This window comes from Megascapheus bottae, chromosome 29 (genome assembly GCF_031878675.1).
Source record: "Megascapheus bottae isolate mThoBot1 chromosome 29, mThoBot2.hap1, whole genome shotgun sequence".
Classification (NCBI taxonomy): domain Eukaryota; kingdom Metazoa; phylum Chordata; class Mammalia; order Rodentia; family Geomyidae; genus Megascapheus; species Megascapheus bottae.
The window spans coordinates 6,716,870-6,838,765 of NC_143537.1; the positions used below are offsets into that span (position 1 = coordinate 6,716,870).

Below are 121,896 nucleotides of genomic sequence, written 5' to 3' on the forward strand. Positions count from 1 at the left end.
TCCTGAGTAGCTAGGATGATGGACGTGAACCACCAGCACTCAGCATTGCATGGCTTTGTGTGACAACCCTCACGTTCAGAAACAAAGGAGCCTTCCACGTGTGATCAAATGCCTCATGACCCAAACACCAAATGGAATAACCTGGAAGCTGCCAAAATGTTTTTTTTTTCTTTTTTTTATAAAAAATGCTTAACTAAAAATGGAACTATTGCCTGTGGACAACCTAAGGCGACATCATGTGGTGATTTCCCGTGTGTGGGTATGAGCACCTGTGTGTGATGTTTGCTTCTAAACGCCCAGCCCCACTGAAGCTCCAGGCTGCTCCCAATCAGCCTGAAGGTGGGCTGTGCTATTAAACTGACTCCTAGATCGGTTCAATGGGTGCTGGTGACTCTATTGCTGTGAGGGTTCAGGGACCCCCCCCCTACAATGGCTGGGATATTACACCACAAATGGCCCACAGGAAACTGTTGGGTCCATGTGGGTATTGCTGAGCAGAGATGAGGCAGAATTAGAGATTTATAACAAAAATAGGAGAACGTGCTGGGAGCTGGTGATTCATTCGTATCATCATAGCTACTCCTCTGAGGATTGCCGTTCACATGAGCCCTGGCAGAAAAGTCCATGAGACTCTTATCTCCAAAGAACCACCCAGAAGCCAGCAGTGGAGCTGTGGATCAAGTGGTAAAGCACCAACCTTGAGCAAAAAAGCTAAGGGACAGCACCCAGGCCACAATACTAGCACGGGGTGGGGGGGGGAATAGAAAAAGAGAAAGAGTGTAAGGTAAATGGTTACAGTCTCAAACCCCAGGCAATTCTGATGCCTGTGAAGAGAGAAAAACGGAAGGAAGATTGAGTAGGAGAGTGTCCAGAAGCTCTTAGGAAATGAGACAGGCCTCGGACTGGCAGAAATGAGCCAGCTCTTGCATACCTTGAGTTTAGCCTTGACATAAATGATCCCACAGTAGATATGCAAGAAGATACGCAAGGTCTGGTAGGTCTGTCTCCAAGGCTGCACTACCTGGGTCTTAGGAGATAAGCTCGTCCCGCAAAACACCAAGGAGCAAAACACACGAGAAAAGTAATCAGTGCCAATCGTGTGCAGCTGTGCTTCCCAAAAGTAATGAGCTCGGCTGAGTGTGTTTCTTTTCAGAGCGTGTGTTGGTTTAGCCTTAGTATAAGCTCATTTAGTGGAAAGTCCATTTTCTTGAAGAAGGGAGAGGAAGGGGCCATTTTCTTGTTTGTTTTTCTACCATAGACCTATTTAAGTTGTCACAAGGAAGTTACTATGGAAACGGGTCTCAAACTTTCAAGGCAAATGTAAAAATGGCACATTTTGTGGACATGCAAATGTGTAGTCTCTGAAGACAACTTTTGTTGCTTGTGGTTCCAGGGCTGTGGTTTGGACTAAGACTTGGGCAGTGCCTCTTAGCTTTTCAGCTCAAAGCTGGTGCTCTTCCACTGAGTCACACCTCCACTTTCAGCTTTTTGGAGATTAATGGAGATAAGAGCCTAACAGACTTTCATGCCCAGGCTGGTTTTGAACCTTGATCTTCGGATCTATAACTAGCTAGGGTTACAGGTGTGAGCCACCCGACGAACGCTTAAAGAACTTTTTTTTTTCTTTTTGGCTGGTGCTGGGACCTGCACTCTGGTACTGGGCCTTGTCCCTAAGCTCATTTTTCCCAAGGTTAGTACTTTACCACTTGAGCTACAGCACTACCTCTGGTTTTCTCTATGATTAATTAGTAATAAGAGTCTCAAGGAGTCAGTCTTGGTGGCTCATGCCTGTAATCCTAGCTACTAAGGCTGGAATCTGAGGATCAAGGTTCAAAGCCAGCCCAGGCAATGCAAAGCCACGAGCCTCTTATCTCCAAGTAATCACTAGAAAATGGGAAGTGGGGCTGAGGCTCTAGGGTGGGACGGTAACCTTGAGCTGAAGAGCTCAGGAACAGCATGCAGGCCTAGGGGTAGGGCGGTAGCCTTGAGCTGAAGAGCTCAGGGACGTGCCCAGGCCAGAATTTAAGCCCCCCTGACCCCGCCCCCCCCAAAAAAAGAGTCTTGAGGACTTTTCTGCCCAAGATAGCTTCAAACCTTGATCCTCAAACTTCAGCTTTCTAAGTAGGTACAATTATAAGCATAAGCCACCAGCCCCAGACTAAAGACCACTTTTAACAAACTCCGCAAATTGGATATTTTTTAAACTTTGGAAGCTCTCAGGGATGAAAGGGGGGCAGGAAGGATTTTAGTGAAGTCTAGATGGCCCCAGCAGACTGTGAAAATACCACATGATAATTCTGAATTAGGTCTACTCCAGATGATAATTCTAGATTAGGTCTAGCTACAACCAAACTAGTTGTTGGAATGAGAACATTAGACATTAACATTGTACTTTCTGGAAAAATTCTGATAAAACTTGCTGAACAAAGCTATGAAATGTCCATACAGGCCCAAAGCAGGGGAAGTATGTCATATTTGTGCCACGTTCATTCTGCAGGTGCACTCTGGACTTGTTTGTCTGAAAATTAACTTAGCAAGCAGTTATTTATGCAAAGTAGTTTCTCTTATCTCCTCTGGCCACATTCCATCCTTTGCACTTTGGGCTGGACAAGATTTTCAACTAGAAAGACAACCTTTTCATTTGAAAGCCCCACTCCTTTTTATTTATTTAACCACTCCTGGGGACTGAACTCAGGGCCTTAAACACTGTCCTTGGGCTTTCTCAAGGGTAGACCTCTACCCCTTGAGCCATAGCACCACTTCCAGCTTTCTTCTATGTATATGGTACTGAGGAATTGAACCTGGGTCTTCAGTGCATGCTAAACAAGCATTCTACCAGTAGGCCAAACTCCTGGCCCTGAAAAGTCCCACTCCTTTACCTGTCTTAACTGCCTTCCTTGTTTGTCCTAGAACTCACTGAGATCTTGACAAAACTCTGGCCTAGCTTTATCTTGATCACTTATCCTTGGTACTCGGTTGTCTGACAATCGATTCAGCTTGTTTTTTTCAAGGCCTTACTCATAAAGTCTTACTGAAACTCCTTTCAAATGTACATTAAATAATAGTGTGTATCCAACTTGAAGAGCCACCTTGTCTTGAGGGACCAGAAATCCTGGGACTGTTACTTACCTTCATACTTAGCAACTATCCATTTCTCTTCCTTGTGAATCAGTTTTCATCAGTACCCTTCACCAATGACTTTTTCCTTGGATTTTTTTTGTTCTGGTACCAGGGCTTGAACTCAGGGCCCTGTCCTTTAGCTTTTTTGACTCAAGGCTATTGCTCTGCCACTTGAACTCCACTTCCTGCTTTGTGGTGATTAATTGGAGGTAAGAGTCTCCAGGACATTCTTGCCTGAGCTGGTTTCTAACTGCACTTCTCAAACCTCAACCTCCCTTTTGAATAGCTAGGACTACAGGTGTGACCCACTCATATCCAGGCTCCCTTAAATTGTTTTTTTTTAATGGTCATTTTTTTAAAAACCATTCCAAACTTAGCTTAAATACAAACTTCTCATAGGAGCTAGATACATTCCCTAAAGTTATTTCCTCTAACATTATTGACTATAGCTTTATCTTACTGTTTTCTTCAAGAATCTGTAATTAATTTTTTTGTTGTTGTTGGTTGTGGGGCTTGGACTCTGGGCCTGAGCACTGTCCCTGAGCTCTTCAGCTCATGGATACCACCCTACCCCTGGAGCCACAGCCTCACTTTCTGTTTTCTAGTGGTTAATTGGAGATGAGTTTCATGGTTTTTAGTGCCCGGACTGGCTTTGAACCACAATCTTCATATCTCAGCCTTCTGAGTAGCTAGAATTACAGGCATGACTCGCCTCGCCCGTCAGTAATTAAATATTTTCTTGATTATGGTTTCCTCCAGTGACCTTTAATCAGCTCTCCAAAATAACTGGCCCCCCCCGGCCCCCACCCCCAACTGTATTCCCTATTTATGGCACCAAAGTTATGATAGTTGTAAAATGAAAAAGAACCACATGATGTAATCAGTTGGATGAGATTTAAGTTTACGCGAAGCTTTTATTACGCGCATTGACAGAAACAAGTGAAATATGAAGCGATGACAACCACCCAACAAGGCTTGAAAGCACTGTGTGTATACACTTACCCTTTAAGATAGCACACTTTTGTGGGCATGGCCGTTTACATCTGTAATCTCAACTACCATGAGAGAGAGATTGGGAGATTCTCATTTTGGAGGCCATTTTGGGCAAAAAGCTAATGGTAAGCCTTACCAATCAGCAGGTTAGGTTGGTGGGGCTTGTCTGTTGTCTGTTATCCCAGCCATATGGGGGAACCATGGTGGGGGGAGACGGTTGAGTCTGCAATGGCCACCTAGGGGCCAGCCATCATGACCAGATAAGAGTAGGCCAGGGCCTGACTTACACACTGGAGGACCTGAGCTCAAGCCCCAGTACTGACCCCCGCCCCCCCCCCCCCCCAAAAAAAAGCCAAGTTCTTGGTGATGTCCTATAATCCTATGTCAAGTAATGAAACCAAGGCTCAGAGAAACAAGTCTGTTTGGACATTGAGAAGCAAACAGGGTTCCTCTCAGCCAGGAACACACACACACACACACACACACACACACGTCCCCATGGCACTTCTGTACAATCATTAACACCAGCATCAACACTTTACACTTGAAACGTTGAACCTGTGCTTGGGGCCTCCCCGTGGAACGTGATCAGAAACGTGTACAGGCCTCACCACCCCGGCATGTCTGGATCTACAGTAGGTCTAGGACAGCTAGAAAGAACCCCCACCCTGTGGATTTCCAGCAGGCCCAGAGCTGGACCTTTGAGGGGAAAAAACTACAAATCCCAGAGTGCCGCGCGCGCGCTCGGCGGGGCGGAAAAGCCGGGCACTTCCGGTCCACGCAGCACTTGTGCCGCCGCGTCTCGACGTGTCACCGGCGGCGCCGCGGCTGTGGCCAGCGCGGGGAGGGGAAGGAGCTTGACTGAGGGGGCGATTTCGAGGAGGGGACGGCGACCTCCCGCCCTCCCTCCCCCCTCCCTCGCCCATTCCCCACCCCCCGGTGACCGACCTGGACCTGCTCCGGCACGGGAGTGTTCCGGGGTCCGCGGGGAGCAGGACCGGGGGACGGCGGCCCGGCCCGCGTGGGGCGCGATGTTGAACATGTGGAAGGTGCGGGAGCTGGTGGACAAAGCGTGAGTATCGGGGTGCGGGGGGAAGGGGGAGCAGCCTGTGTCCGAGGCCCACGCGGGAGCGGGGTGGGAGGGGCAGGGAGAGGAAGGGGGCGCCGGCCCCGCGCTGGGGGGGGGGTTCTCCACGTCACGCCCCCCCCCACGGCTCGGCCAGCCCCATCATGGCGGCGGCCGGCTCCCCTCCTGGCCTGGGCCCTTGAGAGGAGGGACACCCCACCCCCCCTGCACACACACACACACACACACACACCCCACCCGACCATCCTCCCTGCTCTCCCTGCCCCGCACCTTCCTTTCCTGGCCACCCTCAGCCCCCCACCCCCACCCTGAATGCGGATTCCCAGGGCAGAGGGACCAGGGGTCACCACTGCCCCCTGGCTTGGACTGGTCCCTGGTTCCTCCTGGGAAAGCCTGGGGGATTTGATGTGTGTGTGTGTGGGGGGGGAGGCTCCCCAATCTGATGCTTTCCATGTCCATCAGGAGGTTAGGAGAGAAGAGAGATGGGGGAGGGGGGGAGATGGGGTTGTGTGTCTTGCCCCTTGCTGCATTCTCCCCCCACCTCACCCCCCACCCCCCCCCCACCACCACCCAAGTCCTAAAGAAACTCCAGTGTTGGTGTGGGTCGGGTAGGTGTGTGTGTGTGTGTGTGTGTAACAAGTGGCCACTGTGGTCAGGGTGAAGTTACTCAAGAGGAGGCTCGCCCCCCCCATCTTGATGTTTTCTAACCCCAAGTGAGAGTTGATCGCCATGTAATCATATAGCTTCTTGTGATTCTTCCTCGCCCTCCCCCCCCCCCACACACCCGTGCTTCAATTCTTGTTGCACCACTTTAATTCCTTTAAATCGAGACGTTGACATTACTTTAAAAAAAAAAAATTGTGGGGTTTTCTATCTCATTGACCTTCTAACTTCCCTGACAGGCACTTCAAAATCGCAATGACTTCAGGATCTTAGTACACTGGGGAAAGACTAGGACTTAAACTGGGTATATTGCTGTGACAATGAGATCTTCTAGGCCAGCAGGAAATAAAAGATGAAGAATTTAATCAGTCCTCTTCCTTTTGGGTTTTAGTGGTTGTGCAACAGTTGTGGTAAGGGAAAAGAAAGAAATTCATCTGTGCCACCACCACCCCAACCTAGAATCAGGAAGTGTAGATAGCTAATTTTTTCTTGACATCAGCTAACGAATTAATGACAAGTGGCTTGGGTAATACATCAGATGCAACTAGAGTTTAACTGAACTGTCTGGTTTTGTTGGCTACCAAGAAAGCACTAGAGTGAGTAAGCGAAGAGTATGGCCTTCAGCACTTACAAAGCTGGGTTCAAGCTTGGTAACTGTGGGCAAGTCATTTAACCTCCCTGTACCCTCGTTTTCTCTGGTACCCAACTTATTAGGCTATGACAATTAAGGGCCAAGGACTTACATTGCCTCTAACAACTTTTAACACAATTTGTTTTTATCAGTGTACTTCTGAACTCTTTATCAGTGATCTGCATTTAAAGGAAGATTATTTAAGAAAGAAGCTCCAAGTTTGAAAAGTGATTTGCTTTCATAATTTTTCTCTCTTAACTGACTCATTTGACCATTAGGCCTTTAGATATTTATTTGTTTTTGTGTGTAGGGTGTGTGGGGGGGGAGGAGGGGGGGAGGTCATGGGGCTTGAGCTCAGCCTTGGTGCTTGTCCCTGAGCTCTTCAGCTCAAGGCTACCATCCTACCCTTGAGCCAAGCCCCACTTCCCATTTTCTAGAGGTTAATTGGAGGTAAGAGTCTAAGTCCTTTTGTGCCGTGGCTGGTTTTGAACCTTGATCCTCAGATCTCAGCCTCTTGGGTAGCTAGGATTACAGACTTGAGCCACCGCGCTCAGCTTTAGATATTTATTTGGAGCTGTGTTACCCTTTGTTTTTGCTGGCCAGAGATAAAATAAAATAATGGCTTTCTTCCAGATCTAGTTCCTTGGTTATTTAAGATTGCATAAAGAGCAGGATACCAGTAGCTTAGTTTTGAAAGTCAGAACAGGTCTCTATAAAGCTACCTCTTTATCTCTGAATCAGAGGATCACAGAAGAAGCACCTTGTTTTAGAGGACTGCGTTGGTGATATTTATAAAAGGTGAGAAGACATTGAGGAAAGGCTGCCCCTTTCCTGTTTGTCAGAATCACCCTGTTGCTCATCTTCATACGTTGGACTTTCCATGCAAATACTTACCACCTCATCTAATGGAAGAGCTGTGAGAAAAATAACTTCTATCTCTTTACTACCCATTGTCCATTATAAGCTCCAGCAGGCTATTGAAACACGTACAGTATGGCCACCAAGAAATTGCCAAAGCTTTCTTGCTATCTGACATTAAGATCAGCGCATGGGGATGTTGAACTGAATCAGTACTCAGGGTTTGATTTACGCCATTCACTGGCATAGAGAGAAGAAATTTCTTAACTAGATGTAGGTGTCTTACAGAACCCTGGACTTTCTCACTGTGTCATCTGAGACTGGACACCTTCTGGAAGGTGACAGATCCATAGCATGGCACTTGGCTGGTTAAAATGTGAAGCAGGGAACCAGGATAGGACTAAGGGCAGTTCCAACTGGGTCAGTGGAGGGATAGCATGCAATGACCATTGGTTAAGGACTTTGAAGAAAACAGATTCACATTCAAACATTGACCTTTTAATTGGAAGAATGTATGATGTGAACCAGAATGACATGGCTCTCCAAATCGGGATTCCTTATCTAGAAAATAAGAAGGTGGCAGTGGAGTAAGACCTGCTTGAAGAAATGAACTAGTATTTTGTGTGTGTGTGGTGTGGGGGGGGGGGTCATGGATCTTGACCTTGGCCTGGGTGTTGTCCCTGAGTTTTTCAGCTCAAGGCTACTGCCCTACCCTTGAGCCAAGCCTCAGTTCCCATTTTCTTGTGGTTAATTGGAGATAAGAGTCTCACATCCTTTTGTGCCTGGGCTGGCTTTGAACCTTGATCCTCAGATCTCAGCCTCCTGAGTAACTAGGATTACAGGCGTGAGCCAGCCGGCTGAACTAGTATTTTTAAGCAGGAAAAAAAAAATTGGAAAGCCAGAATCTTCCAGAGGTAATGGCCATTGAGGCTGGGGTTGTACTCAGTGGTAGAGAGCCTGCCTCCCTACGTGCAAGGGCCAGGCTCAACCCCCAAACTGCACAAACAAACAGAAAATACTAATCAATAAATGTTATATTTAAATGCTCCAAGCCAAAAATAAGTTCAGCCAGTGACTCAGGAAAAGGAAGACTTGCAGTGTGTACCCCTGTCCAGTGAGATGCCAAAAAAAGAAATGTATCTCCTGACTGGAGACCCTTGGGTCTGGTAGCAGTGCTTAAGCATAATGACACGTTTCATACCCTGGCCTTGGGCATCTTAAAGCCTTTATGGAAGGAAGGGGATCTTGTCCACAGTTGTTGCGTCTCTCGGTAGTTTTTTTGTTTTTGTTTTTGTTTTGTTCTTGAACTCAGAGCCTGCGGCGCTGTCCCTGAGTTCTCTTGCTCAAGGTTAACACTATTCTACCACTTTGAAGTACTGCACCACTTCCTGTTTTCTGGTGGGTCATGGAAGATAAGAGTCTCACAGACTTGCCTGCCTGCGCTGAGTTGTGATTCTCAGCTCTCAGCTTTCTGAATAGCTAGAATTCCAGGCAGGAGGCATCAGCACCCAGTCCCTGGGTAGTTTTAAATGGATCTGTTTGCAAAGTGTTGAGAACTGTGAGGAAACAGATAAAGCCTTGGCCAGCCAGAGTTTGAGATGGTGGCTTCCTCTCACTGCTATTCAAGTTGTGTAAAAACTTAGCCAGGCCAGAAAGGATAAGTGCCACCACTTCCACTCGCCTGGAGCAGCTTGACCAGTGTCAGTCATCTGGTTTTGAAGCTGGAGCAGAATGAAGTCCACTTGTAATCTGTAATCTCACACATGGTACCAACTGAAAGCTGCTTCAGTTTGCTTCCATTTCCCTCCGCGTTTTGGAGATTGTTGTGATGTTGGAGATTGTTGTGATGTTGGGGATAATAGTGTGGATGACATGGTGGTGAGTCAGGGCTGTCCCTTGCTGTGCAAGCCTGACCAGCCCCTCTTTCTCTTCCCTAGCTGACATACTTCATCCACAGCCCTTGTGACCTGTCCTCTGCTAACAGCCCTGAATAATCTGGTTTATGTTAATTCTCTTACTGATAGCTTGCATTCCTCCCCACACTGGCTATTTTATTGCTGTATATTCGTTTACATTCCTAGGTGATCAGCTATTTAAGAGCTTTAGAAGCTACCTTCCTAGTCTAACTCACTTCACTGGGAGAAACTTGCTTTTCCAAGCATCAGTTTTCTTAGTAATTTAAAGATCATACATTAATTGCGTCCCAGGTTAGCACTGTATTTTCTGAATTTGAAAAGTACAGTATCTGCCTTCAGAAACATGTACCCGAATGTGCCCAACATAAACATATTTCTGGTTTTGCTTTTCTTTCTGTGGCCTCGCCCCCCTGTTTTCCCTATCTCTCCGGTAAATCTCTATTTAGCTTGCTTCTTGGAACTTGAAAGCAAAGAGAAGCTGACAGTCAACTTTCTAATCTTCTGGAATTTAGCTCTGAACTAGCATTGTTATTGCTGAAACAATGAGTTAATTATTTTTCTTCTGGTAACTGGACACAAGTAGATACTAAGAATTTGATTCCAAAGAAAGATGAGTTTAATTTTTCCCCTGCCAGCATTTCTTGAGGGTGATTTTCTCTGTATTTACATTCTTATGTGAAATGCTACTATCAAGGTACTTTTTATTTTTATTTTACTTTACGTGTTTACTGATTGGCGGTCTAGTATTTAAACTCAGGCCTCACATTTTTTGAGGCAGGTGCTCTATGACTTGAGTCACTTCCAGAGTCCTCTGCATGCTTTTTAAAAATACTTATGTGCCTCTTAACGTCTTCCTGAGTCCTTCAGTTTTAGTTCATAAGCTTTTCATCTATTTACCAGTACAGGCATTAAAAGTACTTAGCCTTTTAATTTTAAGTGTCACTACTGCTACTAAAATATGGCTTGATAGCAGAGTCATTTCTGTATTCTATTATTTTCCCACTTCTTTACAATTTTGACCAATTCCTTTAAGAAAAGAGAAATCTCAGGTAGCTTAAATAACTTCCATCTCCTAGGACCTGTATTGTTTTACCTTTACACTTAGATGTATCATCTCATTGGAATATATTTTTATCTCTTATGAAAAATGTCAAGTATATATATTTAAAAAAAACAAAACAACCAGAAACCATATCTGTGAACTTCCAAGGGCTCAGACCTCACTCCCACACTTCAGTCCCCATGGGCTGGACTCCCAGCTACCCACCTTTTTATATTAATTTGAAGTACATCCCATATGACTTCATCCATAAATAGATCACTTCCAAACAGGTAAAGAATGACATTGTTATGATCATAACCACAGACTTTTAAATAATATCAAATATCTGCTCAGTATTTATAGGTGCTCTGCCTCTGTAGCCAGGCTCCATTGCTTTGTGCTTCATTTTTCAGATAGGGTCTTAAATTTTGCCTGGAGTTGCCCTCTGGCTGTGCTGCTCCTATCTATACCTCCTGCTATTTGGGATTCCTGGCTTGTTTCCTGAGATGGGATCTAGGTTTGAACTTAAGTCCTGATCCCAAGTATCAGGAATTACAGGTGTCCACCACCATAACTGGTAGAATTCATTTTTAATTGTTTCATAACTCCCGTGTGGGTGTGTGTTCACGTGTGTGTTCACGTGTGTGCACAGTTCTGGGGCTTGAACTCAGGGCCTGGGTGCTGGCCCTGAGATCTTTTACTAGTGCTCTATCACCTGAGCCACAGAACCACTTCCAGCTTTTTTGGTATTTAATTATAGATGAACATCTCCTGGAAATGAGCTGTGTAACTTGTGGGCAAGGATGTGAGGGGGAAGTGGGGTAAACAAAGGAAGGGACACACACAAAACTCATTACCTGACACCTTAATAATAATAGAATTATATATGCTTTCCTGCCTGGGTTGGCTTCAAACCATGATCCTCAGATCTTAGCCTCCTTAGTAGCTAGGATTACAGGCTTGAGACACCAGTGCTCAGCTTATAATTCCTTTCTACTGATTGGTATATGCATTTCTTGATTCTGTATTCTATCTTTTCTCCTCCTGGGGCTGCATACCTACTTAGGCAAGCACAACAGCTGAGCTCCCTCCCCAGTCCTCTCTCCATGTTCTTTATCTGTAGGTTCACACTGTACTTTTTTTTCCCTCTTCCTTTTGTTGCTTATTTGCCTAAGAAACTGGGCCATTTGCATTTCTTTCCATCTAGATGTAGTTTATTGCATTCCTGTGGTGTTATTTAAATGTTTCTCTGACCTCTGTGTTGCCCATAAGTTGGTAATTATAATCTAGTCAGTTGATCTAACTCATAGTTTAGGAGAAGGAGACTACCTCACAGATTTAAGGGTTTATTTTTTTTCTCTTTTATACTCCTGATATTTATTATACACAAAGAATTACACAATTTTCTGGGCCACCATAGTCTTAAATTCTTTTTTGAAGGTGTCATTTCATATGAACTTTCTTTGTTTTGCCTCATTATGTATGCCTGTCCATCTATTTATAGCTAGTCAGGAACCTCCAGGAGGTGTTGAATGGATCTGAGAAGTCAGTAATGGTTCAGGGATGAGAAATCAATAGAAATGTTAAGTCCAGTACTGACAAACAGTGATCCTGGACATTAGGCTGGTGTCTCTGATTTTCCTTATCTATAAAACAGAGATGCTGATACTTTACAGGCTTGTGAGAATTAAGTATGAAACCCTTAGTCTTGTGCCTGACATAAAGTAAACTCTTGGAATGCTATTGTTGCTACAGTGTTGTGCACAGAACAATTGGTAACATGAGCAAATCAAAGAAGTACAGTGAGAATAAAGATTGTTAGATTACTTACAAGAATATAAAAATTGTCTTAAGCTCATAAACTCAGTCCTTTTGTTGGACAATTTTTCCTAGACCTTTTTGCCTTTTGTTTGTTTGTTTTGCTCTTTTTGAGACAAAGTCTCACCGTGTAGTCTAACCTCACCTAGAGCTATGTTTCCCCCGGGGCTACCTCAGACTTCTAGCCTCTACTTCAGTTTCTCCAAACTCCCAGTGCTGAGATTACTGGTATGCATTGCGAGCCCAGCCTTTTTCCCAAAACAGTGGAACTAAACTGATCTCTTCACTAACAGAGCAGAAAGCATACTTAATATACTTCTGTTGTGTACGTATCTTATGTAACTACAAAATTGACAAATGCGCGTACTTTAGTATTGTAAGGCATATTGCAGAAGTATTCTTTTGAAAAGCATATTGAGGAATAAAGTCTTTGGAAAGACATCTTGCAACTTCTACCTGTCAATTCTTGCACTGTTTTGTTCAGCTTGTTTTCTCAAGCTTAAACAAAAATAGTGCTAATGTAAAACATTGCTTTTAAAACATAGAAAGCTTTATTTTATGAATGCAAATTGGAGCTGACAGTTTATTCCTATGAACAGAGTAATATTAAGAAAAAGAGCCCTCCAAAATATATATTCCATATCCTTGAGCCTCTAGCAATAAATGAAAAGTCTATGCTATAGAGAAGACGCTATACTGTAAGGAGAGAGGACTTTCTGATGATTCTGCCCACTCACCCAGATTGGCAAAGAAGTCTTTTGGCTCAGTAAAGCCCCTTTAGCCTGAAAATTTAATGCAAGTATAGGAACATAGCATCCCCACATTGGAGCTGTTATGTGGCAAAGAGGATTTTTGAGTAGATTAAGCTAATGAATTTTGAAATACATGTTTTCTTCTTCATGTGCCACTGTAGCCTTACATGCTTTGTCATAATTCTAGAGTGTATTCAAATGTTGCTTATAATTCTAATAGAAATAATTTTTGTAGCTTTTACAAAAACTCACCATTATTCATTACATGTGCATATGAGCTTTCGTAATGAGTATTTCACTCAAGAATTCTTATCCACATAGTCATATTTTTGTAGTAGAAAAATGATATAAAAAGTTTAGCTTCCTGTTTTTGTTTGTTTTTCTTCATTTTTAGTAACTCTAAGAAGAATGCAAACAAGCATACTGTGCTTTTTCTGTTCATTTTTGTCATATTTGCCTATTTTGTTTTGGTTTTTGAGTCAAGGTCTCGGTTTATAGGTCTGACTGGCCTAGAATTCCCCCCAATCCTCCTCTCTCAAATCTCACAAGCCCTAGGCTTATGGGCTTGTACTACCAGGCTTGACTGACTTGGCTTTTCTTTCTTTTTACTTGTTTGTTTTTTTAAGCACTGAGGTTTAAACTCAGGCCTGCTCTACCACTGAGCTATACCTCCAACATAGGAGTCATTTTTAAGTTGACATGGATTATATGCGTAAAACTATGTGTTATTTGCAGTTAGGCTGCTTAAACAATATTCTCAGTTTGTTGAAGTTTGGTACTGAATGGGATTTTGACATGTGGCTCATTTCTCATGAAGCCAAATAAAAAATTTAACTACATAATCTACTCTTCAGGCAGCACAAAAATGATTCTTTACTAAGCCAAATGTCGGTGGCTCATACTCATAATCCTAGTTACTCAGGAAGATTGCAGTGCAAAGCCAGATGGGACAGAAAAGTCTGGAAGATACTTTCTCCATTTAACCAGCCAAAGCTGAGCTGGAGGCTTGGTTCTGATGCCAGCTATGAACAGGAAGGCTGAGCAATAGCTCAAGGTTCTAGCTGGTGGCTCACATTTGCAATCCCACATGCATAGGAAGCTAAGATTTGAGAGTCATGGTTCTAAACCAACCTAAATAGACAGATCCCTAGACTCTTATTTTCAGTTAACCAGCAAGAAGCTAGCACTGGAGGCATAGCTAAAGAGGAAGAGTGTCAGACTTGAGTGACAAAGCTAGTTAAGCACTCAAGGCCCTGAGTTCAAGACCCAGTGTCAGCAACAAAATAAAAAATAATAAAGAAGCCAATATTTACTGAGCACTTGCCATGCTAAAAATACAATGGCACTCTTACCCTTGATTATCTGGTAAGGAAATTGGGCTAGGAACTTTTGAAACAAAGATAAGCTATCAAGAAAATGGTCCAGATGGTTTTGATTTAAATCAAGATTATCTCCTTTTGGAACATATATTTAACAGTCTTTGCTAATCTTTTATAATGCTCTATCATGTACATCAGAACTAGTGGTCCTCTTTTTTTTTTTTGGTTAGTGATGAGGCTTCAACTCTGGAACTGGGAACTATCCCTGAGCTTTTCAGCTCAAAACTGTCACTCTACCACTTAAGCCACAACACCACTCCTGGTTTTTTGGTGGTTAATGGAAATAAGAGTCTCCCAGACTTTTGTGCCCTAGCTGGCTTTGAACCGAAATCCTCAGATCTCCATGCCTGGCTACAACTTTTAAAAGTTTCTTAAACTGGACCTTTGTGTTGTTCTCAGTTTGATATCCTTTTAGTATTGTTAGATTAATTTGATTCGTGCATACCTTTTTAGAAAATTCTTTATGGATCCTTAGAAATAATTTTCCTTGGACTCTGTCTAGATATTTTGGAATAGGTTGTAAATATTTTAATGTTATTCCATAACAAAATACTTTGTGGATATCTTTAGCCAGACTTTGGAAGGACCGTGAGACAAATTGTAAAGTTCTAGAGTGTGGCTCATGGTTCTTGAAAGCTATACATGGATTCAGGATGGTATGATGTCCATGTTAAACTCAGATTGATTGGAAAAAACTAGAGCTGAATATAGCATCTTAAAGGAGGAAAGCCTGACATTTAAAGTGTATTTGGACTGGAGACAGGCCTGAAGTGGTAGAGTACCAGCCAAGAAAGCAAATAAGCTCAAGTCCTGAGTTCAAACTCTAGTACCAACAACGTTTTTTAAAAGTTAAAATGTGTAGTTTTACACATTTTTCTAGAAGAAGGTGAAACAACATATACCAAATAAAAATTTGGAGACAGGTCAAATGAGGCAAGTTAATGAGAACCCATTTCATGGTATAGGCAGACACCAGCAAATTTTTTTTATCATAAAAGAAAAAGGGCCCAGCGGAGTGCTGGTGCCTATAATCTTAGCTAATGAGGAACTAGGTCTGAGGTTCCGAGATCAAAGCCAGCTCAGGTAGGAAAGTCCTTGAGCCTCTTACCTCTAGTTAACTACCAGAAATAAAGCTGGAAGTGGAACCTGTGACTCAAGTAGTAGAGTGCTAGCCTTGAGCCCAGAAGTTTAAATAAGGACAGCCTTCAAGCCTAAGACTGGCACATTTTTTTTTTTTAAAGAAGTCATATTATTCAGGTTAAATAACTTCAAGCTTTTATGTGTGTGTGTGTGTGTGTGTGTGTGTGTGTGTGTGTTTAAGAACTTAAAGGAGAAATAAATTTAGGGCTTTCAGAATTTCAGTAGTAAGGTTCAAAAGTTGAGTCCAGTTTGGGGATTTGATCTTATGTTTGAGTATAGGAACTGGTGAAAAAATCAGAAAACTGTAGCTTAATTTAAACACGGTGTCAGAATAATTCACAAAGATGACATCAAAGCCACTGTTGGTGTACGGAATTTCTCATTTCTGTTCCATTAGGACTTTTTTTAGAATTATGCTCCATGAGTGTTGGCATTTGACAGTAGTAATGGAAAAAAATAAAGACATTATAGCTACAAGATCAAGCATTTGTGTCTACAAAGATGAAATTTTCATGCATGGATCTTTGAAGATCGTTTTTAAGGGTTACTGATTTTATTACTTTTTTTTTTCCTTCTGAGGAACAGGTAACACAATTCTTTTGACAAAACTACCGTAATGTTTTACATAGGGCACCAGCTATGTAAAAGTAGCTGATGGTGAGTTGATCACATTTCTTTGTGTTTTGGTTTTATTTTTAAATGAGTAGTGTTAGGATAATTGAAAGAGGAGTCGTCTGCTTCTGACTACCTTTCAGAACTGTGCAAGAATTAAATGAGCTGATAGATTGTGGAGATGTTTACTATCATATTTTCAATTTTTCTTTTTTTTCTTTAGTCTTATCATTGGGAAATAGCCAAAAGATGTAACACAAAAGTAAAGCTTTGTTTCAGCTTAGTTCTAATTAAGAGAAATTTTAAAAGCTGGTATATTTTTAGAAAATTTTAAACCTCTTTAACAAGTCAGATTTTGACTTTAAATCATTTTAGTGGCTCTTTTATCATAGTTTTAGAAACTGGAATTAAGATCTATAGTGAAAATAAAATTCTTGAGCTGTGCTTACTTTTGGATATCTTGGACATATGATCTTCTCTGAAGCCATTTTATCATGTGATACCTCCTTATAAGCTTCCCCCAACCCCCGCTTTTTTTTTTTTTGCCAGTCCTGGGCTTGAGCTCATTGCCTGAGCACTGTCCTTGGACTTTCTCAAGGCTAGAGCTCTACCACTTGAGCCTCAGCACCACTTTTGGCTTTTTTTCTATGTATGTGGTACTAAGGAATTGAACCTGGGTCTTCATGCATGCTAGGCAAGCACGCTACCACTAAGCCAAACTCCCGTGCCCCACCCCCCTTTTTAACACAAATTTAATTTACTGAAAAGCAGATCATCTGTGCAAATGGTCTTAATGAGCTAAAAGTCACATTACATAAAATTAACCATTTTACAGTTTTCACTTTAGTGGCAGTGCATTTATAATGAAGCAGATTTTTTTCCCCACAGTGCCAGGGTTTGAACTTGGAACCTGTTCTTGCTAGACTAGTGCTCTCGCACTTGAGCCAATGCTGCAGCCTTGCTTTTTTTTGTTACTCATGGGGCTTGAACTCAGGTCCTAGGTACTGTCCTTGAGCTTTTTCACTCAAAGTTAATGCTCTAGCACTGTGACCACAGCGCCACTGCGAGCCCCACAGACTTTCCTGCCCGGGCTGGCTTCACACTGTGACCCTCAGATCTCAGTCTCCTGAGTAGCTAGGATTATAAGCCTGAGCCTCCAATGCTTCGCTCCGCTTTTTTTTTAAATGCTAGTCTTGGGACATGAACTCTGGGGCTTGGGTACTGACACTGAGCTTCCTTTGCTAAAGGCCAGTACTAACACTTGAGCTGCAACGCAACTTCCGGCTTTTTTTTCCTTTTCTTTTCTTTTTTTTTTTTTTTTCTTGGTAATGTACTGGAGCTGAAAGTTTCACAGACTTTTCCTTTTCCTGCCCAAGCTGGCTTCAAACTGTGCTCCTCACATCTCAGCCTTAAGAATCGCTGGGATTCTAGGCCTGAGCCACCAGCGCCTGGTGTTCTTTCCTGGTTATTTTGGAGAAAGCGAATGAACTTTTCCTCCTGGACTGATTTTGAACTGAAGTCTTCCAACTCTCAGTGTCCTGAGCAGCTAGGATTGTGGTGGTGAGCCACTGGTGACCTGCTAAGACAGATTTTTTTTTAAACTTTATTTGCCATGTAATATATCTGCTACCTTAAATATTGAATGCCAAGATTCTTTGTTAATTTTATTTCGCGGTATGTGCTCTTAACACGAGCTACAACCTAGCCCTTAAAATTCTATTTTAAAATTAAGGTTTTAAGAATAGTAAAAGGACGGGGCCGGGAGTTTGGCCTAGTGGTTAAAGTGCTTGCCTAGCATGCATGAAGACCCGGTTCGATTCCTCGGTACCACATACATAGAAAAAAAGCCAGAAGTGGTGCTGAGGCTCAAGTGGTAGAGCTCTAGCCTTGAGAAAGTCCAAGGACAGTGCTCAGACCCTGAGCTCAAGCCCAGGACTGGCAAAAAAATAAATAAAGAAAGAAAGAAAAGGATGGGGCTTAATTTAAAAAAAAAAAAAAAAGAATAGTAAAAGGAAAGGATGAGGAGCTTGGCCTAAGTGCCTACTGGTAGAGTTCCTGCCTAGCATGCATGAAGCCCTGGTTCCATTCCCCGGTACCACATACACAGAAAAAGCCGGAAGTGATACTGTGGCTCAAGTGGCAGAGCACTAGCCGTGAGCAAAAAAGTGTCCAAGGACAGTGCCCAGACCCTGAGTTCCAGCCCCAGGACTGGCCCAAAAAAGAAAAAAAAAATAGTAAAAGGGTACCTCAACCCTGTATCCATATGCCAAAAATTTGACCTACCTGCTTTCCATCCTCTCCCTCAGTGGCCCTGTGTACCTAGACCCTTAGGTACAAGCATGGCGTACGTGGCGCCTGCTTGCCTCAGTGCCTCCTGTGCACTTCCCACGAACAACCATGGTTCCTTCCCTCAGCCACAGCAGGCTTGTCACGTGTCAGTTCTCTCTCCACCCTCCTGGAGGCATCAGTTGTCACGTCCAGGACCACTCTGTCAACGGGTTGTCTGTTTTCTCTAGTATGTAATTACATATTACATCAGTCTCTGCAGAGCCACAGGGAGACTTCTCCTCAGCCTGTCCCCACAGCGGCCTCTTGCTTGTTGTAGCCAAAAGCAGCGATGCCCCTGCCAGCCCCCATCCACTGGTATTATCTGTTGGATGCACTCAGGAACCGTCATTGTCACATCATTGTCATTCTGGTCCTGCCTCCTTTCCTCCCTCTGGGTTTTCATTTAGTCAGGTCATAATCTATCACTGTCCTTATTTATTTTGATATTTAAATTTTGCCAGTAGGAGCCTCATAAATCTGCTCTGTGTCCCTTTGACATGGCCTTTTTAAAAATACATACTTCTACAATTTCTGACAAATGTTAGGATTATACTGTATTGTCACTACTTCAGTTCTAAACCAGCCATTTTTCCACAGTCCCCTGGATAAGGATCCTTTTAGTAAGGGGATAAGTTTGGGCTTTTTTTCCCTGCCAGTCCTGGGGCTTGAACTCAGGGCTTAAGCACTTTCCCTGAGCTTCATTTGCTCGAGGCTTGCACTCTGCCACTTGAACCACAGTGCCACTTGCAGTTTTTGCTGTTTATTCGGTGCTGAGGAATTGAACCTAGGGTTTCATGCGTGCTAGGTAAGCACTTTACCACTAAGACACATTCCCAGCCGGTAATTAAATTTAAACTCAAAATGTTTTGACTAATGTCCTTTCTATAGCATACAGTGTTATCCTAACTCAGGTGTCTATTTGGTTTCAACAATATTTTAGCTTTATTCATGTTTTCACCTTTGGGAGGGCAGTACTGAGATTTGAACTCAGGGCCTTTAAATCTGCTAGGCGTGTGCCCAATCACTTGTGCTACTCAGAAAACCCAACAACAAGTTTTAAAAAATAGAGATTATATAGTTGGTTATACAAAGAGGTGCCTGGCATAATTAAGTCAATGCCGGTACTTCTTAATATTCAGAATTATTTAATAGCTGACAGAGTTGACATAGACAAAGAGCTATTTGGAAATGTGGTGTTCATATTTTTCCTTTCAGTAATTTAAGTTCTGCTTTCACAGGTTTACATCTTAAGATTTATGAGGAAAGCTATTTCTCTGTTCTGTTTTCCCCTCCCAGCTATGTAACTTGCTTCCTTAAATGAATTCAGTATAAACTGACAAAAATCAAAGATTATTGTTGTTCTGATTGTGTCAATAAAAGGCTCTCATAGAACATATTCTTCCTAGTATTTCCTGTTAGTGTTATACTTGTAATCTAGGTAATTCCATTGTACGGCATCCTTCTTAGCTCTTAAATTGTTTATACTAGCAGCTGATTACTGAGTGATTTAAGGTCAATTATGGCAGTGCTATTCTCATTAAAATGCTGGATATTGGCACTTTATTTAGCCAACAAAATAAAATACCTTTGTGAGTTTGTAAAAATAAGTATTGAAGCTAGGTGTTGGTGACTCATGCCTGTAATCCTACCTACTTAGGAGTCTCAAATCTGAGGATTGAGGTTCTAAGCCAATTTGGGCAGGAATGTCCATGACATTCTTAACTCTGAACTTCCAAAAAATCCAGAAATGGCTCAAGTGGTAGAGTGCCATCCTTGAGTGGAAAAATGTAAGGAACAGTCCCCAGGCCCTGAGTTTGAGCCCCAGGACCAGCACAATAAAAAGTATTAAACTACTAATATCTTGAAGTATAGGCTCATGCTTGCCTTACCTACAAACTGAATAGAGTTCATTTGAGTACGAGATCTTTTGACTTAAATTGGAAAACAAAACTGGCTGTATGTTGAGAATAGCATTTTCCAAAATTAAAAAAAAAAACACAAAACTTATAGAGCTGGGTGCTGGAGGCTCATATCTATAATCCTAGCTGCTTAAGAGTTTGAAATCCAGAGAGTCAAGGTTCAAGGCTAGCCAGGGAAAAAAATCAACAAGACTCAATTTCAGCAGTATAGCTGAAGTAATGCTTCTGCACTGTATTGTGGCCATTTTGAGCAACAGATCTTCAGTAAAAAACACCAAGTGTGAAAGGCGTGGTACCAGAAGACCACAAGGACACTTTACAGAATGAACCTGGAGGGTCGAGAGTGTTACCTTGTTTGACCTCACCTGGGAATCTGTGTAGCGGCCCAGTCCTGGACTTGGGCTCAGGGCCTGAGCACTGTCCTTGGACTTTCTCAAGGCTAGACCCCTACCACTTGAGTCACAGCACCACTTCCGGCTTTTCTCTATGTATGTGGTACCAAGGAATCGAACCCTGGTCTTTGTGCCTGGTAGGCAAGCACTCTCCACTAGGCCAAACTTCCGGCCCCTAGTGGAGGTTTTTTTTTTTTTTTACTGTTCTGTATGTGTCCAGGAATGACCACAAAGCACTGTGAAAGATGCCAGTGTGGAGTTCACAGATAATGAGACTCAGCCCTACTTTTTTCAATTAACAAATCAATTAAAGAGTATAGCAACTTTGAAGGTGGACGAGCAGTGAGTCACACACATTGTTCCTAGCCTGCATGCATTTCTAATTGCATTAGAAATGGAAACTATGGTAGAACAGAAAGAAAGCATGCACAGCTTTCTGTCAGGAGGTTTCAAAGTCCTAGGCTCCTTTCCCCTTTGCTTTGGGTCTTCTGTGGTTCCAGTCTTCACCAAGCTTGTGACAGTCCCAAATCACTTCCTCCTCTTCAGTTTTCATCCTTGTCAGATACTTTAGAGATTTAAGAGACATTTCAAATCACATCTGTATGGTCTTTCATGCTCCCCCATCCTCTTCAGACATTTTGGAGGATGAAGAAACCTCTCAAACCATATATTTTTGCCATTTTATGCTTATCCAGGTTAACCATGGGCTGCATGTCCGGTGACAGAACTTTGGTTGGAGCTCGAGAAATCTGAAACCTAGCCGCCTACGACGCATTTCTGTTCTCCTAGTTCTCAGGCACATGGGTGGGTCGGCTTTTCCTGCATTCTTCCAAACCCGTGCTATTTCAAATGTCAGCTTTTCCACCTGTTTTTCTGATGCCACATCAACAGGTTATTTTTAGGGTTCTTTGACAGGTAGTTTTGTGAGCATTAAACCCTAGTTCTGCTGTGGCTGAGTAAACAAATGAATGAGCAGATCAATAGATGAATGAATGAAAAGTAGCTTTCCAGGCACCAGCTCCGCTCAGCAGTTGTGCTGTGCTGGGATATAGGTCTTGTTTCTAGTGGTACTCATTTTCAGCTACTTGTCCCTGACTAGTAGGAGTCATTTTTCTTAAACTGGCTCATCACGGGGCTACTTCCTCACTGTCAAGTTGAGCAGTGAGAGCGCATCTTTATGGCATATTTAGGTTGAATTTATTGTACCTGAAAATAGGAAATATCAGAAAACTGTGCTAAACGTTGTGCATGTGTCATTTCATTTATTCAGTTAATGATAGTAACATTTAATGGTGGGGCCAGCTGAGGAAATTGAGGCACATGGAGATTGCTTTGTGCATCTAGTTAACAGGTATATACCAGACACTGGATTAGGTCCCAGTAATCTTAATAGATTGTGGATTAATTAATGATATGATTTTGATTTAATATAAGATATCTATAAAATACAAAGCATTAGAGAAATGCATAAATGTGTAATATTTTTCTTTGGTGTTTCTGTGTGTCTTAGAATAGTCAAGATCCATTGTAATCTCTGAAAATGAGCTGCCCTGAAATGCGTTACTTCATTTCTAACCACTGAAGCAGTAAGGAAAGGGAAGTAATTTTATCGTTTCTTCCTCCCATAGGTCATAATTTAGTTGTGGACATCAGGATGTTTTTCTTGGCTTATCTCATTCATACAGTTTTCCTTGCACATCTGTTACATGAATTACTAAACTTTTCCCTTGAATACTTGCCAGTTTCAGTCATTCTTAGTAGTGATCAAGAAGTTGGTCCCCTTTGGAAAGAAGAATTAAATGGGAAACTTGAAGCAAAGAAATTCCATTGCCATCCTGGTTTTAAGTATTTTGTGTTTGTTTGATCAATTCCTATATTTCTATATATTGTACCTGGTGTTTCCCTCCAAAGAGATTTTAGGTTGGGTTGTAACCATTTAATGACTTTATATAAAGTGGCTTTTTAAAGTTTTTCCAGCTGTAAGTTTTTATCTTTTCAGTGATCGGAATATATATCCATGCACGTTACCATTTGACACTCAAGTTGTTGACTTCTTTAATGCTTCTTCATTTAAGATAATCTTTCTGACCTTGAATTTTATGTAAAATAATGACTTTTATAGAATTGGGGCATTCCTAAGCTTTATTCCTTCAACTACTTACACTTTTGGGGCTTTTATAGTAAGTGATGAATATATACTGTTTGTTAAGAATCTCAAACATTTTAAATGTGAGCTTGGTTTCTTTTGCCTTACCCAAGCTGAGGTTGAATCAATATTGGAAATTTATATAAACTCTTCTACTAGCAAAGGAACAGTACTTCTTTAATGTACAGGTTAAAATTGTAGGGCTGTGGAGTGCTGATTTTTTAAGCTTGAAATTTTAGAAAATGATTCTGTATAATTCAGTCTAATGGGCACGTTTAGTATATGAGAGGGAGGGAGGAGGGCCACAGTAAACACTGGTAAATGAACATATGAATTGTCTTCCCTTGGCAAATTGAGTATTAGTACTGTTCAGACATCATCATCTCTGTTTGAAGGTCGAAACTTAGCTGGTGTTGACTGTGTGTGTGTAGGGGGAGGGTCACGGGACTTGAACTCGGCCTGTATGCTGTCCCTGAGCTCTTCAGCTCAAGGCTACCACCTTACCCCTTGAGCCACAGCGCCACTTCCAATTTTCTGGTGGTTAATTGGAGATAAGAGTCTCACGGACTTTAGTGCCTGGGCTGGCTTTGAACTTTGATCCTCAGATCTCATCCTCCAGAGTAGCTAGGATTACAGGCATAAGCCTCCATGTCCAGTGTTGACTTTTAAATGCCAATGAGAACGCGGGGTTGGGGGGGGGCTGTGTGGAGCCAGGTCTTCTCCTCCTGCTGGTATGTCTGGAAGCAGATGCAGGTGCCAGGGAAAGCACTGTTGGAGCAGTACACAGTTCTATGCAAATAAACCATGATGAGTGTATTTATATGACTGTAAAAAGCAGTGGCTCAGAATTACTTTTCAGTAAAATCTTCAAAACAGGAGTCGTGTCATGTGCTCATTCCATATTTTCCTCCTCTACCTTTGCAGCCTAACATTAAAATCCTTTAATATTGCTAACCAGTTGTATTGCTGAGTTGCCCAGCAATTCTTTTCTTTTCTTTTCTCTTCTTTTCTTTTACCTTTTCCTCTCCAATATAACATTTTTATGTCTTTGTATGTTTGAAGAAATTAAAAACAAGTAAATGCCTGGAAATAGAAGATTGGTGGATAATGAGCAGATATTTCTAAATAATTAATCAGAAAATTTTGTAGCATGAGCTTTAAAAAAAAAAAAGATTGCCAAGCTGGTTTAAACTGGTATACAGTAAAAACAAAAACAATTGGTGTTACCAGAATTTTTTGGATTCAGGTACTACAGTGAAAGGAAATGAAAGTTGAAAGTTTTGTGTCCAGAGACTCTCAGCCTTTAACAGGAGACGGGTCACAGAAACAGTCCTCTTATGGTTTGGCAGAAGAGAGACAGTTTTTAAATCAGGAGTTTCAGGTCAAGACTGGTGCAAGTCCAAAGGTCACTTGTTAGACTATAGTGTTACAACAGCTGTGAAACTTACTGATATTATTTTGTTAATTTGTCAGAAGAATAAATTGCATTGGAATTTTTGTTTGTAATTTGCCTCATAAGGAAACAGTTAGAGAGCCCCCTCTAGTGTCCAAATAGCTGTTCTTAGGATGTTTTCTGCAGTCATAGAAGTTTAATTGCTCTTTCCTGTCATATCTAAAAGTGTTTAATTTTTTTTTCCTTTTTATGGGATGGTGTTATTTTCTGTTTTTTTTTTAAAAGGTTACTGAACTTATGAATAAGACATGATTGTTAAAGGAAAAGTTTAAAATGCTGTTTCAGCCTTTTGAGAAAATGAGGTTTCGATTATGTTTTTAAATTAATTTTATTTATTTTTTGATTATGTGGTACCAAAAAATTGGACCTGGAGCCTCACCCATGCTAGGCAATAACTGCCACTAAGCCACATTCCCACCCCCTGTTTTGTTTTTAGTGTCCTGGAGTATGTGATCACATGATTTTAGTTTATGCTTGTTTCTGAATTAAATGAAGCTTTAAAATAACTTTGTTTTGGAATTTTTTTGTTATCAGATTTCATCGTGATAGAGTTCTTTCCAGTTTCTGAAAGTAGTAATTTCACTAGCTTTAAAACAAGAGTCTGAGTCTCCTTGTGGAAGTGTTCTTTAATTTTTTTGTTACTACAGTTTCTGTAGCCTTCGGTGCTGTGCTTTATTAACTGTATTACATGTTCTAATTGCTCTTTTTGTTTTTCAACCAAGAAAATACGGAGATTCTTAAATTGGCAGTCTGCCACTCTCCCTCTATACATAATCACTGCAGGCCTTCACCTTAGAGTCTTGTGAAGGTTTGCTGAAGTAGGGCCTCTCTCATTTGACCCATGGGCCTCTGTAGCTTGAATAGGAAGTAGTGTGTGAAACCTCAGCATTTATAGAGATTCTGGGGAAAGTATTTTATAGACATGGACTGGAGGTAAACTCTGTTCATCTTGTTCTTCTACAAATTAAGCAGTGAAAGGATTTCAGGTACATCCTTGGTGATGAAATGATTGGGTGAATTATAATCCTAATTGCTATTGTTCATTTTGACACTTAACTGCCTCTTTAGCCACCAGGATAAACAAAAGGCATGCTAAAATCCATCACTTTGGGCATCTCACATTGCTGCCTTGGTTTTCTTTTGGTTCCGTTGTTCATAAAAATCAGGTGGAAAATTACTCTTCTACATTTACACAAAGTTGCTGCCCATAGGATCATTACTGCAGTTTATGAAAATTCATTCAATAATAGTCTTAAATCTTGAAAGGCACTAGAGATTATGGATTTATTTTAGCCTCAGGGAAATGCTTTGTATTTATTTTATCAAACTACTTGGCATTTTAGGAGTAAGTTTCCTCCAGGGCTTGAACGAAAATAGTAGGATTTAATTTTTTCTTTCTTAGATAGCACAGTATTATAAATCTAAAAGCCAGATTTATTTCATGGTTTAGCAAGTCATATTTGCTCATAGTTAATTGTTGCTTTAAAATTTGACTGAGCCTGTTTATTGACCTCTTCCCTAAGGTTACAGAATTTGGAGGAAGTGCTGTGACAGTTGTAGATTTAATATTTTTGTATATCTAAGAGATTTGAGTTCCAATTTCAACCAAACCTCCCTTATTAAAAATATAAATAAGGGCCTGGAGTTTGGCCTAGTGGTTAAAGTGCTTGCCTAGCATGCATGAAGACCCGGGTTCGATTCCTTGATACCACATATATAGAAAAAGCCAGAAGTGGTGCTGAGGCTCAAGTGGTAGAGTTCTAGCCTTGAGAAAGTCCAAGGACAGTGCTCAGGCCCTGAGCTCAAGCCCAGGACTGGCAAAAAAAAAAAAAAAAATATATATATATATATATATATATATATGAAACCATTTAATGACTGAGAGGCAAAAGGGAGTACATATACATAATAGTTAGCCAGTTTCTAATTTTTGCATTATATCTAATTTCTTTTGAAGACAGAGTCTTAATATGTAAGTCAGTCAGGCATGGAACCTAGAATCATCTTGCCTCAGCCCTTGGTCAGCTATCTGAGGGCTGCACCTGCAAGTCTGCACCCATCCAGCTTTTTACAATTTAATTTTAAGTGGAAGATTTGAATTACCCTATCCACCAATGTCTTTACAATAACTGTGCAGTAATAATTGGAACTTTAGACAAAGAACAGTATGTCACATTTTCACAGTACTTCTTTAATTTTTCTCAAAATATATTTGATTTCTTAAATGCGTAGAAGCATGACAGATTACATTTCAGCAACCAAAGGTTTTGCCATACCATGTCTTAATTTTAAGATGTTCTTTCTAAAGTTAATTCTTAATAAATAATACTTAATTTTAAAATGCCATAGTAGTTATAGGAATGCTCTTGACCATATCGTCCACTACTAAACACAATGAGATAGTCCTGTGGGTGGCATTCTTGTTTATTTCCATTTTATATTGGAGGAATGTAAAATAATCAACTTTGCCAAAGGTCACAAAGTGTTAGAGATTTAGAGTCAGATCTTTCTGCCTTTGGTGGTACCGGGCCTTGAATGCTTCTTTCATGTTGAGCCACACGCCTCCAGGCCTAGACTCTGACATCCTAAGAGAAAATTTAAAATGCCATCTCCCGGTAGAATGTATTATATGGCCAATAAAGGTGGAGATTCCAGTGACCATGTAAAGACATGAAAGATAAATATGAAAAAAGAAAATCTAGGGGTTACTGATACGGTACTCTAAACATAGGTAGAGAAGCATAAACACCATTTATCCGAATTACCATTGTTTATCAATACGGTGATAATCAAGTTCAATGTTACATAATTCTTGTTTAATCTATAAAATGTTTGCAGACATAAGGCATAAGCCTGAATGCAAACCAAGTTTGATCAGAAAGCAAGCAACATAGTTTCATCTAGGAAAAACAACAACCACAAAAACTATTGCATATCCAGTGTCCTTTCTGGGCTGGGAGGGGGTTGGTGACAGTCCTGGGGTTTGACTGCCAGACCTATGTGCTATTTCTGAGCCTTTTTTGGCTCAAGGCTAGTACTCTGCTACTAGAACCACAATTCTACTTCAAAGCCAGTTTTTTTTTTTTTGTTTTTGTTTTTGTTTTTTACTGGGCTTACGCCAGCACCAATGTAATTTCCTCTTGTATTTTTGAAGGCTAACGAAATAGTACAATCTTCTTAAAGGTGACTTAAATGTGCATATTGTGTCTGCCCTTGGGTAGATTGTGCACAAAAGGTAGGTCTCCTTCGCCTCCCTGTAGAGGTAGCTCGTTGGGACACCCAGTAGAGTCATTATTAAGTTTTCATGTGCTTCTCAGTTTTGATGCTAATCTTTGTTCGTATGTGCGTACGTTTTTCTTTTCTTCTCTGCAGCACCAATGTGGTTATGAATTATTCAGAGATCGAGTCTAAGGTTCGAGAAGCAACGAATGATGACCCGTGGGGACCTTCTGGGCAACTCATGGGAGAGATTGCCAAGTAAGTGATCATGTGACTCAGCAGTGCAGAAAATCAAGGTATCTCTGCACAGATAGGTGACATTTGCTTTCAGTTTTACACCATTTAGTTGCCAGATAAAGTTTTTGCATAATTATTTAGATAATAATGTAGAAAGTTTTATGAAAAATCCATTTCCCTTAAAAACCAGCTCAAAATTAAAAAAAAAAGTCTTAGAGAAGTTTGAAAGATTTATAGCTTACTATGATGTGAATTTTGAAGAATGCATATAAAACATTTGAAGTAAAATTACTAGATTTTTTCCTGATGACGATCTGGGGCTCTATGCCAGTGAATAAAAGAATTTGCAGTGTCTGCTATTGATTATTGGAGCTTACAGATGTGCTATGTATTATGTAAAACATGGGGAAAACATTGTCAGAAGTATATGATCTAAATTTTTTGCATTTAGCTTATTTTTTTAAGAACCTAATAGAAACTTAATAACTTGGAACAAGCCTGCCATCTACTGTCAAAATTAACATATTGCAAATGCTTAAGGACAATTACACTTTTTTTCAGGGCTACATTTATGTATGAACAATTTCCAGAACTTATGAACATGCTTTGGTCTCGAATGTTAAAAGACAATAAAAAGAATTGGAGAAGAGTTTATAAGGTATGACAGTAAGCTTGTTTGAATAGTTTTCACATGGTGCAAACACTTGACTAAACCTAAGGCTGTGGGTAGAATAATCTTGAGATAAAATAGAACATTGTAAAATACCTAAAAGAAGTAGACTTGTTACTTGTGTTTTTATTTCTACTACTCATAAACCATTCTTAAAGTGTTTAAAATGTTAAAAATTTTCACATTAGAAATGTGCATATCACAAGTAAAGAATCTCTTAACCATAAACATAAGTAATGCATGAGTCTAAGATACAAACCAACAGTATGGTTGTCATATCTACATAAAATTTCACCAAATTTATACTACTATTGTAATAAAAGTCCACACCCAAAAATACAGTAGTTAATAATATAATCAAAGATTATATGATATAAGCTTTAATTTATGAGCATGTACTTTTATCAGATTCTGTTCCTTTAATTCTGATACCATAGAATACAGAATTCTAAACAGGAGAGCTATCCGCTCTTCTATCTCCACCATATTTCCTTGCAATTCCGAATATATTTTCCAAGGTGACATATTCATATTTGGCAGGTTTGAAGTTGTGCTTTCAGGATTGCACATCTATGCTATGGTTGTATGTTTTTTGTGTTGTTGTTTTCTGAAAACATTCATTGGGTTTTCTGTAAAATAACTTGGAAAAGGTATAGTTTGGGTTTTCTTTTTTAAAACGATGGGTAGTAATATCTTTTAAAAAAGTAAATAACTGTATAGGATGTTGTTTCTTGGCCCTCAGTTTCATCAGCTTAACTAGATTTCCATCTGTCACCAAGGGAGGTTTATTCTATTCAGGGTAAGTTCAAAATGTACAATTCAGTGTGGTTGTTTTTAGTGTGCTCACAGTCGTTCAAGAGTCATTACTAGTTCAGATCATTTCATCCCCTTATGGGAAATTTACACAGCTATTAGTGAAACTTTTGATACCTAGTATCTGTTGGTTAGTTTAGCATTATTTACTGTACTTAATATTAGAGGAACTTCAAATTAATAAGTGCTAGATTATGTATGTAAAGTTTAATGAAGAGTAAAGAGACCTGCCACCAGAAAGATTCTTTATTTGCTAATGTTGGACTTGATTTTTTTTAACCATTTAGCAAAGCTCTTCCAGACTTTATTTCATTAAATCATTTTGTGCTTTGTATTTTCACAGTCTCTGCTGCTCCTTGCTTACCTCATAAGAAATGGATCAGAGCGTGTTGTTACAAGTGCCAGAGAACACATTTATGATTTGCGATCCCTGGAAAATTACCACTTTGTAGGTGAGCACTAGAAAAACCTTATAAGCAAATTAAAACAGTAGTTGGAGTTGTCAGTCACCTGAACCAGCTTAGAAGCTCCTCTGCTCTAATTAGAATGTGACTGTTGCCAGTTGTGTGACGAGTACAGAATCCAAGACGTGGGGCCCTAGAGTATTAATTAGTGAAGACAAGAACTTGCAGAAAAGACTGGCTAATAACAACAGAACCAACACAACATGAGTGTTCAGGTTTATATTAAAATATGCACTGGAGACTGGTCCCCTGTGGTGTCCATAAAGGAATAGCTTTAATCATATGGGAAGAAAAGGTTACAGCTCCAAAACACACACATCTGTTTGAAGCTAGGTTTTTTTTCCTCCTCCCACCAAATAATATTTACTGTGCAGAGGCAGCAAGGCCAGAGTGTGTTATGAATGTGAAAGAGGCTAGTGAAGGACATTTCAGTGAAGCAACTGGAGAATGAAGCGCCTTTCATTTTATACCATGTGTTTGTTACAAGTCTTTAAGAACATTCAGTTTCTCAGCCATACTAAATTCTAATTATTAGTGTCCCAAATTTATCTGGGGGAAATTAAGACATTTGGGGTGCTTTCCACTCACTAAAACGTTAAAAAGTAGTTTGCATTTTGATCTGCTGAGCTACAGTACAATGGACAGTATTTACAGATGTGTCCATTTCATATGGTCATCCTCAGTAATCCTTTTATTGACGGCACACAACACTGTTGTCTAGTCCTAAAGTCAAAATAACATTTCAGAATTTAGGATTTGCTGAAGAGGAGGTGCCAAGAATGTGCCTCTGTCTTCATTTCACACTTTCACAATATTGAAATTGGCTTCGTAATTTGTAGGTATTTTTGTTTCATTTAGTTTCCCATGTTCTTGAAAGAGTTCGGTGTATACGAAGTGAATTGTTAAGGCTTTGTTTCTCCCTTAAGATGAGCATGGCAAGGATCAAGGCATAAATATCCGCCAGAAGGTGAAGGAATTAGTTGAATTTGCCCAAGATGATGACAGGCTTCGAGAAGAGCGAAAGAAAGCTAAGAAGAACAAAGACAAGTATGTCGGGGTTTCCTCAGACAGTGTTGGCGGATTCCGATACAGTGAGTATCCAGGACAGGTGGCTGCTTGGGTGACTCTTGCTTCTCAGAAATACATAGAATACTGTAAGAAATGGACATACATGGTAGCCATTCGGGCTCCTGTGGCAAGGATCTTGGGAAGTCCCCCCACCCCTTTTTGGACTCAAGAATATGATCATCTTACTGTTCATGGCTAATTAGATGACTGTAACTTTGAGTTAAGGCGCAGAAAATAAAACAAGGACGTACTTCCCTCTTAGGGTTACTGTTTTGTCTTAAATGAGGAGGTGAGTTTTTCAGGTCACAGTTTAGACCATGCCCATGTACTTTGATCAAGAGAGTCATCTTTTTAATTTAAAACCAGTTTAGCTCTATTTTTGGCCCCCAACAGATAGGCTTCCTATAAATTAATCCAGTGCCAGTCTCTCTTCCTTAATTAATCTCTGTATAATATGAAGTAGAAAAGACTGAATTTTTCCTCTACGTCTGTTATTAGTCACACCGAAAACACTGTAGAGCAACTAGATGCTGGGCATGGAAGAGGCTGAAGAGACCTTGTCTTAAAGAAAAAGAACAAGTAGAACATTTCCTCTCTAATAATGTATTTTTGATGTATTCATATTAAAACCGCACACCAGGTGCTTGGAATACAAACAGGAAGTAAGAGCTCTCTCATATTGTGTATCCTCTCGACTTACCCAGTCTTGTGTGAGCTCCTATAGTACTAGATTGCTTTGCAGGTATGGACAGGCCAATGCTGTGTGCTTTGCAGTGCTTATTGGGGCTTCCAAGATCCTCCTAACCATGTGTCAGTTTATATTTAATGGATATAAATCCATATTGGGATCTTGAACCCTTCCAAGAAATTCTGTAAAACCTTCTGTTATTTTGTGATGACTTACAAAATACCTTTATTTGCTCCTCTGTTTTCTACCCTGAAAAAAAAACAAAACACAGCTTCATTTAGCAACCCAGGGTTGCTTTCAGAATAGGCAAGTGTTGGTAGAAGGTGGCCTCATTATCTTTTCCTCCTGGTTTTGTCCAGGTCTTCCCAGCCTGGCTTAATTTTCACCCTTTTATTTTAGGCCTCATATGATTTTGCTACTTCCCACTCTTGTTTCTTAAGCAGAATTTGGACATAAAAGCAAGAGGGTTCTATTTTTGTGGCCATGATTTCTTTCCACTGGGCCCCTTAAATCAAGGCCTAAATCCTGACATTTTGAACTTTTCCTCACTGACACGTGAGTCTACACCAACACCAGATTTACCAGTCCTGCATGTGTTTCCCATTGGTCTGACTAGATGTCACTGCTTGAACATACTGTATGTCTAATATGTGTGCTCTTTGGTAGACAGAATGTTCCCTTATGACAATTACAAAATGCCGTGCCATGCCTTAAAAAACTTTGAATTTTTAGTTTGGTGATAATAATACTCATACTGGGACATGAAGTATTCAGAGTGGGGCTGCTACAGTTTTTGGGGGGAAGGAGTTGTTTAGGAGTTGTTTAGTTTGTTTCTCACCCAGACAAGCCTTGAACTCCTGGTCTCAAGCGATATTGTGAGCCCTGTACCCCATTCTCCCTTCCAAGTAGTTTTCACTTACTACAGGCTCCTCCTATACCACCCCTGCCTTACATTTCTGGTGTTTGTAGGTTTTTGGTTGGTTGGTTTTGGCTTTTTTTCATTTTTGCCAGTCCTGGGGCTTGAGTTCAGGGCCTAACACTGTCCTTTGGCTTTGTCAAGGCTAGAGCTCTACCACTTGAGCCACAGTACCACTTCTGGCTTTTTCTATGTATGTGGTTCTGAGGACTCGAACCCCGGTCTTTGTGCATGCTAGGCAAGCACTCTGCCACTAGGCCAAACTCCTGGCCCTGGTTTGTTTGTTTTTTTTTAAGACACGGTTACTAATACTTTCCTAAAACTGAAAAACCATTAAGAGACAGGAATGCCATGTAACATATTAAATTACTTTTGAAAAACAAAGAGTTCTTTTTCTCTTTTGCTCATAAAGGTCCTTTTTTTTGAGTAGGTGTTTCTCAATTGCTTCTTGCAGCAGCCTTCCAATGCTGTACATTGGGTTGTGAAAGTTTTCATAAATAAAAACTCTGGAATCCACATTCCTGCCACTTAGTGACTGGCATTCCCTAATGTGTCTTGCTATAATTACGTTGATTCAACACTGTAAGAGATGTTTATTCTCCCTTGAAAATGATTTTATTACAAGGAAAACTTCAGAAATAAGGACTGTTGACATTTTGAATTTACTATCCTTAGAGTTGCTTTTGTTTTTAATGTGCTTGTTATATAGGTGAAAGATACGATCCTGAACCCAAGTCAAAGTGGGATGAAGAGTGGGATAAAAACAAGAGTGCTTTTCCATTCAGTGATAAATTAGGGGAACTAAGTGATAAGATTGGAAGCACAATCGATGACACCATCAGCAAGTTCCGGAGGAAAGACAGAGAAGACTCTCCAGAAAGATGCAGGTATTAGCATCTTGTCTCCTGGGTGTTAAATTCATGCACTTGGGTTTCTCTTTGGGGTGATGCCATTGTCTGAAGTTTAGTTTCATCCTCTTCCTTAGCCCTCCCCCCCCACCGGCCCCTTTTCTGGTACTAGAAATTACACTTGCCTCACATTTTTTTTTAATACACTTGTCTGGAGGGGTCTTCGGGTCACAGAGAAATTGGTCATGAAAAAGTCGAGTATTTTAGGGTGTGCAGTGTTACACAGTTCTATAGATCTTGATAGATGAATAATATTTCCCATGAACGTATCAAATAGAATAGTTTCACTGCCCTAAAAATGTCCTGTTCAAAAATAGAACAAAGCCAGGTACCAGAGACTCACACTGTTAATCCCAGCTACTCAGGAGGCTGAAATCTAAGGATCCTGATTGGAAGCCAGCTCAGGCAGACAAATGTAAGAGACTCTTACCTCCAGCATGCCAGGTCTCACACCAAAGACATCATCTTGCCTTGGAATAATACTGGACATCAGAAGAATGCAATGAATGGCAGTTTTACCTGGACAGTGAGGATAGGAATCTTAGGTCACTTTTTGTTTAGGCCACTTATCAGAACTTATATGTCCCCCAGAATACTTGCATATGTCATTTGTATTTAACTCCTTTGCTCTGTATAGAAAGTCATTCTTGTTCATCCTTTCTACATGCAAGTTCCATATTGTTTTATATTGAAGTAGAAATTGCTTGAGATTACTCTGAGTTAAATTCTATCAGTAATAGTCATAGTTTAAAGGAGAAATTCAGATGTTTCATTTTAGGATATTCATAAATTAAACTACCTACTCAATTTAGTAATATGGGTAATGGAGCATATTCTGTGCTGTATTTTGTTTTGTGATGCTGGGGTGTAAACTCAAGGTCTTACGCTTGATAGGTAAGTTCTTGTTTTGTGTCTCCCTTTTCCCTACTTGGACCCAGAACAAAATGTTTTACACCATTAAATGCACCATTTTAAATACAGTTGTTTCCATAGTTCCTATAGTTACACAGCAGTACCATCTCCTGATAATGTAGAAAAGTCAGCAAAATTACAAAGTCCATTTTGCAGTCACAGACAAGTTCTATTGAGTTCGAACAGGATAATATTTTAGAGCTACCCATTGAGATTGTGTGTGTGTGTGTGTGTGTGTGTGTGTGTCAGTTTTTTGCTCAAGGCTCTATCAGTTGAGCCACACCTCTGCTTCTAGCTTTTCTAGTGGTTGATTGAGACATAGCATTTCCCTTTGTGCCTAGGTTGGCTTTGAAGTTTGATCCTAGCCTCCTGAATAGCTGGGATTAAAGACTTGAGCAACCAGTACCTGGCTTGTTGTGTCGTTAAACTTTAAATCTACAATAAAACCTGAAGTATTTTAGGCATGTTCGTATACCTTTATGACATACTTATTTGTAGAGAATTTTGTCCATTCCCCGATGAATACAATAGTCGTTGCTCATACAGCTTAAATAACATTCTGTTGATTCCTGTCAAAAATAAGGAGCTTGATGCTTACTCCATTTGAACTCCATGCAAAAAGCCACTCCTGTCTTACTGCTTTGCTTCATCCTTGCTGTCATGGTAGTGATAGCGACGAGGAGAAGAAGGCGAGAAGAGGCAGGTCTCCCAAAGGTGAATTCAAAGACGAAGAAGAGACAGTAACAACCAAGCACATCCACATCACACAGGCCACCGAGACCACCACCACAAGGCACAAACGCACAGCCAACCCTTCCAAGACCATCGACCTGGGCGCCGCCGCACACTACACGGGCGACAAAGCCAGTCCCGACCAGAGTGCGCCAGCCCACACACCTCAGCCTTCCGTGAAGGTGAGAAGGGCACAGGCCCTGTGGGTGAGAACTCCTTTCAGAATTCCTCCACGAGCCCACGTGGGCCTTCTTGATCATACTCATGGTAGATCAGGTAGCGCACGTCACTCAGTCAGGAATATGAAATATCCTTGGGGGAAGAAACCTTTCCAGCTGTTGAAAGATCTGTACTGTCTACGAAGATAGGAATGAGATCTGGGGATGTAGCTCCGAGGTAGAGCACTTACCTAGCTTTTCCATGGATCTTGAACCATTATCTTCCAGAGCTCATCTTCCTGAGTAATTAAAGGCATGATTCACCAGTGCGTGCCATAAATACTTTACATTTGTAGTATAATCTGTGTGTGTGTGCACATGCACGCGCGCACCATTCCTAGGGCTTAAACTCAGTGCCTGGATGCTATCTGTGAGCTTTTGTGCTTAAGATGGCAGATACTCTGCCATTTGAGCCACCTCTCCACTTCTGACTCTTTGATAAGTTAATTGGAGAGAAGAGTCTCTTGCACTAGTTGGCTTTGAATCCCAGTCCTTAGATCTCCATGAGTCACAGTGGCAAACTTTAATCTTTTTGTTTTATTTTATTGCTGTTGTTTAGACACAGTGTTTTACTATATAGTCCAGCCTGGCCTTAAACTCACGATCCTTCTGCTTTAGGCTGGCATATGCCTTAACCATCACGTCCAACTTTGTACTAACCTCTTTGTCTTTGTTTCTGTTGATTTAAAAATGTTTTGTAAAAGGCTGAAGGGTTTTTTTTTTCCTTGCCAGTTCTGGGGCTTGAACTTAGGGCCTGAGCACTGTCCCTGGACTTTCTCAAGGCTAGAGCCCTACCACTTAAGCCACAGCACCACTTCCGGCTTTTTCTATGTACGGAGGAATTGAACCCTGGTCTTTGTGCATGCTAGGCAAGCATTCTACCACTAGGCCAAACTCCCAGCCCCTAGGCTAAAGGTTTTGAACGTTATCCAGTTGCTCTAGATTTCTTTGAATTGAAAAACTTAAGAACTTAAAATACTACAGTGTAGTATTTTAATTTTTAGCAAGCAAATACAATGCCATATGAATACAAAAGAAACAAATTTTCATCATCAGAGCTCACATCACCATACCTAGCCTTTTTTTTTTTTTTTTGCCAGTCCTATGGCTTGAACTCATGGGCCTGATCACTGTCCCTGGGCTTCTTTTTGTTAAGGGCTAGCACTCTATTACTACCTCTTGAGCCATAGCAACATTTCCAGCTTTTTCTGTTTATGTGGTAGTGAAGAATGGAACCCAGAGCTTCATGCATGCTAGACAAGTATTCTACCACACTAAGCAACATTCCCAGCTCAGTACCAGTGTTTGTTATTATAAAACAGAATCTATCCTGTTTAAATAATTGCAGATATCTGCGTCTAAATTGGGAGTCCGAGATGGACAGAGCTAATGCTAGTGGGAGCGGGGGCAGGGAGAAACCAGAAAAGAGAAGAAATGTGAACACTCATAGATATGTTGGCTCTGCCCATTCTGTTTGCTTTCAGACTTCAGTGCCTGGCAGCAAGTCATCCGGAGATCTTGTTGATCTGTTTGATGGCTCTAGCCAATCAACAGGTAAGTGTCCACTTTGACTATTTCTTGTTAACCTTGGTGTGTGTCACTTAAGAAATGACATGCAGCCACATTAGTTCATTTGCAGTTTATGTGCTGACGTTTGTGTGTCTAATACTAAGCCATCGTGTTAACTGGTAGTTAGCATGTAGTACATGTAATGCATGTTGTACATGTATGTAGTACATGTAGTACATGTAATACATAGTGTCATAGAGTACCAGTAATTTCTGACTTGTGCAAATAGAGGCTTCTTTTATGTGTCTGTGGAAAGCTTTAATGGAGCAGTCAGAGAAGTATTAACGAGGAACAGCAGATGAGCGGGTGGAACTTTCTTCCTCCATGATCTCAGGATTGGTTTGAACAGACAGAATTATTAAATATACAACATGCTTCTTTTGCAAGAAAGCTTGGAGTCCTTTCTCTTCTCTAATGCAAAAAGTAAAGTGACTCATTAGATGAAAGTATCAATTAATATTCATGTAGTAATTAAGAAAATTTGAGAGAAGTCTGGAATATTTTCAACTTAAGGTTGGTCCTCTCCCCTCCACGCCCACCCCACCCCCTGATAATTTCCAAAGAGCAACTGAACATGGGTTGACAGGAGACCATTTTAAAGTTACCTTTTATTTGAACTTATGTGCAGCAAGTCTTGATGCTTCTCTTCCCCATCACTGCCAAAGTAATTTTAATAACCATATTTTAACTTGAATTCTGCTGTGAAACTAAATCTTTAGCACCTACACTTGAGAAAGCATTACTGCTTGGATGTCTTTTACCAGATGTGCCAATACTTATAACAGGACCATCAGGCAAGAAATGTTGGAACAAACTAGAAAGTAAAGCAGATATAGTTCTGTGTTGCCCTTAAAACTGTATTTTCTGGATATTGAGATAATGCATGTATTTAAGCATTTCTTATGGAAAAATCTTTTGGGCTTCTAGAAAAGAATTTCTTTTTTCTATCTGAACTGCTGTTTACCTAAGATCATGACTCTTTTCTTAGGGTAGTGTATATCTTCACAATTTTCATTGCTTTATAATCGTGCATGCTATGGCTATACTGTAATTTTCTTAACCAGATCAGTTCCTTATTGTTGCCTAGGGCTTTTTGTTTCTCTTGTTACTTTCCAACATTTTCTCTCTTCTAAACAATAGAACGCTAGAACCTTTTACAGTCTCTCAGGTTGATAAGGTGAAAATATTTTCATTTGTTAGATGGAATTTGAACAATCTTCATATTTTAATAAGCCAGTTATGATTTGCCTATTCATGTTCTATATCTATTTTTCTATTAAAAATATTTACTTTTTAAAGTTCTTCCAGATTTTGGATAATTTTGATCATAGTTTTTTTGGTCTTTTGTTATTTTAATTATAATATATATTAGAATTTATAATGTATTAGTTTTTTCTAACCTACATTAAATTCTTTGTTAAGAAATTTTCTATTTGTAGTTGAAGTATGTCTAGTTGTATTTTTCTTCTTCACAGTATTACTTTGGAAAATGCATGTTCCCAGCTGGTGATTGTAAATAATCTTCTTGCTGCCCTGAAAAGGCAGATGGAAATGGTTCATTTGTAATGACAGCTCTCATGTGGGAATCACGAAGAACTGCTCTTGTGAAAATTAGCAGTCTTTCACATGGGGCAATTTTTGGTAGACTTTTTTGTTTACACCTCCTTAGATAGACATTATCTGGGAAAATGCTGAAGCATATCACATTTTGGTTCAATTTCAAGCGCTGGTAGGAATAAGAGAAACTCCTGAAATGAAAAGGAGATATTTAATTTTTGAGACAGTTTTCAAAATTGAAGGTGACCTTGTATGAAGGTGCTAGCAGAAGCAGAGGTGACGAGAGAGAGAGAAGTTGGTTCTGCGTCTGAAGTAGCTTCTGTTTGTAAAATGTATGTGTGAGCGTGTGTTTCCATTCCCTACTGAGGTTCCTTGGTCTGCATGGAGACAAAACTTCTTGCAATCGGAGTGGTGTAAGTATTTGTCTAAAATAGGGATTCAGCAGAAGGCAAAAAAAATAAAAACAAAAACATTTCCTTACTCACTTTTAAGCTAAGATCCGTGGTCTTCAATGCTTTTATCTGGTACATGGATTTTCTTTGTGGCCTAGACTAGTTATGAAAATCTTTACCTGTTTGGCTTAATACATGACTTAGGAATGTGTGCCTACGGCTTAGAAGAAACACATTGAAGTTCCCCATTTTCAAATTCCTTAATGTGACATTAATTGATGAACCACATCATTCTGTACCTAACAGTATGTACTATAACATGAAGGGTCACAACGGAAAACAAACTGACAAACATTAAACAGCAGCTGTAGGCACTCTGATTGTTGTTAATAAAACCCCATGTATGGGAGTTCAGTGGTCCTTCGTACTCTGTCATGTTTTGTGCCAGTGCAGTAAGCCTTTAGGGAAAAGGAGAGCAAAACACTGTGCTGTCACCCTTAGAATGAATTTGGAAACCTATCTGGAGTCGTCATGGTAGGAGTGGAGAATCTGTGGCTGACGTCACTTTGGTGCTTTAGTGAGGCTTTGTCCACATACAGAGCATGCATCTTTGTAATGTGAAGGAATGGAGAATTAGCTGTACCTGCTGAGAGAGAAATACCAAATACACATGCCTCAAACTGATCTGCTCCCTTTATTACAGCTGGCCGTTTGTTAGGAAAGGAAGATGGTTCTAGTTTAATTAACCCAGTTGAGTGTAGCAGATGGGGCAGAACGTCTCACAGCGATAAGACAATTCAGAAATGGCACCAGATGTTAGAAGCTGTCCCTGGTGTGTTTGAGTGCAGCCCAGATGTTCCAGTCCCACCTGGCTAGTTTCTGAGCACTGCGGGCTAAGCAGATGTGATGTAACCTGTATAATGTTCCCATAACACTAAAAACCCTGCAGTTGAACTGCTGCTCTCGATTTCTAAGGTTGAGACTCTTGAAATCTTTAAGGGCAGACCAAAGTCAGGACAGTTTTAGGCCTTTGGCTGTTTCATTGATAGTTTCAATAGGAGGAAATGTGATTATAAAACTTGAGATAATTGCTGCTGAAATTGTTGATCAAAGTAAATCGTTTACCCAGTGGGTCTGTAAGTTAAGGTTTGTATGAGAATGTGGTAATAAGGAAGGTTTTACTTCTAGCTGTACTGGGATTTAAACTGGGGGCCTCCCCTCCCCTGGGTGGGCAGTCTAGTGCTGAGCCAGGCTTCCAGTTCCGAGAGTGTGCTGTTATGTGCATGGAGATTGATTGGTGGTCATGATTAAGATATTACCCCTTTAATACTATCAGTTTAGAAGTAATAGCAAAAATGATCCTTTTTTTCCACTCATTAAAAAGGGAAACTATTTAGCCTCCCATGGAGTAAAGTTAAGGAGTCAAGGACTGTGCATTGAATTTATGTGGCAAGCAAGCACTTTATTTCCTACTAGTACTTTTCTCAAGTTTAGGTACTGGTGGAAGATGGTTATTATAAAGACCATAGTTGGCAGATAGCTGCCAGGTAGCCTGAACCACAGATGTAGAGGAACTTAGACTGTTGCTTTAGGGGAAGAGGGTTGATACCAGAGTTCGAACTCAAAGCCTTAAGCTTGCATAGCTTGTTTGTTCAGCTACCCCTTTGTTATTGAGCCATGCATGCTACCATCGTGTGTGTGTGTGTGTGTGTGTGTGTGATGGTTCTTGGGCTTGAACTCTGGGCCTGGAAGCTGTCCTTGAGCTTTTCTGCTCAAGGTCAGTGCTCTACCACTTGAGCTACACCTTTACTTCTGGCGTCTCTGTCTCTGTGTTCTCTCTCTGTAGTTAATTGGAGATGACTGTCACAGACTTTTGTACTTCAACTGGCTTCAAACCTCAATCTTCAAATCTCAGCTTCCTGAGTAGCTAGGACTACATGTCTGAGCCATTGCCACCTGGCTTATCTTGGCCTTTTTCTGGTTATGTAGATACAGTCTTGAGGACTTTTTTGCCCAGACTGGCTTGAAATCTTAATCCTTCATTTCTCAGCCTCCTGAACAGCTAGGATTACAAGCATGAGCCACCAGCACTCATCTGTACGACTGAGTTTTTGTAAAGGCTTCCCGAAATTGCTCAGTTGTTCTCTAGTTCTGAGAGTTTAACTGTGTCCTCATTCTTAACTTCCAGGAGGATCGGCGGATTTATTTGGGGGATTTGCTGACTTCGGCTCAGCAGCTGCATCAGGCAGTTTCCCTTCCCAAGGTACGGTGGGCCAGCAGTTGGGGGGGGGGGGCAGCCCATCCCTCTCATCGCCTTCTTGTCATTCATAACTCCTCAACAACTTATCCATAAGGCATAAGGCTTGTATGCCAGGACAATTCATTCATCGCCAATAATAGATTCACATCAAGAAAAAGATCTGTATTTGTAACTGACTTATTTACCCTTACAGGGGGATATGAATAAGTGTCGAATTTTAGCAACAAAAATGCAGTTATTTATATGATTTTTCAGGAATGAAATTTATCAACTTTCTAAGGGTAAGAGTAATTACTACTTGTCCTGGTTCTTTATAAACCCAAAATAGTGCCCAGAGAACTTGGTATACACTAATTTTATTATTAGCAATCTCTTTCCCTATAGGTTATTAAAGGGTTGTGGTGTTTTATAAACTCCAGTCAAATTGAAGTTTGAGAGAAAAGATAATACAGATATAAAAATTGTACACAAGGTGAAAAAAAAGTAAAGTAGGTCTTACTATATTCATTGTAAGTAGAATGATGTTGCTATTGTATTTAACTGAATGAAATTTTATATTAATAATCTGATGTAGGTTTGTGAGAAGTCAGGATAGAAAAATACATAATCTTGAGGGCCGGGAGTTTGGCCTAGTGGTAGAGTGCTTGCCTAGCATGCACGAAGACCCAGGTTCGATTCCTTGGTACCACATACATAGAAAAAAGCCAGAAGGGGTGCTGAGGCTCAAGTGGTATGAGAAAGTCCAAGGACAGTGGTCAGGTCCTGAGCTCAAGCCCGGGACTGGCGAAAAAAGAAAAATACATAACCTTGATGTGGTTTGGGTAATTCTGACAACCTACTTTTGCAAATTCCAGAAACTGGGACTTGTGAGTAATAAACATTTCACTTTCGAAGTGTGGTGATGCCTTCTAAGAATTCATATCTTACTTTGGGCAAATCAGAATGGAAGATAAACATTGCCCCAGTTTTACTGACATCCTGTGTAATTCACAGTAGTCTATGTATATAAAGTTGCCTACAGTGCAAATAATTAGAATCTATGAATGTTACCTTAATGATCTATCTCCTTATCTGTATGCGTGTGATTAATATAACCTGATCACCATTGCACAGGAGGCCGTCCCTGTTGGAATGATGATTAATCATTTCTGAATAACATATGACTCACTAGAAATCTTTTCCTCTCATGATTAATCTTCTCAAGACACTTGGTTTTCAGATGGGGAAACCCCTTTTTCTCCAGTTCCCAGTGAAGACAATGTAAACACAGTGTGTACATTGTTCCAGCAACAGTAATTCATGAGCTCAGATTGTCTAATAGAAGTAATTGTAAAATTGTTACCGTAGTCTCCTTTATAAAGGAGACCAAATACATGTTCTAGTAAAACCATCAAGTATGAATATTTGCCTGATTTCACCTTAAGTTGTTGCTAGAGCTTAGGAGTTCTAAGTGAATGACTTTGTCCTTTGAGTGTGCCTACATCCTGACATGATCACAGAAGAATGACAAAAGAGTAAAGTTACTGTTACCTTTTGCTTTTTAGCATAATGAGGCACAATGTTTCAGTGGCTGGTTCCCTGGTTCCCTTTTAGAGCAGACAAATGTAACAGTAACAGTTGTAAGAGAGCAGAAGTAGTAAACATCCACCAGAGAGCTCCCTTCCCCTACTCCTCCTGCTTGCCTTCTTTGTTTCTATTTTATTGTTTTTGTTTTGTTTTGTTTTGCCAGTTCTGGGGATTGAACTGTGGGCCTATGTGCTATCCTTGAGCTTTTGTACTCAAAGTTTAGAGCACTACCAGTTGAGCCAAAACACTACTTCCAGTTTTCTCATGGTTAATTGGAGATGAGAGTCTCTCATGGACCTTCTGGCCTGGGCTAACTTTAAACTGTGATCCTATTAGACTTCAGCCCTCCCCAGAGTAGCTGGGATTACAGGTATATGCCACTGGTGCCTGGCTTTTTTGTTTTGTTTCATTTAGTTTTGTTTTGTTGTGCTGGGGCCCTGAACCCAGGGCACTGACCCTGCGGTGTTGTTTGTTTGTTTGATTACTCAAGGCTCTTCTTTGCCTTTTCTGACTCCATTTTGTTATATTTGTCCCTGTCCAAAGGAAAGATCTGCTTGCTTAGATGCACACCGAGCCTCATTTAGACTTTTCCTGGCACCGTTGTTGCAAGCGCTGCTCCAGTGGTGAACAGCGTGTGGGCACCGTTGTTATGTAGCATCCGAGCACTTGGCTCCCTTGCACTTGTCTGTTAAGCCAAACAAATAGTAAAAACTTCCGATGATACTGGATCTTAAAGTACCTAGTTTTCGTGTATACTTTTTAAAAGAGTCACAGGGAGGCTGAGTCATGTCCTACAGTTTATCCAGTATCCTGGTACCAATTTTTATGTTGAATGTATTCAGCCTCAGACTTTTAATTATACTTGGAAGAATAGTGATGCAGTTCTGTGTTTCTAGGTTTTTTAATATTATCTTTTGATCCATTTTTCCATTTGCTGTGGCATGATACCTGAACCCAAGAGAAGGGCAGGTTTATTTCCGTTCATGGTTGGGCCAGTTCTGTCACTTTGGGACCCAACATGAGACAGAACACTATGGCAGGATGGCCTGGAAGCAGAGAGGTAGAAAGGGATGTGTCTCTCCTTTCTCCCCCCTCCCACCCCCACTCCAGTCGTGAAGCTTGAACTCAGGGTCTGGGTACCATCCTTGGACACCTTTTGCTCACAGCTAGCACTCTACCACTTGAGCAACAGTGCCACTTCCAGGTTTTTCTGTGTATGTAGTACTGAGGAATAGAGCTTGGGGCCACGCTCTCGGCCCTAGAGAGTCTCTTGAAATGCATGCTCTTGGTTGTTCACTCCCTCCTCATAAACCAGAGCGTAGACTCATCAGTGGACTCACCCATTGGTGAAGTAGCACATCAGGACCCCACTGCCTCCTGGTGGCCTCCATTGGGGACTGAGCCTGCACTCAGGAGCCCTCTGGAGCCACAGCGCACGGTCCCCTCATCCGTCCTCAGTACATGATAGTCTCAGGTTCCCTATCGGCCATCGCCCTGTGTACACAGAGTGCAATGAGCACTTCTTATAAAAAAAATCCCTGACTTTATTAAGCTTTTTTCTTCCTTGCCCTTGTGCTTTGCTTTTAGTCAATTTAATCTTAAGAATTTGGGGTGTAAAAAACCCTCATGAGTATAAGTGGAAGTTTGATTTTTTTCCTTGGACCTTCCAGGGAGTAAAGTCAGTAATTTGAAGTCTCTGATTTTACTGAATGCCTCTTCACATTTCCTACGGGAGCTAAGCCAACTTAGAATCTGCTCTTTTTGAGTCCCAAGTTAGACTACTAATGTTTAGTGAATTTCATGTGAAAACTTGAAGAGAAGTTTTGATGGTAGTTTCTGTGCATTACCTACAGTCTGGAGAAATGGCTTTTACTTTTTATTTTAGTTTTTTTTTCTTTCTCACCTTGTTAACACTCCTGTAATATTCATGAGAAAGAAGCATGTCCAGATGGAGCTGGTCTCTGCAGATGTTAATGTGGATGGACTCCAGTCACCTCCAGTTAGTTTCAGTTCACAGGCTGTTATGTTTGTGCCCCGTGTTTCAAAAGTTTCATGCCCTTATCACTCTTTGCCTGCGCAGCAACAAGTGGGAACGGAGACTTCGGTGACTGGAGTGCCTTCAATCAAGCCCCAGCAGCCCCTGCGGCTTCTGGCGGCGAGCTCTTTGGGAGTGCCCCACAGCCACCTCTAGAACTTGTCGGTGGCTCCCAGCCAGCTCTGGCTCCACCGCCAGCTGCCTCCAACTCCTCAGACCTGTTTGATCTGATGGGCTCCTCTCAAGCAACCATGACATCATCCCAGAGTATGAATTTCTCTTTGATGAGCACAAATACTGTAGGCCTTGGCTTGCCCATGTCAAGATCACAGGTAAGTTGTCTGCTTCCTTTGGTGATTGTGACCCACAGCTCTTGAGAGAGTCTTTGTGAAAGATTAGGGTAAAGACATAAAAACAAGCTCTTTCCATGTGTATGTCTCTGCGCATTTACATATATCATAGGTCATCCTCATAAAGAAGTGTAAGTGGCAGTGGATATTGTCGGAGAAGTAGGCACTGGTCATTTCACTGTCATGTGAAGGACACTGGTATCTACACAGCACTGACCAGTACAGCCTTATGTGGTCCATTGTTCACCAAAGCATCAGTAGGCAGATAGTGCATGCCTCTGTGTGTATGTGTGTGTTGCACACTAGTTTTGCATCTTGAGTTTATCTTACACTCAGCTCCTTAGTGCAGACACTGGATTATGGAAAGCAAGGCCTTCTCACCTATCTTGTGTTTCCTGTGGTTAGATGCGGTATGCGGTGTAACCCTAGCTACTTTGGACGCTGAGGTCTGAGCATCACAGTTCAAAGCCAGCCGGGGCAGGGCTCCAGTAAACTACTAAAAGAGTCCAGAGTGGAACTAGAGCTAAAGTGGTAGAGCACTAGCTAGCCTTGAGAAAAGAAGCTCAGGGTCAGTGTTCAGTCCCATAGCTCAAACCCCAGGACTAACACCCCATCACCCCACCCCCAAAGAACGGAAGTATGTACAAAGAAAGAACAGAGACATTTCCTCTATGGCAAGCATTTTAATAGTTAAATCCAAACTGCATAATACAGGTTTAGAATTTGGCCAGGCACCAGTGATTCACACCTTATAATCCTAGCTACCCAGGTGACTGAAATCAGAAGATTGAGGTTCAAAGCCAGCCTTGCAGACCAATCTGAGAGACTGATGCCCAGCTTAGTAGCAAAAACCCAGAGCTAGAGGTTTGGCTCAAGTGATAGAATGCTAGTCTTGAGCAAAAACACCCAAGCCCAGAGTGCGATACTTTTGAGTTCAAGCCATAGTACCAACACAAAGGGGGGGGGCAGGGGAAGAATTTGAGAAAATACATCATTTGACTCAGGCCATTAAGAATACTTGCTGTGGCACGAATTGCTCATTTTAATATGCACAGTTACTTCTTTCAGGTGTTAGGATAAAGGAAGAGAAGAAAGAAGCAGAAAGGTGATTGATCGCTTGTATAACAGAAGTTAGACCCAAAATAATTTTAGAATGAAGCCACTCTAATTTGCAGTCATGCTTGTAATATTCTTTTTATTGATGCATTTTAAATTATTCTTCCTATTCCTTTCTCTTTTTTTTGTCCTTTTTGATATATATTACCCTTGTAACCACCTGACACCTCTGCTTCTTTCTCTTTTATATCTCTTTTTTCCTGAATTTGGTCCATATGTGTATCAAGTTGCAACTTCAGGCAGAAGTGTATGCAGAGTAGAAGAAAAGTCAGAATATGTGAAATACAATTTGCTACACCATCGTTTTGCCTTGTGAAACATGAGGAATCATATCATGATTTCTTTTTGTACATTTTCACCTGTGTATTTCCTGGAAGGTACACTAACTTTCAGTCGGTAGTTACCTTGGGCATTTGTCACTAATGGTGGCTTTTAGACTTTGGGTTACAGGAAAAAAGATGACAAGTGCAAATACTTTGTTGTGATGAAATTGCCATCTGATAATCTTCACAGAACAGATGCTTAATTTTTAGAGCATTTTTTTATTTTCCAGCCTTTGCAAAATGTTAGCACAATGCTGCAGAAGCCTAATCCTCTCTATAATCAGAATACAGATATGGTCCAGAAGTCAGTCAGCAAAACCCTGCCCTCCACATGGTCTGACCCCAGTGTAAACATCAGCCTAGACAACTTACTACCTGGTATGCAGCCTTCCAAACCCCAACAGCCATCGCTCAATACGATGATTCAACAACAGAGTGAGTTATCTCTGCACTACCTATTTCCTGTCTACTTCTAGTCTATTGCTCTGCTGCCAAGGCTGTTTCAAGCATTAAAGTATGGAAAGGGAAGATAACATGCATTTAAGTCATATAACGTTCATTTAATATCCCTCCTGGAATACTAACTGGGTTTGCATTCTGCTCTTGGTATGATGACACTTACTATGTTGTGGTGACTGTAGAGAGCCTGATCAAGTGTTTGTAGCTGGGCATGGTTTTGCTTACCTGAAATTATAGCACTCAGGAGGATCACAAGTTCAAGGCCAGCCTAAACTATGTAAATAGACTCTGTCAAAAAGCACGGGCTGGTGATGTGGCTCCATTCCCAGCAGCCCTCACACCCTTCTCAAAACAATTTTTTGCAAGCAGCGAAGAAACAAAAATCATCTAATCCCACAGGTTTGGGATATTTTTTCAGCTATTTCTAAGTATTTTTTAATGCTTGGATCATACCATCTATACTATTTTGCTTCTTACTATTATATTAAATCATGGTTCGTTTTTCCTATGTTCAACAAGAATGTTGAAGAAGTCATTCCATGTCAATGGGTACAATTTCTCTTAGTATTTAGATTGTTTCATCTTTCTGTTAATATAAATAACTGTGACTTTACATACATTTTGTACGTCTCACTTTTTCTTGATATAATATTCTGGAAACAGAGTAACTGACACGAAGGCCGTGAACCTGTATAAGGCTTTGACGGTCTGTTTCAGTGCTTTCAGATTGTGTCTTTCCCATTCGATTTCTACATCTCTGTTAAACCAGGGCCAGTACCCACTGAGAATTAACGAGTGTGGATTAATTTTCTTCTTAGAAGGTCACAATGAAAAAACTATTAGGACTAAAAGTATTGATGAGCAGGAAGAAGGCATCTGATTTCACTGCTTTGCAGGTAGAAGAGTAGTTCGGTTTGTAAAGCTCTTGTGTCTCTTTTTTTCTTTCTGGTAGATATGCAACAGCCTCTGAATGTGATGACTCAGAGCTTTGGCGCTGTGAACCTTAGTTCCGCCCCGAACATGCTTCCTGTCCGGCCACAGACTAATCCTCTGCTGGGAGGACCCCTGCCCATGAGTGTGATGCCTGGCACCATGGGAATGCCTTCCCTGGGAACCACGCCCATGATGAACCAGGGCGTGATGGGCATGAACGTGAACCTGGGCATGTCCGCGGCCGGGATGGGCTTGGCGGGCACAGTGGGGATGGGTATGCCTAACCTAGCCATGGCTCCTGGAACTGTGCAGCCCAAGCAAGATGCCTTTGCAAACTTCGCCAACTTTAGCAAATAGGAGTTGTCAAGACACAGGTTGAACGAAGCGTTTTTAGCTGTGCAGATAGGTGATATTGGGATGGAAAATGCTAATCAACTCCCCTTTCTTTTATCAATTACCTAAATAAACCTACAGAAAGAACCAAAAAGGCTATTTCCTAAAAGTGAAATACTTAGTATTTCAGAAGGCCACGCAAGAGCACTCAAATCATTTTTCCCAGTGAGGACAGACCAGAGATGGCGTGACGAGGCCACTGAAGGCCTTTGTAAAGCCAGGAGCCAGTTAACACCATGCATTGTGGGGAGACCAGAGTGGGGCTGAGTAAAATGTGTTTGAATCTCTAATTTTATACTTTTCTTTTCCTGATGAACTTGATTTTTCTGTCCCTGAATCGCCTTGTCATAATTGGGTCTGTTCCTTTTATTACCACTCTTGAGTCCATATATGAAATCATTAAAGTTGGATGATCAGTTTTTTATAAAAATATCTATTTTTGTCCAAAAAAAAAGCATCCACATGTGATTATGGCTAGGTCAAAGGTGACTGGAATGTACATACTTTTGCTAAGTCCAGCAGCACTGCTGCGACACTATCCAGACTTTTATTGTAACGAAGTCAGTCCCCTAGGCGTGGAGGACCGCTGTGGGCTTCTCATGGCTTCTGCTCTGAAGTTTCCTGGGCAGAACTAAGGGGAATTTTTATTTTTATTTTTTTTTTCAGGACTGCTCTACAGTTTCCTTTTAAAGAAAGAAAACACACCTCCAGTATTTTTGTTTGTTTGTTTGTTGTTAGCAGTCTTGTTTTACAATTTGCAGTGATTTCACTTGACAAGGCTTCCTTCCATGTTCATCCTAAAAGCCAGCACTGAAGTCAAAAGAGAAAATAATATTTATTTTTATCTTTTCTGGTGTTTTCAAAAATTTGGAAAGATAGAAATCCATTGAAACCTTACGTTAAGTATAATTGTTAGAACTCAACAATTCTGCGGAATTCATTTTTGTTTGGTTCTGAGTGTATATAATGTGACATTAGCAATATGGTTTCTTCTATAGAGGAGTTCTATATGTTACTAAAGGAGGCCTGCAGCAGTCAAGGTTTTATTGATTTAATGACAAATAAAGGAAATTAATTCAAATGTTTTTCTTTCCTGATGTAGTTCTGCATTAAGCGCACATGAAAATCATGATTCTAGAGTTTGGAATGCAAAGTTAATTGTTTTGACCTCAAGCGGGGAATATTTTTTAAAATAAATACTATAATATAGTTATCAAATTATTACCTCCCCACTTTATGTTGAAGATTTTTTTATTAAATTGATAAAAACTTTGTTTCCATTTTATTCATAATGTTCTGTTATATATAACATTAAAATGTTCATTAAAATCAATGTTGGACTGCTTTTTCTTTTATTCCATTAGACATTGGAGACCATTTGGAGAAACAATAATTATAATTTGGGCAAAGTAATTTTTATAAATAATTTAAATTTATTTAATGACTTCTCTATTCTTTCCTATCAGGCTCCACTGTTAGGAATTAAAAATGAAGCCGCAGAGATATCCTGACCTGCTCTATCCTTGCTAATGCTCAGCTACAACATTTCTAATTAGGCAGAAATTCATGTACTTCAGCGAAGTGGTAATGAAAAGTGATTCATTTGCTGAATAAGAGATGAGAGAGAGGGTAATTAGCTGACTGCGGTTTTTAATCTTTCAACAATTCAATGTGTTTAAATTAGTTTCAAAGACCAGGAGCTTTCAAGTGGTGTTATTTCACAGCACCCCACCAACCTCTGTGGCACTTACATTTAAACCCTGTAATCTTAAAGAAGTTGTTTAAAATTAAGAAGTATGTTTTTCCTTCCTTAAATGTATATGGTTTAGAGGATGTCAGTGTTTTATGCCTCAACGTGTGTGTTTACTTTTGTTTTTCCTGTTAAGATCTGTCTTGTAAAGCATTTCCCAGGCTCTGCCTGCCTGGGTTGGGTTGTAACTGTGGGGATCCATCCCATTTAACCCTCAAGATGCAGTTTGTTGTCCTACAGTATTTGATTTGGCTTTCGAGATTGGGTCTTACTGTGTATATCAGGCTGATCTACAACTTGAGATCCTGCTGTTTTAACAGTTTGTCTCAGGTTACTAAGTGATACAAAAAAAACCCCACAAAAACCCCAAATTACTTGTAACTAGCAAGGGAAGAATCTCGCTTTATCTTCAGAACTTCCCTTCTGCCCACCCCACAAACCCTTCATCAACCAAATCTGTGTCTGTTTTCCCTTCTCCCTCATATTGTTAATGTGAGGGGAAAGCAGGTTCTAGTGGTTTGGATATGCTGAGCCCACACTTTATATTGTGTCATTGCCTGACTAGAATTCTCTTTCCGGATAGATTCAGGAACCATAAAAAAAAAAAAAAAACACAACAAAAAAACAAAAAAAACTACAGTGTGTCTTTCTTTGTTGCTGTGCTTTTTTTTTTTTTTTTCTTTGAGAGGAGTTTCCAGTGCTGTTGGTTTGGAGATAGTCCTGAAGCTCTCCATTCCTGTAGTTCACATATGTGGAAGAATTATGAAACAGTCCACAGGGTATAACTGTCTAGATATCAGAAAATAACGCAACGTTTGTAGCAGACAGAAAATAACTTCTGTGAAATAAACCAGCTCCTCTGGAGATACATTGTAGAAGCACCTTTGGAGCATACAGAAGAAATCATCTTTGAGCAGTGTAAGCTTCATCGATTCATCTAACATCTTGGGCCCTGGTAAGTTTCCCTGAAGTGAACCCAAACTCCTGAATGTTGGGTAATTAAGTAAAGTGATGTTTCTTTCTGTACTGTGGTGTCTGTTTTATGCCAGTCACTGTGCTTAATGTTCCACAGGAGTGAGTGTCATCTCATTGACAGCAAATTGAAAGGGTCAGATTCCTATTTTATTTCTAAAAGCAGTCTATTTAAAGCCTGACCTGTTGTACAAAGTAGATGGAGGGCTTCACTATGAATTTAACTCTTGTCAAGGATGTCATTTTTTTGTTTTTCCAGTCCTGAGGCTTGAACTCAGGCCTGAGCACTGTCCTTGGGTTTTCTCAGGGCTAGAGCTCTGAGCCACAGCATCACTTTGGGCTTTTTCTGTGTATCTTGTACCTAGGAATTGAGCCCAAGTATTTGTGCACAAGCAAGCACTCTATCACTAGGCCACGCTCCCGGCCCCTGTCAATTATTATTCACTTCTGCTCACCCTGTTAGTGCAGATCACCACATCCCTTACTGGTGGACACTACTGATTGTCACAAACAACTTGTGATAAATTGTAGAGATTGGAATTCTTGTGGTTTTGTGTTCCAGAGGCCTTTGTCTAAAATTCTTCCTAACACCAAGTAAGCAATCACATAAGAGAGATTTTAATAAATCCTATAGTTTTGGAGCCCTTTCAACTTGCTCTGACCTTTATTCTTGAGTAAGGACACCCTTGCTGGTCTACTGTCTTCTAATGGGCATCAGCTCCTGGCTCCGTTCCACTGGCCACCCAAGCCATTCTTGTGATATGTGACACCATGATCTTGTAGAGAACAGGAGAACTGTGGTGTAGGCGCTTTGCTTCCCTGGTGAAAAGGGAAGGATGGCAAAAATAGTTTTGTTTTGTTTTTTAACCTGTTAAGTAACTTCTGGGTTCGAAAGTGCTGTTTTCCATTTGAGTTTTCTTAATCACATATCTTGAATCTGTGGTCTTTCAATTCTCCAAGCATGCCTGTATCTATTTTATAATGAAGAATAAGCTGAGGGTTGGCGGTGCCATCTCAGGGCCTCTTTGATGAGCCCTAAATTGAATACCTCAGCGAGCTTTAAATGTGGGTTGTTCCTGTCCGTATTTATTGTATTGAAATAGGGACACAAGTTAGCAAATGGTAATTTTTCTAAATCACTGACCTCAATCTTCTCTATTTCAGCCTTGGCATAAGCTACTGTAGCTGAAGATCTCGTTTTTTTAATGATCATGTACAAGTCCGTTTTATTCAACTTAATTGGTAGACACTCTACTGCTTACCTCCTTTTTGCTTTATTTCTCAGGGTTTCATGCTTTTTGCCCAGGACCAGGGTTGAGCCTCATGCCTCACTTATAGCTGGGTTCACAGGCATGCATAATCACATCTGGCTTGTTAGTTGGTGGCTTGTTAGTTGAAGTGGGGTTTTTGTGCCTAGGCTGGCATCAACTTCTGATTCCCTCAATGTCTGCCTCTGAGTAAAAGGGATTATAAACATGCACCACTGTGCCAGCCCAAAGCCTTCTTTTTTTTTCTTTTTTTGCCAGTCCTGGGCTTGAGCTCAGGGCCTGAGCACTGTCCTTGGGTTTTCTCAAGGCTAGAGCTCTACCACTTGAGCCCCAGCACCACTTCTGAATTTTTTCTATGTATGTGGTACTGAGGAGTTGAACCCGGGTCTTTGTGCATGCAAGGCAAGCACTCTACCACTAGGCCAAACTCCCGGCCTGAAACCCTTCTTTTTTAAGTCAACTATTACATAGATATTGATCTGGATTCCAGTGGGTTTTTTGTTTTGTTTTGTTTTTAGTACTTTTCCCCAAGAGAGTTACGTTATTTCTAATAATGTCAAAACACAAATCTTCCCAATTAAATAATAGATTGCAGTATTGCAGCAGGGCACCAGATTGGAGAGAACCACTGCCTAAGCTTAATTCGCCATGTCATTCATCTTGGTATTCCTGCTGCTTACGTGACCTCAGTGAGATAGAAAATCACCTGGTATACTGCCACAGAGATGCATGGGCAGAGGCCATTAGAAAGGGGAGAGCCACAGTGCTGCTAGAATGAGCCATGTGACAGGAGGGTGCAGCCATGCCATGAGAGAGAGGAGCAGTGAACCAGAGGCTTCAGTTGTGAACGGAACTCCACGGAAAAGCCACACATAGGTTGAGGCATGCTAAGACGCAGCTGGTATGCTTCAACTGGGAAGTGGTATGAAAGTATTTCAGAGTTTACTGTCAAATCCCAGATCCATCAGTAATTTATAGGTGAAAGGTATGAATCGTTGGTATCTAAACTATAAATTGAGTATTTCCAATAATATAACTTGAATGTGTCTATTAGAATTTACAGGCTGGGGCGCGAGAGTTCGGCCTCATGGTAGAGTGCTTGCCTACATGCACAATGACCCGGTTCAATTCCTCCCTCTGTACTGCATACATAGCATAAAAAGCCAGAAGTGGTGCTGTGACTCAAGTGGTAGAGCACTAACTTTGAGAAAGTCTGAGGACAGTGCCCAGGCCCTGAGTTCAAGCCCTAGGACTGGCATGAGAGACAGCTGTGAGCCCTTCGTTCCCGATGGGGAGCTAGGAGGTGTGATTCATGGAGGTAGTTCAGGCAAGCCACACCTCCCAGGACATGTTCTTAGGATTCAGACTCGGCTTTATTCCACCTTCCCTCATTACCTCCTCTTTGAATATTTCGGAGCTTGGAATTTAGAGCTTGAACATGCTGCCCAGATTAACAGAGTTTCTCTGGGTGTCCCTGAACCCCATCACTTTATCCCCTGATGCCCTGTAATGCTCCCTCTGACAGCCTGTAAAAGCTTGTTAACTAATGTGGTTTTTAAGTAAGCGCTGAAATGTTTATGTAATCTATTTGCATTTTCTAAAGGTCACCAGCAGGAGATGAGCAAATAAAACCAGATCTCATCTGAAAGGTAAATAAACTTTTTGTTTGTTTTGTAGGAAAGTAATAGAACTTGGCATAAGACATTAGCCAAATCTTGAAAGTACAAAAAATCCAGTTCAGTCAAAATATTATAACTACACAAAGGCACCCTAAGAATGGAATATCCCTCAAGTGTAAGAAAACCACAGGCGTGAAGCAGAGGGGACCCTGCTGGCTTGCTTACTCATCTATTTTTCAAAAAAACCCGAAAAACTCATAGGGTTTTCCAAACAGTATACGAACTTGGCAATTACTTATTTGCTCCTCTTTTTTTTTTTTTAACTAGAATTGAGATGCTTAGCCACCAAACAAATCTAGAAATAAAATTTCTAGATGTCACTTTTTCTCAAGGGGATATTGGTTTGAACTTATCTTTAGAACAGGGCTTTAAAAGGCATTTAGCAACCAATACTTTAACTTCGTTGATGTTGATAGGGGATTGGTAGAAAATATGAAAAGAGATTTGAGGTAGAGGTTACATAAAGAACCATTCAAGTCTTTTTTTTTTTTTCCCTGCTGATCCTGGGACTTGAACTCTGGACTGGATGCTGTCCCTCTTTGTGCTCAAGGCTAGCTCTATGTCATTTGAGCCACAGTATCATTTCTGGCTTTTTCTGAGCAGTTTATTGGGAGGTAAAAGTCTCATGGACTTTCCTGCCTGGGCTAGCTTTGAACTGTGGTCCTCAGATCTCAGCTTCCTGAGTAGCTAGGATCACAAGCACGAGCCACTGGTGAAGGGTTCAAGTCCTGTTGTAGGGAACGTAATAAGATTAGAAAAAGGAATTATTAAATCATCTGAACGGTACTGAAAGTACTAGGTTATCATTGTTGTCTTTGAGACCTAATTCCGAGAAAAGATAGGTGAATATCTTGAAAATATTGCTGAAATTTTTGTCAAAACTTCTCACTTGTCTGTAATTCTGCATAATGTGAAAGCGTGTATATGTGTCTCTACACATACACTATAATCTATAATAGTCTTCACCAAAAGTTTTAGATGTCCCGAGAGTTGTCAGCTTTGAATGATAAAAGGGTGCCATAAGGTGCCACTTTAGTAATTAACTGGTTCTTTAATAAGGCCTCAATTACTTTGCTTCATGATAAGGAAAAAAAAAATATGTTCTAAGACAGAGTTACATTCGACATCTGGGAACCTCCGAACAGCTGGCTACCTAATGAATATGCATCTGCTTAAGAGGCTGTAGACCATTAATAAACCAATAGATGTAAAGCAGAAACAATCTTTGTCAGCTTCAAATGAGATTGAGTGCAATGTGCTGTAAAGTGTCACTGTCACATTGAATTGAGTTTGGGAGGTTAACAATCAACTGTGAGTCTTTGTCACCCCACACGTCAGCTGACATTTCCCAAGTTTGTGGCTTCTTCATCCCTGAGTGCTTCCTTTGAGGTTTGCTATGTCCATGTTTCCAAAATGGCTTCCATTCTGTTCCCAGTTACATGCACAGCCAGACTGTAAATAAAGGATTCAGCTCCAGATGGGAAGAGCAGGGAGTGCTGGGGTCAAGTTAGGACAAGATGGACTTGCAGTGTATTAGAAAGCTCAGACTGAGGCTGCGCTGCAGGTAACCTAGAAAAACCATTTGCTTGGATCTTCTGTGAAACTCCTCTGCCTACCTGTGATGAGACTAGCCAGTAAATTGTTCCTGAAATTCCATATTTGGCTATGCAATGATGCTCTCTAATCCTGAACGGGTGGAGAGCTATTTCCATGACAGAATTGCAGTCAGATTCAAGGATCGTGTCATCTTCAATACGAATGTAATCATGAAATATGTTTAAGGCAAAAAATGTTTACCAAGACGTGAAGCTATACCTGTAGCTATATGTTTGAGATATCAGCAAATTTCATGAATCAACAACAGGCAATAAAAGTGATATCCATTGCATGTGACATATTTGTAAAACAACTTCCTGTTATTGTTTTCATTATTCCCATTCTGAGTATTGAAACCAGAGTCTTGTGTACTCTAGGCAAAGAATCTTATCAATAGCTGAGTTCTTCTTTTTATTGTGTAATTCTTTCCTTTTCATTGATGCAGGTTACATGTTTGATCAGTCTCATTTGAGAGTGCAATAGGAGACTGATGTGTTTGTCAAGGTTATAAATTATCTTGTTATATCAACTATATTCTATACATATATATGCATGGATGGATAGATAGATAGAAGAGTGGATGGATGGATGGATGGATGGATGGATACTGGGCCTTGAACTTAATCAGGTTGTTTGGTTATCTGATTACAACTTGAGCTATACCTCCAGCTCTTCTTTTTCTAGTTTTAATGATAGAATCTCATGGAGTTTTCTGCCTAAGTTGGCTTCAAACCATAATCGTCTAGATCTCATCCTCTTTGGATAGCTAGAATTACAGTCATGAGCCATTGGCACCCAGCAAAAGATCCTAATTGTTTTGTTTTTTTTGTTTTTCTCAAGCTGTACAGGGGTTTGAACTCAGGACCTTTTTTTTTTTTTTTTTTTTTTTTTTTTTTGGCCAGTCTTGGGCTTGAGCTCAAGGCCTGAGCCCTGTCCTTGGACTTTCTCAAGGCTAGAGCTCTACCACTTGAGCCTCAACACCACTTCTGGCTTTTTTTTTCTGTGTATGTGGTACCAAAAAATCAAATCTGGGTCTTCGTGCATGCTAGGCGAACACTCTACCACTAGGCCAAACTCCCAGCCCTCAGGACCTTCTTATGCCTACTCAAAGCATTGGTCTTCCGGTAGGGTCACTCCAGCCTTTGCAAAAATGCCACATGACCCAGGAATAGGAATTAAGAGTTCTTTTGTACTTTATCTAAAACATAGCAAACCATGATTGATGGTTACTATACAGCCTGATGATGATGATACCGGATTCATCTTTACTCACCACAGTAGTGATTCATTAACATAAAGAGTCTGCTTACGTGGAGCCTTTGACCTCATTTGAAAAGCATGTTGTTCACACCTCAGAAATGTCTCAGCTTGTGCCTGGAACTGGGCATGTACTTTTCCTTGTGGGCCTGAGAAAAGTCCCAGTAGCTCAGATGAGGGACTCCAGAAGAGAGGATCACTGCTAAAATTCTTTTCTTCATAGCTAAGAGGTTTTATTCCCCCCTAGGAACTTAATAGCACCATGTGTTCTCTTTTCATTGAGTCAGTATCCATGTCTGATTTGTTGCTTGAGCTTGGCTTTCCTTCCCAAAGAACTTGGGACATCCGTGGGACAGTGTGGCATGGATGAATATTTATAGTTCCATCGACACCTCATGAAGGTGCTAAGGCAGATTGGACATACATAAAACATTGGTTTAGCCACCCATGAAGCATGAGAATGACAGGGAAGATGACCCAGATAGAAAGGATTGCTGCACATTTCCACCGAGCGGGACTTGCCAGAGCCACCCAAGTCCATAATGCTGAATGCCGTCAAGGCCCACCTTGCAAAATAATGGTTATGAGGAAAAATACCACAATGCCACAATGATAGGATTCTGTGTGTGTGTGTGTGTGCGCGCGCGCGCGCATGCATGCAAGTACCAGGGCTTGAGTACATAGTACGGTAGCTTTTTGGCTCAAGCCTGGTATTCTACCACATGAGCCACAGCTCCCCTGGCACTTCTTTGATGGCTAATTGGAGATAACTTCACAGACTTTCCTGCCCAGGCTGGCTTAGAACCCTTGATCCTCAGATACCTGTATAGCTGGGATTAGCAGAATGAGCCACTGGTGTCCAGAGGCCATTGATTTGGGAAGATACCCGAGAAACTAACACCAGCAGTGGGCAAAGAGGGACTGTTAGTTTATTGGTTTCTATTAAATGGTTGTTAGCAGGAAAACAATGACCCGGCTTCTAAGTCTCACACTGCTCTTTTTGGGGGGAGGGGCAGGGATTCGTTTCCCTTACCCACCTAGATCCCTCGAATAGAATTCTGCCCGTTTGCCAGCTGGCCCACCCCCAGCCAGGGCCCAGTCTGTGGGCATCAGCGGGGCCATCCACAGGCTTCTCCGAGGGCCTGGGTGAGGCTCCCTGCAGGATTGGCCTCGGCTTTCTTTGTTCAGCGCAGAGAAATCAATAAGCAGTGGCTCTCCGTCCGCTTCCCCTCTGGGAAGCCGGTGAAGCCCAGCTCCGTCCACACACGAGGGCCCTTGTAAGTAAACCAGGAACGCCACATGGATGTGCGTGGAATTTCATTAGATGAAATCATCCCCATTACAGGTCTGTGTGATGTGTAAACCCCAAGTTGGGGTCACTGTGATTGGGTTATCAGTCACTGCACAAATGAATTATTTAGGAAAGCACTTTTTACAGTGGGGTTTCATTGAAGTTCTGCCCCTTGATGTATGGTTTTAAAAATGCCTAATCCATCGGACACTGCTATTGTACCAATGCATCTATTTCTGGTGGGCCTTTCTTCCCCCCTAATTGGTTTATTAATTATAGCCTCTTAATGATCTGTTTAAAATAAATAAACCATTTGCACCATTTCAAAGGTATTTTGTGAGGCTCAGCTGATATTAAAATAGCACCAGCCGTATGTGCTCTTTCAGCAAGTGACCTAATTAGTTAATAAAGTAATTGAATATTAAAAAGGATGTTGCAAGTGATTAAAATTTAAGAGCCTTCAGAATGTTATTAAAGCTATAAATCATACATCACTGTTTTAATTTGCATAGCTGCGGAATTACTAATGGTCCCCTATGCACACGGGGCTTGGCAGTTAGCCCTGTAACAAAATGTTGGTGATGTTGAGGTACTGAGTTCTTTCAACCTCTTTTGATAGTTACATAGAATCCTGCTTTTGCCACATTAAATATCTAAGTGTTGGAATTATTGCTTGCTGGCCATGGCAAAGGTATATGTGCAGCCATCCAACAAGTATTTATGAAAGCCTGCTGTGGCGGAATTGGGTCCACCCGCCTGGGCCTTACAAGGAGCAAAGCGAGTAGGGTCTCTCATCACGGGAGCTGTACAGGAAATACAGCCATGAATCGGCCAGAGGCGCAGGAAGAATGGACTGAGATGTTGGTTGTCTACCCTATAACCATTGTATTTTCCTCGCTATGGGATTCCGAGCCAGGAAGTGGGTAGAAGGCCAGTACAACATTCCAAGGACAGAGGTGCAGGCGTAGGGATAAGCCGTGAAGTGCATGAGTCCGTTGTGATCCCATTCTGTGATGCTTTGCTGTAGGTTACGGAAGATGTGTTCTGAGAAAAGGCTTCAAGGCTTCTGGAATGGTTTTCCTCTCTGCCTTTGCCTGTCATCATGGGGCGAATGTTTGGATCTATAGCAGCCATGTTGACAGCATGACGGCAAAGGCAGAACAAAGAAAATCTCTCTGCCTCTGTCTCCGTCTCTTTTCCTCTTTCTTTCTCATACTGCTCAGTCACTGAACCAACCATGAAAACTTCATAGGTCATAATGTGTGAAGGACATACGTTTCAGCTGGGGCCCTGTGACTTCAAGCCGACAGCATCTTGACCCCATGGTGGAGTGTCTCGGTCCATGTCTGATTTGACCCAGGAGACCCAGGAGTAGATTCCAGGCTCTGAGATCGCTGCTGCCTGGATTGCTTCCAACATTTGGCTTCAAGGGAAGCGTGGAAAGTGGTCATATTTCCAGTCCACACCAGGGTAAGGTGGAGGGGACTTGAAGAATCTACAGGAAACTTGGCAGAAGCCGTCATTACTCTTTGAATCACATAGAAAATAAAATAACCAAATGTTATTTTGTGAAGATTGTGAGTTCAAAGCTAGCCTAGACTGCCTACACAAAACCTAAACTCAAGCCTCAGTTTCCATCGGCTCACATAGTCCTGTTGCTAACGTAGGATACATTTTTCTTTTCTTTACAGGACTATTGGGGTTCGAACTTACACTAGGTTTTAAAACGAAGAGTACAATTCAAGCCTGTAATTCTAGCTGTTTGGGAAGGAGAAAAGGGAGATGGAGGTTTGAAGCCAGTCCCAGGAGAGAATTTGGAGACATTCCGTCTCAGCCAATGGCTAGGTGCAGTGGCACAGATGTTCTCCAGCCCCAAGGGAAACATAATGACTGGGCGCTGTGGCTCACGTCTGCCATCCTGGTGATACGGGATGCACAGATACAAGGCTCACCATCCAGATTTTGCCTAGTCATAAGGCAAGCACCGACCTCGAAAATAACCAAATTCACTCAAGTGATAGAGCGCCTGTAAGCATGAGGCCCTGAATTCAAAAATAAGGCATAAAATGAATGGTAGGGGCAGGACCTTGAGTAGCCTCTCTGTAAGAAGCTAGACCAGTGAGGGCTGTGTCTCTAGGGGTAAGGAGGGCCAAAAGCAACCACTCAGAATCCTTTCAGATTCTTTTGAGCATGTAAGGATTAAAGCCCACTTTTTCTTTTTTAAAGTGGAATCTACTGCTTTACTGTTGTTGCTTTGGTGTCATTCCCATTGTTCTTTATTAAAGTGACATAGAGACGTGTCTATATATCCTTGTTGATTCAAAGGAAAATAGTTCTAAGTAAAAACAGCTCTAAGCTGTTACAGACAGGTGAGTCCTGGCCCGGGGAAGGCATGTCATCCGCACCCTTTGCGATCCTCACAGGGCTCTGGGGACAAGGAGGAGATGACGTGAAGACTCAGCTGAGGCATAATTGGACCTGGCCAAGTGTGGAAGCCAGCTGTAGCAGCAAACCTTAGATCCTCCCTAATCACTATGTGCCTTCAGAGACAAGAGTCAGCCTCCGTCCTGTAACAAAACCACACTGGCAGGTTCCCCACAGATTTGGTCAGTAAGCTTGATTTCACTATTTATTTTATGTCAGTCATGGGACTTGAACTGAGGGCCTAGGCTCAGTCCCTGGGCTCTTTTGCTCAAGACTCTTTTGCACAGCCTGTGAAACAAAGCTGTGACTCTTAAGAGCCCAAGGTAGATGTAAATTAAGGCCTGGATCTGTTCACTTTAGATTTTATAGCTATGCAGTTAGGGCTGCTAGAAAGGTCCTAGATGCTAAAATACCTGTAAGAACAATTTCATCACTTTAAACGGGAAACTCCCAGCTACTGGTCCTGACTCTTCCCACTAAAGGAACTGTTTTATAAAATTGCTCTTGCTGAAATGTGGCTGTTTTATAACAGTGTGTTGCCTAATCTCACATAGATTCTACAACCTGCAACAGTCTGTTTTTAGGTGGCCTGAAGACAAATGGTTTCATTTCAATAGAGTTTATTTTAGGTGGTACTAGAGTTTGAAGTCAGACTACTGGTTCAGCTGGTGTTCTACCACGTGAGCCATGCCTCCAGCCTTACTTTCTGCTCATTCTTTTAGCCCTGGAATCTCATAGACGTTTTTGCTTGGGCTGGCTTTGAATTCTGATCTTTTCGGATCTCAGCTCTTGAGTAGTTAGGGTTGATAGACATGAGCCACCAAAACCCAGCCTCACTCTTTTTCATCTGTTTATTTATTTTAAAGGGTTATTTATCATTTCTTTTTGAAAGTTTTAGCAAGTATAACAGGGGTAGAAGAGGGAGAGAGAAAAATTTCCTTCTCCCCATGCAGGGAGTGGAAAATAAAGACTCAAAATGGCAGCTATTATCTGCTGCCTTTTTTCTAGTGAGCTGGTGGAATATATGTGATTATACCATGGTCATAATGCCCAATAATCTCCAGCCATTAAACATTGGTTCTGTTGCCCTAAATGGGTAAGGCTCACCCCAAAACAGGCCTTCCTTTTGTGTCGGGCATACCTAATTCTTTCTGTCTTTACACATGCAAGGAAGAGTTCCAGATTTTAACCATTTCAGAGAAAGCAGCTTCAGATAGCTGCCCCCCCACCCCCGTACCTTGTGCACCTGGAACGTAACATTAAAGAGGAGGTGTGGTGGGAGGGAAATGGGATTTCTTTGCAGTTTGTGCATTTTAATGTCTACTTCCGATTGAGGGCAGCTGTCTGGATTTTGCTACTGATCGTAGCGACAGACAGCTTCCTTTTGAAGTGCTAAGTGCACAAGTGAGTCAGTTCCTAGAAAGATAGTGAACACACACATCGCAGGTCTGGTCATAAAACGCCACATATCATCAAAGCACCGCTCTGCACTGGGGATGGGGCAAACACCAGGCCCTGAAATCACACAAGAGCCGGGTCTTGTGCAGGCTTTCCTGAGAGTGACCAAGCTACAGTGACCGAGCTACCAGTCACACACACACACACACACACACACACACACACACACACACACACACACACACACACACACACACACACACACACACACACACACACGAGGTGCCATCTGCCAGCTCAGGAGTGAACTTCCCACCTGACTCTAATTGGCCCACACAGAGGGCAAACCACGGCCTCTCCCTCATTAGCTGCACGCGTGGGCCAGCTGAGCCGCTCCTGGCAGTGGCCGGGGTCTGTTGTAGGAAATACCACCCCCAGTGCCCCCTCACCTAAGCCCAGCTAATGAATGTCCTGTGGAGCCCAGCGCCAGTCCTGTGGGAGCACGTGGGGCTCTGCCAGCAGTGAAGATGCTGAGATTTTAACCCAGGCTGAGCCAACTGAGAAAGCACAGAGGACATGGAGAGGACATGGGGGGAGGGGGGCTTGATTTGGTCTCAGGACATGGAAGAAAAGCATGGGGACATTCAGGAAGCCACTGAGTGTCACATAGGAGTTCACCAAGTGTAAATGACACCCAGGGCGTGCTCTGTGGATGGAGGCACGTGGGGAGATTCTTCTTTTGAGAGATCTGGGAAGGAAGGCTCAGAAGTGCGAGGCACAGAGGGCGGGATTCACCAGAGGCCTAAAGTAGCGGGGCCAATCAGTGGTGGACCAGAAACTCCCAAATATGAGACGGAATCAAGCTTCTCTCTTCCTAAGTTGGTTATGCCAGGTGTTTCATTATAGTGATATGCACAGGAATACTCTTGGTTTTAAGTTACGGCGTTGAACTTGAGCTTGATGACTTTACAAGCTTTATTCCTCTTCACCACAGGCTGATGGGAAATGATGCTTGAGGTAAGGGGGGGAGGCTTCTGGCTTTATTTTTCATGCCAGTACTGGGACTTGACCTCAGGGCCCTTGTGCTTTCTCCTGACCTTCCATCGCTTCAAGTCGTGTTAAAGCACCTGTCTTGTAGCCACTGGGCAGTGTGACTGGCGCTGAAGCCCAGATCCCTGCAGGACGGCTGGGTGGGTGAGCAGTAGTCTTTAACCTACTGCCACCTCGTGGCCGCAGGGCAGACAACAGTGTTTCATTGGAGCCAAGGAGAATTTTTTTGTTGTTGTTTCTTGACACTATCCCAGAAGGAAGCACAGGAAGAAATAGATGTGTCTTGTTCCCCTGGCCTCCACTCACTTGGCCCTGTTTAACTATCACTGAGCATCCTAAATGTCGAGATAGCCGATTCTTGTGCCTTTATTTGGGTCAGCGAGGACCTTCTTTAATCTTGAGTGTCTGAGACGGAAGACAAGCAAGGATCAAATCTAGGGCCTATGTCTGGCCTCTCCCCCACATGCTTAGAAACATTACAGATGTGAACTGAGCCCCGTTCCTCTCTAGAATTAATGTAGTTGCTTGTTTTGGGGGTCCTGGAGATGAAACCCAGGGCTTTGTGCATTTTAGGCAAGCACTCTACCTCTGAGCTCCCAGGCCTTGGTGTTTTGAAACAGACTTGCTATATTACATAGGCTCTCCTGGAACTTGGGGTCCCTCTGCCTCTGTTGGGATTTTAGGTATCCACCACCACACCCAGGAAATGTGTTCCCAAGTACCTGAGTTCTCGAATGACACAGAAGCCATTGGAGAATAACTGTGGCAACTCCTTAGGTGTCTCAGACTCCTGTCCACACAGACAGGTAAGGCTAAGGACAAGTTCCATTCTTTCTGGAAGCTGATGAGGCAGGTAAGGATGGACAGAGGAGTGTTGTGGCAACAGAGAGAGCGGAACCAGTGGGAGTTTTAACAGAGGGAAGAATAGATTCCACGTAATCAAGAGATTAGGCAGAATAAAATTAAGGGGCAAATATATTTATTTGGGGTTTGGGTGGGAGAAGTCACAGTAGGAACTAAATTTCTTTGCTAGGCATAAACTGCAAACAAACTTGCAGGGAAAAGTAACCTCAAAGAGATTCAGGTATGTGTGTGTATGTGTGTACGTGCATGTGCACACACATGTATTCTCAAAAGAATAAGCACGGAAGGAGACTGGACATAGCAACTGGCTTGAACTTCTCAATGCTAGGTCTGGAGCTTGGAACTCAGGACTTGTGCTTGCTGATCTTGTCTGCTCAAAGTTGCTTCTGTAGCACTTGAGCCAAGCCTCATGTCCAGACTTTCCTGGTTATTTTGGAGACGGAATCTCATGGACTTTCTGCTGGGCTGGCTTCAAACCCCACATCCTCTGGACCTCACCTCCAGAGTAGTTGCGAGTATACGCCTGAGCCACTGGTACCCAGCAGATGTTTGAGCTTTTTTCCATAGGTGTCTCCTCTTGGCAGTGGACTCCCTGACTCTTCCCTTCCCCAAATCAAGAGAGACAAAGAAGTCAGCACATCGATAGTTTATTACAGTTTCCAGACTCCCACAAGACACGCATCTGAAAGCAGAACAATACAGATGGAACTTACTAGCAGCAGTCCCCGCTGAACAGAAGAAAGATAAAGATGAGTTACAGTCATGGTTTTTCTTTCAGCAGCTTGTATATGAATATAGAAACTAAACACAGTCACCCAGCTTGAGCCCTGTCTAAGAAAACATGAGCAAGTTACGGGGTGGCGGGGTACCCCCAGGGCTGCCGAATGGAAGGCCTATGTTTTCAGATGACCTTACTTTCAGGACAAAAGAAAGAAGGGGGGCACTGCTCTAGAGCTGAGCTCAGCACAGTGCAGCCAGACAAACGTTTAAATAATAACGCTGGAAAATTTCAAGACATTTCCTTCCCAGCTTCCCAAAACAGAACATCAGACACAACATCAGACATTTAAGAATCAAAAGCAATTGCCATGTATTGCCGAGGCTTTTACAGTTTTCCTGAGGGACGGGTCCCAGGATTTCAGAGTATTTTTAAAGGAGCACTAACCCTGGTAGCTTATCAAACTAATTATTATTCTAAATAAATAAAAGACCAACTGGTGGTCTCAGGTGTACTTATTTTTCTTTCCCTAGATCTTCAAACCATCTGAAGCCATTTCTTAACAAAAGGCTTTCGTTTTCACTCTGAGTATGGAAGAACGAAGGGACATTTGAGAAGTGCTCAAAACATAGAGTAAAGGAAGCCCAATCTGTCTTCAGAGCCAAGGAACCTGATAGGAAGCCAGAGGCTTGGCTCAAATTCCTCAGCTCAGTGTGTCAGAAAGTTAGGGACAGACTACGTACTTTTGCAGTGCAGGCCAGAGAAGATGTTTTTGCTTTGCAGTGGCTAAGAAAAGCCTTCAGAGAAGCAGGAATCACAGGCCAGCAAACCTAAGACCCTGGAATGGGGCTGGATATACTACATCTGGAACAGGAAATGAGAAAGTAGTGGCCAATCAATGCATCCAGTTTCTACAGGATCCCACGATCTTCTCTTACGTGAACTTTGACCTCACAGCAACCATTCTTTAAAAAAGAAAGCATGGAATGCTTTGGGAAGCACCAGTAATAGCTAGCTGACTTTGAGGAGCGCTGGCTGCTCTGAAAGCCGGGGAGACAGGAGGACATCCGTCCCCACCACGTCAGGTTTCGACTTCCTGCGGAAGTGGGAGCACGGACCCGAGCTCGTGGCTTGTGACCAGAAAACCCAAGCGTGGTTCTTCAGGATCCCAGCCGAAGGATGCGTGCCAGGCCTCTCATGCCCAGCCAGCCAGGGGCCAACTGGTACACACACGGACCCTGACCACGCCTGCTCCGGACACGGCCACCTCTGGCCAGTCACTGCACAAACAGCCTGCTTTTGCTCCTGCCATGGCCTCTGAGTTTCACACACTACAAAGATAAGCCAAGTGTGGCTGTACTTAGTGGTGGACCAGGTGAGTCACCTCCATGGTGACATTTCGTTTGGGCCGCGCCTCCAGCCCTGTGCACGTCGGTGTATTTTTTAGACAGGCTCTCTGGCCTTTGCTGAGGATGCACCTGGGCTCCTTCCACCTCCACCTCCCTCCCCGACAGCATCGCAGGCCCGGCCTGAGCTCCCTCCTGTTTCTGAAGAAGCATGGCAGGGAGGGCTTCGCTTCCTCCCACACGCCAGCCTGTGCACCCAGGACAAGATCGACTGTAGGACCTTCCAGGGGCGGCAGTGAGCGCCGACAGGGTCTGTGAGCAGAGCACAGCTAAACCCGGCCACACACGCAGCAGCTCGCGTTATCAGAGCAAGGGACAGATGAAGAGTGCGCCTGCCCGCGGACGGTGCCCCTGCCCGCTGCCTCTGCCTAGAGAAGCTCGGATGGAAAGCAGCATCTGCTCCAGCTGGGCTGGTCCCGCTGGCCTCCCAGCCTCTGCCAAAGAACCCAAGGCTAGGCTGCTGGTGGGAGGAGCGGAGAGCGGACCAGCCAATAACACTATCATCTCACAAAGCTGGGTTCTAGCAGAGCGCTGAAGACATTCCCGTGCCAGAGATGACTCTGAAGAACTAACATGGGCCTGCTAAAAAGAAGTCCTAATCTTACAGCTTACAGCCAGGCCTGAGGCCTGGCTCCCTGAAGGCAGTACTCTGGGAGTCGGGGGAGGTGGGCAAACTCACCATCACTCTCCTCTTTCCTCCCCTCCTCCTCAGAAAAACTCCAGCTATTTCTATAGCAGCTTGCCATTCATTCACTCATCACTGAGCTACATTCTCAGCCACTGTAGCAACTGATTGCATTTTTTTAATTAGGGTCTATATTTTCATTCTTTTTGAGATTTTTCTCCAATAACAAAGGCAATTTTTTTAAAAAAATTTTTCTCTAAAAATAATTATCATGCTTCATTTTTTTTTAAAAAAAGGAAGAACAGTTACTAGATGATATTCATTCCAGGATCATTATATGAAAACCAAACAAGGAAATGAAGGGAAACCAAACAAGGAAATGAAGGGAATAAGACAAATCACAACGAATCTAAAAGTAATGTTTGTGGCCAGAATTGCCAGGTTAGGGAGAAAATTGCCAATTCATTCTTAAGAGTATAAAGTATATGAGAGTTGTATGTAAACATGAATGCGGCATGTGTGTAGAATCAATCAGGTCAGAGTTCACCAGGCCGTGACTTGAATGAGGATTCACCAAATTCCTGATTGCCCATCTGTGTATTCCTGGGAGAATTCAGCATCTGTTACAGCTTCTAGCTGAGGGACAACAGGCAGCCATGAAGACAGACACACAGGTAGAATGGTAAGGGGTTGTAGGTGGCACTGCCTGGTGATTGAACAACTTTTCATCTGAGAACTGAGATTTTTTCTTGGGGGGGGCACACACCCCCAGTCAGAAGAGACTTTAGACTGGCAGATTTCCAAGCTAATTTGTTGACTTGAGCTTGTCAGTCACAACCTCTCTGAACTATAGTGTATCCGGGCTCTCTCTCATGCGCTCTCTCTCTCTCTAATAGACTTTGAAATTATTTTAAAATAAAAACCAAGTAAACAGAAAACAAAGTCAACAAATTTCCCTGTAGGGATAGGCCATTTTACTCACCCTTTGGTGCTATCGTACCCCCACTTTGTGGGGGACTGGGAGGCAGAAGGATAAGTGAGAACAATGTCATTCTCCTCTTACATCAAGATTATTTTTGGGGGGAGAGGGGAGCAGAGAACTTGCACTGTTCCTCTGGAGGAAGAAATCGATAGGGAACAATTGTTCCTCATGTTTCCCCCAGTTTCTGGTGAGAATTACACGACAGTGAGACGCCCAGGGCCACGCCTGTCTCGGTAGCACCAGCTCTGCTCATGAGACAGATCGGTACAGAGCTATGAAAGAGTGGTAAACGGTACTCGTGGCACTTAAATGTGTCTAGGCTGTAAAACGCCTTCCTGGAGTTCTGTGGAGAGGCCCCTGTGAGGTAGGTGTGTGACAGGGGAAGGAGGGAGGCGGGGGGCGGAGGGGTTCCCTCTGCTCACACTCACCGGCTGATGAGCCAGTGGCTTAGGCCCCTAAACTTGGCTTACCCCGCTTCTCAGAGGCCTGTCCAAGTCACACAACCATGGCAGCAGGGGACAAAGTTTTCAGAAGTTTTGGTCATATATCGTTTTTGTTCTCACTTCGAAAATAAGTTATAGAAAACAAAGAGAAAGGAACAAAAACGAACAATCAACATTGCCTAACAGTCTGTGTCACGAGGCAGCCACTATTACAGGAAAGCACTGCACTGGGATTCAAGTGGGAGTGTGTGCGGGTTCCAGGCTTGGAGCGAAGTGGCCCTGGTAGCGTGCCCACTCCAATTGCTCAGAACCGCGTTGGCCTGTCCCACGGGTTTCGTGGGGAAGCCGTTCTGAGAGACACAGGCCAGCCCCTAAGACAGGGACTTGCCACCGTGAGATGTGCACGTTACAGAGGTATGCAGAACTGAAGACAGAAGAGCTCACGGGACTGTTCACGCCAGAGTCCATGCACTAGCACCATGCGACACAAGCCAGAGAGGACAAGGAGCTGCCACGAGGCCAGGCACAGGCCCACCTGGTCCACACCGGCAGAGGATGCCTCTGGAGAGGGAGAGACGGTCGAGGTCCTGCCTTCCTGCCAACCACAGAGGCCAACTAACTGCTCTGTTCTGCCAGAGGTCGGCAACTTTCCTTGACCTTATTCACAATGAGGTTCCAAGACACGTTTCATTTCTTCATCGACACAGAACACGGGAGCGCAAACTCACAGGTGAGTGCAGGGTTCCAGGGCACAGCGGCTGTATCATTATTCTCAGCCTTGTCTGCGTGTGTGTGCACGCACATGTGTGCTGGTGATGGGGCTTGAACTCAGAGCCTGTGCTCTTTGCTTAGGTTTTTTTGTTGTTGTTTGCCTACGGCTGGTGCTCTACTAGTTGAGCCACACCTCTAGTTCTGACTTTTTTGGTTGTTAGTTGGGTCTTGGCTGGCTTTGAACCATGATCCTCAGATCTCAGCCTCCTGAGTAGCTAGGATGACAGGCGTGAGCGACCAGCGCCCGCGCTTTACTACTCTCGGAATCACACTCGGGGTATGTCTGCAAGCCAGTGCTTTCAGAAATACAGCGATTCCTCTTGAGACTTAATTTTCCCCTGTAGTCTCAGAGAAATAAATTCTACCCAAGTGGAAGAACGTATTTTGGCTTGAGAGTCTGAAGTAGCCAGTGACACCCAATCTGATACGGGGACCTACGGATTGCTTTTGCCTTGGATCTGGATCTGACTCCACTGCCCACGTTTGAAGGGCGTGGCCTCCCTCGAGCTCCTCTTCCAGAGGCCCGAGCCTGCTCTGCCCTCTGCGCGTGCAGGACCAGAGGGAAACATTCCAACTCAAGTTTCATCGGGGTACTGGGATACGGCGGAGGAGAGATACATGCACTTTATTTCTACCATCCAAAGCTCAGGCGAAGCCGAGCTGGTCACTGCGCGAGATGAACGAGCAGGACATTCTCACCTCGGATGAAAATCTGATTTATGTGTCGGGTGAACACCTGCTGGTAATCCACCTTAGGCTTTCGCTTTTTCTTCCGAGGCTGGCCCCGGGAGAGGGTGGTGGCCCTGGAGCAGGTTCCTCCCGCGCTGGACCCTTCTGTCCGTGTAGTCCTCGCCGACAGCTCGGACCGAGACTCCTCCCTCCCGGAGGCCTGCAGGGAGGAAGGGACGGAGCGCGACCGCCTGCGGGAGCTCCGGTCAGTGTCCCCTCTGCCCCACACCGAGGCCACCTTCCACGTGGACGTCTGGGAGTGCCTGGACAGCGTGGAATCTTCCACTGCAGACTTGGAGTCGGCATCCTTCTTGGACGAGTCTTGGAGTTTCAGCCGATCAAACAGCTGTGAGGGAAGCAGAAAGCGTTAGCCTCCTCACTCATCCACGGCACCCCTCTCTCAGCCCCCCAGAAGGGACCAGACTCCTCCACGATGCTCTGCGAAGCCTGAACTACCTACCGTCTCTGTAAAGTCGGTAGTGACATGTATTTCTAGCCCAAACTCAGATGAATCTGTCATCAGTATGCCAAGAGAAGAAACAACTGCTAAAGACTTTCACAGCCTTCGGAGAGGTGACCACGGGTGCAGATGGCCCATGCCTGTGACCCTAGCTATTGAGGAGGCTGAGATCTGAGGATCAAGGTTCAAAGCCAACCTGAGCAGGTGAAGTCTGTGAGACTCATTTCCAATGAACTAGCAAAAAGCTGGAAATAGAGCTGTAGCTCAAGAGGCAGAGCACTAGTCTTCAGCATAAAAGCCAAGGGAGAGAGCCAAGTCCTACATCAGGCCCTGATACTGGCACACCCGTGCCCATGGGTGCGTGCACACACCAACTCACAAAGGTCATCTTGCCCAAATGTGCGGGTTAGATGCATTTGAGATGGGCTGGAGGCAGATGAGAGACCCCTCAAGGCCCTTTGCAGGCACAATGGCATAATAGAACTAGGCAACTGCGGGCCATGGTTCAGGGACCCCCTGACCTTCCAGGCTGGAACACAGGGTGGCACCCAAGAGAGCAAGGAACTTTGCCTACCCTCGTCAGCGTCAGCGAAGATTCTCGCTCATACGCTCTGCCGAGGACAGGTTTGCGGTAGGTCTCATCCACATCCGTGAGTGCCTAGAGGAAGGGCCAAAGGGGACAACAGGAAAAGTGGAAAATGTTACTTTAATAGCATTGCAGGGGTTTGTCATATCCAGCAGAACTAAACACAAAAATAACTCCGCTCTTGGGCAGAAGAAAATGGTGAATGAAAGGATGGTTGGGAGAAAGTCAATTTACTGAATAGGTGAAATAATTGTTCTACAAGGCTCAGTGCTTTCCCCTTATTAAAAATGAATATACAAGAAATTCTCTAAATGATTCTCAAGAAAGTCAAACAGACTCAGTTGTGTGGGGTTGGGAACTCAGGGAGAGAGGCAGGTATAAGAAAGAGGCGAATACGCAGGGTTGAAATGGCTTTTTAAGAATGAAGACTGAGATAATGGAGGAGGGCTGAGTGGGCTACATTATGAGATGTATCATGTGCCACAGTGAACCAGTCTAGTGTAGCAATGTGTGTGAACAGAAACAGATAAAGGAAAGAGCAGCATTTTAAAAAGGGCTCGCTGTGTCAATCTTGGCACGAGTGACATTTGGACTGCGCACTTGTCACATGACTGGATGCTGGCTTTACCCATGCTGCGGCCTCTCCTCCCAGATGTGATGGGGACGGGGACGCTCAGACATCACCAGATGTCCTGGGGAGGAAGGGTGAGGGTGGAGCAAGCCTGCCTGCACTGGCTGACTTCTGCTGTAAGAAGAAGGAGCCATGGGAAGTAACTTCTGGAGTTCTCCTGGGCTCTAGGGAGCAGCGGGTCTCCAGGTCATGTGTGAAGAATGAAAGGGCTCAGGCCCTTGCAGCAGACACAAGATTTCATCGCTAGATGACGGCGCCAAAGAGGGTCCTTACCATATTCCAGAACTTGTCAAAGGCAACCAGGAAGCCCGTGCACACGCCCCGGAGCCCCTTGAAAGTGCGGATGTGAACGTTGACCTTCACCCCCTCCCGGATGCAGCGGTGGAGCTCGCCCAGGGGGCTGCCTTCGTGCACTGGAACACAGAACACGGGACAAGCAGCATGAGCCGCACCATCACCACCAGCAGGCAGAGCCACCAGGTCTGAATGCACGTGGAACCGCCAGGGCCCTCGTGAGGGGGCCTTAGAGCAACTTCTTAATCACCATCATCCGCAAACATCACAGACTGAATCCGAGCATCCCTGGGTCACGTTTCCAAGTTGGGGTTCGGGGTTACCTCTGCCTTCCCCTCAAAAAGAACAGGCCTGGCCCCACCCACGGAGCCATTTTGGCCCAACAAGCAGCATCCTCTTTGCAAGGTGAGGAAAAGGACCGGGGACTCTTAACCCAGATGCCGACAGGCACCCGCTGGGCAACCAGGCTCTCAGAATGCCAGGAAGCATCTTCTGCCAAGAGCCTCCGTTTTCCGGAGCAGCTCTGGAATCTTCTCTCATCTCCTCTTAATTTAATGTCCCTCTCCCGACAGCAATCCTTCCTTCCTCCTGGGAGAAATGAATGCAGCCATAAACACAACCTGGTGTTTTGCTCTCAAATTTGCTTTAGAGACTTTCTGTCATAAATAAATAAATAAATAAATAAATAAATAAATAAATAAATAAATTGATTCAAGTTCAAAGCTATCCAGAACAAAAAAACAAAGAAGTCTCTCTCCAATTAACTAGCAAAAAAGTTGGCAATGAGGTGTTGCTCAAGTGGTAATTGGACATCCTGGAACAAAAAAAAAAAAAAAATCTAACGTAGAGTCACAGTACTAGTGCATGCCTGAGTGCGCGTGCGCGTGTGCGTGTGCACACTCAATCTCTGGTGGCATGGAAGAAAATGCCCCGTATGTCACAGCAAACTGGACTGCCATAGTTGTGCTTCATGAGCTGTGCACGGGGCGGTCACGAGTCACGACGGAGAATGCTCTTGGAGGAAAATGAATTAGCAGATGAGAAGTAGGAGTTTTATGTCAGACAGGGAAATGGCAGGAAGCAGAGTGGGAGGAAAATGGCAGGCACAGTGGCCTGAGGAAGGAACAGGCTGTCCCCTGGTATAAACACTCCATTCACCTCTCTTCTAGCAATATTTCAAAGTCCTTCCACAGATAACTCGTGTGTGTGTGTGTGTGTGTGTGTGTGTGTGTGTGTGTGTGTGTGGTGTGTGTGCTTGCATGTCTATGCACATGCTCACAAGAGTTGAGAACAACTTGTAAGTCATTACAACTAGTGTGCAATTTTGGTAAGTGACTTTATTTTTATTTATTTATTTTTGCCGGTCCTGGGGCTTGAACTCAGCGCCTGAGCACTGTCCTTGGGCTGTTTTCCTCATGGCTAGAGCTCTGCCACTTGAGCCAAAGCACCACTTCCAGCTTTTTCTATATACGTGACACTCAAACACTCTACCACTAGGCCAAACTCCCCGCCCCTGACTTTATTCTTACACATCTAGCTTTCTCATTCATAAAGTAAGGTTGGAAGAGTTTGCTTTTAGGTTTAGCTGCTATAATTTCCTGTTAGAGGAACTGATTACAAAGTTTTGAATCACCCCTTGTGATTCACTCAAGCCTGAACATTACATTGAGGCCTGTCCCCCAAACATCCGTGTTTCCACAAAGAGTAGACCATTCTCTTCCTAACTGGGGGAACAGCGTGGGTGGGGGGTGGTATGGAAAATATAGCGGCATTATTGTATTCCTTCCCCTACACTTATGAAGTGGAGAATGGAGCCAAACAGGTAGAATCTTAACAACTCCTTAAATAAATGGCAAAGCAGAGCATTTCAACATTCATATCTGTCATTTTTCTCTTGATTTCTTTCTCTTCCAAAGATTGAACCAGGTACAATTCCAGTGAGTATTCTTGCCTTGGGGGAAATCAAAAAACAACACTAATATGGGTTACTACTCAAGTGGTAGAGAGCCAGCCTAGTATGCTCAAGGCCACAAGTTCAAATCCCAGTATAGCCCAAATAATAACAATAAAGATGATTGTTACTATTGTGCTGATAATACACTAGCACCATCTATGACAGCAAGGCGTCAAGGGAAAGAAACGAGGTCCCCATTCTAAATGTGAGCACACGTCCTCCGGCCATGTCAGCGACAGGCTCCAAATGGCAGTAAGACCCATTTCTTAACCTATGACAGAAAAGCCTGAGCTCTGTCCTTGAAGGAAGCTGTTCTTTCAACGCCCCCAGCCATTTCTGGGCCATGCCATACCAAATCCAGGTCAGCTCCGTCTCTCCCTTCTCCCTGAGTTCTAACAATAGATGCTGGACACAGAAGCGTGGTCCTGTCCTTCCTTTATCCTCCAGTCCAAGCCGGGCCTGAGCCATGCCACACAGCTGGTTCACTGCAAGTCTCTGGGTCACCTTCCAACGGCCACAGCCATCTTACCACCATCACCAGGCTTCTCCTGTGAGCCAGGCCCCCCTGGCAGGTCTAACCCTCAACCCTGACACAGAAATGGCAGAGAAGCCAAGCAAGCCCAAGATCAGGGCATCTCCGTGTCACAGTTCTGGGCTGTAAGGCCACAGCCACAGCACCCAGCAGTTAGTGGGCGTAGAATGTGAAGACCCTCAGCTCTTAGTGGCCCAAGATCTCAGCCTCTGGGCCTGGGAACTGTCATGACACCTGGAAAATTATTAAGTTGGCCATTAGGGGTTTGCAGCCACTCCAAGGCTGTTGCTCTGTCACTTGAGCTGCAGCTCCACTTGTGGCTTTTTTTGGTGGTTAGAGATGAGGTTCTTATGGGCTTTCCTGTCTGGGCAGATTGGCTGGCTTCGAACCACAATCCCCAGATGTCAGTCTCCTGAGCAGCCAGGACTACAGGATTACAGTGAGCCACTGGGCTTTCTTTTTATGCCTATTTTTTTTCTTCTTGTTTTTGTGGTTTTTTTTTTTTTTTTTTTTTGAGTACTGAGGTTTAACTCTGGGACCCTGAGCTCAGGCTGTCTACTTACTGAGCTATACCCCCAGCCATTCCCTGCTTTTTGAAGGTCATCAACTCTTTGTACTGTCCACCCATCTCTATCGTAGAGCCTCCCCCCCGCCTTGTTTTCTCCACCACAAGTAACACCTCCGGTGAGGACGGTGCATGTTCTGAGATATTGATTCCAAGTGAATATTTAACCACGGGAAGTGGGGTGACCAGCAAAATAAAGCCACAGTCACCCACCCACAAACATTTTTGGTAGAAGAAAAAAAAAAAAAAGAAAGAAAAACGTCAGATTCGGTGTGCATTTCAACAACCTCATTTTCATAAAGACCTATGGATACAATAAGGGCCCTCCCAAGTTGTTCTTATTTTTGGAGGGTTCACACTTGGTGTTTCTGCTGGGCAAAGAAGCTGGGGCAAACCCCTGCCTGGACAATGGTGCCCTGGCACAGGAATCACTCAACCAACAGCAGTGAGGCTGCTGTTGAAAAACCCAAGGCTTTTTCAGGACCTCTCTCTTTAATAAACACATTGTAAAAATGAAATAATCCCTTGCTCTAAAGGGAATCCTGTGACAATGTAACAACTTACTGTTTGGGCTATAGATTCTTTGTCAGGCTAAGTAGGTCACTGTCTGTGTCGGCCGGGCAGATTTTAGGACTGTGGCTCCATGACAGCAGAACCCTGCGCTGCTTGGGTTTTTTTTTTCCCCCCTAAAATTCCGTTTACACAAGACCTAACTCACCCAATGCAGCACCTCTGCTGTTTTCAGCTTTCAGGTTCTATGAAGAAGCTCTAAGAATCTCCCTCGTGCCATTGACAACCTGCAGATCTAAGAAGCGCCGGCATTTCTGCCCGGCCTCTCAGCGCCTGGAAAGCCAGCCAGGGTCTCAGTGGCGTCCTGGGCTGGCTGCATTCATTCCATCCCTGGTGATTGCTAGTTAGTTCCGGGTTCCAAGTCCCTGCGGCCAGATGCGGGGGACCCCCAGACTGTCACCACCACCCCATGCCTGGGGCGGGGGGGGGAGGTGAGGAGATCGGAACCCCTCCACACCCTCTCTGCCCCTCAACACCCTCCCTCTCCCCTGAACGTCAGCTCTTCTTCCCAATACCTGACCCCATACACACACACAACTTCCCCTGCCCGCACCCCCCCCACGGTCACCTGTGAGGCCCCCCGACGCTTCACCACCTCTGCAGACCCACGATGCCCCCCCTCCGTGCACCCCAAAAGCCTGCAATGTCTCGGGACCTGTCCGCCCCCACCACCCCAGGGGTCCGGGGTTCCCCGCAGAGCGCAGCCCGCCTGCCCCTCCCCAGGGCGCGCCCCCCGCCCCGGATCCGCCCCGCCCCGAGCCCCCACTCACGGGGCATCCTCGTGAGCACGTTCCGCGGCGCCTTCCGGCCCCGGCCCGGCCCCGGCCGGCGCGCCCCGGCCGCCTCCTCCCCGCCCTCCTTCACCACCATCAGGCGGCGGAGGCGCTGGATGCGCTCGGGGTCCGGGGCCGGGGCGGCGGGGCGGCGGCGGGCCCGGGACCCCGCGGCGGCGGCGGCGGCGGCGGCGGGGACCGGGGCGGCGGGGTCCCCGGAGCCCGCGCCCCGCGCCCGCGCCCCGCGCCCCGCGCCCGCCCGGACCCCGGTCCTCAGGAAGCTCTCGTACTCCGCCACGTTGTTGAAGCAGGGCGCGTTGGGGTAGGGGATGGGCGGCAGGCAGGGCGCGTACAGGGCCAGCAGCGGGTCGAAGCTGTCCGAGCTGACATCCAGCCGCGGGCTGGGCGGGTTCGCGGGGCTCCCCGCCAGCGCCGACCTCGCCCCCCACTCGCGCTCCTCCATGTTTGAAAGGCCCGCAAGCCGAGGCCGATGGGAGGAAGGCGCGCGGGGCCGCCAGAGGGCGGCACTGCGCAGCCGCGGCACCGGGCCGCACGGCGCAGGCGCGGCCGCCAGAGGGCAGCAGGAGTCCGCGCCGGGGCCCGGATGGGCGTGGCCGCGCGGGTGGGCGTGGCCTCGGTGGGCGTGGCCGGAGGCTCCTACCTGAGCCTTCTGGCTCCGCCCCCCCGAGGTCCACTGAGGCTTCCAGACTCTGATGATGAAGTGTCCCCAACATCCTCTGTTTCCGTGCAAACTGCACGCAGTGCCTCAGCCTGAGCTAGCTGCAGGGTAGGGAGGAGCTGGGAGACCCCCCAGTCCTCACTTCCTTCATGTGTGCATGGAGAAAATGTGTACTAAAAGGAGATTCACTGAATCACCCTTTCCTGAACACTGCTGACCATCTAGAAGAAACCGGGCCAAACCACTCGCTACTTAATAGCCTCCTCTGTGCGGTGAAACGTTTTGTTCCCTGAAAATACATTACCACCTCGTCTGGCAGAGCTCCTTCCAGCCCCTCCTCCCCACCCCACCTTACAGGCCCACTGCCAGGACTCTCCAGCGGAGAGCATCCACTCCGCCATGGCTGCTGCTTGGGTGTATATTCTAGTTTCTCTCCAGGGTGTCTTCCAGATGAAGATAAATACATATCTGTGAAATGCACGCTGGAAAAGATACAAACCACCACAGGTTAAAAACAAAAAAGACAGCAGTCCCACAGCGGTCTCTAGTTTCTAATGGTGCTGGTTGCTAAGCCAGTGCATGGTTGCTTCAAACCACCTGAGCAAAATCTCCCAAGCTGTAAAAACTACTGGCAATCCAAACAGAATGCTTAGTCCAGAACTTTAGGGAAAAAAAATCCATCAGTAAGCTTTAACGCCTTCTTGTTCCTATTTATTTTTTATATTTTATACTGTCAATATTTTATACTATTTACCATTAAATTTGCCAACTGAGAGCCACACTAATTTATTCTGCCAGATAAGTACATCAAGACATTTGTTTGCCCAAGAGAGGTACTGGCTGACAAACATATTTCAGAAGCCAGTCTCAAGATTGCTGAGCCTTAAATTTTTATGAGCCTGAAATCAGCATTTTAAAAACAAGCAGTTCAGGAGGTTTTGTTTTCCCCCCCCCCCCAGTTCTGGGGATTAAGCTCAGGGGCAGGTATGTGCTAGGAAGCACTCATCCCCTCACTTGACACACACACACTTTTGTTACATTTTGGAGACAAGGTCTTGCTACTTTTGCTGACCTGGAACTCATGATCCTTCTACCTCCAGTTACTGGGAATACAGGTGTGTGTGAACATACCCAACTCTATCTATCTATCTCTCTATCTATCTATCTAGTATTGAAATCTATAAAGCCCTGGTTTACCCAAAGACATACACAAAAGTTAGACTCCCATACTGTAAGAAATCAGTAAGTAAGCCATGGGAGTTGAAGTCTTTTATTTAAAAAAATTTTTTTTTGTCCTTGAAGAGTTTTGAGCCATTACCAAACATGAGCTGCATCTCTTCTTCCTGTGTGTATGTGGGAGAACAGGAAGAAGGGAAGAAAAAAAAAAAAACAAAAACAAAACTGGCATGGACAGATGGGGTGTCAATTAAGAGAGGGACGAGGCCAGACGCCGTTCTTTCAAAAATACATCTTCTTCTTGGCTACGGTTCTGTAATGTGAGACCAGGCACCGGGACACAGACTGTCTCTTAATTAATTGTTAATGGGAGCAAATTATCCATTTCCTCTAAGATATGAGAGGAGGGCAGGAGGAAATGTGACCCTGGGACTTCCTCCCTTGGAAACCATCAGCTTGTCTTGACGTTGTGCTGTGACTTCCATGTCTCCACTGGCCCAGTCGTGTCACCTCGGCCCCCAGTGTGGCTGAGATGAAAGGTGTGCACTTCCAGACTGGGGCCCCTCTGCTCTTGAATCCTGTTACTGTTTCGATTAGATAGGGGCTCCCTGAGAATCTTTCTCAGGAAAATCCAACAAGAAAGAAGTAGCTTGAGGACACGGAGGATCTGTCCATCCTCATTCGTTTCTCATGCTTCTTTTCTCTCATCTTCTGAACCTCTCCTTAGGAAAAATAAAAATAAAAAAAAGGGGGCTAGGAGTTTGGCCCAGTGGTAGAATGCTTGCCTAGCATGCACGAAGACCTGGGTTTGATTCCTCGGTACCACATACGTAGCAAAAAGCCAGAAGTGGTGCTGTGGCTCAAGTAGTAGAGCCCTAGTCTTGAGAAAATCCAGAGACAGTGCTCAGGCCGTGAGCCCAAACCCAGGACTGGCCAAAAAAAAAAAAAAAGAAGTAAAAATAAAAAAAGGAATCAGTGGCTTTGGAAACCCCATCCTGGCAAGACGACCAGATCATGATGCCATGAAATCCACTGCTGGCCCACGAACCCACGGGCGTCCACAGTCACCACTCATTTACTCAGCCGACCCTACCAACTCATCTTCCAGGAATTCCTGAAGCCAGGGATCTTGTGCCAGCTCCGTCCACTTGACCCCAGGCCTGTGAGAGATGGACAGGTGCACACAGGTGGCCCGGTGCGCCTGTCAGTTACTGGGGTCTCTTCAGTGAGAGCAGACTTTGGGCTCCTCTTCTACCTCAGATGAAAAGAACTGACAAGTTTTATTTATTTATTTTTAGAATACTTTAAGCCACGATCTAAAAATGACTCATCCTGAAAGGCACGAATCCAGTTCTTTCTTTAGAAAAAACAGTATCATAATTTTGAGAAAAAAAAGTCATGATCTGTCAGTGCAGAATGAGACTCGTGGCCCCCATCTGCCCGTCCTCTCCCTGGCTTTCCCCGCTTGAGACGGGGCACCAGCTCACTCCGGGTCGTGTCTGGCTGGAAGGAAAGCCAGGGCCACCTAAGGCAGGGAAACTGGGGGCTCCGAGGGGAGCCTGGCTTGAGTAAAGCCTGCCTGGGAGGGCGGAGGTGCCAGGGTCAGCTGTCTTCCTCCAGGATCTCCGGGTGCTCCTTCCAGAAGGCATCCCCAATGATGTCACAGTGCAGTGCCGTGGGCCTGGACCGGACCCGGCTCACTTTCATCTTCTGTCCTTCCATCTCCGTGGGCAGCTTCACCTCCTTCATTGTGACTTCATCTACCTGTGGGTGAACGTTACATGGCGACACTGTGTAAGTGTGGCAGCAGCTTGGCGGAGTTCATGGGTACACTTGGAGACACTTCTGCCTGTAATCCCAGCTACTCAGGAGGCTGAGATCTGAAGATCCAGGTTTGAAATCAGCCAGAGTAGAAAGTCTATAAGAGGGCTAGGAGTTTGGCCTAGTGGTTAAAGTGCTTGCCTAGCATGCACAAAGACCCGGGTTCGATTCCTTAGTACCACATACATACAAAAAAAAAAAAGCCGGAGGCTCAAGTGGTAGAGCTCTAGCCTTGAGAAAGTCCAAGGACAGTGCTCAGGCCCTGAGCCAAAGCCCAGGACTGGCAAAAAAAAAAAAAGAAAGAAAGTCTATAAGATTCTTCCCTCCAAGAAACCATCAAAATGCCAGAAGAAGAAAAGATGTGGCTCAAGTGGTAGAGTACCAGCCGGGAGTGAAAACGCTAAAGGGCAACACCCAACACCAGCACATATAAAATAATAACTTTTTTTTAAGGTTATATTACTATATTCTAAAAGTTCACTGAGTTAAGAACATCACCGTAGTTAAGAACAAAGGACTGCATGTTTTCTCGTGAGCACTGAAAATGGAATTAAAAGTATTTCTCCTCTCCCACTGGCATGAAGTGACCAAGATTGTCCCAGGGAGAACAAATGAGTTCTGCAACACCAATCAACCAATCACAGAGCTGATATTGTGGAGGGGGGGCAGGGAAGCTCTCCCAGCATCCGTTACTACCTATCCTATTCTAAATATGGTTTAACATGTTCTAGGTTTGTATGGTATCCCAGGCAAGGGTTTGGTAGGGGAGAGCGTACTACAGAGAAACATTAGCATGTGAATTTAAACCTTCCCTACTTTCACCCACTGACTGAACATCACTGAAGGAACGAGTGATATCACTCAGCTGGGGGAGGGACCTGGTGTGTGTCCCTGGAGCCGGGCCAGCACCTGGGCAGGCGGACGACGCCAGGAGGCATACAGGTTCTTGTCCCAACTGGACACAGCAACGTTACCTTCTGCCACGTCAACACGGTCCCTTTCCTGTACATCAGCGGCTCGTTATTGTAGTTGATGTTGAATTCGGAAAACAGAATCTCGTGTTTGTCTGCTGCGAGAGTTCCCTGCGGCGGCGGGGGAGGGGGGGACGACAAAAAACTGTAAGGGGAAAACACATATCCTCTTTCTCTTCCTGAGTACTAGGACTGGGACTCAAGACCTTGAACTCTTACTCAACCACTCTTGCTCTACCACTCTAGTCCAGCTTTTTGCTAGTGAAGTTGAAGACAAGAGTCTCTCAGTGATGGAAAAGGAAAAAGAAACACAAAGATTACACAAGTGAAAGTTTCCTTTCTTTGGAGCATCACTAGTAAAGCCACTGTTTGCCAGAGAAGATAGTTTTCACCATGTGAACATGGAGATAACATCTGAATTGCTCTTAAGATGAGCACTCATTATTATTATTAATAAGCCTGCGCTGGTGGCTCTTACAGTACACTGGGTTCTATACACCCTGCATGCCTGTGAGGACCCTGCCCTGCCTGAAGCTGAGCCGCCAGTTTCACGCCTGCATTCCTAGCTACTCAGAAGGCTGAGATCTGGGGATCACAGTTTGAAGTCAGCCATGCAGGAAAGTCCATTAAGACTTGGATCTCCAAGAACAAGCAAAATGCTCAAACTGGAGATGTGGCTCAAGTGGTAGAGTGCCAGCCCTAAGCACAAAAACTTCAAGCCCTGAATTCAAGCATCAGTACTGAACTGACACACACAAAAAACAACAACCAAGGAAAGCTATAAAGGAGGCTAAAGAAGAACATAAAGTAGAAGAACCTAAAGTAACCTTAGGGGAGAGAGGGAGGCAAACTGTCCCAGCCTAGACTCTGCAGTATGATCTTCTCTCCTACCTGGAGTCTCGCTTGGGCTTGTACAGGTGTGAGTCCAGATTGCTGTATAAGTGCCCAGAAAGCTGTGTTGTAAAGATTATTGATGTGACCTGTAAGAACAAAACAATGCTGTTTATATTTGCAGACTCTTTCCTATCTATTCCTCCAGGAATACAAGAGGCCTGTCCTACTTCTTTTTTTTTTTTTGCCAGTCCTGGGCTTGAGCTCAGGGCCTGAGCACTGTCCTTGGACTTTCTCAAGGCTAGAGCTCTACCCCTTGAGCCTCAGTACCACTTCTGGCTTTTTTCTATGTATGTGGTACCGAGGAATCGAACCCGGGTCTTCATGCATGCTAGGCAAGCACTTTAACCACTAGGCCAAACTCCCGGCCCCCTGTCCTACTTCTTAAGTGGAGACACCAGTGATACTTGGTGGCTTCTAAGAGAAGGGGAAGGCAGAAAGAACTAACTTCCTGCCATAGCTGCGCTGGATCAGTAATGCCTTACACAAACCCGCTAACACGCCGAATTCATCTTCTGAATACTTCCAAAGTCAGTGGTATTATCCCAATCTCTTTCCCCGTTCTGATGAAAGCATGCTACACCACAGGAGTAAGTTTCACAAACACCATAGTCACATGAGGACTGTGCACAGCAGAGTGAGCAAACAGCAGTGGCACTCACTAGACACCATATTGAAAATGAACTATATAACCTGTGAGTGGGGAAGAGCGAGAAGAGCGAGGAACTGTCCAAAAAGAAATGTACTCTTTATCTGACTTACATAACTGTTACCCCTTTGTGCATTACCTTTGTAATAACAGAGAAGAAGAAGAAGGAGGAGGAGGAGGAAGAGGAGGAGGAGGAGGAAGGTAACCCCTTTGTGCATCACCTTTGTAATAAGAGGGAGGAGGAGAAGGAGGAGGAGGAGGAGGAGGAGAAGAAGAGGAGGAGGAAGGAAAAGGAGAAGGAGAGGAAGAGGAAGAGGAAGAAGAAGAAGAAGAAGAAGAAGAAGAAGAAGAGGAGGAGGAGGAGGAGGAGGAGGAAGAGGAAGGTAACCCCTTTGTGTATCACCTTTTTAATAACAGAGGAAGAAGAAGGAGAAGAAGAAGAAGGAGAAGAAGGAGAAGGAGAAGGAGAAGAAGAAGAGGAGGAGGAAGAGGAGGAAGAGGAGCAAGAGGAGGAAGAGGAAGGAGGAGGACAAGGACTACTGCTGCTACTGGATAGTGCCCAGGCCAGGCCCTGAGTGCAAGCCTCAGGACTGGCAAAAAAAAAAAAAAAAAAAAAAAAAGAGCTGGTGGTGACACACACCTATAATCACAGCATTTGGGAGAGTGAGATAGGAGGATCCTGAGTTTGAGCCCAGCTTGAACTACATAGCAAAATCTTGCCTGAGAAGTAATTTTTTTTTTGGGGGGAGGTAAAATATTACATTCCAAACACAACACTTGTTAGCCAAAGCTGGATCACATGCCACTTGTTTGTGCCGAGTTGTGTAGGGTGCCACTTACAATCTGCCTGCCGCCAGCTGAGGTAGTCCTTTAAGGTTTGGTTGTTTGGATACACTATGACTCTTCCATCAAAGCCGGGAGGATACTGGAGAGGCTGGTCCTCAAAGAAATCCCGCCAATAAAACACATAACTGGAGGCGAACTGCGAGGCCACGTGCGTCATGAACTTACTTGCAAATGGAAGGTGGAGCAAGAGAAGAAAACAACGAAACACATCAATTCATGCTGACCACGGAATTCTGGTGCAACAGAGATGGACACGAACTGCCCAGGAAGTGGAGAGATAAAAACTTTCCGTGTTTCTGTCATGTACTGTAAGTGCAGCCTGCCTCTACCTCCAGACCTATTTGGTTATTTACTAACGCCAGCTTTTCAAGATAGGATGTGATATGTAAATTTGTGATTTAACAGTGGTTTTTTTTTGTGTGTGTGTTTAGACACATGGTACTCACAAACGGACAGGTTGAACTGATACACCTTTGTATAACTACTTGAAAGATTATCATTTAAAAAGGCTTTCGTTTATCCTTTTTGAGTAGTGGATGGGAATGAACCTTTGCTTTAAAAACACACCAACTCATTATATGGGCAATTTTTTTTTTTCCTGTATAAGAGTTCCAAAATACTGCAAATTAAATCTTAGATTTGTCTATTTTACTCTTCAACCCTCCTTAACTAAAAACTTAAACAGAGGGGGAAGAAAGAATGGTAGATAGGATGAGATTGATTGGAATGTATTGATGGGAATGTAACAATGAAATCTTCCTTTGCATAACTAATTTTAAAAAGGTTAAAATTATACTGCAATGCATGCAGGATTTACATTGGCTAAAGCCAACCTATGGATCATTAATATGCGTCTATGTGATTTTTTTTGTGTATTTTGAGGATGGATCTCATTATGCAACCCAGGCTGGCCTTGAACTTGTAATCTCTGTACCTCAGCCTTCTGAGTGCAGTATTACAGACATGAGCCATCATGCCCAGCTTTGTTTCTAGTTTAAATATACCAGCTCAGTCTAGAATCTAAGAGCAGAAGGAATCATAAAGAATACACAGGACAATAATGTAAACAAAAAATATACCTGGTTGGGCTGGGAGTTTGGCCTATGTAGAGTGCCTGCCTAGCATGCTTGAAGACCAGGGTTCAATTCCTAGGTATTACTTACATAGAAAAAAAGCTGGAAGTGGTGCTGTGGCTCAAATAGTAGAGCTCTAGCCTTGAGAAAGCCCTGAGGACTTTTTGCCAGGACTGGCAAAAAAAAAAAAAATATATATATATGTATGTATATTATATATACATATATATTACATATATATATATATGTATATGCATGGTGCTGATGACTCATGTCTGTCATCTTGGTAACTCAAGAGGCTGAGATCTGAGGATCATGGTTCAAAGGAGCCTGGAAACAAAAATCCTAAAGACTTCCATCTCCAATTAACCAGCAAAAAGCTGAAAGTGGAGGTGTGGCAAGTGGCAGAATGCCAGCTATTAATGGGGAAAGCCAACCAAAAAAACCAACCAAGAACACAAAGTCCTGAGAATTGGCACAAATACATTATATGGAAATAGGCATACACTCTGCCAGTGTAAATCCTGAAGACGTCATCTGCAGTCTGTGAGGCCTCAGCTACAACCAAAGCAGGCAGAAAAGCAGGTGCTGGGAGGAAGTGTTCGGTAGAAAGGAGGCAGGCTGTGGAAATACCTGGCTCTTCGTTTAAACCAATTGCTCTTCCGCCTGAACACAAAGCTGTACTCATCGCTCTGTCCGTACGCCATCACAATATCCTCCAGTTCTTCCATGACGGTCTGGGCACATTTGGTCATCAGGTGAAGAGCTCGGCTGTCATTAGGTTTGGCAAAGTTATGTTTTTCAGCAAACCTTCACAGAAAGGAGGAGGAGGAAAAGGAACAAATTTGCCACTGTGGACACAGAACACTGTCAAAGGTCAAAGAAAATATTGTAACAGTGCAACACGAGCTACAATGTAACGCATTTCCTTAACCAAAGGGCCATAATGTCTAGGACTCAGATCCCTTTTCTGTGAAAGGGGGATAGAGAATTTACTTCACTGAGGTGCCCAGAAGATTAGCGGGAGGTAACAATGTAATTAGGCCGCCTCCTTCTAAGTGCTCTGTGAATGCTGGTTATAATGGAAACGATTAACGAGGTAAACCCTTTTAAAACCCAAGTCCTTATCTTTGTGATAATTTCTCCCTTCTTTCTGACTTCTCAATCCAGACTAGGTGGCTTGTTCTTGTCAACCACACAGCAAGACCCACCTGTCTCTGAACAGCATAGAAAAAAAAAAAGACATCTAACAGGACATTTTTGACAGTTGGCTTGTGAGCCTAAGTAATGGTAACTGTAATATATATATATATATATACTGATATGATCTTTAAGTAGCTGACGAAGAGCTGCCATTCAAGAAAACAGTTTTGGAAAACAATGCATCGTGGTCGACGTCATCCCTTTCATCACCGCTGCCCTCAATTTTCCTCATGTCCTAGGCCCATGCATTCACTGCTAGGATGGCATCCCGCCCTCCTCCCCTAACCAGATTCTTGCTGGGAGGCTCTGTTCACTTCACACGAGCACCCCAGGCCAGCTCCTCCGCTTGCGGAGGACCTTGTCCCCGCTCTGAACGTCCCTGGGTCCAGCCGGCCCCAGGAAGCCCAGTCCCGGGCTGCGGGACAGGCGATGCTCAACGCCGCGCGCTCATTGGCTGCCGCGTTACCACGGTAACCGGAGGCCGACCCGGACATCCCCCGGAAGTGCCGGCGGCGCCCCACGCCGTCCCGCGTCGCCGAGCTAGCTCACCGGTGGAAGTTCCTGCCGTCCAGCCGCACGACCACCCAGCAGTGAGGTAGGCAGGTGTCGTTAGCCTCGAAGTCCCGCACGTACTCAAACTTGCTCTTTGCCATGGCCGCCCCCAGGCTCAGGCACCGTCTCAGATTGACGGAGGCGGCGGCCAAACAATGGCGACCTTTCGCGGCGCTGGCGGCCCACATCCCCCCCACCCCCAGCGGAAGGGAGAGGACCGCTTGGCCCCGCCCCGGAAGTTGCGGTTGGCCGCCGCGGCCGCTCTAGCCGCCGTGGAGGGCTGCGTCTCGTTCTCCTCTCCTAGAGTTCTTTTTCTCCCCCACCTGCAGGGACCCTCGCGACTTCAGACGTTCCTTGATGGCTACTTTTGAAAAAGTGTATTTGGGTGTTTTTTTTTGGGGGGGGGGTGGGCACTGTAGAAAAGGTTGAATATTCGGAATTAACGCCTTGCCCCCTCCCACAAGATAATTGTGGGCAAGGGCCTGGTGCCATGAGTTTGCTCAGCCCTAGACGACAACTGATAGGAGCTGCGTACAAGGTTACTGGACAAGGACAGGGCTGGCTGCGCCAGCTGGAGCTGTGGGCTGTTTCTCTCAAGGAAGCTGAGTAACAAGAAAGGCTCAAAATGGTGCTTGGATGGCTCAGGACAGCCATGCAGCATGCCGAAGCAAAGACCGAAGTTCCAGAGAGGGAGGAGAAGCTCCAGGCTGCAGGTCCATGTACATGAAAAGGCCTCTGTTCCCCCTTCACCTCGGCCCAGTTCTCCAGAGGAATCAAAGCCAGAGGGTCTCAGAACCAGACGGTACCTTCCCCCTTTGTCTGTGTTTCCTGTGGTTGCATGGAGAGCTCAGTGAAACCCTGCAGCGGGTCTGGCCTGGGCTAGGACTGGATGAGGAGGATGAGGAGAAGGCTGACATGGCACTGAAGTCATAACGTGTGCACTGCAGAAACGGAGCTTCAAGTTATCAAAGTGACTGAAAGATGAAAGGGTCCACTCAAAATATGGATTAAAGTTAAAGCAGAGTAGCTGGGGTATCTAGTGGCTCACACTTGCAGCTCTAGTTTCTCAAGAGGCTGAAACCTCAATCTGAGGATCGAGGTTTGAAGGTAGACTGGGCATGAAAGACCAGTTAACCAGCAAAAAGCTGTTAGTGAAGTTGTGGCTCAAGTGTCAGAGCACCAGCTTTGAATAAAAAGAGCTGAGCAAGAATTCAAGGCCTTGAGTTCAAACCTAAGGACCAGCACCAAAGAAAATGTGATATGTACTTGCAGTGGGATGTTATTCAGCCTTCAAAAGGAAGGAAACGGACAGATGCTCTGACCTTTGAGGACATAATGCCATAAAAACACAATGTGCAATTACATACATAGGAGGTACCTGAAGTAGTCAAATCCATCAACAGAAAGTAGGTAAATGCAAGGGAAAGGAGGTTGATAATATAAATGTACTTAACAGTGATTATATACCTAAATATGGGTTAGATGGTAGATTTTCTGTTATGTCTATTTTTCCACTATTAAAACTAGGTAAATTCTATACTAAGTGTTAATAATCTAGTTGACCAGTGGCCTCTAGTCCTATTATTTCTACTACTTAGAAGATGACTTGCTCTCTGTAGGTTAAGAGAAAGAAAACAGCTTGCTTTGGGGATGGAAATCTGCAATTTCTCTTCCTTAGAGCTGACTCCTTTCATTTGTACTAAGAGTTGCATTAAATGAATGAGACTGGGGGTGGAAGAAGGTAAGGAGAAAGAATAATTTGTCTTTGTAATCTCCTTCCCTCTCTGAACCTCTCTAACCCAATTTCTGGTTGTGAGTCACTTATCTGCTTTCAGGAATCGTGTCTAGTCTGTCATGACAGAGGCATCTAGAAGCAGTAGGATGTACCAAGATACAAAAAAAAAACAAACAAAAAAACCCCAAACCCACACATACAACAACAACAACAAAACACTAGTGACAGCAGGGCCCTGAGTTTCCTGTGCTTTCCTGCACTTCAGGGATATTGCTTACATAACTCCATGTGAGTGGATTTTATTTCTAAATAATAGTCATTGATTGCATGGCCCTAAATGGATACATTCTTTTACTGTTTAGCAAAAGGCCCATCATTTCTGGAACAAATACAGGAAATTTGGTGTATATTTCTTAGTCTCGCAAGAATTTTCAAGATGTAAGGACACCTAGGAAGCAGCCAGTAAATACCTGTCAAATGACTCAGACAATACTTTCCACGTGGGTGCATAATGATACTAGGCCGGGTACTGTTCCTTACATTATACATTAATGACTAGACTCTTGTCATTTGAACTGCAGTCCTCAGATCTCAGCCTTCTGAGTAGCCAGGATTACAGTTGTGAGCCACCAGCACCAGATAATTCTTTTTGTATAGATAACTGGTTTAAAAAAACAGTCTCTCATTAGGGGTAGAAATAATACAATAAAAATGTTCATATTAGCTATTCTTTTGTGTTTTTTTCTCATTAGTTAGCAATTCCACTAAAAAAAAATCTTGGCCAGCAAAAAGGGGTCTTACTGTTATAGGCTTCCACCTGACCTGCTTGTCACCCTCTCCGACATATATCTGACTAGGACATCTTATTCCAGAAACAAAGAAAAGCCAATTCATGAAAAGGAAAACACTTTAAGCTTCAATAAAAACTTGTGGGACTAAATGTCACTGTCATTCTCTCTCTATAGATGATATGCTTTCAGTCTATTGAAAGTGTATTCCTTTCCTAATAAACTTTTCTATGATTTTTACAAAAGTTAAAAAGCAGTGATGGCTAGATTGTTTTATTCAGCAGGCCCTTTAAGAAAGTAGGTGCCTCTAACTGTAGGGTCTCTGAACTTAGAAGCTGACCATGGGATATTTCACTTTCTCTGCTACAAGCTTTCATGTGCTTTTTAGATGAGGAAAACTAATTCAGACATCTTGGTCAACATCCTGTTTATTGGTTTGGAGTGAAATCAAGCCATATACATATACATGAGACAAACTTCAAAGATAGTAGGGTTACATTTTGGGTAAATTCAGGAGTGTGAAGGATGTGTACCAAGTGGATTTGGGGATCCATAAAAAGAAATCAAAAATAAAAGAGAAAGAATAAGAATTTAGGTCTTGGTGATGTTGCTCATAGCATAGGAAAATTAAAAAATCTGGCCAAGCAAAGAGAGTGAAAGAAAGCTGGAAGCATCTTTGCTAACTGAGTCTCTGTTATTTTACTTGTTCAGTGCTGATCTAAAGGAAGAGATTAGCTTGGTGTCTTATGCCTAATTATAACTACTCACAGAGACTGAGATCTGAGGATGGCAGTTCACAGCCAGACTAAGCAGGAAAGTCTGTGTGACTCTTACCTCCAATTAACAAGCACAAATCCAGGGATGGTACTGTGGCTCAATGCTAGAGTGCTAGCCTTGAGTGGAAAAAAACAAAAGGACAGCACTCAGGCTTGAATTCAAGCCCCAGTGCAGATACAATAAAAAGAAGGAAAGAAGGCAGGCAGGCAGGCAGGCAGGCAGGAAGGAAGGAAAGAGAGAAAGAGGGGGAATAGGGAGGGATAAGCAGGAGAAAATGAGGGAGGGGGTAAGTAACTGTTTAAAAAGAAATGTACTCATTACCTTACTTATGTAATTATAACCTCCCTCCCTGTTCATCACCTTTACAATAAAGATTTTTTTTTTAAGAAATAGGAAGAGATTGATTTTTCTTTTCAGTAAAAGTTTGTTTTTAAAATATTTGAGGTTTTAAATCAGGATTTTTTTGTTTTTTTTTTTTCTTTTTAGAAAGGGCAAAAGGTGAAATATTTTGAAATACACAAATTGTTACTGATACAGTCATTGTTTAAATATAAATTCCACCACAGAAGTAGGACTTATTGGGGCCAGGACTTTGGCCTAGTGGTACAGTGCTTGTCTAGCATGCTCAATTCCTCGGTACTTCATACATAGAAAAAAACCAGAAGTGATGCTGTGGCTCACAAGCTCTAGCCTTGAGAAAATCCAAAGGCAGTGCTCAGGCCCTGAGTTCAAGCCCCAGGCCTGGTTAACAAAAACAAAGACAAAAACAAAAAAAAAAGGAGTTATAGGGCTGCATATTATATATAATAATTTAGCTCTAAACAGGTCCATAACTAGATATCCAGAATGAAACAGAAGGATATGTTTCAATTTATTATTTCCCAGTGACTGAACTGTTCCATTGAATAAGTTGATTTGAAAACTTCATGGTCATTGCTAAATGGAATCTGGAATGTAAACTGGCTTTCCCTTTGGCCTATATTGTTACCCATTGTCATGCAATGGAAATTAAAGATGGAGGAACATCCAGTAACAATTGGAAGAATGGAAAGAATTATGTTCTAATCTAAACTCAGTAAGATCATCTTTTACTTTCGCAATGGGAGGAAAGAAAACATGAACGATAAATACTACTTCCCTAGATTGATTTTTATGACTTTTTCTGGCTAATTAGGGGAAAACTGGCTCCTCTCTTAGTATTTCTGGCGTAGTTTGCCACAGATTCTGAAGAGCTGTGGAGACGGGAAGAGACTTAGAATGACTTGAGAGCCCGCAGACATCACATCACGGACATCGCATCCATTCACATCCTTAAGGGAATTTTTTCTCTCCAAGATGTTTTCATTTTCAAGAGTGGAAATGCCAGCAGTTGCTTCTCCCTTGGATATCACTCATCATCAGGACAAGCTCCATGTGCTTACAGATTTTCAGGATGAACAGCTGCAAGGCAAGTCAGAAGATTTATGTCTTCGTATTCGTAGTGAACCAGGCTTGATGATCCTCAACCGGGAACAACTCACCAGGAGTCATGGCTCATGCCTGTCATCTTAGTTATTCAGGAGCCAGAGCTATGAAGATTGCAGTTCCGGGCCAGCTCAGGCAGAGAAATCCTCAGGACTCTTATCTCTGATTAGCCAGCAAAAAAACCCCAAAAAACAAAAAAAAACCTGGAATTGGAATCAGGGATTAAATGATGGAATGCTTGCCAGGAGCAAAATAACTAGAATGTGAGACCCTGAGTTCAAGTTCTATTATCAGCACACACATGCATACATACAAATTGTTGTACAACAAAGGATCTCAGAAGCAAATGAATGTTGAGTCACAGCCAATATTGTGACATCATTTTAGCCACTCAAGGGGTTAGGGATCAAAGGCCTAACAATCATAATTTTTAGAGAAAAAGGGGACTATATTAGTTTAGTTTTCTAGGGATGCTGGAATAAAGTGTGGCTTAAAATAATGTTTTGTCACAGTTGTAAAAACTGGTGTTTCAAAATTAAACTGTTGTAGAAGTTTCTCTGAGGGAGAAATCTGTTAACCTCCTTCCTAACTTTTCTTAGCTCCTAACCATGCTTGGTATTCTTCAGAAACATGTAAATATCTAACTCTAATCTCTGTCTACATCTTTACATTTTCTTGTTTCCTCCCTTATAAGGACACTTGTCACTGCATTTAGAGTTCACCCAAATCCAGTGTGATCTCATCTGAATCCTTAAGGGATTACATCTCCAGACACCCCATTTCCAAATAAAGTCATACTCCATGGTTCTGAGTACAGACATATTACACTACTTAACATACTGGCAAGAAAACTGAAGAGAGTCTTTAACTCCCATTTCCTGTGTGAGAAGCAGAAAATGTTTCTCTGCTACATGTCTCCTACTTTAACCCTGTTTTGGTAAAATAAATCCCTGTTAAAACTTTTAAAAGGAAGAAAGGAAATTAAGAATGGAGAGGGAGGGAAAAGGTAAAAGAAAAAAAAGTAATGAACTTGATCTATAAGCTCAGCTCATTAGGAGGCTAAGATTCCCGAGAATCTTGAGAAAAGCCCAGGAAGAAAAGTCTGAGAGAGTCCATCTCCAAAATAACCAGCAAAATGCTGCACTGGAGACATGGTTCATGTTGTAGAATGACAGCTGAGCAAGCAAGCCAACCAAAGTAAAGTCCCTGAGTTCAAAGCCAAGTACCACCATAAAAAACAACAACAACAAAAAAAAAACCAAAAAACAAAAAAACAGGGCGGGGAGTTTGGCCTAGTGGTAGAGTGCTTGCATGCATGAAGACCAGGGTTCAATTCTTTGGTACCACATACATAGAAAAATGCCAGGAATGGTGCTGTGGCTCAAGTGGTAGAGCTCTAGCCCTAAGAAAGCCCAAGGACAGTGCTCAGGCCCAGAGCTCAAGCCCCTGAGTGGCAAAAAAAAAAAATCCCCCTCCCCAAAAACAAGAAATCTGACAAAAATGACTGACCACTGAAGGTGGATTTCCATTACTAAATAGATACTATTGATGCTAGGCCTTGTATCATCAAAGAACCAACTACTGAAATTAGTAACATCGTTTGATCCTTATTTGATACCCTTCTTGAGAGATGAGGAAAAGAGAACAAAAACTTACCAAATTCATTACAAAATCAAAAGTATTCATTAATAGAAACATATTCTGAGTGGAGCCAAAATGTTATGACAAAAACTTTAAAAAGAAAACTTTTTAAAAAGAAAATATTTTGAAATAGTAAAGTAGAATAATAAAACAGTGAGCATTAATAAAAATAGTAAAAGCTGATACTTTAAGAGTTAAAAAGTATAATTTGATGGGCACTGGTGGCTCACATCTGTAAGCCTAACTACTCAGGAAGCAGGATCTGAGGAAAAGTCCCTGTAAGACGCATCTCCATTTAACCACTCAAAAACTGGAAGTAGCCCTGTGGCTCAAAGTGGTACAGCACTAGCCTTGAGCAAAAGAGCTCAGGGACAGTGCCAAGGCCTTGACTTCAGGCCACACTACTGACAGAAACAACAACAACAAACTAGTGAAATAAGAATTGCTGTAGCTCACCAGTAAAACTAAGTGAGTAGAAAAATTAGAAAGTTTGAAATTAGAAAATTATCCAATCTGAAGAAGAGATGAGAAAAGATGGAAACGAAAACTTCTGAGCCTTGCAGAGTAATGAGAAGGGGTCCCAAAACATGTAAGTGGAAGTCCCTGAATGAGGGGAAAAGCAGAATGGGTAGGAAAATATTAAACATATATTCTATCTATAGGAGAAATACTTTAAAATATGGTAGACTGAATAGTATGGGGAAAGATACACAAAGCAAACCACAACTATAAATCTAGAAAAGGTACATTCACTGAAGAAAAGTCACTAGGGACTGAAAGGAGTATTTCATAATGACAAAAGGGTTCATTCATCAAAAAGATAGTGTTTGCAAACCTTTCTCCATATAAACACTGTCCCAACACATGCGGAGCCAACAGGGACAGACTGAAAAGGACAAAGTCTTCCCAGGATTCCATTTTGGATATTGATAATGTAACTGGATAGTAAGTCAGAAATGATATGCAGAACACTTGAGCTCCATTGTCAAACATTTGACCATTGTATCAATTATTCTAGTTGAGAACACTCTAACCAAGAGTAGAATATACATTCCACGGATGTATTGTTTGGAGTTGACGGTATGTGAAGTCAATCAGTCACATTTATGAGGACAGGTATAAAAAGCATGTTCTTTGACGAGACAGTCTCCATGTGGTCCAAAATAAACACTTCTGAACGACTGGTGGGTCAGAGAGGGAATCATCAGGGATACGGGAAAGGCATGAAAACCAATGCAATATGTGGAGGGGAACAGTTTAAAAAGATGAAAAGATAGAAAGCCGATGATCTAAACAATAAGCCTGATAGACTAGAAGGAGCCGAGGCAGGAAAGAATAGAAGGTCCTGGCAGGCACACCGTGAACCGTCACCGTCTTCAGCATTTCCCGTGTAACTGAAACTTGCTTAAGATAACTACAAGTTAGCTGTGGCGGTCCACCCTGCACGACGCAAGGCTCGGCCGGGAGGAGGGGCTGGGTGCGCTGGGGCTCGCGCCGCCTGCTGTCGCGACCTCAGCCTCTCATCACCAGTGAAAGCGCCGGGGGTGGATCCGTGCACGGCTCGAGTGGGAGCGCGCTGGCCTGGAGCGTAAAAGGGGCTCGGGCCCCGAGTTCGAGGCACAGGAGCGGCACCGCGCGCGCGCGCACACAGGGAAGGAGGGAAGGGGAGAGAAAAACAGCAAAAGCAACTGGAAAAGAAAACCCCAGGAGAAAAGACGACAGTTGCCGAAATGGACGAAAACATGGACTCATCCTGAACCCTGCGCCCGAGGTGGCGGGCGGCCGGAACGGCTTTCCAGGGCCGGTCCTGCCATTAGAAATGATGCATGAATGGCTGTCCCTCTGACAACCGTCTGGCGCGCGTCCTAGAGACGCCAGGACACGTCCCGCAGAGCCTTAGCCAAGGGAGGCCAGGCGCCCTGGTGGTTCTGAAATGGCTCCAGCGGAGGACGGCCCCGGGAGGCCGGCGGCGGCCCGGTCGGCGTCGTCGGCGTCGAGGTCGCCGGCCGTGATCCGCCCCGCCCGGGGAAGCCCCTCGGGTTCATCCCCCCCACCCCCCGGGGAGGGGGGGGAGGCGGCCCACCGCCCCGTTTCCCGGGCAACGCCATTGTCAGCGCTCCCCGGGGCGGGAAGAGAGGTAACCCAGGACGACGACGACGACGACGACGACGACGACGAGGAGTGGAAGAGAACTCCGGAAGAGAAGCGCCGCGAGTCGGAGGGAGGAAAAATGGGCCGCACGTGCCGCTGCGGCGGCTGCTGCTGCTGCGGGGGCCCGGGGTGGGGCGGTCCATTCGACGGGGAACCCACGAGGCGGCGCGGGAGCGGGGAGGCGGGAGCAGCCGACGGAGGCGCCCGTGATTGGCGGGCCGGGGGTCCCCCGCCCGCTCCTGATTGGCCGAGGGCGTGGACGGAAGGCGGCGTCTTTTGAACCGCGTAGGGTTCTGGGTAATAAAGGGTTTGGAAGGGTCTTAACCGAAAGGGGGAGGGGGAGAAAAGGCCGCCAACGAACGGCTGAGCTCATAATCCGGCCGGGACCGGGCCGGGGCGCCCCCTCCCCCTCCATGGAGAGGGTCCGGTCGGAGCCGCCGCCTCGGCCGCGCCAACCGCCACGGGCCACCTCCCGGCGCCCCGGTCCGCCCCCACCGCCGCCGCCGCCGGTCGAGGGCAGCTGCTTTCACACGGCGGCGGCCGCCGAGCCTCCGTCGTCGTCGCCACCTACCCCGTGCGCGGCCGCCGCCATGACGACGGTGGCCTCGTCGGGCGGGGAAGGCCCGACGTCGGGCGTCCCGCCCGTGACCCGGCGGCTCCTCCAGATGAAGCCGGAACAGGTGCTGCTGCTGCCGTCGGGGCCGCTCTTGTCTCCGGTGCCGGACGACGGCCTGGTGGCGTCGTCCGCGCAGGCGCGGTTGCTGCAGTTCAGGCCCGAGCTGCTGCTGTTGCCGCCGCCGCCGCCGCCGCCCCCCCCGCCGCCGCCGCCCCCGCCGCCGCCGCCGCCGCCGCCGCCGCCGCCCCTGGCCGAGGGCGCCCCCTGCAGGCCGGAGTCCCGCCCCGGGCCGCCCTGGGCGCTGCAGGTCAAGGCCGAGAAACCCGAGCCGCCGGGGCCCGGCGGCCTGGACCTGGAAGGGTCGCTGGGACCCCGGAGGGTCCTGGAGACCGGGGGGGCTAGAGCGGCGCGGGCCGCCAGGATGGACCACGCCGGGCTGGCCCTGGACGGCCGCCGCGGGGAGGAGAAGAAGGCCAAGCTGGAGGCGGAGGAGGGCCCGAGGGACGCGGCGGCCGCCGTCGGGGAGGGCCTCATCAAGACGGAGGAGCCCGAGCGCCCGCACGAGGACTTCCGGCTGGGCCCGGAGGCCCTGGCCAATGGCCTGCTGCACGGCGGCGGCAAGGAGGTGCTGCTGGCCCCGCCGCCCGGCGCCTTCGGGCCGCCCCCGCCGGACCTCCGGCTGCCGCTGACGCTGCACAGCGTGCCGCCCGGGGCCCGCATCCAGTTCCAGGGACCCGCGCCCTCGGAGCTGATCCGGCTGACCAAGGTCCCCCTCACCCCGGTGCCCATCAAGATGCAGTCCCTGCTGGAGCCGTCGGTCAAGATCGAGACCAAGGACGTCCCGCTCACCGTGCTTCCCTCGGACGCAGGTGCCTCCCCCCCGCCCCCCCCGTCCAGCGGGATCCCCCCACAGGAGCAAGGGGACCGCGTATCGAGGCTTTCTGCGTTCCTTTTTTCCCCAAGGCGAGGGCTCTACCACTTGAGCCGCAGCGCCACTTGTGGCTTTTGTCTATGCAGGCGCTACCGAGGACTCGAACCCGGGTCTGCGTGCACGCTAGGCAAGCGCTCTACTACCACTAGGCCAGACTCCCGGCCTCCGCTTTTCATACAGAGAGGAGGTCACCACGCTCTGGGGTCACGGAGTGACGAGTGCAGTGCCTCCCCATCCTCCCCCGCTCCCATCCCTACCCTCAAGCTTACCCAGTTCACTTTTTACATACCATGCATTGACCATAACGACTGCGTCTTCTGGCCCGTGCTCCCTCCGTTCTCTTGTTTTATCAGAAAGGTTCCTCGCATTTTCCCGTCTGGACGGGCTTTGAACCATGATTCCTCAGATCTCAGCTTCCTACGTAGCTAGGATTACAGACGTGAGCCACCAGTACCTAGCTGAGATTTAGTAGCATCAAAAGCTTTTTAATTTTTAATTAAATGTATAAATATACATAGCTATAGCCAGGCACGGTGACTCACGCCTGTAATCCTGGCTACCCAGGAGGCTGAGATCTGAGGACCAAGGTTCAAAGCCAGCCCGGGCACAAAAGGACCTCTAGAAAACGGAAAGTGGGGCTTGGCTCAAGGGTAGGGTGGTAGCCTTGAGCTGAAGAGCTCGGGCACAGCACCCAGGCCGAGTTCAAGCCCCATGACACACACACACACACACACACACACACACACACACAATTTGTATGGGTTTTGGTGGGGTGCTGGTGGCTCAAACCTGCAATCCCAGCTACTCAGGAGGCTGAGATCTAAGAATCACAGTTGGAAACCAGCAGGGCAGGAAAGTCCACTGGACTCTTAGTTTCTATTAAGCACCAAAAAAGCTGGAAATGGAGCCGTGGATCAAGTGGTAGAGTGCTAGCCTTGAACACAAAAATTCGGGGATGGTGCCCAGGGTCTTGAGTTCAAGCCCCAGGACCAGCCCCCCCCCTTTTTTTTCACATACAAAGCGATTTCAGTTCATACCAATTTCTGAAAACTAATCGTTTTACAGAAACTAATTTTTAAATGAAAACTATTCTTGCTCTAGATGATACAAAACCCTCAGTTTGCAACTTGTGAATAACAAAATATCTGATTATAGCACCTTGATCTATGCCAAGAAATGGAAGAAACTTTTGTTTCATTTTAAAAAGCTATGATTTAACAGTTTATATTGATTGTAGAGGTTGTCTTTTCAAATAACTAGGAAACCATTTTCTAGGAGAAAATACATGATGCAGTGTAAAATTTTGGTATGACAAAAGCTAGCACTAATATTAAAAATGAAAATACTGTAGAATAAGCTAGACTTGTCTTAAGTGACTTTAGCTAACAATGGTGACAACTACAAATTCTTTCAAAATTAGTTCATTATGCTAACAAATAAATGCCTTGGAACATCACATTAATCCTCAGTTCGTGTTTCTTTTAGTGTCTTTTTCTTTTCTTTTTTGGCCATTCCTTAGAACTGAAATCAAGGGCTAGGTGCTGTCTCTGAGCTTTTTTGCTCAAGGCTGTCATTCTACTTCTGACTTTTGGGTAGTTGGTTGGATACAAAAGTCTCAAGGACTTTCCTATCTGGGATGGCTTTGTTTGCCCAGGATGGCTTTGAACCTCAATCCTCAGATCTCAGCCTCCTGAGTAGCTAAGATTATATGCATGAGTCACTGGCTTTTAGCTCGTATTTATTTTATAGCCTGCTCCCCCCTCTGTTAGCGTACATTACTGTACAAGGGGTCGGGGGATTGTTTCATTGTGAGAATTCTACACACATATAAACAAATCCTAGTTAATCTTACCAGTAGTAAAGGCAAGCAATATTAGTTTATAGACCATATACAGTTTTTTTTCAGGTACCAGGATTTGAACTCAAAGCCCTATATTTGCTTGACTTTTCCTTACTCCTGGCTCTATCACTTGAGCCATACCTCCAGTTCAGTGTTTTTTTTTTTTTCCGTGAAATTTTTGCCCTGTCTGGCTTTGGATTTCAGCCTCTTGAATAGCTAGGATTATAGGCATGAGCATGTAAAGAAGTTTCTTCAGGTATTTGTCTAACACCTAACTTAATGCTCAGTGTATAGTCATGAATGGTCCCATGATAGATTGTGTTTAGTAGAAAATAAATGTACAATACTACTAGAGATATTCACATTATTTCTCAATCTTCAACAAGATTCTCTTCAGGAGGCATTCTAACCTGTAGCATGCTGAGTTCAGGAGTTATAAGGAATCCTGAGGTATTGACAGCACTTTCACTATATTGATATGTGTGCTTTCGGTACTTAAAACATAAATATAAAGATACAGTTGGTTTTAGAAATTGTGTGTGTGTGTGTGTGTGTGTGTGTGTGTGTGTGCGCGCGCGCGCGCACACGTGCATATACACCTTAATTTAGTTTCTTAATTTTTGTCACGTAGGAATACCAGATACTCCCTTCAGTAAGGACAGAAATGGTCATGTGAAGCGACCCATGAATGCATTCATGGTTTGGGCAAGAATCCACCGGCCAGCACTAGCCAAAGCTAACCCAGCCGCCAACAATGCAGAAATCAGTGTCCAGCTCGGGTTAGAGTGGAACAAACTTAGTGAAGAACAAAAGAAACCTTATTATGACGAAGCGCAAAAGATTAAAGAAAAACACAGAGAGGAATTTCCTGGTAATCCGGCAAAATGAACAAAGCTCCTTTCTAATTTCCTTTCAGATTATTTCGGTAAACATTACGTTAGGTTGAGATTGGAAAACAAAAATGTATATTTTTTTCCCTAATCCAGATATGTATAAAAAAGAATAATGGATAATTTTATAGTAATGATATAGTGAACAATGGGATGCATTCTTTAAAAATAACCAATTTGGAGAATATGTGGTCTCATCCCAATTAATATAAACCAGGGACAATCTAGTTCTGCTCAGGTTTTGAGATGGAGTCCAAATAATACCAAAATACACAATATTGGTATAATGATAGCACAAGGAAACTCACTGAAAGCTACTTTTAAGGTTCAGGGATCTTAAAATTAATGGATGATAGAAATAGTAAATCTTCACAATTCTAAGGTAAAAGGTATATTTGAAAATACACAGAACACATGAAAATCAGAAACTGGAAGACACTGAAGAACATGCTTTAAGACAGAATACAGAGTTACCCCATGTTCCATTTGTATACTATGTAGTTATCAGAATATAATCTTGCCTTCTGATTGACCTACAGAGTTTGAAGTGAATCTGATTCCTTCCCAGTATAGGCAGTAAAACACTGCCTATATGACTAACAGTGGTAGGTGATGTGACAGCCTTGAATTTTTCAGAAATACAAGCAGTTTTTAGGAGGGAAGATCAGAGGCAAACAATAAAGGGAAACATTGACTCTACTGATTCTATAGTAACTACAACTCTTGCAGCTCCCTTTTGACTTTGGAAGGAAATTGAGTTGTTTGTGGTGTGGGAGATTGGTAAAGCCAATAACTCTTCCTGCACTAGATATAAAAATAGTGACTGATTATTAGTGATTATTTCATTGTAAGAAACAGACAATTGTATCTTAAATAAAGTGAGGAAACAGGAGGAGATGAATAATGAGTTTCTGGGGCATTGTTTTATAAGTACAGGAAAGGCTTTGGGATCAGTATCTTTGCTGTAGACCCTACTACAAAGTCAGTGGGTGTCCCTGAATGTGTAAAGCCCTTGGCCTTCCTTTGAATTATAGGATATGGAGTTGACAATTAGTGAGAAACTAGATAGATGACAAACACATAAGCTTAAAATGCAGAGTGGAGGAGCCATTTACAGAAATAGTATCCTAAAGCTGGACATATATTTTAGACAGTAACCTATTAAAATCCTTGAAGTGTTTTATGTTTTTAATATGAAAGGAATTACGTCTAGTATGAAAAGGCTAAGTCTATATTTTTATTAAAAAGTGTATCTTTTCCTATAGGTTGGGTTTATCAGCCTCGTCCAGGGAAGCGAAAACGCTTCCCTCTAAGCGTTTCTAACGTATTTTCTGGTACCACACAGAATATTATCTCAACAAATCCTACAACAATTTATCCTTATCGGTCACCTACCTATTCTGTGGTAATTCCCAGCCTACAAAACACCATCCCTCATCCAGTTGGTGAGTGAGTTTTATTGCAGATTACTATTTTTAAGTACCTGTATGAAAAGAAATATTATCTATTGAAATGAAATTTGATTTCTGTTTGACTCAATTTATTAATAGGGAAGAGTCCAGAAGAAAGGATAGCATTAAATAAGAGGAAAAAAAAAACTTCATAGGATATCAAATTACTTCTCTACAGCAGCCCTTTTAAGCAAGGCAGGATGAGCCCCTAAATTAGTCAGATGATGTAGACAATGACTAAGGTAATTCAGTAGGAAATAGGAGTGTCTTGATTCTCAGCATGAAAGAATGCATTGCTAATTGGGTCTGAGGCATCCTGCTCTGGAATTTAGGGATGATATGGATCTGTTAAAGGCTCTTCCCTTAATGTTCTAGAAAAGCAATGGAAGTGAATCATTTTTTATTATATTATATATTTATTTATTTATATTATTTATTTTTAAGTTACTCTTTGTTATCTTTAAGTAGTTGTATAACAAGCCAACGTCTAAGTACAGTGCATCTTGATTGATGCTGTCCCTTTCATCATCCTTCACTGTCCCTCACAACCTAGCTCCTCCCTGTAGGAAGTGACTCATTTTTAGCCAGTGTTTGTTCCATTTGCTGTAATATTGATTGTATTATCTCTCTGTGATTTTCCCCCATTATTAGTTCTTTGCAGCATTCCCATTGATTATAGGAATCTGACATTGAGAAAATCATATTTTAATGTAGAGTCCTGCCCTGGCTCTTAAGGGAGAGCATTAACTTTCAATAACTATTCCTGTTATTTGCCATATAATTACTTAAAACACATTCACCTAAAGTTGCTCTTCCTCAATTCTACCTATTTTCATCTCCCAGTTCCAAGCTGAAGTACAGCTTAGTAGAAGGTATCACTTCATCCTTGGAGTAGAGTAGGAACAGGTGTGGTCCTCTGGGTTTGAGGCTGTGTCCTTTATGATAGTAAGTTTGCGAGCCACACAAGATAGTTATCCTCCCGTAAACCAAGAGATAGTGAAGGAGAACCCCAGCAGAGAATAGCTCTGATCAGCAGACACAGACACAACGTTGGGGGATGTTTAGTTAATTCCCTGGACCACGTGACTCCTTACGTAGGTTCAGGCAGGCTTTATGAGACGTGCACGTGCAGCCTTTGCCTGGTATCTCCTCGTGCAGTCAGGTTCTCCACCCTTCATGATCGCCCTTCACTAGTGGTGCTGTTAATTCTGTGTCTTTCTAAACAAAGATAGGTAACAGGAAGCGTTTCTTCTAACATTGGTTCTTGCACAATTATATTGTATTTGTATGGTAGGTGTACTTACTGGGATTTCAGAACTATTGACAAAAGTAACAAAAGGCATTGATTTTTTTATTGGCCTTAAAAAAAAAGCCCCACAAAATATTCTTCATTTCTGGAGAAAACTAAAGTGAAGTATGTATTGCAAAAATAATTTATGTTTAGCAAGCTTTGTGCATCAGTACTATACTGCACAGATGGAACTATCTTTCCAAGTGTAAAACATAAAACTGCATAAACTTAGAACGCTCAGGCCACTTCCAGTGGCTAGAACTGATACTCTATTATCAAAATGCCCACACACCAGCCACTTGGATTTGCTTTATCCAATATTCCCCGATTAGTATGTACTTCCTAGTCTCGATTTGGCTCTGTCAATTTTTTTAGGGGTGGGGTCACAGGGCTTGAACTCTGGGCCTGGGTGCTGTCCCTGAGCTCTTCAGCTCAAGGCTACTGCCCTACCCCTTGAGCCACAGCACCACTTCCCATCTTCTAGTGATTGATTGGAGATGAGTGTCACAGACTTTATTGTCTGGGCTGGCTCCGAGCTGCGATCCTCAGATCTCAGCCTCCTGAGTAGCTAGGATTACAGGCATGAGCCACCGCGCCGGCTGGCTGCCAGATTTTTGTTTGTAGTAATTTTACAACATGTGGACTTACTTTTATACATTTTGGAACAGTTTTGATAGTCATAACACCTTCCTTATTTAGGGACAAATATTTTTCTTTGTTTTTTTGTCATTATCATATAAAATAACTTCTTTTCTTTGACTTAAAAAAACTGGTTATCCAAATCAGTCTTTTTTTCATAGCCAGTTTTTTTTTTCCCAAAAATGACAGCACTTGAGGGTGAACTTTTTTCTCGTTAAGCAGGAATTTATATGTCGTGATTATACTGTATAATATTTCACACATTTAATTCCTGAATTCTTAAAGCAATCCTTTGCTATAATTTGACTCTCAATCAAGCTTATTTTTGTTCTTGTATATTTTACTGAGACTAAACTGGAATATAGCTAGGAGTTTGCCTGCTTCAGTGAGGTGCTATGTATCTAGCGACTTCATGTCTGTCCTTTGTACTGTACAACACATACTCATTACCTAATATAGGCCAAACTCTGTGCTGGAGAGAAAATGTAAAGATGGTTTTATGATCTTTAATGTCAAAGACTTCATAAGCTAGTTGTAAAACAGAACACACATACAACTGGTTTTACTGTTCCTTGACAGAATCTGTAGTAAGTTTCTTGTGTGGTGTTGCTTTTATGGCCAATGCATTATTATGTTTCACACTTAATGCCAGCTCCAAAGTGTCTCTGGTTTCTGAAAATACTTCTAGCATAATCATCCAGGATTCTCTCTAGCTTGTGTTAACACATGTCTCATTGCTAGTGATGCCAACATCCTGATTCATATGAGACTTCAAATTCAGTTTAAAACTTAACAACTCTTGTTGAAGCTATAGAATTATTTTAGCCTGGAGTTTTCATTATCATTTAATACATTTTTGTATGTTCCAATTATTGTATCATCTACATTTTATTTCTTAATCCTGAATTGGGTTTCCTTATTTCAGCTTAACTCAGTGAAACTAAATATCTTTTATTTTTCAGAATTCATACATTTTCTCTAAATTTTTAATTTTGACATGTTTACTATCATTTAAAATTTTTTGGTTGTATCCATTCTAGTTTAGTTACTTTGTAAACAAAACAAAAGAAAATCAATTTCTCTAATATTGGTCCTACTATAATTCAGAAAATAAGGTTAGTCTATTTCCCTGGGTGTTATGAGCTATTTTAGCAAAACATTTTATCCATAGAAAAACAAATCTGGCTTCAGATACAATGATACAGTTCTTTAACATACAGTCAGAGAAGTAAACATCATGTGGTCCAATACAAAGTCCTGTTGGCTCCACTTTTCTTAGCAATGGCCAAATATTGCTACCGTTTCTCCATCAGTCTCTATATTCCTGGTCACCTTTTCCCATCACGGGCTCTTCTGCTTTCCTGATTACCTTCACAAGACCCACTCGGGCCTCTGCTGGGTTTCTGTCATTTCCCACTGCTGTGCATCCCAGGGACTCAGCAGAAGCCTGCTGGTGCCATCCCTCCTGCAGCACATGCTGCACATTCCTCCTCTCCGGGAGTGGTGACTGAGACGTGCAGGAATTACTGAAACTATATTCCTTTCTTCACATAATCACTAGGCAATTCTGGCTGCCCTAAAACAGAATCATTCAACATGAAGCTTATTTTTTATTCATGCATGTGAAATCCAAAATGAGAGTTTCCGGTAGAGAAATGTAGCTCTGCTGCGGGCCCGGGCAGCCTCTCCCCTGTAGCTCTGCCGTCTTTCACCTGTCTCATCTGAAGATCCTGGTGTACCAATAGGCCCATGGGAGATGCCATCGCCATTACTTCTGCTGTATTCTCGGGCCTGTAGTCTCATGGCCCCCTAACTGCAAGGAAGATTGGGATTTACAGTCTAGTTGTGTGCTAGAAGGTGAAGACAGGTAACCATTTCAGACTCACTGCTTTCTATATCTTATTAGATTTATTAGAGCTCTGACCTTAGTCTTTCCCATCACTACACTTCGTTGGAGATGACTGTTTCAGATTTTAACTTGAATTTTGACATTTGGCACATTGAATTTCTATATAACTATATATAATTTTTTTTATCTTGGCACATGTTAGTGGTTTTCTGATTATTTCTGAACTAACTTAATTATCATCCCCTGCCTCAGTTCCACTCCTCCTTATGTAGAACTATTCATTGTAGAATTTGATGATGTGTGCTTCCTTTAGTAACTGAAACTCAGTGAGTGATTCTGCACAGCCCTGGTACAGTTGTGGACAAACAGAAAAGGTCTCTCTTTCCCTCTTTTCATGGCCCTTAGTCTAATTGGGAGAGACGAAAAGAAAAGAATAAGCACCAGTAATGCCTGTAATCCTAGCTACGCAGGATGCTAAGATCTGAGGCTGGAAGTTCAGTGACACCCAGGGCAATAAATCCAAGGGGCTCCTCATCTACAGACAACTAGCAGAAAGCCAGAAGCTAAGATGTGGTTCACACCTGGTAGAGCACCAGCCTTGAGTGAAGAAGCCACACAAGGGCTTAAGGCTCTTAGTTTAAACTCAAGTATTGGCACATGCACACACATTGGAAAGAACCAGAAGTGATGACTTCGGTTTTTTCAAAAGAAATATGATTGTTTGACATGACAACGTTAGGGAAGGTGGGTAGTGAAGGCTCTGAGCGCATGGCGCATTCAGTTTTACTGAAAAGGATGAAGTGGTCTGCTACTAGTGGCTGACCTGTGTTACCTTTGTTTCTAAAGGCGAAACCCCACCTGCCATCCAGCTGCCCACACCTGCAGTCCAGCGCCCAAGCCCCATCACGCTTTTCCAGCCCAGCGTCTCCAGTACTGCCCAGGTGGCTGTCCAGACTCCGAGTCTGCCACTCCGCCCGGCCCTCCCATCTCAGCGCTTTGCTGGGCCTTCCCAACCTGACCCTCATCGGCTGCCTTCTGGAGCCAGTCACTCGATCAAGAGGCCCACTCCCGTGTCTCTGGACGCCACCAGCAGGATCCCAACCAGTGCCAGCACTGCCCATGCCAGATTCGCACCCCCGACCCTCCAGCCTTCCAAGGAGTGTTCCAGTGTTGCCGCCTGTCCTAGGAGTGCGCCCATTCCCCAGGCACCCTCCGTCCCCCACACCCACGTCTACCAGCCCGCGCCCCTCGGCCATCCAGCCACGCTGTTCGGAACACCACCACGGTTTTCCTTCCATCACCCTTACTTCCTACCTGGACCTCACTACTTCCCATCAAGGTGAGTGAGCATAGAGCTCATGGATCGCTGCTTCTCATGCGCCCTTGCTCTCCCTCCCTCCCTGGTTTCCTCCGTTCTATATGGAATGTAATTTAGAGGTAGACTGGGAGCCAGGCAGTTAACATGGGTGGGGGAAAGGTGAACTGGCGATGCTAGCAGTGGTGCTTCATGCCCCATCCAACAGAGCGGCCAGTCAAGTCTTTGCTCATGACACTTGTGGTGCCCATATTGCTAACTGTGATGTTTCCAGGGAAATACCAATACAAGGGAACTTTAGACCCCAGAGTCCAATCCCCTTATCATGCAATACCATGTAAAACCGCTGCAGGAGGGCCACACCAGCAGGCTTCTGTTGAGTCACCAGGATGGATGAGCATTAGAGTAGGAAATGACAGAAAGTGAACACAGGCCAGAATGTGTCTTGTGAAGGTAATCAGGAAAGGAGAGGACCCCGTGATGGGATGCTTCTCACACCTAATGGTGTGACTGAACCACGAGACGTTTCGGTGAAATGCAGACCCCATTCTTTGAGTGGGGGTATGGTAGTTCTATACCCAGGTGCAGCTGGCATTCTGCTCCTGTCTGATATCCATTCTGGTTTGTGGGCCACAAACCTCCATCTAAAACAAGAGGAAGTTCAAAATGATACTTGCAAAATTTGCAAATCCCTATGTACATTACCAATAAAAGAATTGATTTTCATAGGGAAAGGTCTTGAAAAACATATCTGTTACTCACCTTGGAGTAACAGAACTTACTCCCTTTGCAAGTATTCTGATAGAGCAATAGTAGTCTGTCCTTTCAGTTGCTGTTAACGACACAAGAGAGCTGGAATCCATTGAGATTATAATAAGTGTTGAATGCCAGTCATCCTTTGGGGGTGAGAAGGCAAAGCCGTTCCTTATCTGATATACCCACTCCTCCAAGGAAACAGCCCGTGATGCTAAAGTTTGCTGCTTCATAATGGAATTGCACTTTCAAGAACTTTACTTGGAACTGGAAGAAAGTGAATCTGGAGTATTAGAATGGGAGAGAGAGGAGCAGTTTTGCAATTTTGAGTTTCTTTTGTATTTTATATGCACTTATTATTTTTAGCAGCTTTTAGAAATCTTTTAGTTCAAGGAATTAAGAGACATCTGAATTCAAAGGTTGATTATCTTTCTCTTACTGATATCTGCCAAGATCCAGGACTTTCTAGTTCTTTAGCAAAATTTTATAGAGAATTTCCTAGCTATATGAGAGTATTACAGATATACTAGAGTAGATTTGGTAACAGTTGGCCTTCATTAGAACTCAAGGTCTATAACCAAAACTGCAGAAATTCTATTTGTTGTATAATTTTATATAAGACAGGAAGCAGTGGAGAGTTTTACTTACAAGAAAAAATGACTAGGAAAGGCCTAGAAAGGCTATGTGCTACACTCTTACTCTATTGTTTTTCTTTATTTATTTTTATATGTCTTGAGAATTAGGCATTTCACATGCATTTCTCATTGCCATTCAGTGGCTTCAGTATCATACTTCCTCACCGTTTACACATATATTTATTAAATGTTGAATTGCTTTGTCAGAGTTATACAAAATAGCAATGCTAATAGTCACAGTTGTCTGTCTAATGTGAATTCTCAGGGTGGGGGGCGGTGTGTGCATCTACAGACCCTCAGTAATGCTTCGCAGTGTAACGGCAGCTCTTGATTTGACTGTATTTGGTTGCTAGAAGAGAACCATGTGGAAAATTGATACTTTTGAACAGAAAACTCATATAAACAAGTGAACTTAGGGTAGACAATACTTCCCTTTGTATTAAGTAGATTAAATAAGAGGCAATCTCCCTCCTTATTCATGATACTTAAAGAATTTTAGTATGAATGTGCAAGTCATCTGACCTATTTAAGACATTTTGTAAGGAAACTTTTTGAAAGTAACTGCTTAGGATACAGAAACTCTTTTTCTCTGTAATCCTTTTCTTTTTAATTACTGCTGTTGAAACATACATTGCACATAACATTCTTACTCCAATTTAATTTTATTTAATAATATCAAAGCAGTAACGAGATACAAATGTTAAGTTACATGGAATTTTTCAAAATGGAAGATCAGTTTATTTATTTACTCATTCATTTTTGCCAGTTCTGGGGCTTAAACTTTGGGCCTGAGTGCTGTCCCTGAGCTGCTTTTGCTCAAAGTTTGTGGTCTACCACTTGAGTCACAGGGCCACTTTTAGCTTTTTTCATTAGTTAGTTGGAGATAACAGGCTCAGACTTTTCTTCCTAGTCTGGCTTCAGACCTCAATCCTCAGATCTCAGCCTACTGAGTAGCTAGTATTACAGACGTGAGCCACCAGCTCAGTTTTATAAATTGAAAGTTGCAATACTTTACAATTACTTCTGACTTTTACCCATATGTGTCTGATAATAGTTTTCCCAAGGCAATACGTAGTGTATTTTAATAAAATCTACTATGGTCGAAAGATAAAATACATGGATATTTGAGACAGAGGTCTAATTCTTTTGTGTATGTTTATTTTGTCTGTCATTTTATACATTATCATTATTATTTTTTTTGTTAAACAGATCATTTTCCTCTGTGTAGAAAATGTAGAGTGAAGCCATCACTGGTGGCTCATGCCTGTAATAATCCTGTAGCTACTCAGGAGGTTGAGATCTGAGGATTGAGGTTCAGAGCCAGCCTGGGTACTAAAGACCGTGAGACTCTTACCTCCAGTTCACCCCCAGAAAACTGGGAAGTGGCACTGTGGCTCAAGTGGTAGAGCACTAGCCTTGAGCTGAAGAGCTCAGGGGAGCACCCAGACCCAGCGTTCAAGCCCCACAACCGACAAAAAGAAAAAAGAAGAAAAAAACTGTAGAGTGCAAGTTGAGCAGGTTTGGAGGGTTTAAGCAAGGATGGTTGTGTCTGCTGTGGACACTTGGAAGGAGAATAGTGTTCTGTCCCGTGCACTTAAGCGAGTGGTGCACAAAGGCCTGTGGCTAGTTCTCACACTCAGAAACCGTCTCAAGGGTTATCAACTTAGGCTTAATGTTTGTTGAAAAAAGTAATCATGTAATTATAAAAAAACAGTATCACTGTGGTATTTCTTCACTAGCTTTGATTGATTTTAAAATCAATACTGTAGAACAGTTGGGAAGAGGATGTAACATATAGAAATGTTACATAACATTACAAGTGAATGGAAACAGAGCTGTTTGGAGTAAGGAAGAAATGCGGGGGGTGGCATGAAACCACAGGGACAGTCAATAGAAGAGTGACTAGAAATATATGCTTACTGTCTGTTCTCTTCTCAGCATCTTTAGCAGACATAAAAACACATGAAGTGGCTAGGAATGGTGGGTGGCTCATGCCTGTGAATTCCGGTTGGGGGCATCCACTGGTAGCACAGATCAAGATCGTCCAGAGAGGAGTTCACACACGGGGTAACACCAGTCACTTAAGCACGTGTAGTCCTAGATACACCAGAAAATCTGTGAGGCCCTCCAATGAACTACCAAAGAAACCGGAAATGGAGCGGAAAGGGAGGGAAGAACAAGGGAGTTTGCATCCTTAAAATCTAGTACTTGCATTTAGTCAGTGTTCAGTTTTCTTTGCTTGCTTGCTTGTTTTTGTGTGGGCACTGGGGCTTGCTCTCAGGGCCTGAGTAGTCTTAGTTGTTTACCAAGGTGAGTGCTCTCCCCCTTGAGTAGTCATACTTATACTTCCAACTTTTTTTTTTTTGCCAGTCGTGGGGCTTGAACTCAGGGCCTGAGCACTGTCCTTGGACTTTCTCAAGGCTAGGGCTCTTCTACCACTTGAGCCACGGCACCACTTCCAGCTTTTTTTCTATGTATGTGGTACTGAGGAATTGAACCCTGGTCTTCATGCAGGCTAGGCAAGCATTCTACCACTAGGCCAAACTCCTGGCCCTACTTCCAACTTTTTGATGGTTAATTGAGATAAGAATCTCATATACTTTTCCTGTCCTGACTGGTATTGGACTACAGTCCCTCATATCTCAACCTCCTGAGAAGGTACAATTACAGATGTAAGCACTGGTCCCCAGCTCAATTTGTCTCTCTCTTCCTACTTACCTTTCTTCCCCTGCCCCCCACTTTCTTCCCTCTTTGTGTGAAAGGGTTTATTCAAAAGACCTGTCCTCAGGTTCTGAAATTATGTCTTCTCATTCTTGTTTCTTGTGGAAGCCCTCTCTTGTTTTGTTTTTCATTTATTGTAGTGTTTAGCCTCAAGATTTTTTTATTGGTTCAGTTGGTGATTTCTAGTTCTTTGATGTGTTTCCCATTCATATCCTGAATAGTTTCTTATAGTTCTTAATGCAGTCTGCTTTTGCTTTTGTCTGGAGTATCCTCAGCATGTGATTTTGAATTCTTTACCAAGCGTCCACTTTACTTTGAGAGCTGTTGTGAGGGGCTCTATTTCCCTCTGGCGACATCCTGGTTCTGTTCATGCCTTTTGTTCCCTCAGTGCTATCTGTACTGTACATCTAGGGTGGCACTTTCCTCTTCTCATTATCAGCAGCCTTTGTAGGAAAGGTTTTCTTTTAGAATAAGATACAGGGTATCCATCTAGTGGCTTCTTTGGCTTTGGCTTATAGGTAAGATCTGTAGTGTAGGCTGAGTTCTTTGGCTTCGACATTAGCAGTGTGTCTGAGCGTCTTCGCATAGATTGCATCTGTCCAGGGGATAATTGGGATGTATCTACAAAGGATGCGGACTGTGGAAAGGTGTGTCCTCTTGTCCTGAGCTGAGCTCAGCAGCCGCCAGGGCAGCTGTCACTATCTTACAGGTTTGGAATGTGAGGGTCCTTTGGGCAGGTATAGGCAACCAGAGTCCGTAAGGCAGAGTATGTGAAGGAGGCCTTCCTGGCTCCCGAGGAACAAGGGCCAAGGACCCTCCAGGGGCCCAGGGCACCTGTAGCCATAGATGCAGACCCGCAGGCTGGGCAGGACCTTCCCTGGGTCCTGAGGGCTGATAGCACTCCTCCAAGGGCGCTTTGCGAATGCGTTACCTATCACTAGATGGCGTCCATGAGCCTAAGTCCTGCGTAGACTTTCCATCCCTCTGCCCGCAATGGATATTCAGCCTTGCCTGCGGAGGAAACAAGAGTTTGCCACTCTCCCTTTTATGGGATGAGTATGTAGCTGCCCAGCATTTTGTTAAGTGTTAAAGGAACCTTCAGACGTGGTATCATAAAATGTGAGGTCTTTATTCCAGTCCTCTCTACCTCTGCTTTACCTCTCCCTCCCTCCAACTAAGCTTGGATCTAATTTTACAAAGATATTATAAATGCAAAGAAAAATGTAGAAAAATACGAGATAACATGCATGCCTTCTAGGTTCAATAAATCATTGTAGCAGAAAATGCAATGTGACCTTTTCTTCACATCTGCCCTCTAAAAATTTTTTAATTAAAAATTTTTATTACAGAATTTATTAACATTGATTTTTACATCATATTTCAAATGATGTGTTTAACAAACAAGTATTCAAGAAGGGAATCTCTATATACAATCACTGGCACTTAGATTTTAGAACATAATTAAAATTAGACTGAGGGTTTGTATGTCATAGATACATAATAATCTATGTAGTAAAACATGTCAATAGAGTCATAGATTTTTATGTCTATGTAACCCTCTAAAATTTTTTTGCAGAAAAAAAAGATCTTTTAAACCACAGTACAACATCAGTTCTAGATCGTTATGGTAGTAAGAGTCCTTGGTTTATTAACTTCATGATTGTTATTGACTACATTGTGCCCCTCTGTTCCGGGGCTTTCATATCCTAGAGCCCTAGACTTCACCCCATTTACCCCGGTGCCCATAAGCTTCCTTGAAACAATAGTGAGACCCATTGCCAGGGTGTTCTCTGTTCATTTCTTGGTGTAACACAACGCATGTGTGTGTTTCCCAAACCTCCCTGGTGTGAGATGTCCTACGAGGAAGGGCAGCTAGGCCGTTCTTGGGCTCACCACAAGGAAAGAGGCCGGCAGCAGTGAAGGGTATGGGTGCTGTAAGCTTTGGGTGGGGACGAGAAGGGGGCAGGTACAGGAGAGAGACGGCAGGAACACACGCAAGGCGCCGTGTGGCAGGGTGTGCTGCTCTAACTGCTTGTCTATGTCTTTCTGTCGCAGCACGTGCCCTTATAGTCGGCCTCCTTTTGGCTATGGAAACTTTCCAAGTTCAATGCCAGAATGCCTTGGTTATTACGAAGACAGGTACCAAAAACACGAGGCTATGTTTTCAGCTTTAAATAGAGACTATCCTTTTAGAGACTACCCAGATGAGCGCGCCCACAGCGAGGACTCTCGGGGCTGTGAGGGCGTGGACGGGACCGTGTACTACAGCAGCCGCAGCCACTGCGGGGATGGTTACCTGAGCCCCGTGCCCCCACTGGACATGGGCGCCCTGGAGAACGTCTTCACAGCCCCCACCTCCACCCCCTCCAGCATCCAGCAGGTCAACGTCACCGACAGCGACGAGGAGGAAGAAGAAAAGGTGCTCCGGAATTTATAACTTGCAACCAGATATGTGCAGAAAATAAACATTTCTTAAAACACGTAGGGGGTCAGGCGGTGTACCAGCCTAGAATGCCTTGCTCAGTGTCCAGCCGTTACCCGAAGAGCGGAGCCAAAACCAAACGCAAGTCACAGCTCGGTAGAGTTTTCATTCGTGAAATGGGAGGCCTGACGGTCCATCAGGGGAATTTGTCCACAGTCTTTATTTTCATGGCTGAATGTTGCACCAGCGTGTATTGGCATTCCTTGACCTTGGAACACGCAACATAGGAAAGCCTTACCTGCAGCCTGTGAGCAGAAAGGGAGTTGTCCCTGCTCTGACAAGTGTCATTTCCATTTGATCTCAGGATACTTTAATTTTCCTGAAATACTTTGTTTAGTGTTTATCTGCTATTTGTGAATTCTGTCAGTTTTAATGTAACATTTGAAAATATTTTGATAACTTTTGTAAGTGAACTGGGACTTGGTTACTCCATTTAATTTCCACTAATAACCAATTATAAGTTGTGAAAGTGTTTTAATGACACCTGGGAAACTCCCCCCACTCCAGTTAGTCATTTCTGTTACTGAACCATTGTTACCATCATTCCTGAATATCGTTTCCATTGGGACACACTGTTGTATTTTTATTCTAATTAAATAAACAGACAAATTTCTTCTTGTTGGATGTGTTCCTTGTGGAGAACAGAAATAAGCACAATGAGTGTTGCTCATGTGAGAGTTTTTGTTTTCAAATCACATGCAGAAATTTATTTTTGCTGAACAGTTTCCAGAACTGCACTGCATTCTGTGAGCTTGTGATCCTGAGTTGCATCCGCTCAGATGTGCATGTGTTCTGATGCTACTCTGAAACACTGCATGTGGTGTGTGTGTGTGTGTGTGTGTGTGTGTGTGTGTGTGTGTGTGTGTGTGTGTGTGTGATGGAATGCTCTCCCAAAGGGGCTCTTCCAGATTAAGGTGAGCCCCCTGTCTTGAAAACCATGGAGTAAGCATGTGGGATTTATTTCATTTACAAACCTAGAATAAAAGTCCTACTTTGTGATCCATTTTTTTGGGAAGTGCACATTTATAGATGGAGCCCTTTTCTAGAACATTATGAAGGCCACCAGGTTTGGGGAAGAATCTACAAAGTACTAAATGAGTTGGCGTTGGGACATTGCCACAAATCAGTGTACTTTTTCCTCCATGATCTGTATTAAGTTATATAAATTGTGAAGCCTTGTTAAAACTGCTTGACAAGTTTGAGGAGGAGCCATTCTGAGCTTCCATTTTCTTCTTCCACTAAATCTTCATCTGTTCCTTCAAGATGGCTTTACCTTCCTTATGCTTATCATACATAATAGTTTCACAGCCAGGGAAATTTCTTACCTGCTTTTATACTCAATGTCATTGAGATGTACCTAAAAAGCAAAATTTTAATTTCTCGACTGACAGAGAGTGAACATGGCATTTCCCATCAGAACCAAAGCAACATTTGGTTCTCTACACATTTAATGCTGATAGCATAAAAGAGAAATATATGCAACTATTCGACTTATTTTCCTCCATCTCTTTGTGAACAAGCTAGGTGTCTGTCATGTCTCTCACTCTTCCAGAGGAACTAAGTGACATTCTCTGGGTAAAGCAACAAAAGATAGATGGCTTCCCCTAACTTTTCACATTTCCTTACATCCTAGAGTTCTTCCCCAACCTTTTTCCTTGATGACTAAAGCTGAGTAGCTCTTATTTTTTGTTGTTGTTCCTTTAAAAATTTGGTGATTGTTGCTAGGGTCTCAATATACTGCCTGGGCGGGCCTCTTAACTCATGATCCTTCTGACTCCCTAGTGCTGAGATTAGAAGCACATACCACCATGCTATACCTGGCCTGCTCTTCCTCTTCCTCTTCCTCTACTGCAGTCCTGGGATTGAAAGCTGGAAGTTTAGATTGTTTCTAGATCTATAGTATAATTTGAATTAGAAATGTGCCCCCCCTCGTCTCCTTTCTCCCCTCTCTCCCCTCTCTCTCCTCTCTCTGCCTGATCTCAGGGCCTGGATGCTGTCTGCTCTCTCCTCTTTCTGCCTGATCTCAGGGCCTGGATGCTGTCTGTGAGCTCTTTTGCTCAAGGCTAGGGCTCTACCACTTTGAACCATAGGGCCACTTCCAGTTTTCTGGTGACCAATTGGAGATGAGTCTACAGACTTTTCCTGCCTGGGCTGACATCGAATTGTGATCCTTAGATCCCAGCCCCCTGAGTAGCTAGGATACAGGTATGTGTTGCTTTCTTTTTTAAGGAAAGTACCTAGTTGCAGATAAGCATGCTCATTTATAGCTCTTCAAACCATTGACTACAGTCAACAAAAGTACACCCAGCTTTCAGCAAAGTGGAAATTCTTGAAGCCCCAACTATTTCTTAACAGGTTTTATTGCTTTGTTCTTAATATAAATTAGACTTTGTGATAATTATAAGAATTGTCTCCTTTTCAAAGTGTATCAAAATGTTTGTTTCCATTACTTACCTTAATTTCTTTATTGAAAGAACATGGTGCTGAATAAAGATTTTTTTTTGTTATTTTGTTTTTTGTTTATTTTGCTGGTTCTAGGGCTGGAGCTCAGGGCCTGGGTATTGTCCCTGAGCTGCTTTTTCTCAAGGCCAGTGCTCTAATTTGAGCCACAGCTTCACTTCTGACTTTCTGGTAGTTTGTTGGAGATAAGAGTCTCACAAATTTCCCTTTCTGGGCTAGCTTTGAACAGGATTACATGCCTGAGCCACCAACACCCAACCTAATGTTTATCTAGTGAGTTCAACAGATTAACAAACTGAAAATTGCCATTATCTGTAAGTTGCTATGGACTGTTAACTGTGGTTTTTTTTTTTTTTTTTTGCCAGTCCTGGGCTTGAGCTCAGGGCCTGAACACTGTCCTTGGACTTTCTCAAGGCTAGAGCTCTACCACTTGAGCCTCAGCACCACTTCCGGCTTTTTCTATATATGTGGTACCAAGGAATCAAACCCGGGTCTTTGTGCATGCTAGGCAAGCACTTTAACCACTAGGCCTAATTCCTGGCCATGTGTTTTTAATGAAAGATAATATTGTGCCTAAGAATTCAAGTAAGTAAACATGCTAAATAAAATATATTCCTCACTGTCAGGGTTATTTCTGAGCCAAAATATGAGTTGAGCTAGATGGATGGCCCAGCCTGTCATTACAGCTAAATAGCTGGTTCCAGTGTACATAAGGGCAGAAAGGAAAGACTATCTCAAGAGTAACTAGTGCAGAATGGGGCTAGAGGTATGGCTCAACAGTAGAACACCTGCCTTAACAAGAATGGGCCCCTGAATTCAAACTCTAGGTCTAACAACAAAAGTGGGAGCTGATTTCGAAAGTAGTAGTTTGGAGCTGCTCTTGAAGTAAATTTTTGTGGATTGTATGAGGTGCTTTTCAGTATTTTCAAGTATAATTTTATGTGAGCCAAACAATCTTTAAAAGATTTTGTCCTGCTACTGGAACAGATTCTGCTCAAGCACATCCTTTTGTAGCTTTTGGAAATCATCTTACTATCTCGACTTTAAGAGAAATCCCAGAGATATCAACATGAAGCCATTTATCTAAAAACAAGTCTCTCATCTAGAGAACCAATTTTTACTAGAGTGAGGTGGTATCCCAGAGTTGTTCAGATTTGCATTTCCTTTATAGCCAGAGATGTTTATTGGTCATTTTTACTTCTGGGAAGTTTCTATTTCGTTTCTTCACCTGTCTTTTTTAATTGGAATCTTTGAGAGTTTAGTGTCTTTTTAAAATTCTTTTGTATATTTTAGGTCCTTGTCAGAATATAACTGGCAAAGATCTCCCATTTTGCAGGCTGTCCCGTTCACTTAGTTAAATATACCCTTTACTATGATGAAACTTTTTGGATTGATGCAAAATTCCACTTGTCAATTGTCTTTTCTATTGTCTGAGTCCTTACATTTCTACTTAGAAATAAGATCCAATGTTTCCTCTGTGCCTTCCTGTAGTAGTTTCAAGTTTCAGATCTTACATTCAGGTCTTTGATCCATGCTGATTTATTTTGAGTTGATATTAGTGCAAGGTGAGTTACAGGGATTCCGTTTCAGGCTTTTGCATTTGTTGAAGAAATCACCTTTTTTTTTTTACCCCCAATATATATTTTTGACTCTTGTCAAATATAAGATAGCTGAAAGAATATGGATTTATTTCTGGGTCTTGTCTGTTCCATTCATGTTCAGTTCTGTGTTTGTGTCAGTACTATGCTATTACTATAGATGCTTCATTCTTGACCATACCTTGCACCAAATGGATAGAAGGCAGAATAGAATCTGAAATAGAGATGCTCCGTCTAAGTGATGATAATAATAATAATAATAAAGGCTACTGAGTCAAAACACTGCATCCTCAGCCTTTGTAACCAACCAGTCTCATTTAGCTAGTGTAGCCTGAGCAGCGCAAGAGCCCTACTACACACCCAAGCCATTCCCAGCAAGTCTGAACAAGCCAGACACTGCTCGACAAGCCACCCGAGCATTTCGAAGGTTTATTTCCAGCCACTGATCAGATGTAAATCAAGAACTCTTAAGTCATCCCTCATGGCTTTAGCCACGTGTGAGGTTAATGCCCTATCTTTTTAAAGCACAATGGGACTTTTGAGTGGAAAAAAAAGTCCCACCAAATCACGCTGAGGCACACAGCCCATATTGGGATCAAGTTTCTGAACAGTGTCTTGATTTGGAAGGCCCAGCTGTTGCTCAGACCCCTGAATGCAGCCCCCTGTTCTCGGTGGAAGCTGTGGCGCATGGGTGAAGTTAACTTGAGATGCAGCAAGCCCTGCCCACCCAGACTTCCCCTCCTCCAAACAGAATCCGTGTTTGCTTGCCAGCGGGCAATGCAGGGTGTTTTAAGAATAACAGCCTTCTGTGGACCTTAGATCTCTGTCTCAAGACAGAGTAGGCTCCACGTCCTGCTGGAAAATCTACCAGAGTGTGCAGGTAGCACTTGGGTTGTCTGGGAGGGTAATAAATAGAAGCAGATGTTGCAAATCAACACCAGAAGTGTGGCTTTGAGAGCATTCCATGAAATACGAGACATGGGGCAAGGGCAAAGCCAAGATCAGGTTGATGCCTCCAACAGCTGAGGCTTTCCCATTGTTTTGGGTTGAAGGGGCTGAAACCACAGCTGCAGATTGATTTCTCCTTTGTCACAGGGGAGATCCAATGCTGTGGCCATTTTCTCTTTCACAAAATTTCAAGTTATCTCATGAGCTCTGCGATGCTAAGATGGAAACTTAGTGATCCACTGCAACCGAACCAAACATAAATATAGGAAGTCAGGTTGTCTCCCCGTTCTGTTTGTCCAGAGTCACATTCATGCTTTTATTTAACGATATCCCAGCCACACTGAAGTATCGAGGGTTGAAGAGTCATCAAGTCTCCATACAGGAGTAAGCCGGCTCCTATACTCATAGGAGATATCACTAGTTATTACAAAGAAGACATTCCTGGTCTCCCACCTTGGATCAGATAGTCCTTCTCTTCAGAGAGGGCGTCCACACAGAGCCGTAGGAAGCTGCACTCAAGGTAAACATCATGTGTGACCTCTGATCCAACACCTACATCTTCCAGATGCAAAGCTCATGTCGGAGATGGGAAGAAATTAGCCAATGTGGTGACTCAGTGTGTTTTTTGGAAGCTAAAGAAAGGACCTAGAATTCTTGGAAATGGCAAGTTAAAAATTAAGTCTATTTAATCTTTCTATTCTAGGTTGATCATGCTGTTTTTCTTTCTATTCTCTCACTCTGTCTGTCTTTCTTTGATTCATTCTTCCTGAAAAAGTCTCCCTGTGTAGCCCAAGTTGACCTCAAATTCATGATCCTTTCACATCAGTTTCCTGAGTAGCTGAGATTGTATGTTACCCCTCCCTACTACTTTTTCCAAGTTTTTCCTTATATAAAATCAAACCCATGACACAAGCTCATTCCAAAGCTCTCTCAATATTTTAAACCATTGCAAACCCTTTTCTGTGTATGTGAGTATAGATATCTATCTCTGTTTTCATATGGGAACAATTCTTGTTTCCCTCTTGGAATTTCTGGGTGTAATAAATTCATAATTCAAAACATTACTTTATGGTATACCCCCAAAGTGAACCCAGACTTAGTCTATTGTTTTTTTGACCTGCTTCATGTACATGCTCATCGGTTGTAATATTTACATGTACACCTAACTACTATGATTAAACATATAAACTATTAGCAAAGTTTTGCTATTCTAAGTAATAATAGCCAGGTGAACTTTCATCAGAATCATAGTTTATTTTTAAGAAAAAATTCTAGAGGAACTGGGTGCTAGTGGCTTACATCTGTAATCCTGGCTACTTAGGAGGTTGACATCTGAGAATCACAGTTCAAAGCCAGCCCAGGCAGAGTCCATGAGACTTATCTCCAAGGAATCATCAGAAAACTGGTAGTGGAGCTGTGTCTCAAGAGGTAGGGCACTAGCCTTGAGCTGAAGAGCTCAGAGACAGTGCCCAGGCCCGGAGTTCAAGTCCCATGACTGACAAAAAAAATTCTAGAGGATATCTAGATCAAAAACTAAACACATTCGGAAGACATTTGAGGAACTGAGGTGTAACTCAGTAGTTAGAATGCATGCTTAGTATTTCAAAGGCCTTCAGTTCAATCCCAACATCAAAAACAACCAGAAAAGCCCATTAACAAACTATTCCCCAACACAATTTAATAATGCAGGAGATTAGCAGTATATGAAAAATTAAACTTTATCATTGTTGTTCTCTTATTCTTCTTGAATACTTTGCGTGGCAAACAGTACAAAATTTCGCCCGTAGTGGAAACAACTAGTGTAATATTTTGATTGAGTAAATTCCGTCAGAATTCATAGTAATGAATTAACATTCGCTTAGAATGAGTAAGCGGAAGGCACGAGTCATTTGCTCACAGGTTTACAACAATCCATTTTGTAAAGGAAACTCAGAGAAGCTGAGAAACTTGCCTAAAGCCACACAGGATTGGAGTTAAGTCTGGCCTGAGCCTGCTCAATTTGGTCTGCTACTGCCATATCACCTGTGCAAATATTTTTTACCTAGCTTCACTTGCTTATTACTTTCTTCTAGTAGATCAGACATAACTCAGGAAGAAGCAGCCATACAAATGAGCTAGAAAAGCCATGTCATTGGGTCCCAGGGGGTTCCGACACGAATAGTCCCTCCTAAGAATGTGAGCAGTGTTCCACTGGATTTGAGGGTATGACTTGAGCTAGTATTTTTTTTTTAATGAAAGATTTCTTATGACTGGGAACTCTCCAAAGGAAGCTTGAATTATCCCATATGAAAACATAGCCGTCTAAGATTATCTGTGGCATTTCCTTTTTATAGTGTTTGGTGCTAAGAATAGCCCCAAACTCCTTAAACCAACTTTCCAGCTTTTTAAAAGAACAGTACGATGAGAAGGGTTCAAGGCTCACTGGTAGAACTCAGGGCAGCCAGTGTTTTCTGGGGCTTGCCTGAAGTGGGGTGGGGCGAGAACCACAGTCTCTGTGCTGTGGGATTCCATTCCTAAGGGAGGGAGGCATGGAATGGTTTCTATGACATTCAGAAGGAAGTCAGACGATCTGCCGAAAGTTCCTCTTCCCCCTTTGTCTCCCTGCTCCAGCCAGCACAAGCCAGAGTTCCCAAACTCTGAAAGCCCACAAAGTCTTGTCACTGCTGAGGGATTCTTTTTCGGTTCTACTGGGGTTTGAACTCGGGGCTTTGCACCTTTGTTAGAGCCATACCTTCTCTCTCCTCTTTTGCTTTTTCCACTGGGCTAGCCTGACCTGCCATTCTTCCTGCATGCACTGAGCTTTTGCTTAGGCACTCATTTCTCGTGGGCTAATCCCTAGCAGTTGAATTGTTGTGAGTGATAATAAGCTTTCAAGCCGTTTAGTGGGATATTATTATTGAAAGTAGTATAAAGAGGTATCTCACAGTGATTTAATCTTGCATTTTCTTGCTAACCAATCATGTTGACCATCTGGCCATTCACATGCCGCCGTCTTGGAAGGCTGCTCCAATCTTTTCATCTTGGTTTTCAGTGACTTTCCTTTTTATTACATCCTCTCCTTTCTTTTCCCCACTTCTCTCCTCACATCCACTTTCATTTTGTTTTTGTGGTACTGGGAATTGGAATTGATCCAGGGCCTCCTCATGCTTGCTAGGCAAGCATCCTACTATTTGAGCTTTCACCTAGCTAGCTCTTTTGTTTCTAACATAGAACTTGTTAACGTTGTCCAGGCTGGCCTCGAACTCATGATCTTCCTTCCACTACCTTCCTAGTAACTTTAGGCAGTTAGTACCTTTTTTAGTAATTTTTTTTCAGGCATTTTAGTATCTTTTGGTGGGGGGGTGGGATATGGGGCTTGAACGCAGGGCTTGGCTGCTGTCCTTGAGCTCTTTTTCCAAGGTTAGCGCTCTACCTCTTTGAGCCACAGCACCAGAAACCTCCTTTACAGGCTTGCACCACTATGACTGAGTCTAAATTCAAAGAATTCTTTATACATTCTTGGTACACATCCTTGATACAAAGTCACACTACAAACGTTTTGTCCAAACTGTGGCTTGCCTTTTCAGATTCTTAGTAGTATCTATCGAAATCCAGAAATTATTTTTATTTTGGTGAACTCTAGCTCATCAGTGTTTCTTCTGGTTTGTGTTCCTGTATCCTGTTCATGGAATCCTTGTCTCCCTCAAGACTGTGAATGATTTTCTTCTGTGGTTTCTCTCAAGTAAGGATGTTTGTACATTTGTATGTGTATATGCATATGTATGTGTATGTGTGAGTGTGTGCATACATGTATGTGAGTGTGCATGCATGTCTATGCAGGCATGCATGTGCACATGTACACACGTACATGTGTGTGCAAATGAGTACATGTGTATGTGCATACATGTGTATGTGTAATGTGTGTATGTGAGTGAGAATATGTAGGTGAGTGTATATTCATGTGTGCATACATGCATGCATGCATTACTGTGTATACATATGTGTTTATGTATGTATGCGTATGCACATGTGTATCTATATGTGTATGTGTGCATGTGTGTATATATACACGCGAGTGTGGTTGCATGTGTGTATATGCATATATGCATGCAAGCATGTATGCATGTAGTGCATATGTATATGTATATGTCCACATATGTGCACGTATATGTATACATGAATGTGCAAGTGTGTAGCTGTATATATGTGGGTGTGCATGTGTGCATATGTACATGCACGTGCATGCACGTGTGTGCATGTGTGCATACATGTGTGTATGCGTGTACTTTGAGTGCTGGGGATTGAGCCCATGGTATTCAGGCACACCAGGCAAGTGCTGTGGAGAAGTAGATTCCCGTCCTCCCCCATGATCTCTCACTATTTACTTCCAGTTAGCTTTTGTGTCTGAGGTGAGATGAAGGTGGAGCTTCCCGTTTCTCCTGAGTAGCGTGAGTAGCGTGCCACACTGCTTATGAGAAGCTCATTTCTTCTCCCATTGACTTCCCCTTACATTTCTGTCCACTGTCAGCTCCCCCACTGGGTGTTCGCTTATTTCTGGTCCTGCTTCTGGCTAGCTTCATCACCTTGGATGAGGATTTAGCATTTCTGAGGCCCCATTTCTCCATTTGTAAAATGGAATGACAGCATCTGGTTCGGGGGTGCCTAGTATTTCCTACAAAGACAAAACACGTGTGAGAGCTCTGTCTGCCTCTGTGCCATGCATCCAAGCCTTCACAAATGAACCAGACCCTAACACCAGGTCCATCTGCAAAGCCATTTCCCATGTATCCTCCTCCTCCTCCTCCTCCTCCTCCTCCTCCTCCTCCTCCTCCTCCTCCTCCTTCTCTTCCTCCTCCTCCTCCTCCTCCTCCTCCTCCTCCTCCTCCTCCTCCTCCACCATCTCCTTCTCCTCCTCCTTTTCTCCCAGTCTCCAGAAAGTGCTAAGCCACATACTCTTAAGTGCTTACTGGAAATGTGACTCTATCTAGTGGGCTGCACAATTATCTTATTTCCTCTTAGCATGAGTCATGTTTCAGATCCTTATTCTCCTGGATACTGGATAAAGCCTAGCACCCAGCCCACATGCACCCTCTCCCACTTTGCTTCCATCCTCTCCCTATTTCCAGCAGTCAATCTAACATCGAGTTCATCACTAGCCCTAATGGTTGTAAAAAGCAGAAGTTAGAAGTCGTGGGCCGGGAGTTTGGCCTAGTGGTAGAGTGCTTGCCTAGCATGCATGAAGACCTGGGTTCGATTCCTCAGTACCACATATGTAGCAAAAAGCTAGAAGTGGTGCTGAGGCTCAAGTGGTAGAGCCATAGCCTTGGGAAAATCCAGGGACAGTGCTCAGGCCCTGAGCCCAAGCCCAGGACTGGCAAAAAAAAAAGAAGTTAGAAGTCATGTTTGTTGAAAAGCGGTGGGAGGCCTCTTGCATCCAGAGGACGGA

The 121,896-nt window shown here is 43.4% G+C and overlaps 4 protein-coding genes and 1 long non-coding RNA gene across 12 annotated transcripts; 2 read left to right on the forward strand and 3 right to left on the reverse strand.

Annotated features, from left to right (window-relative positions):
• The first annotated feature begins 4,919 nt into the window (after nucleotides 1-4,919).
• On the forward strand, nucleotides 4,920-49,373 carry Clint1 (clathrin interactor 1). 4 transcript variants are annotated; one of them, XM_090321264.1, is made up of 12 exons: nucleotides 4,920-5,185; nucleotides 27,622-27,726; nucleotides 28,267-28,363; nucleotides 29,532-29,640; nucleotides 30,579-30,743; nucleotides 33,034-33,211; nucleotides 34,812-35,058; nucleotides 36,579-36,648; nucleotides 40,801-40,875; nucleotides 44,519-44,805; nucleotides 46,493-46,697; nucleotides 47,674-49,373. In XM_090321264.1, the coding sequence occupies exons 1-12, from the start codon at nucleotides 5,145-5,147 to the stop codon at nucleotides 48,009-48,011; spliced, it is 1,917 nt and encodes a 638-aa protein (XP_090177390.1). In that variant the 5' UTR covers nucleotides 4,920-5,144; the 3' UTR covers nucleotides 48,012-49,373. The 4 variants fall into 4 exon arrangements, with proteins under 4 accessions (XP_090177390.1, XP_090177391.1, XP_090177393.1 ...); XM_090321265.1 differs by having other exon boundaries at nucleotides 46,547-46,697; nucleotides 47,674-49,372; XM_090321267.1 differs by lacking the exon at nucleotides 40,801-40,875.
• Nucleotides 49,374-66,532: 17,159 nt separating this feature from the next.
• On the reverse strand, nucleotides 66,533-76,098 carry Lsm11 (LSM11, U7 small nuclear RNA associated). The gene is made up of 4 exons (XM_090320881.1): nucleotides 75,633-76,098; nucleotides 71,221-71,360; nucleotides 70,305-70,388; nucleotides 66,533-69,616 (listed from the first exon to the last, which is right to left on the reverse strand). The coding sequence occupies exons 1-4, from the start codon at nucleotides 76,096-76,098 to the stop codon at nucleotides 69,206-69,208; spliced, it is 1,101 nt and encodes a 366-aa protein (XP_090177007.1). The 3' UTR covers nucleotides 66,533-69,205.
• A 1,472-nt stretch (nucleotides 76,099-77,570) lies between these two features.
• On the reverse strand, nucleotides 77,571-85,703 carry Thg1l (tRNA-histidine guanylyltransferase 1 like). 4 transcript variants are annotated; one of them, XM_090320853.1, is made up of 6 exons: nucleotides 85,494-85,703; nucleotides 84,375-84,551; nucleotides 82,663-82,832; nucleotides 81,174-81,262; nucleotides 80,286-80,393; nucleotides 77,571-79,254 (listed from the first exon to the last, which is right to left on the reverse strand). In XM_090320853.1, exons 1-6 carry the CDS (start codon nucleotides 85,682-85,684, stop codon nucleotides 79,093-79,095), a joined length of 897 nt encoding a protein of 298 aa, XP_090176979.1. In that variant the 5' UTR covers nucleotides 85,685-85,703; the 3' UTR covers nucleotides 77,571-79,092. The 4 variants fall into 4 exon arrangements, with proteins under 4 accessions (XP_090176979.1, XP_090176980.1, XP_090176981.1 ...); XM_090320854.1 differs by lacking the exon at nucleotides 85,494-85,703 and adding an exon at nucleotides 85,231-85,359; XM_090320855.1 differs by lacking the exon at nucleotides 85,494-85,703 and having other exon boundaries at nucleotides 82,663-82,828; nucleotides 84,375-84,454.
• Nucleotides 85,704-89,924: 4,221 nt separating this feature from the next.
• Nucleotides 89,925-93,134, reverse strand: LOC150044581 (uncharacterized). The gene is made up of 2 exons (XR_016533046.1): nucleotides 90,317-93,134; nucleotides 89,925-90,236 (listed from the first exon to the last, which is right to left on the reverse strand). It is a non-coding gene; the product is annotated as an uncharacterized LOC150044581 (long non-coding RNA).
• A 937-nt stretch (nucleotides 93,135-94,071) lies between these two features.
• On the forward strand, nucleotides 94,072-112,083 carry Sox30 (SRY-box transcription factor 30). 2 transcript variants are annotated; one of them, XM_090320851.1, is made up of 5 exons: nucleotides 94,372-95,537; nucleotides 98,071-98,310; nucleotides 99,595-99,774; nucleotides 104,406-104,898; nucleotides 111,039-112,083. In XM_090320851.1, the coding sequence occupies exons 1-5, from the start codon at nucleotides 94,466-94,468 to the stop codon at nucleotides 111,418-111,420; spliced, it is 2,367 nt and encodes a 788-aa protein (XP_090176977.1). In that variant the 5' UTR covers nucleotides 94,372-94,465; the 3' UTR covers nucleotides 111,421-112,083. The 2 variants fall into 2 exon arrangements, with proteins under 2 accessions (XP_090176978.1, XP_090176977.1); XM_090320852.1 differs by lacking the exon at nucleotides 104,406-104,898 and having other exon boundaries at nucleotides 94,072-95,537; nucleotides 111,039-111,242.
• The last annotated feature ends 9,813 nt before the right edge of the window (nucleotides 112,084-121,896 follow it).

Excerpts from the sequence above, each read along its gene's own strand:
- Clint1 (XM_090321264.1), top strand. The coding sequence starts at position 5,145 with ATGTTGAACATGTGGAAGGTGCGGGAGCTGGTGGACAAAGC. Across the intron at positions 28,364-29,531 it reads ATTGGAGAAGAGTTTATAAG|TCTCTGCTGCTCCTTGCTTA; the intron begins GTATGACAGTAA and ends GTATTTTCACAG. Across the intron at positions 40,876-44,518 it reads AGGCAGTTTCCCTTCCCAAG|CAACAAGTGGGAACGGAGAC; the intron begins GTACGGTGGGCC and ends TTGCCTGCGCAG.
- Lsm11 (XM_090320881.1), bottom strand. The coding sequence starts at position 76,098 with ATGGAGGAGCGCGAGTGGGGGGCGAGGTCGGCGCTGGCGGGGAGCCCC. Across the intron at positions 71,361-75,632 it reads CGTGCTCACGAGGATGCCCC|TGCACGAAGGCAGCCCCCTG; the intron begins GTGAGTGGGGGC and ends TCTGTGTTCCAG. Across the intron at positions 69,617-70,304 it reads CTTCGCTGACGCTGACGAGG|CTGTTTGATCGGCTGAAACT; the intron begins GTAGGCAAAGTT and ends CTTCCCTCACAG.
- Thg1l (XM_090320853.1), bottom strand. The coding sequence starts at position 85,684 with ATGTGGGCCGCCAGCGCCGCGAAAGGTCGCCATTGTTTGGCCGCCGCC. Across the intron at positions 82,833-84,374 it reads TGGTTTAAACGAAGAGCCAG|TAAGTTCATGACGCACGTGG; the intron begins GTATTTCCACAG and ends TCCATTTGCAAG. Across the intron at positions 81,263-82,662 it reads CAGCTGGCGGCAGGCAGATT|GTCACATCAATAATCTTTAC; the intron begins GTAAGTGGCACC and ends TTGTTCTTACAG.
- Sox30 (XM_090320851.1), top strand. The coding sequence starts at position 94,466 with ATGGAGAGGGTCCGGTCGGAGCCGCCGCCTCGGCCGCGCCAACCGCCA. Across the intron at positions 95,538-98,070 it reads CGTGCTTCCCTCGGACGCAG|GAATACCAGATACTCCCTTC; the intron begins GTGCCTCCCCCC and ends TTTGTCACGTAG. Across the intron at positions 104,899-111,038 it reads CCTCACTACTTCCCATCAAG|CACGTGCCCTTATAGTCGGC; the intron begins GTGAGTGAGCAT and ends TTTCTGTCGCAG.